Raw genomic sequence first — 115,514 nt, 5'->3', positions numbered from 1 at the left:
CAAAAGGGCCAGAAAGAATTGAAGACATTTCAAATTATATAAAAACTACATATAGTAGAAAAGTAGACAAAACAGGCATATCAAAAATTAAAAACTTTTTAAAACTTTTTGATGTAAAAAGTAAGTCTGTGGATGGAAATCAAAAGAAATTTCGATTAAAATTTTGTAGTTGGATGGAAACTACTACGGAAATCTCAACTTACAACACATCAATAGGAGCGGCTTGCAAGTCATACGAAGACTTATGTTCAAGGTAAAAAAAAGAGGGTCACACAAAAACTTTTTTCAATCTCAAATGAGGAAATTGCTGATACATTTAACGAAATGCTGAAAAAGGAAAACCAACATATGGATGTCGTACATATTGCAACTATTCTTCCTAATGCATCACCAAAACGACTTAAGCGAATTGTGGAAAGTATACCAACTCCAACATCATAATCAAATTTTACTGAAGAGGAAGCAATAGCGCTTATGTTGGAACTGGGTCTCAGTCGAAATAAGTACCAAATATTAAGGAAAGCTCTGCATGAAAAAGGACACAATATATTACCATCATACAAGGCGATCCAGGAAAAAAAAAAACAAACTATCCTACTAAATCAACAAAAAATAATGAAGAATTGAAAGAACTGAGAGCTGCGGAAAAAAGTAGAATCCAAGAAGAATTTAAAGTTCAGATGGGATTAAACATCGACAAACCACTTTCAAGTTGCGGTAGTACAAATGACGGTAATACGTCGAGAAGGTTTTTTCGTGATTTTGAAATTACTTCAAAAATAACTGGAATCGACAAGGAGTTGCTTCGAAGAGTTAAAACTATTTTAATGGCACTGAATAGTAAACATAAAATTAATGAAAATCGATTTGGGGAATACACATCTGAAATTTCTAAATTACTTGTATCTCTGTATCCATGGAGGGAACTAACACCAACAGTACACAAAGTATTGTGTCATGGTCAAATAATAATTGAATCGAATATTCTTCCACTTGGAGAGTTAACAGAAGAAGTCCAGGAAGCGAGGAATCGAGATTTTAAGCATGTTCAACTATTCAGCTCAAGAAAATGCTCCAGGCAATCACAGAATGAAGATATTTTTAATAGTTTACTTCTATCTTCTGATCCTGTTCTTTCAACTATGCGAAAAAGATGGATTTGTTATGAAACTCTATCATCTCAAAACAAGGAAGATTTAAAGGACTTATATTACCTTCTGGATATGTATACCGATATGACAGATTATTTTATAGAAAATAAGTAGTGTTAGGAATTAACTATATAAGTAGGTTGTAAGAATTAATTGTATTATGTTTAAGATAAACAGTTCAAATAAAAAAAGCTATTATACTAACTGATGATATTGTATTAAATTGTGTTTTATATTTCGGTGGGCGGGAAAGGTAATTTGTGTGGGGTGATTTAGGTGTTGTTGTGCGTGGCTCATAATAAAATTATAATTTTTTTATTTTATATACAATATTATAATAAAATAATTAACTAAATAATTTTTAAAAATTGTCCAAATATTTTATTCAACACCAAATGTATGTTCTGTCATACTTAATACTAAAATATGAAAAAGATGAAATTAAAGGACACAGGTTTAAATGAACATATTTTTGAATGTAATTGAGATATTGGCTTGAAATTTTATGTAAAGGGTCGAGAATTTCCATATCTAACTAAAAAATGATATTAAGGGGTAAATATGGACTAAATTGTTGTAGCTATCTGCGATCCTATTAAAATTTTGATATAAATCATAGTTTTAGAAATTAAACAAATATGTAATATATGACAAAATGTTTATTTATGAACAAAACTCAATGAAATTTTCAACGCTTGTTAAATTTGTCATTTCAAATAAGAATATGCAAAAAAAAATTGAAAAGGTCAAAGGGCATCCCGCAATTCCCAAAAATAGGAATGAAAATCCCAAAAATGGGATTTTTTACTTTTTTGCCCATAGGGTCCACATTTCTTTCAGGGCTGGGAAAATACTTTTGGAGTAAATAGAAAACATATTGAGGTTTCCAAAACTGCTTTCAGTTTTCTGATCCCAGCTTTGGGATTTTAGAACATGTCGCCCAAAGTTGAAGTTTTGATAAAAAATAGGTCATATTCGGAAGGACGCAGTGGCAACATTTTCAAAAAATAGGACAAGTTTTTTACGCCAAAGCGTTCTGCGTAAAGATACCTTTTATAAAACTATAAAATTGTTATATGTTCTTAATAAAATTTTTATTTTATTAATAAAAGAGTTAAGACACATTTTTGGCAAAAAAACGCCAAAAATCTAAAATTTTTTGAATTTTTAAATTAAAAAACGTATATTTTTGGATCTGTAAACGATATTGATCTGAAATTTTTTGTATATTATTGAAAATTTTGTTGTCTAACTAACAAGAAAAAATTGAGTCCATTTGGTCCAAAATTACGCCCGGTATTCAAAAAAAGGCGGACCAAGGTATGGTAAATTTTGTATCACTAAATTTTTAAATGCCTATAACTCGGATATTATAAGAGATAAGTAGTATGTCCAAGCATGTTTTTTCAAGATCTCGTTGAGCGCTTTCACAAAATATAAAAATGGAAATTTTTTGGAAATAAATCTGGCATTTCTAAACGGCTGATCCGATCGGGATAAAATTGCGTGAGCGTAGCCAAGGAGTATTCGAGTTTAAGTTTTGAAGATGAACCCTGCAGATGCCCCAGGGACGGCGCTGTGGCGGCTCAAAGTAGGGTACCTACGACATGTAAAATTTTTAAACTTGTGCCATTTTTTTGTTTTTCACCCAAATACAAATTTGGGTGAAAGCGCTCGACGAGATCTTGAAAAAACATGCTTGGACTACTTATCTCTTATAATATCAGAGTTATAGGCATTTAAAAATTTAGTGATACAAAATTTACCCTACCTTGGACCGCCTTTTTTTGAATACCGGGCGTAATTTTGGACCAAATGGACTCAATTTTTTCTTGTTAGTTAGACAACAAAATTTCCAATAATATACAAAAAATTTCAGATCAATATCATTTACAGATCCAAAAATATACGTTTTTTAATTTAAAAATTCAAAAAATTTAGATTTTTGCCGTTTTTTTACCAAAAATGTGTCTTAACTCTTTCATTAATAAAATAAAATTTTCTTTAAGAACATATAACAATTTTATAGTTTTCTAAAAGGTATCTTTACGCAGAACGCTTTAGCTTAAAAAACTTGTCCTATTTTTTGAAAATGTTGCCACTGCGTCCTTCCGAATATGACCTATTTTTTATCAAAACTTCAACTTTGTGCGACATGTTCTAAAATCCCAAAGCTGGGATCAGAAAACTGAAAGCAGTTTTGGAAACCTCAATATGTTTTCTATTTACTCCAAAAGTATTTTCCCAGCCCTGAAAGAAATGTGGACCCTATGGGCAAAAAAGTAAAAAATCCCATTTTTGGGATTTTCATTCCTATTTTTGGGAATTGCGGGATGCCCTTTGACCTTTTCAATTTTTTTTGCATTTTCTTATTTGAAATGACAAATTTAACAAGCGTTGAAAATTTCATTGAGTTTTGTTCATAAATAAAGATTTTGTCTTATATTACATATTTGTTTAATTTCTAAAACTATGATTTATATCAAAATTTTAATAGGGTCGCAGATAGCTACAACAATTTAGTCCATATTTATCTCTTAATATCATTTTTTAGTTAGATATGGAAATTCTCGACCCTTTACAAAAAATTTCAAGCCAATATCTCAATTACATTCAAAAATATGTTCATTTAAACCTGTGTCCTTTAATTTCATCTTTTTCATATTTTAGTATTAAGTATGACAGAACATACATTTGGTGTTGAATAAAATATTTGGACAATTTTTAAAAATTATTTAGTTAATTATTTTATTAAAGACTATAACATTGTATATACAAAAATTATAATTTTATTATGAGCCGCGCACAACAACACCTAAATCACCCCACACAAACCACCTTTCCCGCCCACCGAAATATAAAACACAATTTAATACAATATCATCAGTTAGTATAATAGCTTTTTATATTTGAACTGTTTATCTTAAACATAATACAATTAATTCTTACAACCTACTTATATAGTTAATTCCTAACACTACTTATTTTCTATAAAATAATCTGTCATATCGGTATACATATTCAGAAGGTAATATAAGTCCTTTGAATCTTCCTTGTTTTGAGATGATAGAGTTTCATAACAAATCCATCTTTTTCGCATAGTTGAAAGAACAGGATCAGAAGATAGAAGTAAACTATTAAAAATATCTTCATTCTGTGATTGCCTGGAGCATTTTCTTGAGCTGAATAGTTGAACATGCTTAAAATCTAGATTCCTCGCTTCCTCGCTTCCTGGGCTTCTTCTGTTAACTCTCCAAGTGGAAGAATATTTGATTCAATTATTATTTGACCATGAAACAATACTTTGTGTACTGTTGGTGTTAGTTCCCTCCATGGATACAGAGATACAAGTAATTTAGAAATTTCAGATGTATATTCCCCAAATCGATTTCCATTAATTTTATGTTTACTATTCAGTGCCATTAAAATAATGTTAACTCTTCGAAGCAACTCGAATTCGATTCCAGTTATTTTTGAAGTAATTTCAAAATCACGAAAAAACCTTCTCGCCGTATTACCGTCATTTGTACTACCGCATCTTGGAAGTGGTTTGTCGATGTTGAGTCCCATCTGAACTTTAAATTCTTCTTCGATTCTGCTTTTTTCCGCAGCTCTCAGTTCTTTCAATTCTTCATTATTTTTTGGTGATTTAGTAAGATTCTCTGGCACACTTCTATATTTGAGGTCGTATGCTATGTGTAAAAAGTAATCCAAAAATCGTATTCTGGCATGAAGTGGTGAAATTCCGAAAGACAGGACTTCTTCATTAATACTTCTGCTTTTGTTTATATTTGAGAATTGCGACTTTTTCTCATTACATATTGAGCATCTCCAGAAGGAAGAAGTTTCTGTTATGGCATTGCTGACCTTTCCATCAATCATTGTTAAGCTTAGCTGATATGATACGTTAATAGAGAATTCCTTTATTTTTATGCAAATGGGCTCCAGTGCATTTATTTCATCTTTTAAATATTCCACTAAATCTTTTGTTGTTTTCTTTGACTCCTTTATATATTCAAATCCAATGGGTCTACAAAAATTTTTTGAACCCGGAGTTGTATTGATCCATATATCTTCAAATGAATTTCCGATGCTTGACGATGATGGATTAAGGGAATATGAACGAATTCGTAATGGCACTAATGATGACATAAATACACTTTTGTAGTCTGCTAATGTCCGACTTCCACAAGCTTGTTTGTATTCTGGAAGTGCTGATAAACCGTCACATCCCCACTTACACATTAAGACAACATCACAGTTATGAATTTTCCTTAGTTGGTCTTCTGAAAAGTCTGACACAATTCTTGATGCTGTGTTTTCGAGCAAAGATGATATATCAATACAAGCATCCACATCATTAACAGCAATAGGTGATGGTAGGATAGTTTGTTTTTTTTTTCTGGATCGCCTTGTATGATGGTAATATATTGTGTCCTTTTTCATGCAGAGCTTTCCTTAATATTTGGTACTTATTTCGACTGAGACCCAGTTCCAACATAAGCGCTATTGCTTCCTCTTCAGTAAAATTTGATTGTGATGTTGGAGTGGTATACTTTCCACAATTCGCTTAAGTCTTTTTGGTGATGCATTAGGAAGAATAGTTGCAATATGTACGGCATCCATAGGTTGGTTTTCCTTTTTCAGCATTTCGTTAAATGTATCAGCAATTTCCTCATTTGAGATTGAAAAAAGTTTTTGTGTGACCCTCTTTTTTTGACCTTGAACATAAGTCTTCGTATGACTTGCAAGGCGCTCCTGTTGATGTGTTGTAAGTTGAGATTTCCGTAGTAGTTTCCATCCAACTACAAAATTTTAATCGAAATTTCTTTTGATTTCCATCCACAGACTTACTTCTTACATCAAAAAGTTTTAAAAAGTTTTTAATTTTTGATATGCCTGTTTTGTCTACTTTTCTACTATATGTAGTTTTTATATAATTTGAAATGTCTTCAATTCTTTCTGGCCCTTTTGAAGATACACTCCATAAAACGGAACACAACTCTTCGTACTTTAATGTAATCTTCATTGTAGATTTATTAAATATGGTACTTAAAATCTGAGAAGTTTACTTATATACCAATTCTTGTCATTTCCGATACAGGTATTCCAAAATAAAAAATTACGAATTGTCTACCTATTAACATTTAGGACTATATTACTATAACCTGTAATTCAGTCATTGATATTTCTTATTAGTGAATAAATCGAAATTATCATTACCTGTATATTTTTACCTACATGATCATAAACGAAACAGAACGAAATGATCTGTCGAACAAATTTAGGTAAAAAATAGTTATAAATTTCTGAAAATTTGAGCATAATAGACCCTTTCAATTATAAGGATAAGCAAACAAATAGAAAATAGGTAAATATAAGATTTAAATATGTTCTGACATATTTAATACTAAAATATGAAAAAGATGAAATTAAAGGACACAGGTTTAAATGAACATATTTTTGAATGTAATTGAGATATTGGCCTGAAATTTTTTGTAAAGGGTCGAGAATTTCCATATCTAACTAAAAAAAGATATTAAGGGATAAATATGGACTAAATTGTTGTAGCTATCTGCGACCCTATTAAAATTTTGATATAAATCATAGTTTTAGAAATTAAACAAATATGTAATATATGACAAAATATTTATTTATGAACAAAACTCAATGAAAATTTCAACGCTTTGTCATTTCAAATAAGAAAATGCAAAAAAAATTGAAAAGGTCAAAGGGCATCCCGCAATTCCCAAAAATAGGAATGAAAATCCCAAAAATGGGATTTTTTACTTTTTTGCCCATAGAGTCCACATTTCTTTCAGGGCTGAGAAAATACTTTTGGAGTAAATAGAAAACATATTGAGGTTTCCAAAACTGCTTTCAGTTTTCTGATCCCAGCTTTGGGATTTTAGAACATGTCGCACAAAGTTGAAGTTTTGATAAAAAATAGGTCATATTCGGAAGGACGCAGTGGCAACATTTTCAAAAAATAGGACAAGTTTTTTACGCTAAAGCGTTCTGCGTAAAGATACCTTTTAGAAAACTATAAAATTGTTATATGTTCTTAAAGAAAATTTTATTTTATTAATGAAAGAGTTAAGACACATTTTTGGTAAAAAAACGGCAAAAATCTAAAATTTTTTGAATTTTTAAATTAAAAAACGTATATTTTTGGATCTGTAAATGATATTGATCTGAAATTTTTGTATATTATTGGAAATTTTGTTGTCTAACTAACAAGAAATTGAGTCCATTTGGTCCAAAATTACGCCCGGTATTCAAAAAAAGGCGGACCAAGGTAGGGTAAATTTTGTATCACTAAATTTTTAAATGCCTATAACTCTGATATTATAAGAGATAAGTAGTATGTCCAAGCATGTTTTTTCAAGATCTCGTCGAGCGCTTTCACCCAAATTTGTATTTGGGTGAAAAACAAAAAAATGTCACAAGTTTAAAAATTTTACATGTCGTAGGTACCCTACTTTGAGCCGCCACAGCGCCGTCCCTGGGGCATCTGCAGGGTTCATCTTCAAAACTTAAACTCGAATACTCCTTGGCTACGCTCACGCCAAATTTTATCCCGATCGGATCAGCCGTTTAGAAATGCCAGATTTATTTCCAAAAAATTTACATTCTGCCCCTCTGTGGAGTGGAACAACTCATTCAAAGCATTCTATTTGAATTTTTAGCCCATAGGGGTATTTGCTAATCCTAGTCACAACGCAGTGTTGGATAAACAAATCTTTTTCGAAAAAAACATTTTCTAGTCTTGTCTATAGTCTAGCCTATAGTCTGAACTATAGTCTAGTCTATAGTCTAGTCTATAGTGTCTAGTTTGGTCTACAGTCTAGTCTATTAGTGTTATAGCATCGTTATGACACTGCACAGTGGGGCAGAATGGAAATTTTTTGGAAATAAATCTGGCATTTCTAAACGGCTGATCCGATCGGGATAAAATTTGGCGTGAGCGTAGCCAAGGAGTATTCGAGTTTAAGTTTTGAAGATGAACCCTGCAGATGCCGCTGTGGCGGCTCAAAGTGGGGTACCTACGACATGTAAAATTTTTAAACTCGTGCCATTTTTTTGTTTTTCACCCAAATACAAAGATTTTTATATTTTGTGAAAGCGCTCGACGAGATCTTGAAAAAACTTGCTTGGACATCCTACTTATCTCTTATAATATCCGAGTTATAGGCATTTAAAAATTTAGTGATACAAAATTTACCATACCTTGGTCCGCCTTTTTTAGAATACCGGGCGTAATTTTGGACCAAATGAACTCAATTTTTTCCTGTTGTTAGACAACAAAATTTCCAATAATATACAAAAAATTTCAGATCAATATCGTTTACAGATCCAAAAATATACGTTTTTTAATTTAAAAATTCAAAAAATTTTAGATTTTTGGCGTTTTTTTGCCAAAAATGTGTCTTAACTCTTTTATTAATAAAATAAAATTTTTATTAAGAACATATAACAATTTTATAGTTTTCTAAAAGGTATCTTTACGCAGAACGCTTTGGCGTAAAAAACTTGTCCTATTTTTTGAAAATGTTGCAACTGCGTCCTTCCGAATATGACCTATTTTTTATCAAAACTTCAACTTTGGGCGACATGTTCTAAAATCCCAAAGCTGGGATCAGAAAACTGAAAGCAGTTTTGGAAACCTCAATATGTTTTCTATTTACTCCAAAAGTATTTTCTCAGCCCTGAAAGAAATGTGGACCATATGGGCAAAAAAGTAAAAAATCCCATTTTTGGGATTTTCATTCCTATTTTTGGGAATTGCGGGATGCCCTTTGACCTTTTCAATTTTTTTTTTGCATTTTCTTATTTGAAATGACAAATTTAACAAGCGTTGAAAATTTCATTGAGTTTTGTTCATAAATAAAGATTTTGTCATATATTACATATTTGTTTAATTTCTAAAACTATGATTTATATCAAAATTTTAATAGGATCGCAGATAGCTACAACAATTTAGTCCATATTTATCCCTTAATATCATTTTTTAGTTAGATATGGAAATTCTCGACCCTTTACAAAAAATTTCAGGCCAATATCTCAATTACATTCAAAAATATGTTCATTTAAACCTGTGTCCTTTAATTTCATCTTTTTCATATTTTAGTATTAAGTATGACAGAACATACATTTGGTGTTCAATAAAATATTTGGACAATTTTTAAAAATTATTTAGTTAATTATTTTATTATAATATTGTATATACAATAAAAAAAAATATAATTTTATTATGAGCCACGCACAACAACACCTAAATCACCCCACACAAATTACCTTTCCCGCCCACCGAAATATAAAACACAATTTAATACAATATCATCAGTTAGTATAATAGCTTTTTTTATTTGAACTGTTTATCTTAAACATAATACAATTAATTCTTACAACCTACTTATATAGTTAATTCCTAACACTACTTATTTTCTATAAAATAATCTGTCATATCGGTATACATATCCAGAAGGTAGTATAAGTCCTTTAAATCTTCCTTGTTTTGAGATGATAGAGTTTCATAACAAATCCATCTTTTTCGCATAGTTGAAAGAACAGGATCAGAAGATAGAAGTAAACTATTAAAAATATCTTCATTCTGTGATTGCCTGGAGCATTTTCTTGAGCTGAATAGTTGAACATGGTTAAAATCTCGCTTCCTCGCTTCCTGGGCTTCTTCTGTTAACTCTCCAAGTGGAAGAATATTCGATTCAATTATTATTTGACCATGACACAATACTTTGTGTACTGTTGGTGTTAGTTCCCTCCATGGATACAGAGATACAAGTAATTTAGAAATTTCAGATGTGTATTCCCCAAATCGATTTCCATTAATTTTATGTTTACTATTCAGTGCCATTAAAATAGTGTTAACTCTTCGAAGCAACTCCTTGTCGATTCCAGTTATTTTTGAAGTAATTTCAAAATCACGAAAAAATCTTCTCGCCGTATTACCGTCATTTGTACTACCGCAACTTGAAAGTGGTTTGTCGATGTTTAATCCCATCTGAACTTTAAATTCTTCTTGGATTCTGCTTTTTTCCGCAGCTCTCAGTTCTTTCAATTCTTCATTATTTTTTGTTGATTTAGTAGGATAGTTTGTTTTTTGTCCTGGATCGCCTTGTATGATGGTAATATATTGTGTCCTTTTTCATGCAGAGCTTTCCTTAATATTGAGTACTTATTTCGACTGAGACCCAGTTCCAACATAAGCGCTATTGCTTCCTCTTCAGTAAAATTTGATTATGATGTTGGAGTTGGTATACTTTCCACAATTCGCTTAAGTCGTTTTGGTGATGCATTAGGAAGAATAGTTGCAATATGTACGACATCCATAGGTTGGTTTTCCTTTTTCAGCATTTCGTTAAATGTATCAGCAATATCCTCACTTGAGATTCAAAAAAGTTTTTGTGTGACCCTCTTTTTTTTTGACCTTGAACATAAGTCTTCGTATGACTTGCAAGGCGCTCCTGTTGATGTGTTGTAAGTTGAGATTTCCGTAGTAGTTTCCATCCAACTACAAAATTTTAATCGAAATTTCTCTTGATTTCCATCCACAGACTTACTTTTTACATCAAAAAGTTTTCAATTTTTGATATGCCTGTTTTGTCTACTTTTCTACTATATGTAGTTTTTATATAATTTGAAATGTCTTCAATTCTTTCTGGCCCTTTTGAAGATATACTCCATAAAACGGAACACAACTCTTCGTACTTTAATGTAATCTTCATTGTAGATTTATTAAATATGGTACTTAAAATCTGAGAAGTTTACTTATATACCAATTCTTGTCATTTCCGATACAGGTATTCCAAAGTAAAAAATTACGAATTGTCTACCTATTAACATTTAGGACTATATTACTATAACCTGTAATTCAGTCATTGATATTTCTTATTAGTGAATGAATCGAAATTATCATTACCTGTATATTTTTACCTACATGATCATAAACGAAACAGAACGAAATGATCTGTCGAAAAAATTTAGGTAAAAAATAGTTATAAATTTTTGAAAATTTAAGCATAATAGACCCTTTCAATTATAAGGGTAAGCAAACAAATAGAAAATAGGTAAATATAAGATTTAAATATGTTCTGTCATACTTAATACTAAAATATGAAAAAGATGAAATTAAAGGACACAGGTTTAAATGAACATATTTTTGAATGTAATTGAGATATTGGCTTGAATTTTTTTGTAAAGGGTCGAGAATTTCCATATCTAACTAAAAAATGATATTAAGGGATAAATATGGACTAAATTGTTGTAGCTATCTGCGATCCTATTAAAATTTTGATATAAATCATAGTTTTAGAAATTAAACAAATATGTAATATATGACAAAATCTTTATTTATGAACAAAACTCAATGAAATTTTCAACGCTTGTTAAATTTGTCATTTCAAATAAGAATATGCAAAAAAAAGTTGAAAAGGTCAAAGGGCATCCCGCAATTCCCAAAAATAGGAATGAAAATCCCAAAAATGGGATTTTTTACTTTTTTGCCCATAGGGTCCACATTTCTTTCAGGGCTGAGAAAATACTTTTGGAGTAAATAGAAAACATATTGAGGTTTCCAAAACTGCTTTCAGTTTTCTGATCCCAGCTTTGGGATTTTAGAACATGTCGCCCAAAGTTGAAGTTTTGATAAAAAATAGGTCATATTCGGAAGGACGCAGTGGCAACATTTTTAAAAAATAGGACAAGTTTTTTACGCCAAAGCGTTCTGTGTAAAGATACCTTTTAGAAAACTATAAAATTGTTATATGTTCTTAAAGAAAATTTTATTTTATTAATAAAAGAGTTAAGACACATTTTTGGCAAAAAAACGCCAAAAATCTAAAATTTTTTGAATTTTTAAATTAAAAAACGTATATTTTTGGATCTGTAAACAATATTGATCTGAAATTTTTTGTATATTATTGGAAATTTTGTTGTCTAACTAACAAGAAAAAATTGAGTCCATTTGGTCCAAAATTACGCCCGGTATTCAAAAAAAGGCGGACCAAGGTATGGTAAATTTTGTATCACTAAATTTTTAAATGCCTATAACTCGGATATTATAAGAGATAAGTAGTATGTCCAAGCATGTTTTTTCAAGATCTCGTCGAGCGCTTTCACAAAATATAAAAATCTTTGTATTTGGGTGAAAAACAAAAAATGGCACGAGTTTAAAAATTTTACATGTCGTAGGTACCCTACTTTGAGCCGCCACAGCGCCGTCCCTGGGGCATCTGCAGGGTTCATCTTCAAAACTTAAACTCGAATACTCCTTGGCTACGCTCACGCCAAATTTTATCCCGATCGGATCAGCCGTTTAGAAATGCCAGATTTATTTCCAAAAAATTTCCATTCTGCCCCACTGTGCAATGTTGTCTAAACAATTATTTAGATAATTTTTGTCAACCACAAAACAGAAACAGTGTTGCTAATATAATAAAAAAATTAAGTGCTTAAAATATATAATTGCTTTTACTTTATTGAGAGAAGTTCTGATAACCATATTGGAATTAATTAATAATAGGTACGTAAATTATTACAACATATAAATTTTTACTCAAAATAATAGTTTAAATTAAAGAAATTGGGGCTTGTCAGTTGGTACGTAAAGGAGTTGTCATTCGGTACCTAACTCTAAGTATGTATTGGTAGAATTTTTGTATTAGTATTGGAGCTCCAACCACTTTCACCACACTTTCCAAACATACATACTTGCATAAAATCGTACATAAAAATTTTAGGAAAATTAAATAACATTTAAATTTCTACATTCGCAGATTTTTTAATTTATTTTGTCCACATCTAATCAGTAAACATTTAATAAATATATTTTTCGGATTTAAAATCTCTTTTTTTGCAAAAAAATAAGTTTATTTAAAATATTTTTTTCATTTTCAATACCAAAATATACAACTTTGTTTTGTCAATTTTAATTTCAACACACAAAAATTAATTGTCAAAAAAATTAAAAAAATATTTTTTTAGTTTGTGAAAAATAAAAATATTTCGGATTGTTAAATACGATAAAATTGTGTAAAAAATTAAAAAATAGTTATGTGTTTGTGAAAAAACGTCTATCAAGTCCTATTATCCCGGTATTTTTGCGAAAAAGTTTTGAAGTATTGTGAGAGAATTGAGTTCTCACAAGTGTGTTGAATTTACACAGAACTCGTCTGTGAAGAGAAGAAAATGTTATTGTTGTTAAACAATGTCATAGTCCAACTTCTTATTATTCTTTGGTTTAAATCTTAATTACTTTGAAATTTTATACGGTTATTTTTTATTAAAGTAAAAACAAAAAACGATAAAGTGACACCACTGAATTATAAATTCATATCAACAAGAAACGGCTGTTTATATTTTTCAATTGTTTTATTCTTTTGGTTAACTGCATTTGGTAAGTATTTTATTGCATTTTCATATTATATTAATGTTTTTATTAATGTTAGTTTTGTTTTTCAAGAAAAAATATATGTGGACGAAATATTTATCAAAATGTCAAACTTTAGGATCAACTGATTACTTTGTAGCTGTAGTCTTTAAAATAATTCAGTAGCTAACACACGACTACAACTGCAGCGCAGCAGCATTTGTGTTCGTGTAGTCGTGTAGCCTGCTGTATTCAATGTCTTCAATACATGTACCAAAGTAAATTAATAAAGTAGCGACACGAGTTGTTGTACAACAAACGTCTACAAAAACCACAGGCAATTTGTTTTTGTTCGAAATACTCACTTGTCAAAATTTGTTTACAAAAATGAACCAATAATTAATGGAAAATATGGCATTATTGTTGTACTTTCCAAAAATATGTTGTTATTTATATTAAAAGTCACAGAGTTTTCTTTATTTTTTAAAAATTAGAACATTTTTAAAAATATTATACATTTAAAATACACTTTTTCACATTAAATACAACAAATTACTCAGAAATTTGTACAAAAGCAAGCGTTAAAATGAAAACAAATATGGCAACATAAACATTTTTGACAAGTAAGTCCACAAATAGCAAGTTTAAAAAAAATAGTCAGCTGTTCAAATGAGTCTACTTTATAAATTTACTTTGACATCTACGTGTGTAAACGAAGCGTCAGCATTCGAATCTCAATTCTGCTCGTGACTGTTTTATACCAATCGTGTAAATACAAAAAAAATAAATCATATGACTTTTATTCTCATTAGACTTTAAGTACGTAAAGTGTGATCGGCTGAAGGGCCCTTAATAGTTCGGATGTAAAAGATTACCATGTAAACTTTAAGAGCGGGTTTTTGAGTTGGTAATCAAAAGCCAATTAATAGATTAGTTAATCTAAAAATAAATTTAATCTGATGTTAATCCCCTTTGTGCCGGTTCACACAGGAAAACTTTTTTTGGGAAACTTCTGATTTTTGTGTGTGAGAGAAAGAGATGGACCAAAAGTTTCCCAAAAAAAGTTTCCCTGGGTGATCGGGCACTTTGGTATTCTTGAGTTCAAGTTTAAACTTCGCAGCGTTGTCATACCTATGCATAGGTGGGACGATATTCTCCCGATCACCAAACAGAGACCCAAATTGATCACATCGCTATAAGTTCCTCCTACCACCACCTTCTCGTAGATGTTGTTAAACTGAAAATATCAGCAATTCGACAACACAATACAAGAACCTTATCGAGGCAGTATGATGTTGGCAAACTCCAACATGCAAGAGCATGGGAAGGACTGATGGAATCTATAAGGAGTCGATATGAAGAGGCATCGGAACATGAACGACTACAGTGGAGTGTAATGAAAAGTATGATAACGGAAAGTGCTAGCCAGAAAATTGGATACAAAAAACATAAGCGCAAAATCTGGATTATGGATGAGACTTGGCAACTGATCAACGGGAGAGGTAGACTCAAAGCTCTAAAAGAATTCATTCCCTAATTCTTTTTTTGAAATGGAGTTATATTTTAAAGAATTAACAATTCTTCAAACGCATTCCCTTTGATTCCTAGAATTAATTCTTAAAGCTTTCGATGTAGTTGAATTAATTCTCTAATGAATTAATTCCTATAGAATGTTAAATTCCTTCTGAATGAATTAATTTTTTTTGCATTCAATCTGTTACAAATTGAATGATATAATGATATAAATTTTGTTTGAATTCAATCTATTACAAATTGAATTTAAAAATTTTTCTACCATTCAATTTGAAATAGATTGAATGAAAGTTTTGTTTTATAATTCAAAAGCATTCTGTATATTAACAATTTAATTTTTTTTTTCTTTCATTCAATTTGTAATAGAAGGAATTAAACAAATATGAATGATCATTCAATTGAATTCATTTCTATAAAGAATGAATTCTCTTAGGAATTAATTCAATGGCTTTAGAATTTAAATTCAAAGAATGATTTTGAAGAATGGTACATTCAAAAATTTAAAGCCGAATTAAAAATATAAGGGAATTAATTCCAAATAGAATTCATTCTTTCCAAGCTTTGGGTAGACTGAAGAATTAATTGAATACAGCAAGGACAGGAGAATCGAGAACTAGTGGAATCTATAAGGATTCGATATGAAGAGGCATCGGAACATGAACGACTACAGTGGAGTGTAATGAAAAGTATGATAACGGAAAGTGCTAGCCAGAAAATTGGATACAAAAAACATAAGCGCAAAATCTGGATTATGCATGAGATTTGGCAACTGATCAACGAGAGAGGTAGACTGAAGAATTAATTGAATGCAGCAAGGACAGGAGAATCGAGATTTACGAATTTAATATTCGTCTATGGACTGCATGGTTAAACGTAGTGCCCGACGGAATAAGAGATTATGGATGGAAAACATGGCCTAACCATACTACCAATGGTTAACAGGGTACACTTGAACGGCCTTCGAATTATTGTCGAACAGTCGGTGGAAAGGCAATCCCCTCTATATTGCGTATTTATAGACTTTGCCAAGGCATTCGATTCCACCCACCAACAGGCTATTTGGCAATTGCTACAATGCAAAAGAGTTCCACGTAAATTTATTAATGTGATCCGTGTGATGTATCGGGATTCAACATGTATGGTGCTACATGAGTTCAATCTAGGAAGATCCTTTAGTGTTAACTCTGGTGTTCGACAAGGGTGTTTCCTATCTCCACTATAATTCAACATGGTACTTGACGTTATAATGTAAAGGGCAATAAGAATTAGAAGGGGCATCACGTGGTGCCTAACTGGGCGTCTCGGAGATCAAGACTATGCCGATGACATATGTCTTCTAGCCCACACATACAACGATATGTCAGGCAGGAAAGCCTTGGGCAGAAGTGAAGCTGATAGTACAGAATAGATCAGAATGGAAAAATTTTGTTATGGCCTTTTGTTTCACCTTGGGAACCATGGGAATCAATATATACAGTAGGGTGGGTCGAAAATAGGTTTTTCTCTCGAATCAACTTCTAATAGTGAAAATATGTTGTATTTTAACGTCAAATGGAAGATTGAAAAATATTATTCAGTTATTTTGAGGGTAATCGCCGCCAAAGTTTGTAAATGCGTTTATATGGGAAAAAATTTCACTTTTTGGAGTTTTTTCACAAAATGAGGCTTTAAGTATTAATTATTGCACCATTTTATAGCAAAATCATAATGTCTAAAAAATTCCCTATCTAAAAAGATAAACCCAAAATTAGTTAAAAATGTTTTCAATTATTAAAATTTCCCTCGAGAATTTTGTGATTCTGAAGACACATAAAAGTAAAAATAAGAAAACTTTTTTAGCTTTGAAAAATTTTACAAAAAAATATTATGTTTATCTTTATAAGATTCTGTGGTCAAAAAAGGACCATTATTCTAACAGCATCTCCAAAACTCCATTTTCAAACTTTAAAACATTTTGTTAAATGGATTTTAAAAATTTTCTATACTGGATGTTATAAAGGATGCATATAAGAATTAAACACAAAAAGAATGAGCTCAATACCTCTCATAGTTTTACCGTATCTACGGTGAAACTATGAGAGGTATTGAGCTCATCATTTTTGTGTTTAATTCTTATAGTATAGAAAACTTAAATTTTTAAAAATCCATTTAAAAAAATTTTTTAAGTTTGGAAATGGAGTTTTGGGGATGCTTTTAAAATAACAGCCCTTTTTTGACCACAGACTAAACCGAGTAAGCGTTATCCAATTTGAACAAAAATTCGTACTAGCACATTTGGGAGAATCCATATCAAAACGGACAGAAAATAGCAATTTTCGGATTTACCATCTCCGATTTTAATGAAATTTCCAGCACATATTAAGGTTTGAAAGTGTTTCTCAAAACAATGACTTTTTGATCGGAATCCCGTTCTAGACCAAAAATATCGCGCTTCGAAATTTTAAAAATATGTTAAAATTGTCTAAAAGTATATACATACATATTATTGCAAATAACTTTGAAATTCCTTTAAGTACAGGAAAATTTTTGATTTAAAGCCAAAGATATTCAGTCTTATGCAAAAAAAAACCTTATTATGACCTTAAAGTGTACATTAGTTAACAACGACTTTTAGCTTAATAATCCATTATTAAAGAAGTATATGCAAAAACAGTATTTTAACTAAAATACATTTTAATGTTTTTTTAGATTTGATGCCGGCAATACCATTATTTTATTCTGTCAATATTTTCATAATGTTGTCTATAAGCGATTATTAGTTCATTTGGTATTCGTGTCTAATATTATTTTTTTATGCTTTTATATAAAATAATTGTTTATAATATCATAAAAATGGGGTTGTATTTGTTTATTTAATAAAAACAACGTATAAATCAAATAAAACAACTAATGTAATTGCAATATTATATTTTGATTAAAGAAAGTAATCACTAAACTATTTTATAAACAAAATTTATATTTTTGGCAAAAAGAAAATAAAAAATATGGAGACAAAGCCTGAAAATAAAAGGAAAAGTGTATCCATATTGTTTTTTATTTATTTATTTTTTTATAATTTATTTAAAAAATTAACACAACAATATTTTTCACAAAACGTCAACAGTTATAAATCGTAATAAAATAATGACATTTGACTTTAATATAGGTTTAAAGTACGGTTGAACCATTATTAACTTTCGTACATTTAACAATGGTTTACTACAGGTATTTTAAGCTAATTATCGTTTTTGGATATACTTTTATCGAATTTAGCTTAACCACGGTTAGTAAGCATGTTGTAAGTTTTTTTGCATAAGACTGATTGTCTTTAAAATCGTGTAAATATAATATTTTAATTCCAAAAGGTTAAAGGTCAATTTTCATAGTTTATAAGTCAATGTCAAATAGGTCAAACAGCTCCGTGTTAAAAATACAAGGTATGAGGATACCTAAACTCTCTTCTCCATTCTAATGAAATTTTTTTCGATGAAGACCCGTGTAGTTTAGGAGTTATTAACCAAAACGTAATTTAAAGCAAGTTTTTTTATACAAAATCGTATGAAAAATTAAACAAACAGAAAAAAATATACAGTGGAATCAATTTCAATTTATATGGAAATGCTATTTATTCTCTTAAACTGCAGGACCAATTTAAATAAAATGTACAAGAAAATTATTAAGGACGATTTAGCATTACTGAAAATTTACTTTGTTACCACCCTGTTAAAATACAAGTTGAGATACGCGGTGTTAAATGAGAGTACTTCGATTATAAAAATATATTAAAGCTTTACAAATCTGCAAATAAGAACCGATTTGGCTGAAGTTGAATTTTTCTTATAGTAGACATTACGGGTATTATAAAACTTAATGGTAGTACTAAGTTATAAATATAATTGAAAAATTATTTTAGTTTATTTGTTTAACTTTTGTCCACTAGTTTATTTAAATTTTATCTCTTAAACTCTTAAATTTAATTAGTATTGCAATATGGATCTAGCTTTACTGTATTGTATAGATTGCGAAAAGTTTATGATCAGTTAAATTTGATCTAATTTATAGATGATAGAAGCTTTAAAATAATTTTTGAACTCGAAGAGTTCACTTCTAAACGCTGTTTTCCACCTTTTATTTGAATATTGTGATGACAAAAGATACTTTCAGTTATTTCCCTGTTTTAGTGGTATGCTTTATCATTTTACAAAAATATATAATTTGAATTGTTATACTTACTTTAAAAAGATACATCCTGGATGAAATTAAATACCAATGGAAGCAATTTTCATTAAAAAATTATAATAATAAAAACAATCCTAGAAAACTCAATTCTTTAACTATTTTCAAAAATCGGGTTTCGGGATATTCGATTTTTTTACTTTTTGAAAAAAATAGTTTTACCGGTTTTAAAGCAAGGCGAAATGCAGTAAATCTATCAAATAAATACATTTATTCATTATTTTTCACTTTTACACGAATCTAGAAAGATTATTATTTATCAACTGGAAAAATCAGGAATTATATTGAGTTGTAAACCCTATACCATTACAATTTATATTATGTAAAAACCAAAAATGATAGTACTTAATTAAGCTTAAAGGACTTTAATAGACTCAAAACCACTTCCAGAGTTGATTAATGTTAAATTACAGATCATAAGCTTAAAGTTATTTGGGAAAAATTTGGTATATAGCACTATTATGGTCCAAAAAAGATAGCGATTAGTTGCTTTTAGCCACATAGCCTCGCTTAAATACTCGAAAGCTCTTCGATTATGCAGCAATCGTTATAAAATAAGTCAGGAGTATGTTTTAAGGATCTTCAAATAATTTTGTAAAGTTTTTTTTTAAAATCGGAGCACATTTGACCCAATGCTCATATAAGGCACATTTCAGAAAATTGTTTTTATGTTTATATTAGTCTTACAAATATTCCCAGCAAAAATAAAACCAGAAGAATAACATTTATCACCACTTCAAAGGTAGCAATTAGTGATTTTTTTTACCTTCCGTGGTTGTGATGTTTAATGACTTCCGAAGAAGCGAAAATAATTCCATTTTTTCAATGCTAAAGAATTTTTTTTGTTCTTACATTTTTGTGATATACAAAATTTTATTTTTGTGCTTCTATTTTAAATGTATCTATTACCCTTATTAATGTTAATATTATTTAAGTCAAATTAGTTGTATTCCATAATAATACAATTTCACTTCCGAATAACTTCCAAAAAAAGAGCATTAAAATTTCTTCTTAAGAATATCTTCAGAAGTAGTGAATTTGGAATCAAATAAAAAGGACATCCCTCCTATGACAAACCTGTATTAAAATCATCACTTCTTCAGGTCTTTTTCAGTACTTCCATGGAGTAAATTCTACTTCTTTTTCGCTTCTTTGGAAGTTATTTTTTTGCTGGGTTAGGATCGTAGTCAATAGTCTTAAATAAGCACTAAATGAACTTTAGTCGTAAACTAAATTTTATGAGGATCACTATAAACCTAAATTCCTATAGACTTCCTTCAGAAAATCGTTGGCCGTCTATAAATTTCATAAATATTTATGAATTAATTAACGATAAATTAAATTCATAATTATTTTTCACACGACTAATAAAAAAAATTGTTTTATATTTATTTTTAAAAACTAACGACCGCATATTAAAAAATGCATTTTTACAATAAACCGAGTTATTCGACTGCAGCAAACCGGGTTTTTTAACATTCAAAATAAAACTCTGTAGCAAAAAACCGGCCGAAGAAAACCGGGTAGTTCTCCTTAGTGAGAAGTATTCTATACGTTTTAAACACCAATGATGAAATTTTTTTTTTTTTTTTTGCAAATTTTTACTTTAAATAAAGTTTCAGTAAAAACATGAACTATTGTAGATATTGTATTTTCAGTGTAGTTTTAGAGTAAATAATTAAAACTTCCAAATAGCATTTATTATGAAATATTTTAAACAAATAAAAATAAGTCTATTATTTTGCACAGCACTGTATGTATGTATGTATGTACATATGCATGTATATGTGTCACACAAACTCTTACTTATTCGAAAAAATCTTTGTAAAATTTAAAAAATGGTTATTTTGTTATTAAAATTATTAGTTTAGAAAGAATATAGACTAGAAATTATAAAAAAATTAAAAATAATGTTGTTTAAAACTTAAATACATTATTTTTGAAAAAATTATATAAATTAGCCAAAAATAGCAGCGACAAAACTGAAACACAAATTATGGATGATTTCAATAAATGTCAATTGGATCAGTGTCGAATTTGGATATTAAAAATAAGAAGGTCCATGGCAATTCAATTACTATGAAATATTATGTCCAGAACTATTCAAAGACGAACTGAAGAAGGTTGCTCAAAGTCATATTGAAGTAAAATCGCCTTTTATTTTGCCTATATTTCGAACAGGCTAGGATTGATTTGAACATTATATGAAAATTTTTCTGATGAATCGAAGCAAACTTAAAATGATCTTGAAATACGGATGGAAAATTTTAGTCTCTTTTATGGCTCTCTTCAATTTTTGAACTTATTCAAAAAAACAAGCAAGTCGCATTCGATCAGGGATGTATTTTTATGTAAACACATACAAAAAAGTGAAAAGCTGTTTCCATTTTCTTTGTTATTGTTTTATACCAATTGTGTAAACACAAAGAATATAAATCATATGTATTTTAATGTCTTTTTTGTCATACGGATAGAATTTCATTTCCACTTTTTCATTAGACTTTACGTTCGTAATGTGTGATCGTCTGAAGGCCCCTTAAATGGACTTGTATATAGGCTTCAAACGTACGCATTTCAAACGTTCGTAAGCGCTCTCTCTGATGTATATTCCTGATAATTGTTCCCAAAGTAAATTAATAAAGCAGCGACACGAGTTGTTGTACAACAAACGTCTAGAAAACCCTCAGAGAATTTGTTTTCGTTCGAAATACTGAACTGTCAAAATTTGTATACAAAAAATTTTTTATTTGAGCAAAATGTTTATGATTTTTATTAAAAATGGATTAATTTTTATTAATTATGAAGAAATTATGAGATCTTTCTATTGTGAACCAACAATTAATTGGAAATACGTCAATTTTTGGTATGCTTTACAAAAATATTTTATTATTTATATAAAAAATCATAGACTTTTTAATGTATTTTAAAAATTTTAACATTTTTAAAAGTATTTAACAATTAAAATACACCTTTTCACATTAAGAACTACAAATTTCTCAGAAAATTTTACAAAAAGCACGCGTGAACAAAACAAAAATGACATAATAAACAATTTTGACAACTAAAGCTCCCTTTACACGAGCACACAAGTAATATGATCTGTCAAAATTTTGTGTAGAAGAGTACGGATGGGATCGTCTAAACGCAATATCTAATGAAACCATCACACATTGAGAGAAAATACAGATGCAAAATTTGACAGTCGTATGGCTGTTTTTATTAGATCAGGGATGTGTTTTTATGTAAATACGTACAAAAAACCACAAACAGCTGTTTATATCTTACATTGTTATTGTTTTATACCTATCTTTTAAACAGAAAAAATATAAATCATACGACTTTTATTCTCTTTTTGTCATATGGATGGAATTTCATTTTACTTTTTCATTAGACTTTACGTACGTAAAGTGTGATCATCTAAAGCAACGGTTCCCAAATGGGGGTCCGCGGACCCCTAGTGGTCCGTAGTAAAATCCTAGGGGGTCCGCGAAGACGAACGAAAAAAACCATGAATAAACAATATTCTGCTTTTATATGTATGTACAAATATATCCAATTTTTGTGCAATAGTCCCAAATTTTTTGGTGACTTTTTGAATTTTATTTTTTCGGTTGTTTATCAGGAAGAAGCTAGGCTAGAATTTATTGTATAACTTTTATAAAGTAAAGTACTGCGTGATTTGTAATTTTTATTTCCTGTATATGTACTGAAATAATGGTTTTTATTTCAGACAAATAATACTCTGCCTTACAATTAAATTAGGGATACTGGTATTCCGGAGTATGAAGTTCAATTCAAATACAAGCTTATTACAGATTTAAGTTTATCAAATTGTAAGCAAAAGTGTTCTCGTTTGAAAGGACAATAATTATATATTTCGAAAACAGAGGTGACTCTTTATGCATCTCTTTTTAAATATTACAATCCGACGTGATACACAGATTTTAACTTGATTTTGTTGACCAATACATATTATTAAATTAATATCAGAAAATCCATAGCGTTTCGCGTAAATATGTAGCCAAAAACCACGAAGTAAAATAATTCGTTGGTATTTTAAAATTCAAATTTAAGTTCCAAATTCACACTACTTTAACAAAGAGTTCAAATCATATATTATGCGGATAACGCATTCCGCAACAACATAGAAGAAGTCCAACTTTCTTATATTATATTCCCGAAAACTTAGCTCACTTACTCAGTTCACCCTTTGCAATCGCAACAAATTTTTGAAACGTGACTCCTTAAGCACATGTGACAATATTTGATAAAGAAACCTTTTCGCTACCTTGAAGAAAAATGAACATGAAAAATCTCACGGTATCTTTTATGGTACGTGTAGACTATATTTAAACCATTATTGCATGACATAAAATTGTTGGGTACTTTTTTCAATATAAGTATATTAATGGTACTAAAAATTGCAATGCTGTTTCAGTTCTTTTTTTGCAAACTGTGGCATTTATTGAGTGATTATTTTTCAAATTGCATTTGAGAAAGTGAGGACATTGTTGTTAAAAATAATTTTACTTTAAGGTAATTTGTAAAAACGTTTGCACATATCCTGTGCCACTTTTACTGCCAATAGAAATACATAAATATATTTCGTTTACATTATTTTAGTATTTCGTAAATTTTGTAATGGATTGGGCCAAAAAAGCAGAGGATCAGGTATCCAAATTGGTAAGATTATTACAGCAGTAAATATGTGTATGTCCTACTGTTTTTACTGTGTCCACCTAGAATCTTAAGAAAATTATAAAAAGTAAATAAGTTATAATATATTACCACATATGTATGTAAATATGCGGTATGTACCTATTTGTGTATGGATGTATGAATGCAATTGGCGTATTAGAAACAACTTTCGCCATATGAATATTTTTAATTTTTAGTACCTAATACATTAGGACATCATACATATGTATGTCCCAAATAAAAAAATCAATATAGGATTTATTAAAACTGGTCTTCCGTTTGTGGGAGTTATGCTAAAAACTTCTTCACTGCATCATTCAATTAGCCGCAATACCTTTATCACCGAGCCATGCAAGAACCATTGTTATTTCCAACTTAAAAAAATTATAAGCAAAAATATTTAAAATAATAAATATTTATAAATAATCGATTAGGTAGGTAGGTAGGTTGATAGGAGGATGTATCAAATCCGAAGAAATACACCTAGGCCACTTTCGGGCCTGTTGTGCGCTCCTTATCATGAAAAAACTGAATGATTTTTTTTTTCAGTATTAGTCAGGAATGTTATTATTTCTGGAATAACATCACTTCCAAGAAACTCGATTAAGTTTGTCAAGTGGTAGATAGAAATCAACCTTTTAGAAGTCCCGAATTTGGATAAAATTGATAAACCGAAAAACAGGACTCGTTACCATCAGCTTCACATGCCACAGAAACAAAAATTTTATTACAAACCAAATTTTCCACTAGTATTTATTTAGAAAATTCACGTGTTTATTGGTCGTCTTTATCATGTAATTCAACAACAATGGATTACATTTTGTGGGAAAATGTTAAAGATGTATAATATATAGGGCCAATCGATTCCATTAAAACTGAAATTCCGTGACTATTTATTAATTAAATAAACTCGCAATTTTGTCAAAATGTGAACGAAAAATTTGGTTAGCCCTCAATAAAAATCAGTTTTTGTATCTGTAGAGCCGCAACGTTCAATATAATAATTTTATAACGTTTTTGAAAAGAGTAAAAAAGAAGCACATAAAGGAGGAAAATTTATAAAAACATGTATAAAAACTCAAATCATTTGTTATGCTATATGATGTGGTGTGTAATGAATTCTCTGTTGCATTAACAAAAATGATTTGATAAATGATTAATCCAAACAAAACTACCACTCTGTTACATTCCCCGACAGCTTCCGGTTCTACGTACCGGAAGAACCCGAATTATTCGGCCAAGGTCTGTCAACCCCAGCAACAACAAACTGTCTGTGGATGCATTGTCTTCTGATAGAAATTAAAAAAATGTTTTCTATATTAAAAATATAGACAATTGATAAAGCAAAATTACTAGTTTCAGGATTATTCAAGAATCTAAAGTGGATCAGTTTTACTGCATAATTATTTCTGTAAAATAATTCATGTTCATTTGTAATATTTATGTACATATTTTAGGTCAGTAATTTGGAAATTGAGAAGAAAGAAGATGATTCGAATGAAAAAAAAGAAGAAGATGCTGATGTTGTAAGGTAAAATCTAATTATAAATTAATCAATACCCTTTTAACTAAATTATTACATTTATAAACTGTTTCTTGGAGTTGCAAAATTTAAGTAAATTTTTAATAATTTTCCAATTTCAGCCCTGCCGAAACAAGTCTTCTGCTCAAAATTATAAGAAAAGGTTTAGTCGAATCTAAGTTAGATTTGGAGGTTCAACGCCAGGACCCAACTTCGCCGTTATATTCTGTAAAAACTTTCGAAAAACTACATTTGTATGTTAAAATATCCACGTGCAGAAAATGACATATTAATAAATTATTTAACTTTTTCAGAAAACCGGAAATTTTAAAAGGAATTTATGCCATGGGTTTTAACGCACCTTCAAAAATTCAGGAAAATGCTTTACCGATATTATTAGCTGATCCTCCACAAAATATGATAGCACAAAGTCAATCTGGTACTGGTAAAACGGCGGCCTTTGTACTTGCAATGTTAAGCAGAGTAGATACTAAACTGGATTATCCTCAGGTACAATTTTAATATAAAAGCAAACATTTTGTAATTTTATGTCTTTTATGACATGTGTATATTAATAGGTTCTTTGTTTATCTCCAACGTATGAACTGGCCATACAAACTGGGGAAGCTGCCGCAAGAATGGCACAATTTTGTCCTGATATAAAATTAAAGTTTGCAGTACGTGGTGAAGAAGGTAAAAATACACATATATAACAAGAATTTTTTTGGTATAAGTCAAAAGTTGGTTCTTTCTAAGATTCTATTTCTTAAGTATTTTTTACTTTTTTGGGATATGTCAAAATTTGATTCTTTCTAAGATTCCATTTCTTAAATATTTTGTCCTGACGTCAATATTTACTTTAGTTTAGCGGGATCAAGGCATATAATGGTTCTTTTCTGAAAATTTTTAGTTGGTCCGATTTCAAAAAAGCTCTTTTAATTTTATTATTAATAATTCTATCAGACACACTTTCGAAAGGTTTGCTATTAAAATCAGCAAAATTGACCATAACAGAAATATTGGTAAAAATTCCGAAACAACCCATAAAAATATTGACAAATAGTACGAGATCGAAAAATAAAAATTAACAATCTCTTAAATCCTTAAAGGTAGTAAAAAGTAAATAAACTTTATTAGTACATACATACTAGTAAAAACTTGTAAGAAAACAAATAACACAGGCCAACCATTTTTTGACCAAGAGATCAAAGTATACTTTTGATTTAAAATTCGATGAATCCAAGGGATATAGTGTCCTAAATTTTGAAAAAAAAACTTTATGTCATAATTCTAGCCATAAAATACTTTTTTAAACCTAAGGTTAAAATATCTCTTTATTTTGTAGACGACATATTGGACTTTCAGATGACATAAACATTCTTATAAACCTTTCGATATTTTTATACCCACCATCAAAAAAGATGGGGGGTATATCGATTTTGTCATTCCGTTTGTAACACATCGAAATATTGGTCATAGACCCATAAAAGTATATATATTCCGGGTCCTTATTAAATTCTAAGACGATCTAGCCATGTCCGTCCGTCTGTCCGTCCGTCTGTCCGTCCGTCCGTCTGTCTGTTGAAATCACGATAGGGACCACACGAGAGGAGCTAGACAGTTGAAATTTTGCATAAATATTCTCTATTGTTAAGGTTTGTTTGGTATTGAAAATGGGCAATATCGGTCCACTTTTTCCGATAGCCCCCATACAAGTGGACCTCCAAAAAACAGCTTTAACGGACATAACTCTTTTATAAGTAGGAGTGTAGTGATGAAATTCGACATAAAGAAGTTTAATGTGAGCCAAAATCTTTCTACCAAAGTTTTTGAGGATCGGCCTATAAATGACCCTACCCCCCATATAAGGTCCCCTTATGAAAATTACTTTAACAATCATTACTGGTCCCAAAATGCAAGTATAGCGATGAAATTTGGTATAAGTTTGTTTCCTACGAACCAAAATCTCTCTACCATTTTTTTTTAGGATCGGCCCATAAATGACCCTACCCCCTATATAAGGTCCCCTTTAGAAAATGACTTTAACACTCATTACTAGCCTAAAAATTCGAGTATAGCGATGAAATTCAGTATAAGTAAGTTTCTTACGAACCAAAACCTTTTAACCAATTTTTTTTAGGATCGGCCCATAAATGACCCTACCTCCTATATAAGGTCCCCTCCTGAAAATGACTTAAACACTCATTACTGGCCCTAAAATGCAAGTATAGCGATGAAATTCGACATAAATACGTTTCATGTGAGCCAAAATTTTTCTACCAAATTTTTTGAGGATCGGTCCATAATTGACCCTACCCCCCATATAAGGTCCCATTTAGAAAATTACTTTAACACTCATTACTGGTCCAAAAATACGAGTATAGCGATGAAATTCGGTATAAGTAAGTTTCTTACGAACCAAAATCGCTCTACCAATTTTTTTAAGATCGGCCCATAAATGACCCTATCCCCCATATAAGGTCCCCTTCTGAAAATGACTAACGATCATTACTGACTAAAAAATATGAATATAGCAATAAAATTTTACACAATTAAGTTCTTCGCGAGCCAAAATCTTTTTAATAACTTTTATGTGGATAGGTCCATAATTGGCCCTAATCTCCCTATTGGGTCCACTTCAGGAAATAGCTTAAACGCTCATTACTGTCTTAAAAATACGAGTAAAGCGATGAAATGCTACACACGTAAGTTTCTTACGAGCCAAAACCTCTGTACCAATTTTTTTGCATCGGCCCATAAATGAGCCTTCCCCCATATAAGGTCCCCCTCTGCAAATAACTACATGTTCATTATTGGCTTAAAAATATGAATGTGACGAAAATTGACGCACATAAGTTTAATGCGTGCCAATATCTCTCCACCAAATTTAGGGAGGATCGGTCCATAATTTAATTTTCAGAAAATTACTTAAACGATCATTACTGGCTTAAAAATATGAGTTATGAAATACGGTTATGAAATTCGCTCCGAATTTCATGTGGAATGTGTTGGTAATACACAAAAGGTTCCCTTCAGGAAAGAGTCTTGGTTAATAACTACGAGTGTTCCTTATTTAAAATATACATAATCTATGTACAAAATTTTATGAGTATCGGTTCATAATTGACGCTCACGGTTTAAGAATTGAAATAAAATATTTGTTTTTTTAATTAATATTTTGGTAGTTCAAAAGAGCTCTGGCCATAATTGACTTAAGCTATATTCCAAATATCACGCTGATGTTTATAGGGGAGCATTCCTTTTACAGCATACGGTTTGATAGTGGGTATATGAGATTCGGCACAGCCGAATATAGCACTCTTACTTGTTTAATTAATATTTTGGTAGTTCAAAAGAGCTCTGGCCATAATTGACTTAAGCTATATTCCAAATATCACGCTGATGTTTATAGGGGAGCATTCCTTTTACAGCATACGGTTTGATGGAGGGTATATGAGATTCGGCACAGCCGAATATAGCACTCTTACTTGTTTTAATTATATTATGGTCATATTTTGAGTCGATCTAACATAGATACTTACATACAGTGTCTCTCATAATTATTCGAATTTGGGTAAACTATAAAAAGAAACCAAATTTAATAATATATTTTGTGTGCAAAATAAATAAATTAATTTGTTATATTGTCTAGATAGTCCTTATGTTTGATATCACGCTTTTTAAAACTTGAAAAATTTGCATTGACTTAAATTAATTGTGCTTTTTTAAAAAAAGTCCGTAAATTTGCCTCACAAAAGTATACGAATTTTTCCGGTATTTATATTTGATCATATTATACGCAACACAAATTTTAGAATCGAATGGTTTTTATGCGTAATATTGTTTTAAGGGGTTACTATCCACGGTAAGGATATATTTTTGGCCCATTTGGTCCACAATTTTGGGGAATTTGTACCCTGTTTTCATGTAATATCATTAAAATGGCGATTTTTGGCCATAATTGTAAATTTTTCTCCTTTTTTCCAGAGATAAAACAAAAATTTGATATTGGGACTTAAAAGACTCCTTGGGGTATCTAAAAATAATATTTTTTGTTACAAGAATCTGTATTTAAACGTTCCAAGATAAATTATTCGGATCATTCTTCTGTCGCTAATTCAATATATTGGAACTTAAGTCCATTTTTATAATACTAGGATCAACTATTTTCGGGGAAAGTTTTCTGGTATATATTCTTTTAGATATCAGCTTTTATACATTTTAAGTTTTCAATGTGTTGTGGAAGTGTACAACTCCAAAACATGCCTCGAATAAGCACCATTCAAAACAGTAAAATCATTATTTTTATATACCAATGTCCTCCATGCTGCATGGCGCGATATCATTATGATCACATCAAAAATGTTGATATGTGTTTAAATATTATTTACTATGATCAAATTAAAACCAAAATTTAGGACTTACAGTGTTATTGTAACGGGCAACATAAGCGTGAAAGTTACGAGTAGTAAAAACTGAAATCTACTATATAGGATGACGTTTTGTTAAGGCATGTTTTGGGGTTGTATACCGCTATAATATATTGAAAATTTAAAATACATTAGTGCCAATATGTGCATGAATATACACTAGACAACTTTGTCGGAAAATATCGTCCCTAGAGGTACGAAAAGGGTCTTACGATCCAGATAATTCAATTAGAAACTGAAAAACGATACCAAAAATACATCTTGGAACGTTGAAGTACAGATCCTTATAACAAAAAATATTATTTTTAGATACCCTATGGGTTCTATTAAATTCCAATATTAAATTTTGGTTTTATCTCTGGAAAAAGGGTGAAAACATACAAATATAGCCAAAAATCGCCATTTTAATGATATTACATGAAAAGAGGGTACAAATCCCCCAAAATTGTGGACCAAATGGGTCAAAAATATATCCATGCGGTTGATAGTATGATCAAATATGAAATACAGGAAAAATTCGCATACTTTTGTGAAGTAGTTTCATGGACTTTTTTTAAAAAAAGCACAACTAATTTAAGTAAATGTAAAGTTTTCAAGTTTTAAGGGGCGTGATATCAAAACTAAGGACTATCTAGACAATATAACAAATTAATTTATTTATTTTCCACACAAAATATATTATTAAATTTGTTTTCTTTTCATAGTTTACCTAAATTCGAATACTTATGAGAGACACTGTACATGTATTATAAATGATTTACTTGCAGTGTTTACATATAAAGTTAATACATATTTTTATTATAAAATTTATTTTTTAGTTGTACCAGGCACCAAGTTATCCGACCATATAATAATTGGAACTCCTGGAAAAGTTCTTGACTGGGGTCTTAAATATCGTGTCATCGACTTGAAGAAAATTCGAGTTTTCGTGTTAGATGAAGCCGACGTAATGATTGCCACTCAGGGTCATCACGATCAATGTATTCGCATTCATAAGTAAGTTATATTATTTTTTTCAATGTTATAATTAACAAATTATTACTAATAATTTCAGACAATTATCGCCAAAGTGTCAGATGTTATTCTTTTCAGCTACATATGATAAAGAAGTGATGGAGTTTGCAGAGCATATTGTGCCTGAAGCAAATATAATTAGGTAAGTAATGACATTAAATTATTTATTTTATTTTTTAAATCATCTAATATAAAAGTTTCAACTTAATACATCTGATTGTTTGGATTTGCAATAGCTTTAAATACTGCAATGCTTCAGCATAGCACACTAATCAAAAATGCATATCAGATGCAAATAAATTGAATAAAACTTTAAAGTCTAAAGGTTTTTCTGTATAGCATCTTAATGCTCAAATTAACATTGAAAGTTTTTGAAAAATTGAGTCCTTTAGCTATGCCTACCATTAACATTATGAATTATATGACGAAATCTTCGACTGGTTCAAACTTTGGCTCATTTCATACTCTGATTTGTCTGAAATATTTGTCGCATCTCATTTTGTGTTCTTATAATTTTAGACTTAAACGGGAACAAGAATCACTTGACAACATTAAGCAATATTATGTAAGATGTCGTTCGGAAGATGAAAAGTATCAGGCAATTCAGAACATATATGGCAGTATTACTATTGGACAAGCCATCATTTTCTGTCATGTAAGTATTCTTAATTAAATAATGATTTCTCATGTAAGTGAAATGTATGTATATATGAGCAATTCATATTGCAGATTTTCATAACGACAAAGTTTAAGTTCAGCAAATCACTTAAAATGCATAATAAACTTATGAACAGTAGTATTATGATAAATGGTCATAAATTAGTTTTACATATATGAACAAAAATTCAACCTCCGAATTTTATGAGGATCGGTCCATATTTGACCATATAACACTATTTTATTTTCATCTATAAATTGCTTAAACATGCATATACAGTGGTAGCCATTTGTTTAGCACACTTTTAGGTCAACTAGTCCACATACAACTGGACATACTGAATATCACTTTAGAACTCATAATTATGTTTATGCAAAAATCAGTAGATCTAAAATTTGTATAAGCATAAGTCGACCTCATTTGATCCCAGTCCACAACATTTACCAATGGACATTTTAAAAATAAATTTAAAAAATTGAATTTATCTATTAATTTTAGACCCGAAAAACAGCTGGTTGGTTAGCTGGAAAATTGTCATCCGATGGCCATTCCGTTGCTGTTCTATCCGGCGATCTAACTGTTGAACAAAGGTTAGCTGTTTTGGATCGTTTTAGAATTGGACTAGAAAAAGTACTGATAACAACAAACGTATTGTCCAGAGGTAACGAAAACACGTTCCTTATTATAATTACAATTCGAAATTAAGTTTTTTTATTCTAATTTAAAGGAATCGATGTCGAACAAGTTACAATTGTCGTAAACTTTGACTTACCAATGGACGCCAAGGGCAATGCCGATTGTGAAACTTATTTACATCGCATCGGAAGGACCGGAAGATTTGGTAATAATATGGTGACACATTTAAAATTATTTTTGCTAATTTACTTCCATTACAGGTAAAAATGGCATTGCAATTAATCTAGTAGATAGCGAAAAAGCCATGGCCATCTGTCGCACCATTGAGAATCATTTTAAGAAAAATATTAAGGAGCTCAATGCAGACAACACCGAAGAAATTGAAAAAATCGGAACTTAATCTCATTTATAAGTTTGATTTGATATAATAATACGTACATGTGTGTTTATTGATTAAATATTTTTATTTTTTATATCTTCAATCATAAATACCGAATATAACTTTCGTTAATGTTATGAAAATTGCTTTTTTACATTCCTCTCATTATTTTTATTTATAGTTTATATAAAAGTAAATTAAAATAAAACAGAACTACTATACATTATAAATATTTATTTTAACATCATCCGATTAGTACGTCACACTGAATTCGGTAGTTGACAAGCACGTACCGCAACCAACTGAAGCAAAACAAATATGGGTGAAAATACTTCGCTATATTCCAAATTTGTTTGACCACTAAGTTTAAGACAAAGCAAATATTTGAATATTGCGACAAGAAACAAAAAGTAGGTGCTCCACATAAAACGATGCAAAGCTTTGCGCTTATTATCTGAGTCCAAGTACATTCTAATTCCAACAATTATGCAAAAATATGCATTGCAGATGTCAATGCAAAAAAGTGGACTAAAAATCGTAAACCAATCCACAGAGTTTTTCACAATTGTTCCAGATATCCGAAAAGCAAGCGTTATTGTGAAGACGAGAAGACCGCATAAATTTATCATTATTTCAAATTCGGTAAGTCCGAGCCAGCGTACCAGTTCCGACAACTTAAACATTTTGTATTATTATGTATCGATTAAATTGAAAAGGCAACATCAACGTCATACACTGAATTTCGAACAATTTTAATATGGACAGCTGAATTATTTCTCCGCTGAATAGAAATATCATCGGCATCACTTAATGGATGATATTCATCTAGAAAAAGAAACGATTAATAATATTAAAATAGGAAATCAACAATGGGACAATAATATATTATGGAAAAAATAAGATCTGCTTGCAAATGCCAGTTCGTAAACGCATCACTGCACTGTTCTGATACGCAGTGTATTCGAAAATGCATCACATAAATAAATAGCTAAATGTGTAAATGAGTATTTATATTGTAACTAATTTTTTGAAACTTTTTAAAATTAAAGTTTTTTGTTTATACATAAAATTCGCATCAGCATCGCAAACTAATCATCACAAGCAGCACCGTGAGGCATTTCCAAACTGGACCAACAATTTGGATTAATAACTTTGGAAGTAAAACAAATTCTAAACTTTGATGACTGTTGCAAATCTGGCCATGGTTTTCATTTAAAATATCTGTCAGTTTCACAAAAGAATGTTAAGGTTTATGTATATTATGTACCAAAGTTTAATGTTTAAGTTACCCTCTAATCCCCTTATTCACAAACAACATTTTTATTTTATAAAAGGTTTATAAAACAAAATTTCCATACAAAATCTAATTTATAAACTGTTTATAAAATACATATTTTTTTTGTGAATAAGGGGGTAACAATATACACCCACTGAGGAAGAATTATTTGGCCTCGTAATATTCATAACAGAGGAAACCAGAACACTAAAGTTTAACTCACTCGATTTTCAGCACGGGTTCCCGTTATCCAATTGGCTTAAAATCTTAATTTTAGACACTAATAAATAAAGAACCATACAAAAAAATCTATATTTTTGGGCACCTCTAATGTACAAACATACCGTCACCTGAAATGCACGCGCTTTTGCAACAACACTTTTAAAATTTTGCAGGGGACAAAAAACTAAATAAAATTCATATTAATAAAGTCGGTCAAAATAATAATTTGCGAAAACATTTTGATGCAGTGGACCATTTCCTATCAAAAAGTCGAATTTTATTTATTTGGTTGTTACGCTTTTTTTCATTACAGGTGAAGATACATAAGTACATGCATGGCCACTTGACCACGGCTATTTATAAAGAAATCACCACAGAAGTTTTCTCATTAATTTCTCCGATAAAACATTCGAAAACGGCTATTGAAAGCGGCAAGAGTATGTGCTCGTAGAGCTCATCTGTCGCTTAGTTCGTGGCAGCAAATCTTTCAATCTCGAAGTTTCGAAAACGATATTAATAGCGAGTATTTAGCAATATTAATTATGCATTAAAAATACATTTTTTGGTTCCAATCTCAATGCTAATAAAAGTTTATAAAATATTTTTATTAGTTTTGCAATCGTGTTCGTAAATGATACCTTAACGGTATTGAGATACATTCGCCAGATATATTCACCCCTAATCTACATTTCGATTACGAAAAGTATTCCAACAAAAAAACTGAATCGTAAGAAAAAGGATAAACAATTCCATTTCGTTTCAATGCTATACGATTGTGTGTATTCTGCATTACGATCGTATCTACGTTTTTGTAAGTTGTTTATGTGGCGGATAGTCGAATCGAAATGAAGAACACCAGAATACGGAGAAAATGTCGATTCGAAATGAAATGCAGAAAAGGTGTGATTTTTAACAGTTCGATATTGCTAAAAATTCGTTGGTAATGCGTGATAGCAATAATTCGAGAAATTTACATACATGTAAATTGGGGTATAACTTTTATACTATTTCAAATCGGTCCTATGCATTCCACACAAACAAAATTGAATATTTATTCACAAAATCGGAAATTTTTGATATGAACAAGTGTCGTTGTTGGACCCAAAACACAGTACCTTATTCCTCCTCCAAATTTACATGTAAATTTATTTGTGAATGGTTTTAGAAAAATAGAAGCCGTGGTTTTTGCACCAAAATAACCCAAGAAAAAGTTTTTGGTTATTAGAAGACTACTGGCTACCATGGGCCTAATTTTGGTTTGGTTGATTACAAATATCGTTTTCACAAATTTTGGCCAAGCAAAAACTCTGTCATTATTTTAGACATTCATATGTATAAATTATATTGAAAATAATTTGAATTTACCTATTAAATGAATAGTAGATGTATTTATTGCATATGTAAGGGCATCATTTGAATCTTTAACTAAGCTCGATGCCAAATTAAGACCTCGTAAAATTGCGTTTCCCAAACAATGCAAATATATTTCCTTTATTCCGGCGTTCAGTAAATCTTCGCAATGTTTTTGTTGTGCCTAAATAAAAGTTTAATGTTTAATGTGTATTCATAGAATTGCATAAATTAAAAAATTCCATATTAAAGATACCTTAAAGTTAGACTTTGTTGTAATGTAAATATCGTTTTGCCTTTTGTTGACTTTCGGTGGAGTCTTCTTTTTTTGGTTACGGTTGTAGTTGGCCTTTTTCATAGATTGCGACCTTATTTTCTGATTTGCAGAATGTTGTTCCATAATATCTCCACCTTAAACATCCAAACGCATATTTTTAATTAAAATAAAACGTCAAGTTAAAAAACTAAAATATATCACACTAGATATGGTATTTTACAAAATTAATACAGCAGTGGCGACATAAACCCAGCTGGCAATTTTTATTCAAACGTGAAAGTAACAAAAACAATGTTTTTTTGACAGACATGTCTACATTTTACACATTTTTTATCCTAAACGTCAAATTGTTATCGCGATAAAAATGATCAGGTATAGTCACAGTTTATTAGCGTTATAACATCGTTGAAACAAAGTTGACAAAACAATTGTTAAAAACAATTGATAAAAAACTTCATTTAATTGTAGAATTGTAGATGAGATAAAATTTAGTCAATTTAGGGTTTATTTATAAAATTTACATTTAATGTTAATTGTTTTTATAAATAAAAGAACTGTGATTTGTAGTGATGAAAACCGCATTTTGATTCCCCTATGAATTAATATTAACAAAAATATTAATGTTATTTCACCAACGTTTTTTTAAGTGTTGTGAAAAATATTTGTCAAGTTATACTTGGTTTAACAATAAACTCTGCGCATGTGGTTATTGCTGTCACAGGGTATACAGAGGCGTCTCGAGCAAAAAACTAATTCCCTCTCTTTCGCACAAAACCATTTCAATGATTTTTTTACCTGTATTTTATATACCTCTTCTCACAAAACAATTTCAAAATCAAAAAAAGCTGATTTTAGACTTTTTCACATGTCAAAAGTGACACCTCTGTATACTTTGTGATTGCTGTTTCCACTGGCTTGAAATCTACTACATTTACTGAGCTTGCTAAATTTTATTTTGACATTTCGACAAAAAAAGTTAATTTTATATAATATTACACATCAAAAAATAATTACTGCTGTCAATGTATACATTTATTTTTTAAATGCCACTTACTTAAAATTAATATTTTTTCTATTTCAATTCGAAATGAAATGTCTCTTTTATATGAAAACATTCAATTTGAATGGAATTTGTTCGAGTAAAATACATTTCCTACACGTTTTAAATCAAATCTAGTAGATTTGTATATGTCAAAAACGTATTTACCATACGTTTCAATTAGTTAGCCCATATCCTATAGATTTGTTCAAAACGCCTCTGTGCAAAAATGGTATTTATAGGAACTTTTGTCACAATAGGGCACATTCTCAAATATACCTTCCAGAATACACCTACAAAGCTGAACCGAAATATAATATTAAGGCTAGGCATAAACGTTACAATTACTGATAGATGTAGTTTACGAAATTGCAAAGTTTGTAGGGTTATTCTAAAAAAACAGTTTACATAAGTAAAGTAATTTGATCTGTCAAAAGTTTTAATGCAACACATTAAGAGAAAATACGGATGAAAAATTTTACAGTTATATTCCTTAATTCATATCTTGAAATGTTTAAAGGGCCCTTCAGACGATCACACTTTACGTACGACAAGTCTAATGAAAAAGTAAAATGAAATTCCATCCGTATGATAAAAACAGAATAAAAGTCGTATGATTTATATTTTTCATGTTTACGCGATTGGAATAAAACAATAACAAAGTAAGATGGAAACAGCTGTTTTTTATGTGTTTACATAAAAATACATCCCTGATCTAACCAAAAATAAAGAGAGCCATACGACTGTCAAATTTTCCAACCGCATTTTCTCTCGTGTGCTTGTGTGAAGGGGGCTTAAAAAAACCAAGCAAGTTTCATTAGATCAGGGGCGTATTTTTATGTAAAGACATACAAGCAAGAAAGCGCTGTTTCCATTCTTCTCGATGCTGATAATATTGTCATATTTAGCACCGATCCTCATATATCGGTGACGAGGTCAAGAATACAGTATCAGAAATTGGATCGTCTTGATCGTTCTCTAACAGTCGGACTAGTCCTTTGATTTTACCTAAATAACTCTGTGATAATTAAATCCATCACACATGAATAAAAAACAAACAAAACTAGTCAGAGATCTATTTTTTACACCTGCCTTTAGCTAATGTGTATGTATATAGTGATATATGTATTATATTAATTAATTTGTATATACAGTTAACCTCAAAAATAAGTATACAGAAATACTGACAATTGGTTTTATTTAAAAAAAGGATATTATTTTTTCAAAAATCAAAAAGTAACACATTTATTTATCAAAAACAATTATGATAATTATTATTCACTACTTTTTTCCGGGTTATTTTGGTTACCTGAGTTCTCATTTAAGGTGTAGTTAAATAGGTGCAAAATTTACGTCACAAAAGTAAGTACACAGATAATTTCAATATGTATTTGGCTTAATGATATTAACAAAATTCATGAAAATTTTACCTGTTTGAATGTAATTATTTTATAATAAAATATTCTGTGTTTGGAGTTTTGGATCGGGTATTCAATAATATCCATCGTTTGTTCATTATGATGCATTGGAAGACGATATTTCAACTTTTAAATTAGTTGTTTCTTTACAATAATTGCAATCCATTGAGGAACATTGCCGTTTTTAACATAGTATATCGTTCATATTCGATTTTTAACGGCGATTTCCTAAAATGTATATCTTAAAATGCGATATTAATAATATTTGTACTAGTATCCATTAATTAAAACAAGTTTTTTGGTTCCAACCATCCGTTACACACTCCTAAATACTACCAATAATCGTCAAATGGTGACCATGTCAATAACTTACACTACATATCGGTTCTGAAATTGATTATTGTCCAAAATAGTAAAATTTTTATATTACATCAGGCTCAATTGGTGGTATGAATACGAATTGAACAATTTTGAACACGAATACATCTTAATTTGTTGCTAGAACAAATAAAATGTCCGATCCATAAAACATGGTTATTGTATCGAGTATATCAAGATATGATTGGTAGCATTATTGTATGCTTTGGAAATCGGAGTATTTGAAAACCTGTTTAAATTAAAGAAATTATATAGAATTATCCAAATTTTAAAGTTTATGTTGTAAGTCTTAAAAAAATTCGGTTAAAGTTAAATTTCGATTTTTTAAGAACGTACTGTGTTCAAAATGGCCAAATCCATGCATGTAACATTAATTTCGAAATAAAAACTCTTTTCAAAAGTTAAAAATTCTATTTCCAATGCATCATTTGGAGGGTTCAATGACCACCAGATCCAAAATCCGGGGTCTAAAGTGGAAAAAAAATCGTAGAAATGAGAAAAAACTGTTCTACTAATTAATTCCGGAGCCAATCGGCCCAAATTTCAAGATTTGAGAACTAAAAGTAGATTTTTTCCAAGTTATTGTGTAAAAAATATTTTATTAAAAAGTAATTATATTAATACAAGTAAAATTTTCATAAATTTTGTTAATATCATTAAACTATATACTGAAATGATCTGTATACTTACTTTTGTGACGTAAATTTTGCACCTTTTTAACTTCAGCTTAAATGAGAACTCAAAGAACCAAAATATGAAGAAAAAAAGTAGTGAATAATAATTATCATAATTAAATAAATAAATGTGTTACTTTTTTGTTTTTTGAAAAAATAATATACTTATTTTTGTAATTAACTGTATGTAGTTGAAATATTACCAAAACTCGAGTATGTATTTTTTTGTTTACACTATCTACATATACACTATCGGACAAAATAAAGTGCAAAAGTACTCATGATATATTCTTTTAGCGAAAAATCTGTTAAATGATTATTAAATAATGAAAATTTATTTAAATTCATTTAGTTAATATACAATGCTACAAAAATAACAATAAAACAAAATTATTGTACTTAAAATTTCTGTTTCTGTATAAAATTTTAAATTAAAGTTATATATCATTGTTAAAATATGTTGTATAACAAAAATTTTTTATCTATTTTGGTTCTGATTTGAATATTTGGATCTACTTAAGCCATTTTGGCAATTTTACCATTATTATTCCCAGTCGCCTTCTTCTCCACTTGTTTTCCCGCATACGATTATTTTCAAAAGGAATCCAATTTTATTCACTATTTCATCGGAATTTTTTGATCAGTTGTGGTCCAAAATTAATCTATTGGATTAAAAGCGGTGCTCTGAGCAGGACATTCCAATTTTCCGGTGTTTTTTCCTACATTAATGTTATTTTTTAACTTTATCAAGTACTTAAGCTTATTATCTTGCCGTGATATAAAGTTGCTCAAGTCCATTTCTAAGGCACTGATCTTTAGATTTGAGTGTAATATGCTCACGTAGTGTTCACTAGACCTTTCTGAATAGATTTCCCGTAGGTTCCCCACACCTAACGTTAAAAATTTAACACATACGAAGAGTCAACTGACCCATACATTGAATCTTCCACCAACTTTTTTAAAAGAGAGGAAAGTTTCTTACGATTTTAGTATTTAATTTTGTATTTTTTAGCTCAAATTTATGTAGTTGGTCAGATGAGTTCCTATTTGTATCGAAAAATTTAAAATGTCGACAATGAGTGAGAGGCCTGTAGGGTGACCTCAATATTCGCGGCAACATAGGAATCTTTGTCGATAGTCAAGCGGCACTTCTCTTACTAAACTCTTATACTACTACTTCCCTATTAGTTAGACAACGCAAGAAGGATCTATCAATGCTGGGCCGTCTGTATGACATTACCCTTGTTTGGGTCCAGACAGATGAGCTTGCCAGAATGGGATCTGCTCTTGATATCTCCGACGCCGTTTCAGTAGCAACTCCGTTAAGTTTTATCAAGAGCAATATCCTCAGATTCTTTCTTCAAAAAGCAGAAAACAGGTGGAATAACCTAGACACATGCAAAGGGGCCAAGTTATTTGGCCCTCCTTCAATGAGAAACGCACAAGACACCTTTTAAACCGAAGTAGGCGCGACATATTAAGGCTGATAGCAGTAATAACAGGACACTGGGTAGTAGGCAGACACGCATGTCGGCTTGGTCTCCCTCACAATGATCATTGTCGCAGTTGCAAAGACAAGGAAAAGGAAGAAACGGTCTTTCATCTCCTCTGCGAATGCCCTGCTCTGGCCGTAAAGAGAAACCGCTTTCTTGACAATCACTTTATACCTAACCCTGGTGATATATCTGAGTTTAGGTTTAATGATATCCTCAGATTTCTCACAGCTACGGGCTGGATCTAATACTAAAAAAAATACAACATCTGACGAGTGGAGTGGTCCGGTCAAAACGGAGTCTCTTAGATTCTACTTGACAGTTCGCGCGCTGTGAACTACCACGTAAACCAACCAACATGAGTGAGAGGTAAGCCATTTATTATACAAAACTTGAAAAACAATACCGTGTTTTTTAAACATTAGCGTAGAGGGCTATCAGTATTGGTACATTATTTAGTATCAGTATTGGTACAACTTTAGGAGCGGGAATCTTAGTGAAAATGGAGTAAGTAATTACAAATGAGCAATACACGAGCATATTTAATAAAAATCCTGAAATAAATGGCTTAAAAATGGTCTTGGGAGGCTTCATGTCTCAACAGATTCATGACTTCAAACACACAACAAAGGCTAAAAATCATTATTGTACGAATAAAAACACTGAAAAATTGGAATGACCTGCTCAGAGCACCGCCCTAAATCCAATAGATTAATTTTGGACCACAATTGATAAAAAATTCTGATGAAGTAGTGAATAAAAACGGATTCATTTTAAAAATAATCGTATGCGGGAAAACAAGAGAAAGGGAAGGCGATTGGGAATAATAATGGTAAAAAAATTACCAAAATGGTTTAAGTAGATCCAAATATTCAAAACAGAACCAAAATAGATACAAAATTTTGATATACAATAAATTTAAATAATGATATATAAAATTTACACTTTATTTTGTCCGACAAAAAAGTGAATTTACTTTAATTTTTGACGTTATACAGAATAGTTTTAAGTACAATAATTTTGTTTTATTGTTATTTTTGTAGCATTGTATATTAACTAAACGAATTTAAAAAATTTTCTATATTTAATAATCATTTAACAGATTTTTCGTTGATAGAATATAGTATTAGTACTTTTGCACTTTATTTTGTTCGATAGTGTGCGTATACATGTATGTATGTATTTAACTTTTGTTAAATGATATTTATATTTATTTTCTATCGATAAATGTTTGTTACTTATTGTTTTTCTGGCTAAAATAATTATTTTTGAAAATTAAGAAATTCTGATTTAACTGAGTTGAAGATTTAAGAACATTTTAAATTGTTTTAATTTTTTTAATATTTTTTGTATTTTCAATTTGTGTTTTTAACGTTTCTTTTTGTTTTAGTTGTGTTCATTGTTTTATAATTAAACACGTCTAATTGAAATGTTTTTGAACATGAAAATATGCATGGAAAAACAAGTCTAATTTAAAGTGTGTTTTTTGAAAAAAAAAACACGATATTTCAAAAAACACTACTGTGTTTTTACTCGAGCCGAAGAAATGAAAAAATTACAAAATCATTAAAAAATGATAAACAAAACAATAAATTTACTGCACAAGCGGTCAATAATATAGTTTCATTCATTTTAAATAAAAAAACACTGAATAGTTTATATTATTAAGATTTATTTTATTTTCAGCTTTCAAAAAGTCTAAAATCCGCTTTTTTTTTATTTTGAAATTGTTTTGTGAGAAGAGGTATATAAAATACAGGTAAAAAAATCATTGAAATGGTTTTGTGCGAAAGAGAGGGAATTAGTTTTTTGCTCGAGACGCCTCTGTATACCCTGTTGTACCAGGTTTTATGCGGAATTTTTCTCGGAGGCTTCAAATCCATATGAACCCTCTTATAAGGGATATTTATAACTATTTAATAAATTTAGGTTGGTCTAACAGTTTGTACATATCACCAATTGGTGTTCTTAAGGAGGACATTGATTTTTCTGACGGGCTTTCACTCTTGACTGAATTTTATGTACATAGTGAACATAACTGCCATCTTGTGGTTGATGGCTGGCTAATTTATATTTGGTAGGGTACAATATAACTTTTGATTTTATTTTTGATGATTATGATTAGTTCATGTATTATATATGTAGTTGACCAGGAGTACAATCGGCAGCTAAGCTGCTTCGGCATTTTACGAATTTTGAATTCGGACCTGTATATATTGTATATAATATTGTAATTTTAAGTGAATTCCAACCTGCATATATTGTATATAATATTTTAGTCTTAAGTGTATGTTAATTTTAGTTGCTAAAGGTGGTACTGTCACTTTTTTATCCGAATGTATGTCAAAATTGTTATTATACATACGATTCATAATTTTTGCTATCACACCTGCCTGTGTTTTTCCGTATGACATAACCTATAATGTAATCAATGCTGTCTTTTTAATGTATACAAATTGTTAAAATTATAAATTTATTAAAAATTAAAAAATACTTACTTTTTCATGTCCTATATTCATTTTCTTTAGTTTATTTCAAAGCAAAACAGCTGTTCTAATCGCAGCTCTAATCGAAAAAATTACATACAGTGAATCAATTAAGTAATTTGCCTATGTAAAATTTTATAAATTTTAAGAAAAACTTTATCTGAACAATTATTTTTAGCAAAATAAAGCAATTTGTTTGTTTTATTTTTTAAAGAATATCTTATATTTTAATTTTCTACCATAAAAAGTAAAATCGTGATATTAATTAACGAAATTTTTGATAAAATGTGAACGTATTGTTAATTTTTAAGGTCAATAAAGTATTTTGCTTTTTTAGGTTTTTTGTTCATTTTTTTAATATTTTTTAATATTTTTATTACTCCTATATATTAGAATAACATTTTTTAGATATTTTAGTAGTGGAACGACTAAGTTTGGACATTTCTTAACCGATTTATTATCCTATATATCTATAAGAATTTTTCAATATTTGACTTAACATGAAATCTATCGTTTCTTTGATTTAATTTCGAAAATAATAAGTAATTTTGAATTGGATACAAGATATGTTAGAAAATCAATGGATTTGGACCTAGAAAAAATTTAGTGGGGTAAAAATCTATAGATTATAACAAAAATAATCTGAGTTTTTGGTCATTTTGTATTGATAAACAAAAACTACATTACGGAAACCCCATCTATTTGGGGAGTACTGTGTGAATTTTATTAAGAATTGTATAATATTGATTCTTATTCAATAAAGCTAACACTAAGTACCATCCTAGCCACTCTAAGTATGGGGATAACACCAAAGCATTCATATTTTGAATGCTTTATTTTATGAATAAAATACAGTAGGCGTAGTTGGATTTGGATAGTTATTCTTGATTTGGGTTCTAACTATATATAATTAGCTGAAAAATATTGCTTTTGTGGATCTTAGGTGATGAGAACCGCCTCTATTTGTAAATATCTAAATTAATTATTTTTCCGTACCACACGAAAGTTCACTTTACACAGTTTCCCAGCAACCTAAGGTCTTTTAAGAGGTCTAAATTTTAACATAGTGTTCTTTTAAGTTCGTATATGGACTTTGGAGAAGATAAATGAGGACTTCAATGGTTTTTGCTTGGATTCAAGTCGCTTTCCTTTGGAAGTTAAAGATTTTGAAAGACAACTCAGTGCGTTTTTTAATAATTCTTTGTGTTATTCCATCAATTTCTATATTTTATATTTTTTAGTGGTTGATTAAACATCTCATAATTGAATTTCATTGATTTATACTTGTTCTAAAAATCTAAACTAATTTTTTATATTGGAATTGCCTCATTATTTCCCTTAAAACATTTTTAACGCAAATAACTACACAGTTTCACACAATAAGGATATGATTTTTGAAAATTACAATTGAAAAATACTTAACAATAAAACAATAAATTCCAAAAAGCAATTAAAAAATAATTTGAAAACCCCAACGAAATTAACTGGAAATTTCAATATGCAAAATACTTTATTGACGTGCAAATTCTGATGAAAAATAATAAAATGCAACAACAAATGCACCAAAATTTTTATTTTAATTTTTTTCTTGGTTTTCCCATTCTACACAATCTCTATTTTCAATTGGAAAACATAAATTTACTTTTTACCTGTTTTTTTTTTTTAATTTTATTTATGAACAAAAAACAAAATTCTCTTAAAAAAAGGTAGGCAAAAAACTTATTTGATTCACTGTATGTATTTCCACATGCAAAGTTTCATATGTATCAGACGATATGTACAACTTTTACAGATGGAAATTTTGACAGTACATATGTAAAACACATGTCGCCTACTACCACCATAAGTTGTATATATCTATCCTTTTTTATAAATCGGACTATAATTTGGTGCCGGGAGCAAGCACTATGTACTTTAATGTCGGGAACATTTGTTTGATACAGCAGGTTGCTATTTTCATATTACATGATTAGAATCATACATATAGTTCTAAGTTTTTTTATAATTACCTTTAGGAAGATCTTATGTAAACTGAATTACTTGAAATCTCAATGAAATTTGAATTTGTTATCAAAACAATGCATGTTTTATAAAAAAGGAGAAGACAATAGTAAATTTAATATGAAAATTAATGAATTTAAAATTTTAAACAAAAAATTGTATTTTGAAGTGTCCATAATTTATACTAATCAATAAATAGAACATTTTAATGTTTATATTTATAAAAATTGCATTAATTTTTTTGCATCAGTTGTTTACACTTTTGCATTTCATGCTTAAGTTTAAACCACCTCCATTGGTCGCTTAAACTTGCAAACAAAATTACCTAATTGAGTACTCAAAAACATCTTTCGAAGATTAATTGTAATTTAATCGCTAATCTTTCACCTAAAGACTGGAGCTAAAAGTGTCGCAAAAAAAATAAATATTACCAATGTCTATATTAGACAAATATTTATTTTGCTAAACTTCAAATTGTTATCATGACAAAAAATTAGCAGGTACAGGCAGCATTTATTAGACAACAATCTCTTGATAACAAACGTCATTGTATTGTAAAATTTGTATAGAATTTTGTTTTTGTGCAATTAAAATTGATTTTTAAAATAAGTTTTAGTGAAATTAATGTTTATTGACAAAATTTGCATTCAATTTTAATTGTTTTTATAAAATATAGCATTATCTCAGTAAAATTATCTGTGAGTTGTCTTGATAAAAGCAGCATATTGTTACCCCTATGCATTAACATAAACAAAAAACTGACAATTTTCTACCTACGTTTTGTCAAGTGCTGTGATAAATATTTGTCTAATATAGACATGGGGTTAAAGTTAAGTGATAAGAAAAACTATTATGTGCTTATATCCTCACAATTTCGCTAAGAAAATTCCATGTTTTGTGAGTGCGCGTAGTTCTTTCAAGTGTGGTTAGAACTCGTCTGTGTGAATAGAATAAAAAATTTTGTTTGACAACCGCTTCAGTTTCGCCTATATGTATACTACTATATGAACGTACACAGCTTTATTCTTGCAAAACAAAAAGTAGTACTTTTGTTAGCACATAATAGACTACCATAAGATGTCTTTATTTATAACATTTGTTTTTCGTTCGAGTAGACGGAGTTATTTCAATTTTAACACTGCTTATGTAGACATAGTGATCTAAATATTTTGGCGTTGCCAATATTCTGTTCATATTTTTTAATATCTGTTTACGGAATTTGTCATTCATAGATTTATTTTGAAACATTCTATAGAAATATACCATTTTTTAATTAATTAATTAATTTAAAAAATGAGCACCTTGAGTCGCCCAAAGTCTCCTCATTCAAGCAATGCAATTAAATCGGGAGAAAAAGAAGAAAGTTTCTGGGACAAATTTAGTACATTAGGAAGAAAGAAAGGAACCAAAGAAGGTAAACAATTATATTTAAATAAAATATATATTTTTGTGTAAATCTATTGAAGAAATAATAGTAATAAACTCTTTTGTATCCTTGTTATATTAAAGAGGCATTTATATTGCTGCAGATGGTTGTTTACAACGCCCATTACGTCATTGTTTATTTATACATTGTATTCATACAGTCACGGTCAAAATAATAAGTTTTTTTAAGTCAATTTGTAGATATGTATGTACATACATGCTAGAGCTATTACATTATAGAATTTATTCATAATAAAAAAGGGCTTTTTGTGTGTATATTCCCATAAGGGAAACAGCAGATCGTTAATAGTTAGTTTTTTTATTATGAATAAAAATAATAATCTATCATTGATCGGATGGGCATCATTTTGTCCATTAGCATCTAAAACTTATTGGTGTAAAATTTTAGCCAAACAGATAACAGGAACTCGTTCCAGAAATCGATTTAAAAGTGTAAAATTCGGTAAATAATAGGATTTTTTAATTTCTTTTAAATTTGTGCCATTGAAATTATATATTCTTAACATTGGATAATTTTCTCTAGAAAATAAGATTTGGTCGAAATGTTATAAAAAGTTAATTTTAATTTTGAAGAAACAATTTTATTATTTATAATTTACCCAATTTCACACTAAATTGAACTAAATGAGATCAATCCGAGCAAAATTCATATTTTTTGGACACCTCTAATATACATATATTTTCAATGTTCTTAAAAACATACATACATATGTATATAATAATCAAAACCTTTAAAATATCAGTTTTAAAGGGTACAAAATTTAGTTTTTTTTTGAGCAAGGGGCTAACAAACATACTTCATACTAAAATCTAAATTTATATTTTTAAGATATTCAAGGATTATTTTTAATTTTTTTGTCCTTGTGTCATGACGTCATGTAATTTTTAAGAAATGTCAATAACCAATCTTATAAGCTATGGTTTTATAATTTATAAGCCGTATAATTATAATTTAAACGCCCTATAAACCGCATTTATGAGTTGAATATATACTCCGATTTATAACTAAATCGAAAGGGTTAAAGTGGTCGAAATGTCTATGGACATTAATTGTGTACATTAATTTTGTATTCATATTATTTTTGCTTTTTAGTGCAAAAGGTTCAGGAAGAAGGTAAACATGCCATAGATTCACCTGGAGCTCCAAGTCAGTTTGATATTCCACCAGAAGATTATGCCCTACGTAAGGTTTATAATATTAACTTGTCATCGAAGTTTTATTACAAATATTTATTATTCAGGTGATCATGAGCAACGCGCTGTAATTGATCCACAGTCGATGAACGATCCAGAGGTATTAAAACTTCAACAGATTTTAATTGATTGGATAAACGATGAACTCGCAGAACAGCGTATTATAGTTCAAAGTATAGATGAAGATATGTACGATGGACAGGTAATATATTTATATAATTTCCACACTATCATTCATATATTAATAAACAAATATTTACAGGTTTTACATAAATTATGGGAAAAATTGACTGGAAGAAAACTAGATGTTTTAGAGGTGACTCAATCGGAAGAAGGGCAACGTCAGAAACTTAATATTGTATTAAATGCTGTTAATCATGTAAGTACTGATTTTTCTAATGATATTTACACACATACAAATATTAAGTAGCCAACTTCTATGGTGGAAACAATAGAAGGGTATTACAATGAAAACGATTTATTATATCGAACTTTTCTGATGCTGCAATATTGTATTGACTTAATACATAAATTACAAAAATTATATTATATATAATTTACTAATTATAATTTAAATATTCAATTTCTAGACATTGGGTTTCCATCAAAAAATACCAAAGTGGTCTGTGGAAAGTGTTCATTCTAAGAATATAGTTGCTATATTACATTTGTTGGTTGCTTTGGTACGCCATTTTAGAGCACCTATTCGCTTGCCCGAAAACGTATTTGTTACAGTGGTGATTGCACAAAAGAGTGGCGGTGTACTGAATGCACAGTAAGTAACTATGAAATAGGGATTAAATAATTTATATTTATAATTATATTTTTTATTTCTGTTCAACAGAAAGTTCCAAGAACAAATAACATCTGAGTACGATGACGTTGGTATGCGCTGTGAAAAGGATGCGTTCGATACTCTATTCGATTGTGCGCCTGACAAATTGGCCGTCGTTAAAAAGTCTTTGATAACATTTGTAAATAAGCACTTGTCAAAGTTGAACTTTGAAATAAGCGATTTAAATAGCGATTTCCGGGATGGTGTATACCTTTGCCTTCTAATGGGTTTGCTTGGAGGATTTTTTGTGCCGCTTTATGAATTTCATTTGACACCACAAGATACTGAACAGATGGTCAGTAATGTTGCTTTTTCTTTTGATTTAATGCAGGATGCCGGACTACCAAAGCCAAAAGCTCGTCCTGAAGGTACATAGATATATAACGTTTGTTGTTTCATTATTTATATTAAATGAAAAATATAAATTGTAAAATTTTTACAGATATTGTCAACATGGATTTAAAATCAACATTGCGTGTATTATACAGTTTGTTTACAACTTTTAGAAACTATGCCTAAAAATGTGCCTTGGAAATTCTATAATATTAACTTCAGAATGTTTTTATTGTATCCTCTTAACGAAAAATATGTAAAAAATCGTTTTTAGTGAAATTATTCAGAAAAAATAACTATATTAATATAAGTTTTAAGCTAAATTTGAATATGGATATAAAACTTCAAAAGTAAATGAGCGACATGTATAACTCGCTTCAAATTTAAACTTAGTTTCTAAGAATAATAAAGTTTTTAAACTCACTATTACACAATACTATAGATAAAGTTTTGAAGTTTTGAAAAACATTACACTAAAAACGATGCTTGTACCTTAAATATAAGAATATTTATTTATTAACATAAATTAACATATGTGTATTATGAATATTGTTTTTACGACTATGAATTTACTAATTACTTATTTTTTTAATAAAATTTACTCACAAAAGTCTTCTTATCTAGTTTTTTTATGAAAAAGAAAAATTTTATATCATTGTAACAAACAAAAAAAAAAAAAAAAACGACTTAATGGAACATTTTTATTAAATAAGCAGATTATCTATATAATTATAATAAGATAACGATTTTTTAAATGACCGTTTCAAAATTCCAGTTCAGTTTTTAACTTTATTAAACAAATTTTAAAATGTTTGGGAAAATACGACCGCTAAAATTATTGCTGTAAAATAAAGGCAATATACATGATTATTTTTGGAATTTATAGTGGTTTCAAACTTAAAGATAATTCTAAGAAAGAAGATATAAGATGGGTTAACCCCATAATTTAAAATCAATAGATTGAACATTTATATGACTAAGGGCCAATCTCTAGGTGAACGATTAGCGATTAAATTAAAATTAATCCTCAAAAGTTGTTTTTGTGTACTCAGTTTATTTTGTTTGCTAGTTTAAGCCCAATGGAAGTGGATTAAATTTGAGCATGAAATGCAAAAGTGTGAAGTTCACACTGTGAATAGCTCATGCAAAATAATTAAGTTTTTATAAAAATAAACATTAATATGTTTTATTTATTTATTTAAACCATACAAATGGTTTGACACAGTGTACACTATAGTGTACCCTGGTTTGACAAAAATTCAATATGTTTGTATAAAAATCAAAATATTTTAATTTTTGTACAAACAGCAAGCATTTGTACAAAAACGAAACGTTCCCATGACAATTGGATCTTCGCTCCGGAACGACCCGAGTCATACTCGGCCAAAAATTGTCAACCCAGCGACTACTGTATCAACCGAAAGTTTTTTTCCCAGGTAAGAACTATCGGCCACAGTCGAACTGTTACAACAAAAACAACAAACACGCAACATATGTATGTATACACTACACAACAGGCTTGCACAAACGTAAAATATTGGTATGTTGGTCAAGCAGCTTGTGTAGTCTATTTGGGCCTTAACACAACAAAAAAAAATTTAATAAAAAAGCTTCTTTTTCTGAACTGCGAAAGCAAAAAACTCCATTCTAGAGTTTCAAATATACAATACACATTGCACCGTATATACGCAAAGAATGGTTGTTGTATGTATGTTATATTTTTGGTGTGTAATATCGAAGAAGTCGATTTGTCTGGAGAACCTTTAAAACATAATGAGAAAAATGTTCGTGTCAATAGAAACTCTTCTAATGTAAATAAGTTTTATTTTAAAAAGCCAAAAAATACCAGTCATAGATCGAATAGTACCAAAAATTATTTCCTGCAGATTTTCATTAACTTGGGACTCTTAATCATGGTAAAAATATCAAGGTAGTGTCATATTCTCTGTTTTAGACGCCATATTAACCTTCAGACGTTTGCTGATAATTTAATAAATCGATAATAATTTGTTTATTTTTCAATCAAACTAACACCTATGTTTCTCAACTAGATTTCCTCATATCTCAAAAATAGATATCAATGTGTATTGTATTGTAATGCTTAGAGGATGTACATCGAAAACTACCAGTTATACCCTCAAGGTAGTGATTTGGGTCCAGTATTATTTTGAATAATCATAAATTACTCCAATCTGTTCTAAACAATTTTAGGCAATGGTGCAATGAGAATTTAATGGATTTCAATTTGAAAAAATGTAAGCATATGTCGTTCTACAGACGAAATCCAGTAGTCTGTAAATAATCAATAAATGTGTATCAACTAGATAAAGTTGAAGTGTTCCTTGATCTTGGCGTACTACTTGATAATAAAATGTGTTTCAATTCCCACATTTCCCAAACTGTTAATAAAGCGAACGGTGTTTTAGGTTTCATAAAACGCTGGGGAAAAGAATTCGATGATCCTTACGCCACGAAAAGATTACTCACGTCGAATCTAAGACCTATTTTAGAATATGCTTCAGTTGCATGGGATCCTCAATATGAAATCCAAATTAAGAAAATTGAATCCGTACAAAAGCAATTTCTTTTATTTTGTCTTCGAAAACCTTCTTGGAATCCTAACATTAATCTTCCATCATATGAAAGCCGTTTAGCTCTCATTAAACTTACCTCTCTACAAAGTAGGAGAATATGTACATGTGTATGAACATATCATTCATAAATAATCTAATAAATGGAACAATTGACTCTAAAATCTTGCAACGTAAAACGAGTTAGTAGTCCCAATTCGTCCAACAAAAACTTATATTCCACTTAAGCTACAATAATTCCGTGCAAATTGCGCCAACTTTGATCCGATGCGTAGAATGTGTGCCCAAGTCAATAACTTGTACAATCATATTGACTTCTCAACCGATCCAAAAATCATCAAAACAAGCATTCTGAACTTCTTAAATCAATATCCTCCCTATTAGAGCAGCATTACTATTACATTTTACTTTTATAATAATACTTTAAACTAAGTTTTAAATTAATTGTAATTATAGCCAGTAAGAAATTGTAATTTCATTGGCGAAATAAATAAATAAAATAAAAATCAATTTAAACTAAAAATCAAACAAAATTTTAAACCCTGAAAAATGCATAACCAAAACAATATGCTTCCTGTTAAGTCCAATATCAAATGGATCGACACTATTGACACTCACGATAGCATTGTCTGTTGCTTCCCATGTTCTTCAAGTCGGAGAAAGGATTAACAGAAGAAACCAAATAAAACCGCTATATGTAAAAATGTTTTTTTTTTAATAAATTGGAGTTTATATCTTTATATCTAAAATTTATCTTCTAACATATATGTATGTATGTAGGTATATAGGCAAGCCAGAATTTGCTGTCCATATCAATAACATTTGCAATATGTGTTCCATTCTGTCCAAGAATACACAGTTTTCTTCAAGTAAAAAAACCTAGACTTAATACTGCCACAACAGTATACATTGTACACAATTATACATTGCATAAAAACAACTCTAAAGGATAACCTACATTTTATACAATTTAAAAACTAAATATAACAATGTCTTTTTTTAAATCGGGCCAGCGGTTCTCACTGAACCTAAAATGTTTTTTAAATCATTAACAAAAATTCCACATACACAACAAAAATTTCTTAAAAACTAGTTTACTCCTTATTCATATTTATTTATAAAATACAAACATCATAAAATACTAGTAAACTTTAAAAAAAATTTTTAAGAGAGAGAAATGACACTACCTTCATATTTTTATCATGTTCTAAATTGTATTACATACACTGAAAAAAGTTTCAGAATAAATATTATGAACTGCGTTCATTGACTAATGTTAATAATATTTAAGAATTTTTTCTTTTTTATTTATGTTTTTAACAGGCATTGGCCTAATTACAATTGTTTGTAATTCTAATTGAAGTTTTGCCAATTACAATTACTTGCATTTGTAATTGAAAATTTCAATTACAATTACTTGTTATTGTAACTTAGGTATTACTAATTACAAATTACATGTAATTATAAGGAACAAAATTCACAATTACAAGTAATTGTAATTGGAATTTCTTCAATTATAATTACAAGTACTTTTAATTGGCAAAACTTCAATTACAATTACATGTAATTGTAATTGGTAATGCTTCAATTACAATTACTTCAAATGTAATTGTAATTGAAAATGTAGTCATTACCCCCCAAGCCTGGCTTTTAAACATAATCTAGAAATCTTGACTGAAAATTAACTATAACTGTGGATTACTGTAATTTATTAATTGGCCAATAAGGCTTACAAATTACAAATGAAATAAATAAAATAAAAAAAAAATAAAATATTAAAAAAATGTTATTCATATATTTCTATTTGTTAAAAAATTTTTGAAATTATCTTTGAAAAATTTTGTATTTCTTTATGATGATTAACGATGAAATGTGCGCGTAATTTGCAGGATTTTCTGAAGAATGGATATTTAGCTATGTTAACTGATGTTTTTTATTTCATATTTTGTTTTTCAACATTTTTGTTTATTATAAAAATTCGCTAATACATATGTACATACAGTGACTGTCATTAATATTCGGTTTTTACATTTCCGTTTTTTCAGTTCTTAAATTTAAAGAAAAAATAAAGTATTTAAAAATAGTTTGTACTTATTGTTGTACATATTAAGAGTTTTTTATACATATAAAATTTTTTATATACATCCATTAAATGTAATAAAAAAACATGGAATATTACATACATTTATGCTTCATTAATATTCGGTTTATTTCTAACTTGTTACTTAATTTCTTAAAATATGATTTTAAAAATAAAACTATTATCAGGTAGACTAGCCATTATTTTTTACAACTTCTGATAGACGATTTGGCATATTAGAGATAATATTTTTAAATAATCTACCCTGATTTTATCCCATTCTTCTTGCAGTCTTTGTTTGGACTTGTAAGACTTTTCCAATCTTAATGCTTCCGTAATTAAGATTGGGCTAGTGTTTCAATCACTTTTGGACAATTACAAAGCAACTTTTCAAGGACAAGATGCCTTTGATGTTTAGAGTCGTTAACTTGGTATAATTTAATGTTCATTCAATTTCCGTATTTTCTGCTGATTGCTTTAAATTATACCTCAAAATAGTCAAATACAAATCTTTGTTCATGTTAATGTCGATAAAAGCTAGGTTTCCGGATCTATTTGATAATATAGAGCCCCAAACCATCACATATCCTCCTCCGTGTTTTACTACGGGAGTAACGTTTTTTCCATTCAGCTTCATTTGGTTTCCGACACATCATTGTTCTTCCGACACTTAAAATATATTAAATAAGCTCTTATCAAAGAAATATAACGTCGTCCCACCAAATTAAAACTTTTTTGAGGCGTTCATTCACAAATTTTAGTCAGTACGTTCCATCCTTATTATTTACTATATGCATCTTACTAGACACTCGGCCATTATATACCTGACTTTAAATCTTTCGATGAATTGTTGTTTCTGAAACAGTCATTATTAATTACTCTTTCACTTCAGAAACAATTTTAGGTGTACTTAACGCGGATTTGTCTTGCTTTTTCTATGTTTTAGACACTGTTCTATATCTGTCAACTTTTTCGGCTATCTCGTTTTACTTTAAATGAATGCGACCTTCATTTTTATACCTTTGTACAATATCACCGACAGTATTTTTCTACACATTTAATATTTCACCAATATTTATATAGGTTTTTTTTTTTCATTTTCATAATGCAAAAGTACAATTTAATATTTTTTAGAGATGATTTTTTTCACTTACGACCGATTGATTTTTTTATTTGAACATCATAATATAAATTCGACCATTATTCACATAATTTTTGAACAGTTGCAGCGATTAATTTTTTCGTAAGAAGAAAAAACCGAATATTAATGAAGCATAGGTTTATGTAATATTCCATCTTTTTAAATTTTTTATTATATTTAATCGATGTATATAAAAAATTTGGTACGTATAAAAAGCTCTTAATATGTACAACAATAAGTAAAAAATATTTTTTTAAATACCTTAATTTTTATTTAAAAATTAGGTTAGGTTAGGTTGATAGGAGGATGTATACTACATCAAATCCGAAGAAATACACCTAGGCCACTATCGGGCCTGTTGTGCGCTCCAATTCAAGAAATACAAAAAAAAAAAATTGTTCACTGAATGTATTATTTTTCCATGTTCAGAAACTCAGTTTCCTGGACGTAATTCCTAAGAATCTTCCAATCGGTGTTGGTTAAGAATGTTATTTCCGGAATAACATCATTTCCAAGATACTTGGATCTAACTTCGACGAATGCCTGACAATGGCAAAGAAAGTGCTCCAGAGTTTCACTGTCCTCTCCACATGCTCTACATTCGTCTGAATCCGCACGTCCAATTTTGTATAGGTGTGCTCGTAATCCTGTGTGTCCACTCAGAATACGTACCATCATACTAACCTCAGACTTGCTCATTTTGAGAAGATTTCTCGTCTTGCTCTCATCAGGGTCACCCCATAGAATCTTTGTGGTTCTACCCACCGTTTCATTATTCCAAGAGGCCTTATGGGATTCTCTCATCCATATTTTTAATTCAGCTTTTGTTGCGTCGAATGGTTTTGCGTTTGTCAGGTTAACTACATCGAGCTCCCTTCCCTTTAAAGCTATTACATTCGCCCTTTCGTTGCCGACTACTCCCGAGTGGCCTGGTACCCATATGATGTGAACCTTACCTCTGGGAGAGTATTCAGTTAAAGCTTTCTTACAATCCAATACGGTCTTAGATTTAATTCTATCACCTGATATCGCACAAATTGCCTTCTGGCTGTCGCCATATTTATTCTAATCCAATTTACACATTCCGTTATTGCTCGTACTTCTGCCTGGAAACTTGTGTTATGATTAGGTAAACGGTGGTATATTTCTGTTTCTGGGTCTTCAATATAGAACCCCAGGCCCACTTTGTCCCCTAATTTAGAGCCATCCGTGTAGCAACGGATTCCTACTGGTATTTGCTCTAATGTTCCGCTTGACCAAGACATTCTATCTGGGATTAGCGTTTCAAAGTTTCCGACATATTCAGTGTCTGGTATGCGATCAGGCACGTCCGATGAATGTGTATAACCTTCCAATGTGTCCAGTATACATTGATGACGTGTCCTATAACCGTTTTTGGCCAGTTCGCCTAAAGTAAGGAGCCGTTCGGCTGTAAGCGCCGCCTCATATCTTATATATGTTTCAATTGGTGGAATATCTAGCAACGTTTCCAGAGCCTTGGTTGAAGTAGTACACATGGCACCACTTATACCCAAGCAGCATGTACGCTGAACTCCCTGTAGTAGTTTGATATTACACTTTTTGTCCAAAGCAGTCCACCAGATTATTGAAGCATAAGCTAGAATTGGTCTAATTACACTTTTATAAAGCCAATTTGTCATAGTAGGACTAAGACCCCATTTCATGCCTATGGTTCTCCTACATATCGCCCAGCACCGATGTGCCTTGTTGATCCTATCCTCTATGTGGTGTCTCCATTTTAATTTAAATTAATTTAAAAATTAAGAACAGAAAAAACGGAAATGTAAAAACCGAATATTAATGACAGTCACGGTATATGATAATTTTCTAAAAATTTGGAACAGATTAATAGGTAATGGGAATTTATTGCAATTTTTTATGAAAATCAAAGAAAAGGAAAAACAAAATTCCTTCATGTACAAATTCATACATTTTATGAAATTTTAATATTCTGCTTCAATGAAAGAAGATATGTCAGATGTTAAGCCTTTGGCCAAAAATGGCGTTTCTCAAACTTCAAGACACGATAACTCAAATTGATTCATGGATGATAAAGCCAGATTCTGCTCAATCCTTTAGAAAAGTATACTTTGGTCTCTGGATTAAAAATGTAATTTATAGAGTTTTAATGAAATTTTTGAGAAAGAGAGCGCGTTTTGCATTCAGAAATATTTTTACATTTTCCTTCTTATTTTTCGTATCAAACCTAATTTCTAGAAACATTAGAAAAAACGAAATCTTCCTAAATTTCAAAAATAATAAGTGTAAACGATCTAGATTTGTAAAAAGATCTTTAATGAAATCTACTAGATTTCGCGTATGTGTAAATGGGATATTAGAGAAATTACATAATTGTATAATTGACAATCATTTCGAAATAATTTTTAGCATTTCTGTAGTTTTATCTTAGTTTCACTGAACTAAGAAGCTAAGAATCATTTTCTGAGTCTATTAGGCCATGGATGGTAAAACCGCTCATTTGTCACTATTACAGGCAGATATTCGAAAGATCTGTGACATCATAAACTAGACTTGGAATAGTAGATTGGATTGCAAAGTACCAAAGGTCCTATGTCCAAAACTTGATATGGTTGCTACCAAAATATTTATGTATAGGACTTGATAGATGCAGTCTAATGTTTCTGATAGGGATGCCAAGCGGGCATTGCTCAGTTAGGGCCTTTGTCAGTAAGTGGGACAGCAATATACCGTACTATTGCAGGTTATGCGAAGATCGAGCATAACCTGCAATAGTACGGTAGGATACAGAATCTCAGGTTGAAATGGCTAGGGAATAGGTTCCATGTCGAAATAGGGGATATTGCGGGTCTTGACACTATACTCTACTAGGTTTTGTCAAGAGAATTAGTCACTTCTTCGCCTGGGCTTTATTCTTTAGGATACTGACTTGGTAAATCCTCTGTGGTGTAATCCCTTGGAATATATCTGTTTCCTTTTATCTATCTTTTTCGTTTTTTGTAGTGTTTTATTTTTACAGCGGACCTTATCGTCTCGGAGTGGATATGCATCTTTTTATGGTGAATAACCCTTCTAAACCTAAACCCAAGCCATGTATTTATCCATGTATGATTTGTTGGCTGTCCATGTAAAATTTGTAAGCAAGATACAGCATTTTAATTCAGTTTTAGCATTTTTTCTAGCATTATTTTGAATGAGATCTAACCGCAAAATTTTTTGAGATCTGGTCACACTGTTATTTATGATTCGTCCATTCATTTTCTTAAATGTTTATATAGATGTAAAAAATTCACATTTAACATTTTAGTGTTCTAGCTTTTATAGATTCCCAGATATACTAATTTTAGTATTTGGAAAAATAGTTCAACTAGCAATAAAGGGCGTTGCACCTCACATATTTATTAAATACATATGTATGTATATCTAGGAAAGTACAGAGTACATATATGGGAATTCTTGCTGCAATACCCCCTATTTATCCTCCAATTTATTACCCAAATGTTCACATAAATGACAAAGTTGTTTGTGCAAAATTAAGGATTATTGCTCTAATAATTTCCCAGATATACGAATTTTTGTGTTTAATTTATATGAGAAGTGCCACACCCATTATTGCCAGTCCGCCAATTTATTACCCAAATGTTAGCATGGATGACAAAGTTGTTCGTGAAAAATTTGAGGATTCTAACTCCAATGACTTCTCACATTAGAATTTGTATATTTAATTCATTTGAAAGGTGCCATACCCCCTATTGCTAATGCGCCAATTTATTACCCAAATGTTTACATGGATGACATAGTTGTTCGTGCGAGATATAAGGATTCTAGCTGTAAGCCTTTTTCTAATCCACAAATTTATTAATCAAATGTTCAAATGAATGACAAATTAGTTTGTGCAAAATTCTAATATTCTAGCTATAAGCGTTTCCGACATATACAAATTTTTGTATTGAATTCTTATGGAAAGTGCACGCCCCCTATTGCTAGAACTCCCACTTTTCCTCCAAATTTTCATATGGATGTCAAAATTGTCAATACAAAATTTGAGGACTCTAGTTAAACATATTCCGAGATATTCGACTTTTAAGGAAGTGCTACTTCATAATAAAAAGTAGCCTATTGTTCCTTTTTATAAATTATTGAAAACGCAAGGAAAATTTTATTAATTAGAAAAAAATATTATTCTATTTCATTTTTATATAAGTTTTTTAAAATTAAATAATTAAACAAATTATTTTTATATTACAAAGATATAATTTTCCCAATTAAGTAATTAATTCCAATTATACGAATTCGCTGACGAAGCTACCTTATAATAAATGTACCTTGAAAATGTTTGTGTTGCAGAACTAACTCTACCTTGTATAAATTCAACTCGCACATGTTTAGTTTGTTTACTAAATACTAATTAGTGTGGATTTGTGTTAAAATGTGTGGGATATTTTGTTGCGTTTCAAATCCATTAGATGTACATTCTTGTCTAAAAAACTCAGTAAGTTCACACATGTATTTCTTAGCGTATACCATGATGTATTTTTACATCATACTAAATAATAATTATTTTCCAAATGTTATGTATTCCTTCAATTTGCTACGAACAAATTCTGCATGATGGAATAAGGTGAAGTCCAGGGATGGCAAAATTTTTACGGTGGTACTTTTTTGATACTATTTGATGTTCAAAAGTACCGTGATACTCGCGAGTCTTATTTGATACTCTCAGGCCCACAATCACAATATCCGATTATCGATTAACAGATAGATAAATAATTTTTGTATGTAAACATTGGTATAAATTAAGCGTTCTGATCCAGCTGATTTTAAAACTTTTGTTTATACCACATGATAGTACTTGTTCTTGTGACTTCAACAAAGGAAAAAAAATTATCCGCTCTATTAAGGTTCGGGAGTTATGGGCCTCCAAAGGTCTGATATATAATTGGATATATCTCGATCACTGATAAACGGATATGGTCGATATGGGTATCATTGGAAAGGTCTTTGACAGAGCTTTCCACTGATGTGTTAGATGACAAATATTATTAACCCATTGAGAACCAGGGTGAATTTTTTTGTTTTTTCCTTTGACTTTTTTTAAAAAAGTACCGTTATCTCTAAAACATATCGATATAACGGTACCTCATCTTAGGTGAATGTTTGTAGACTACATTTGGGGCTTTCCTTTGATATAGGTTTGAAAGCTATAACCCATGAAATGCAGGAGTTATTTAAGTTTAAAATTTTATATTTTCTTAAATTTTGATATTTATCATATGTAATTATAAATCTAAAGTGCATATTATTTGATATGGTCAATATGGGTATCAGTGGATAGGTCTCTGAAATACCTTTCAATTGATGTATATTGTAACTTATATCATTAACCCATTGAGAACCAGGGTGAATTTTTTTGTTTTTTCATTTGTCTTTTTTTAAAAAAGTACCGTTATCTCTAAAACATATCGATATAACGGTACCTCATCTTACGTGAATGTTTGTAGACAACATTTGGGGCTTTCCTTTGATATATGTTTGAAAGCTATAACCCATGAAATGCAGGTGTTATTTAAGTTTAAAATTTTATATTTTCGTAAATTTTGATTTTTATCATATGTTATTATAAATCTCAAGTGCTTATTATTTGATATGGTCAATATGGGTATCAGTGGATAGGTCTCTGAAATACCTTTCAATTGATGTATATTGTAACTTATATCATTAACCCATTGAGAGCCAGGGGCAATTTGTATATATTTTTATTTATTTTTCTTTACAGTACCGTTTTTTCAAAAATAAATCGATATAAAGGTACTTTATGTCACATGAAATCTTATAGACAACATTATAAGCTTTCATATGTTGTATGTTTGAAAGACCTAACTCATGAAATGCAGAAGTTAGATAACTTTAAAAATTAATATTTTAAAAAAATTTTGGTTTTTATGGAATGCATTTGTATAGATTGACTATTTATTATTCGATATGGATATCAATGCAATGGTATTGAAATATCTTTTGATTGATATATAATATGGTCCATATCATTTATATCAACCTATTAACAGCCAGTGCCTGTGTTTTGTAACTTTCGAATCGACAAAAAAAATCGAAAAATTTATAATCGTCTTGTTTAAAACAGGGTGAACACACGTAATTCAAATATATTTTGGTTAATTGTAATGTGTTCAGTTTAAAAATTATTTGAATCACGCAACTACATACATAAATACATACATACATAAAAAATCGCGCGATTTTTTAAAATAATTTTTCCCCTGCGGCGGTATGCTGCTTTTTTCACAATTCAATCATTTCACCAAAAAGTGAAAAATTATTTCAAAAAAATCGCGCGATTTTTTTGAAATAATTTTTCGCCTGCGGCGCTAGCCTGTTTCCTTCCACAATTCAATCATTTCACCTGCAGCGCTATGTTACTTTTTCCCACAATTCAATCATTTTTCGCCTGCGGCGCTAGGCTGCTTTTTTCACAATTCAATCATTTCACCTGGGGCGCTATATCACTTTTTCCCACAATTCAATCATTTCACCAAAATATGAAAAATTATTTCAAAAAAATCGCGCTATTTCATTTTCAAATCAATAATTTTACCAAAAAATAAAAATTATTTCAAAAAAATTATACAACTTTTTACCAATTTCAAATCATTTAATCAAAAAGTGAAATATTTTTATTCAATTATTTCATCAAAAAGTGAAATAACTTACCCACTTCTTTGTTTAATAATTTATTTCACCTAGATATGCTTTCTTTCTAAATTAACTTAAAAAACTTCTAAACTTCATGAGTTACAAATTTCAAACGTATATTATAAAAAAGCCCCAAATATTTTACAATTTCATGTTAAATGAGGTACCCTTACATCGATTTATTTTTGAGATAACGGTACTTTTGTAAAAACAATAAAAGAAATTTATATACAAATTGTCGCTGGCTCTCAATGGGTTAATGATATAAGTTACAATATATATCAATTGAAAGGTATTTCAGAGACCTATCCACTGATACCCATATCAAACAATAAGCACTTGAAATTTATAATAACATATGATAAAAAAATTTACGAAAATATAAAACTTTAAACTTAAATAACTCCTGCATTTCATGGGTTATAGCTTTCAAACCTATATCAAAGGAAAGCCCCAAATGTAGTCTACAAACATTCACCTAAGATGAGGTACCGTTATATCGATATGTTTTAGAGATAACGGTACTTTTTTAAAAAAAGTCAAAGGAAAAAACCAAAAAATTCACCCTGGTTCTCAATGGGTTAATAATATTTGTCATCTAACACATCAGTGGAAAGCTCTGTCAAAGACCTTTCCAATGATACCCATATCGACCATATCCGTTTATCAGTGATCGAGATATATCCAATTATATATCAGACCTTTGGAGGCCCATAACTCCCGGACCCTAATAGACCGGATAACTTTTAACTCTAAAAATCAGCTGGATTAGAACACTTAATTTGTTCCAATAATATATCGGTTCGATAAAAAATAACAAGTTTAAGAATATTTAAAATTTCAAATTCCAAAATGCATCAACTAAAAGCCGTTTTTTCTAAAAAAAAGTATATTAGTAAAACCGGCTAATAAAATTATAGAGTAATGGATTTCTCTTCAATATAACCAATGTAACTCATTACGAAATGGAATCAGAAGTTGTATTTATTTTTATCTTTATTGACATTATATGAATAGTAATCTAATTAAAAATTCATTAAGGTATTTTCAGACTACAATACTGAGTATTAATACTTGTCAAGAATATTTGTATCATAATACAATTTACTAGTCTAAATATAATTTGTAATTTGATTTTCAAAAATATTACTTATTTTTTTGGCATACGGTCGGTGTTCATAAATTTTTTAAAACAATTCAAAAACTTTTTATTTTCAAACGTATTCGGTATGTATTTTATAAATACAATAAAAAACAAACAAAAAGTGTAAAATACATTAAAAATAAGAACGAAAAGTGCATAAATAATTGAAAATTGGATAAAAAATATTACAAATGTTATAGTGTAAACATAAAATGTATTTTTCGGATTGATTTTTTGAAAATGCGAATTATTTTCATAATATTTTTAATTTGAAGTGTGTTAATACTCAGTATTGTAGTCTGAAAATACCTTTATTACTATTTTATAAGAAAAATACCAGAAATTTCAATTTTGAAATAATATTTGACTTTAAACAAATGATTTCCAAATGATATAAACTCGAAGGATTCACTTTCTATCTAATATAAAACAATTTGTTTTGAAACTAAGCATTCAACCAAAGACAATACATATAAGAAGTTTTAGGTCAAAAATATTTGGACTTTTAAGAGCCAATCTTTAGGTGAAAGATTAGCGATTAAATTAAAATTAATCGTCGAAAGATGTTTTTGAGTACTCAATTAGTTAATTTTGTTTGCAAGTTTAAGCGCCCAGTGGAGGTGGTTTAATCTTAAGCACGAAATGCAAAAGTGTAAACAGCTGATGCAAAAAAATTAATAAAATTTTTATAAATATAAACATTAAAATGTTCTATTTATTGATTAGTATATATTATGGACACTTCAAAATACATTTTTTTGTTTTTAATTTAAGTTTTCATTAATTTTCATATTAAATTTACATTTGTCTTCTTCTTTTTTATAAAATATGCATTGTTTTGATAACAAACAGTGACATTTTCTGTTGTTTTGTATGGCAACACTGCGAAGTTTAATCTTGTACTCAAAAACATCAAATGGTATTAACATTGGATTAAATTTATTTTTAGATTAACTAATCTAATTATTAATTGCCATTTGATTGCCAACTCAAAAACCCGGTCTAAGCAAATTATTGTTTCAAGTCGTATTAAGAATCGCATATACGAGTAAATATCCTATGTACGGTCCCACGACGGATTTTAATTCAATAACACATATTTAAGCGACTTATTGGCAATGGACAGTCGATACTAATACTTGTAGCTCAATTATTACCATTAAGATGAAATTCTAAATTCATTCTTGTATAGGGCCAAATGTGGCCTGATTTCGATTAAGACCGGATTTAAAATATAACAAATTATATTATGACAGCTTTAAATTTAACATATTTACAAAGTGGCTAATATTTGTATGGTAGCTATGAAATGGCATGTACCCATTCCTATAAAAGGTTAACATTGAGGGACGGACAAGGATTCATCATATCAACTTATAATGACCTTTCTACCTCCGTTATGGATTGTTTAAAAATTTTATATTTATTTAAAAAATTATCAACATTTAGCAAAAAAAAAAAAATATTTTAGTTCTTTGAGATCCAAAAAAGTACCCTTTGAAATATTTTTTGATACTGACACAAAATCTAATTTTCCATCCCTGGTGAAGTCAATTCTACAAAAACCAACAAAAGTTGTATACTTATGTCAAAAAGTGTATATGTTGCCAGAGTGGTCTTTTTAATATATAGCATAAAGCTGCATGGCCACACGTCAACATTTGGTCAAAACTTGTTTATGTGTTAGTAATTTATTCCAGCAATCATTGAAGAAGAAGAAGCATAAATTTAATTTTTATTTAGATTTTACGACGGCAACATCATTTTTTTACCGCATGGTGATAAAAAATGTATGAAAAAATTTTATGCGTTATGTGTCTATACTGTTACACATACAATTTTTACCATTATTATAAATGTAATTTTTGCGGTAAAAAACAATTATCCATTTCTTTAATTTTTTTTTGGTTAATGAAAAAATGTTTTATTAAAAAACTGGATATTTTTCTTTGTATATTTCAAGTAAAATTTGGTACTGTGTCTGCAAATAAATTCGAATATGATTTTTTTTCATCCATGTTTCATTTACCTTGCGGCAAACACTAAATAAAAATTAATTTATGCTTCTTCTTCTTCTATGCTACATCTGCTTCAATTTCAGTTGAAAATCAAAAGTGTTTAGATTTTCATCAAACCAGTGCGTGTGAGTTTTTTTTTTCACTAACACAATCAAAAAAAATCCTTTGTGTGTAAATTTGTTTGACCATTGCCATCACCCTTTAAAAATGAAAATCCCACGTGCCCAAAATATCTCTACACCAAACAAATATACTTATCGTCAACTAAACCGCAAACGGCCCTATCTTTTTTAAAATTTTACAGGAGAAGCAAAAAACTATTGAAATAGTGAAACCTATCAGTTGTTATGATAGTTGACAATGGCGTATATAAAAATGGATAAATTGGACTTTTTACCTGTAATATTTAAATGTTCTTGTAGATAGGGTCTTTTTTTGTCAATAAAATTGCTAATTTTTTTCGGAGGAGTCCAATTTTGTGCAGACATTTGTTTTGATGCAATATATTATAATCAACAATAAAATCGATTTTGAATTTTTTGTTAGTTAGGGCCGTCTGCGTTTCAGGTGACGATATGTATATTACAACTAAAAATTGTAAAATATGTGTATATCTATTAGTGAATTTGCTACAAATACACAATTTATTATCATGGATACAATTTTAATTTATAGTACATTAGAAAATTTTATTTTTTAATTATATAATGTATGTAAACAATTACAATTGCCAAAAAAGTATAATATTAGACTAAAAAATACTTATTTTATAACGTATTACAAATGCATACTTACTTATAAAGATTTTCTACAAAATGAAATGAAAAATACTCTTGTTTCATTGTGTGGAAATTTTGTTTTTTATTACTACAATTTAAACAGTTTTCATTAAAAATATTATGTTTAAGACAAACATAAAAATATAACGTGAATTTTAATAATATAAAAAATTACTAATTTAATTATAAATTTATATTATTTTTGATTTTTTGAATTAATCCCTATGCAAATAAATATTTTTTTTGTGCATCTGGCAACCCCAATGCTACATTTTGACATTTTATTATGATGAAAAAGGCATTATAATTCAATTTTAATTTATAATACATTAGAATTTTTTTAAGGTGTACTATTAGACTGAAAATAAAATACTTACTTTATAAAGTATTACAAATACATATTATATTCTTGTAGAGATTAATTATTAAATTAAATGAAAAATACTCTTGTTTCATTGCGTTTTTTTATTACTACAATTTAAACAGTTTCCATTAAAAATATTATGTTAAAATATACATAAACATATAACGTGAATTTAAATGATATATACAATTACTCGTTTAAGTATAAATTTATATTATTTTAATATCCTAAAAATTGAAATAATCCTATGTAAATAAATTATTTTTTTGTGGATCTGGCAACTCGAATGGTTTGACAGTTGTATACTTCTTCTTCTTCTGTTGCTGTTACTCTCAGTAACATTGTCAATCATTGGAAAAGACCACCGAAACATATGTTTTTATTTTGGTCTTTACTAAAGTGTTTGGTGTAAATAGATATTTTTATTAATTTTTATAATTTTTCTTTTTCTCTTTCTCTCTTTTTTTATCTCCTTCTTTCTTTCCGGTTCTCTTTTTTTTGCAGTTGTATACAACTTTCACTAAAAAAACAAAACAATGACTTCGCCTTATAAGTGCACCCTGAAATTCTCTTTATAACCAGTGATTTTTAGAAATCCCTACGCTTATGAGAAAAAAATCCCCTCAAACAGGCTTTCTCTAAGTACATATACATATTAATAAAGTAAGGGCCCTTTACACGATCGCACTTTAAGTACGTAAAGTCTAATGGAAAAGTAAAATTAAATTCTATACGTATAGCTAGGTACTCTTCAAAATTTCGTGCGAAATGTTGTCAAACTACATATAAAATATTTGGTACGAAATAATTTCGCAAAAGCAGTACTCTGTTCTTATTGCAAAATTTATCTGGCCTTTACCTTGTTTTCCAACTTACGAAATAACATAAGCAGCACTTCTTTTGCACGAAATTAAAACAAACAGCTGATCACATTTTATTTGTTTTTCCCAAAATTATTATTTGTCGAGCCGAAAAAACTCAGAAAGTGATTCTGAGTCGATCGGTATAAGTTAGGTTGATAGGAGGATGTATACTACATCAAATCCGAAGAAATACACCTAGGCCACTATGGTGTGATCATTTTCATCGGAAAAAATGGTTCACTGAATGTATTATTTTTTAATGTTTAGAAATTCAGCTTCCTGTACGTAATTCCTCAGTCAGGAATGTTATTTCCGGAATAACATCACTTCCAAGATACTTGGATCTAACTTCGACGAATGCCAGACAGTGGCACAGAAAGTGCTCCAGAGTTTCAATGTCCTCTTCACATGCTCTACACACGTCTGAATCGCACGTCCAATTTGGCATAGATGTGCTGTAATGTAATCCTGTGTGTCCACTCAGAATACGTACCATCATACTAACTTCAGACTTGCTCATTTTGAGAAGACTTCTCGTCTAGCGTTCATCAGAGTCACCCCATAGGATCTTTGTGGTTCTACCCACCGTTTCATTATTCCAAGATGCCTTATGGGATTCTATCACCCACATTTTTAATTCAGCTTTTGTTGCGTCGAATGGTTTTGCGTTTGTCAGGTTAACTGCTTCGTGCTCCATTCCCTTTAAAGCTATTAAACTCGCCCTTTCGTTGCCGACTACTCCCGAGTGCCCTAGTACCCATATGATGTAAACCTTACCTATGAGAGAGTATTTAGTTAAAGCTTTCTTACAATCTTAGATTTAATTCTATCACCTGATATCGCCCTAATTGCCTTCTGGCTGCCGGCAAATATATTAAGGGCTGTTGGCGCCATATTTATTATAATTCAATTTAAGCATTCCGTTATTGCTCGTACTTTTGCCTGGAAGCATGTGTTATGATTAGGTAGACGGTGGTATAATTCTGTTCCCAGACCCAATTTGGAGCCATCGGTGTAACAACGGATTCCTACTAGTATTTGCTCTAGTGTTCCGCTTGGCAAAGACATTCTATCTGGGATCAGCGTTACAAAGTTTCCGACATATTCTGTGTCTGGTATACGATCAGGCACGTCCGATGAATATGTATAACCTTCCAATGTGTCCAGTATACATTGATGACGTGTCCTATAACCGCTTTTGGCCAGTTCGCCTAAAGTAAAGAACCGTTCAGCTGTAAGCGTCTCCTCATATCTTAAATATGTTTCAATGGGTGGAATATCTTGCAACGTTTCCAGAGCCTTGGTTGAAGTAGTACACATGACACCATTTATACCCAAGCAGCATGTACGATGAACTCCCTGTAGTAGTTTGATATTACACTTTTTGTCCAAAGCAGTCCCCCAGATTATTGAAGCATTAGCTAGAATTCATGCCTATAGTTCTCCTACATATTGCCCAGCACCGATTTGCCTTGTTGATTCTATCCTCTATGGTAAGCAAGGTTCAGTATACGTAGAAATTTTTGTCTTTCTTGAGAAAAGTTAGATTTCTGTCTTCGCCGGGTTAACATTGAGGCCTCTCGGCTGAGCCCTGCTCATGGCCGTATTCAGAGCTTCCTCAGCTCTTCTACAAAAGTAATTTAAATCCTTTCCCTTTAAAAGTATTACGATCATTTGCATAGCAGACAGGTCTAAATCCTTTATCAGTTAGGGTCCTTAGGAGGCTATTAATCGTGGTAACCCAGCAAGGTTCAGTATACGTAGAAATTTTTGTCTTTCTTGAGAAAAGATAGATTTCTGTCTTCGCCGGGTTAACATTGAGGCCTCTCGGTTGAGCCCAGCTCATGGCCGTATTCAGAGCTTCCTCAGCTTTTCTACAAAAGTAATTTAGATCCTTTCCCTTTAAAAGTATTACGATCGTTTGCATAGCAGACAGGTCTAAATCCTTTATCAGTTAGGGTCCTTAGGAGGCTATTAATCGTGGTAACCCAGAGTAAAAGTGACAAAATGCCACCCTGTGGTATACCGCGAAATAACTTTTTCCTGATAATTGTATCGTATACCTCGCAGCTTGTCCATCTGTTCCTTAGCATGCACTTGATCCAGTTAGATCGGTATACTTTAAGGTGGGTAAAGGACCAATATTTTTATGTACATGTAAACCTTGTGCGCAAGCTACAGACCGCAATTTTCAAGATATTTTGATAATGATGATGTGGACCATACGAGTTTTTGTCACAAGGACGAACCCTATTGAAAATGGTTGAAATCGGTCCATTATTTAACCTAGTCCCCATACAACCAGACCTTCCGATTTAGAGTTTTTAACTCATAACTATGTACTTCAATTACACTACTATCTCTCCAAAAATTGGCACAACTAAGCTTTATATTGACCGTCGTTTGAGCCTAGCCCCCATACAAACCCCCTTTAAAAAATATCTTAAACGTCTAAAAATTAATTTATAACCATTAGATTCGGATTAAACTCAGCAATTCAGAAATACATCCGTCCTTTTTTTGATGGTGACTGTAAAAAGAAGGTTGCCAATGTTTGAGAAAGAAATAAAAAAAAAATGCCAGTGATGTTAACAATATTAATAAAGTGAAGAGTTACTCCCTTTTTGAAAATTTTAGTTTTTTTAATAAAATACCGGTATTGGTATTTTAGCGTTATCAGTATTTTGGTTTATTTCGGTATTTTAACCTTGCAAAAACTACATGATTTTGACGCAATCGTAAACTAATTCCAAAAACAAAATGTATGTGGATTTTGTAGAAGTTGTTGTACAACATCTATCCCAATAAACATTGATTCAAACCTGTGATCATTTTTGAAAATTTTCTTAACTAAATAATGTATTTTTCAAATTCTTTTCAAATTAGTAAGTGTAGCCTTTGAAATAAACATGATAATTTCAAAAAACGTTTCATAAAATATAATGTGTGATATTTATACAATTTTCAAAGTACTGTTTCAATTGAACTTAGAAAATTAAATTTTAAAAATTAAATTATTTTAGAAAAATAAAAACACAACAATATATGTTATATATGTTTTCAAATATATATTTACATAATTTCAAAGGTTTTTGCTTATTGGGATATATGTGATGTTTTTTTACTAACACAATCAAAAAAATTACAGTTTGATGTGTCCATGTCGCTTAATACATGAAAAAAATATATTTTTAGTTGCTAAAACTATGAAATTGAAAAACATCCCTACAATGTGACAAAAGTAAGAAATCATCTCCTTTTTCCCCACATGTGAAATTTTTGAAAAAAATCCCTACAAAAAGGGAAAAATACTTATACATGACAACACTGTTTCTAACGATTTGTGTTGGTTCACACAGGTAAACTTTTTTTGGGAAACTTTTGATTTTGTGTGAGAAAGAAAAAAATTTCAATAATTTCTCTCGCGGTATGGAGTTTCTTGTACTCGAAAAACTTGTTTTGTTATTTTTCTCATTCATACAAAAATAAATCAATGCAATATTCAATATTATTTTAATAAGACTTGATTGTCAGATTACAATGGAACTAAATAACGATAACATTTAATTTGTATAAACTTAATACTATATGTATTATTTTAAAAAACATTGAAGATATTATGTAAAACGATAACGCAACTTGCTCACATTACCCATAAAAGATCATTAGAATTTTACATCTGTCAATAAACATTAAAATTATATTGTTCAATAAATATAATAAAAGTTTACATAGACTGCTAATACGTCAACATTGAGATCAAAAAAACTTAAGACTAATCTTAAAACTAAACAACAGATTAGCCCCTATTTGAGCCAAGAGTAGATCTGGAATAAAACTCCGGTAGACAGTATTGACTTGAGTTACAAATGCTATTAATACGTAGTTGCTGAAACAAAAGTTTCTCTCTGTGGACATTAAATCAACTTTGAAACTGAATTAAGAAAAAGTCAGTCAACAAAAGTTTCTCATGTGAACCGGTACTTTTTTTTATTGAGAGTTCAGCAACGTGATTCACTCAAAGCAGTGTTGCCAATATTTGTCAGCAAAACACGAACAAAAATATAAAAGGGGTAAAGATAGAACCCTACATTTTACCGAAAAGTCGACATTTGTATAAACTATAGAACCCTAGTAAAAAGCGTAAGTGCCGGATTACATGAGATTTTTTCTCAAGGATTAGCACGCAAGCATGTTGAGTTTGTTGTCAAAAGGTGAAAAGGAGATAGGGAAGTAGCAAAACACGCACGAATTCCAATATGAGAGATTTTTTCGACTTTGCTTTTGCTTCACGTTCGTAGTTGCTTAATTTGTGCCGGTCTACACACAGAAACTTTAGTTGAAAAACTTTTTCTTAATTCTCTTTTAAAGTTTCCTTTATGTCTACACATAGAAACTTTTGTTTCTGAAACTACGTGTTAATTGCATTGATTTGTTTTTGTACGAATGAGAAGTATAACAAAACGAGTTTTCGAGTACGAGAAACTCCGTACCGCGAGAGAGATGAATGATATTTCTTTCTCTTTCTCTTTCACGCAAATTCAAAAGTTTCCCAAAATAATTTCCTTGTGTGGACCGGCAGTTTCTATTCTGTTCTCACATCGAAATGATAGTGTGCGACTACGCTCCCACACGAATAAGTATTGTCATTTGTAACAGTCATTTTCCTTATATTTCTTTAAAATATACTCCAAAGGCCTTGGTGCTGGGTAGTTAATGTTTTACGGTGTGAGAGGTACTCTATTAATTTTTTACTTAAAAACAAGCCAGATCCCCAAAATCTTTAATTAAACATAAATTTTGACGGATTACCCCTTTCAAAAAGCTCCAACAGACAATTTGTGCTATATTCATGGCTATAAGGACGTATATGCTGAAGCAGCCTTTTGCGGATTTTGAAAACCTCCAACATCTGACATGTTAATGCAAAAAAAAAAAATTGTTAAAGAAATTGAGCTAAATGGAGTGAGATTTCATACCAAGTAAAACGTAGAGCTTTTATTTGTGATGTTTCTGCCCGTTCATTCCTAATTGGAATAAAAAAACATTTTGGATATGGTAAAAAACTTTCCAAATGACTACATCTACGTGGTCTGTTTAGGTGTCACAAAGACTATGTTTTTAAATTGGATCAAGAAAAGAAATACAAATTATTGCATGAATAAAAGTGTCAAGACTTCTTTTCTTAAAAAATCAAACTCCTAAAGAATTTTTAAGGAAGCCACGCCCATTTAATGAACTTGAGTGGTATAAAGCAGAATACAGACAATTTTTATTATACACCGGTGTTCTTGTGTTGAAAGATATTTGGGAGCCGTCTCAATATAACCATTTTTTGTTATTAAGTTTATCTATTAGGATTTTATTGGACAAACAACTTTGCTTACCAAACAGAAACTGTACTTATATCGTATACTTATATCTGTGCGAATTTTTAAATTAAATTCCAACATTTTTGAAGAAAGTTTACTCACTTTAAATTTTCACTGTTTACTGCATCATCAGAAAACATCATCAAATTTTGCTAGGTTATAGTTTTAATATAAAATACTATATAAAGAGTGTAATTGAATCTGTGTATCGGGTTTGGAGCTATTTAAAATTTATTTAAATTCATAAAAAACTTTCAACAGACTAAATACTCAACTTATTTCCATAGGATAGGAAATATTATTTCCATAGGATAGGAAATATTTTTTCAAATTCTTACTAATTTTGTTAAATCACAAATAAATTAAAATTTTTAGTAAAGTTTTGATTAAAACTTTAAGAATAAATTTATAATTAAAATTTTAATATAATTTAATGTGGTTTAATTCCGGAAGAAATTTTAGTTTTCATTTGATTTATTTATTATACTGAATTAATTTATCTTTCCAATGAAATTCTGCGAAATAAATTCAAATTATAAAGAGTTCATAGTCTTAGCCATTATCTCAACCTCCGGTTATCGTTTAACAGGTAGATATACTGCCGGTTAAAATTTTTGTGTATGTAAACTGTCAATTTATCGTTAGGATAAAACATAATCAGACATTGAGAAAATGGGGGTTAATATGTATCAGATATCTCTTTATAGAAAATGTTTATAACTATATAAAATAAATAAAATTTTATTTCATAAAAACTAAATATAATTTTTACTACTTGCTAATGATACAGAAACGCTGAAAACTTAAGAAAAAATACGACATTTCTTAAAAAAAAAAACAAAATTCTATACTAATTTTACAATACAATGACGTTTGTTATCAAGACAAATGTATGTTCTCGCATTTATTTCTTTTAAAAATTTGTAAATTATATATTCATTGAAATTTGTTTTATGTTTTTGCATTGAAATAAAAAATATTTGTTCATTCTAATTGTAACTTTCAAACATTCAAATACATTTTGAAAAATAAATAAGTTTGTGAACTTTTACAAAAGGTTATGGACAACCAACGTGAGGAAGTTCAGTTCGTCATGGAATAATTCAGTTTAATGGAACGGGATATGAAAACTGGAGGTATCGTGAACATCCTTTTGTATGAATTATTTTTAACATCGAAATTAAAAAAAGGGTTTTCATTTTTATTTATTTTTAAGCATACAAAAATTTTCGAACATTACTTCGAATTTTCGAACTTATGTAATTTCGAATATTCGAACATAATGTCGTATTGTAACCAAGTAGATTTATGACTATCAAGTTTCAGCAATTTAGGTTTCCGGGAACTATATTTAACAGCTTAAAAATTTTTCGAACATAAGTTCGAAATTTCCAAACTTTTTTTTTTAGTTTTATGATCCAATGTTTTTCAAACATTACTTCGAATATTCGAACATAATATTGAATTTTCATCAGGGGTAATGCAATGGTGTGACAATTGCAACAGTGTGTGTTTTGTTGTTGGATTGCAATAAAAAGCTATGAAATTTTGCATTTGCTCTTTTACAAGACCATGTGCACTAAACACTGAACTCCGCTCATGAGTTTTTGATTTCTACTTACCAATACATACGCACATTCAAATTAATTTTACCGCAATATCCACGTTTTTATTTGAGATAACTTTAATCACTTTAATAACTTTTATTAATTAAATTAACTTTAAAATAGCAATATTTTGAATACAATTCATTGTAAATATGAGAAATTTGAAAATATTTATTTTTTTATTTTTAAAAAAGCTTTATAAAAGCTCAGCCAGGGATGGAAGTTCGGATTTTTGTTATTTTTATTGGGTTTTGTTTGGGTTTTTATCAAAAACTAGTTGAAAGTAGTTTTCCATTTGGAAATTTTAGCAGTTTTTCAAACAAAAACCAAATAAAGCCAAAAACTACTAGTTTTTGGTTGGTGTAAATGGCATATATGTAATTCTTAAGCAGTTTTCTTAGCAACTACAAAAGATAATTCGATGAATTTTGTCACGTAATTTTTTTTACCCAGGGATCAATTATATTCAAAATCATAACAATCAATCCAAAATTTCCCATAGCATTCAGCGATTTTTTTTTTTCGAATCAGTCCACAATTGGTCATAGCTCCCATATAAGGTTCACTTCTGAAAATCACTTAATACCACATAATTCATTATTAAATGATTATATCCGGATAAAATTCAACATGAGCATGTTCTGTGTATAGATAAATCTATGTTTTCTAATTTGCTAGGTTATAGTTTTAATATAAAATACTATATAAAGAGTGTAATTGAATCTGTGTATCGGGTTTGGAGCTATTTAAAATTTATTTAAATTCATAAAAAACTTTCAACAGACTAAATACTCAACTTATTTCCATAGGATAGGAAATATTATTTCCATAGGATAGGAAATATTTTTTCAAATTCTTACTAATTTTGTTAAATCACAAATAAATTAAAATTTTTAGTAAAGTTTTGATTAAAACTTTAAGAATAAATTTATAATTAAAATTTTAATATAATTTAATGTGGTTTAATTCCGGAAGAAATTTTAGTTTTCATTTGATTTATTTATTATACTGAATTAATTTATCTTTCCAATGAAATTCTGCGAAATAAATTCAAATTATAAAGAGTTCATAGTCTTAGCCATTATCTCAACCTCCGATTATCGTTTAACAGGTAGATATACTGCCGGTTAAAATTTTTGTGTATGTAAACTGTCAATTTATCGTTAGGATAAAACATAATCAGACATTGAGAAAATGGGGGTTAATATGTATCAGATATCTCTTTATAGAAAATGTTTATAACTATATAAAATAAATAAAATTTTATTTCATAAAAACTAAATATAATTTTTACTACTTGCTAATGATACAGAAACGCTGAAAACTTAAGAAAAAATACGACATTTCTTAAAAAAAAAACAAAATTCTATACTAATTTTACAATACAATGACGTTTGTTATCAAGACAAATGTATGTTCTCGCATTTATTTCTTTTAAAAATTTGTAAATTATATATTCATTGAAATTTGTTTTATGTTTTTGCATTGAAATAAAAAATATTTGTTCATTCTAATTGTAACTTTCAAACATTCAAATACATTTTGAAAAATAAATAAGTTTGTGAACTTTTACAAAAGGTTATGGACAACCAACGTGAGGAAGTTCAGTTCGTCATGGAATAATTCAGTTTAATGGAACGGGATATGAAAACTGGAGGTATCGTGAACATCCTTTTGTATGAATTATTTTTAACATCGAAATTAAAAAAAGGGTTTTCATTTTTATTTATTTTTAAGCATACAAAAATTTTCGAACATTACTTCGAATTTTCGAACTTATGTAATTTCGAATATTCGAACATAATGTCGTATTGTAACCAAGTAGATTTATGACTATCAAGTTTCAGCAATTTAGGTTTCCGGGAACTATATTTAACAGCTTAAAAATTTTTCGAACATAAGTTCGAAATTTCCAAACTTTTTTTTTTAGTTTTATGATCCAATGTTTTTCAAACATTACTTCGAATATTCGAACATAATATTGAATTTTCATCAGGGGTAATGCAATGGTGTGACAATTGCAACAGTGTGTGTTTTGTTGTTGGATTGCAATAAAAAGCTATGAAATTTTGCATTTGCTCTTTTACAAGACCATGTGCACTAAACACTGAACTCCGCTCATGAGTTTTTGATTTCTACTTACCAATACATACGCACATTCAAATTAATTTTACCGCAATATCCACGTTTTTATTTGAGATAACTTTAATCACTTTAATAACTTTTATTAATTAAATTAACTTTAAAATAGCAATATTTTGAATACAATTCATTGTAAATATGAGAAATTTGAAAATATTTATTTTTTTATTTTTAAAAAAAGCTTTATAAAAGCTCAGCCAGGGATGGAAGTTCGGATTTTTGTTATTTTTATTGGGTTTTGTTTGGGTTTTTATCAAAAACTAGTTGAAAGTAGTTTTCCATTTGGAAATTTTAGCAGTTTTTCAAACAAAAACCAAATAAAGCCAAAAACTACTAGTTTTTGGTTGGTGTAAATGGCATATATGTAATTCTTAAGCAGTTTTCTTAGCAACTACAAAAGATAATTCGATGAATTTTGTCACGTAATTTTTTTTACCCAGGGATCAATTATATTCAAAATCATAACAATCAATCCAAAATTTCCCATAGCATTCAGCGATTTTTTTTTTCGAATCAGTCCACAATTGGTCATAGCTCCCATATAAGGTTCACTTCTGAAAATCACTTAATACCACATAATTCATTATTAAATGATTATATCCGGATAAAATTCAACATGAGCATGTTCTGTGTATAGATAAATCTATGTTTTCTAATTGGCCCATTATAAGTCGTAGCTCCCATATAAGGAAAAAACATCGTTTCAAAAATACTAAAACGAATATATTTCATTAAAAATATCGACGTCAGATTAAAACTCGACAGAAATATGGTTTGTAAATATACAAATCATCCTCCTAAATTTTTTGGCATCGGCAAAATCAGCCCATAATAGGTCATAGCACCCGTAAAAAATCCATATCCGAAAATCACTTAATATAAATTTTTTTCGACCTGATCAAAATAAGTTTCATAAAGAAATTACTAAATGATGGTACCCTCACTAAGGAAACAAAACCTATGAAGAGTTATCTAAAAACTAGATACATTGTTAAATGGGTTTCAATAAAAAGTAGCTTGGTGGTGGAGGGTATTTAAGATTCGGCATAGCCGAATATAGCACTCTAACTTGTTTTAAAAGAAAGAAATTTAAAGAAAATAATGCTCTTGTGACAGCTAAATTTGGTAAAAAGATTTCTATTCTTCGTTGTGATCAAAGAACAAAAGAAGCGTACTCACCACAGCAAAATGGTATTTCAGAAATGTTTAATAGAACTTTAGTTGACAGAATAAGAACTATGCTAATAGAATCAAGTGTTTCAAAGAAACTGTGGGGTGAAGATGCATTAATGGCTGAACTTTAATAAATAGAAGTCCAACGAGAGCTGTTAATTCTTAGGTTTTTCACACGAATTTGAAGTACTTCGGGTTACTAGTTGTGATGAAAATACTACATCTTTTTCTACACTTTTTTTGCTGGGAACTAGTAACCCGAAGTGCTTCAAATTCAGGTGAAAAACCTATGAATTTTACATTAGCGTGTCATTGGGGGGATGTTGTTTATTTTTGACAATTTTGAACTACATCTAATCTTATCTTTAGAAGCTGTAAAAATCCGATATTTATATGTCAAAAATAAACCACATTCTTTCAATGACACGCTTATGTAAATTTCATTGGTTTTCATCAAAATTTGAAGTACTTCGAATATATTGTTTGTAGTGACTTTTCTACACCTCTTTCCACATTTTTAACTGTGTTTTCATTTGTAAGTATATGTTTGGTTTATTAAATGTGATTAAGATGTCATTTGTAAAGTATGACATAAATTATTTTTTGCTGGGTATGTATGTAGAGCCCAAATTAGACAAGAACTCATAAAAGGGGACTTTTTGTTCTTCAAATTTTTTTTTTAATATTCTAAAATAATAATACCATTATAGCAAATCCCAAAAAGGATGAAGTAGAGCAAATGGTGAAAGAGGTGAGTGATAGCATAGCTAAACTACCTATTACTAAGAAAAGACTTTCTGGAGCACAGAGGAGGAAGTTGAAAAAGATGCTTCAGGAAATCATAGTTAGTCAATCCCACGACACTCCAAAGGAAAAATCACAAGATCTGAGGCAAAAAGGATCAGGTCTCCCGAGGAGTTGACAACTGAGAATAAACCTAAGAAGAAAAAGAGCTCCCCGTCTTCTAATACACAGTCGAAGCCAAGCCATACTTCACTCAAAGGAATCTCAAGTGAGAATCCTGCGAGTAAGGGTGACAACGCCAAGCCAGATATTCCGAAGACGAACACGTCGGCGAAAAACGAGGAAGGAGAAGCTAGACGGAGGAAAAGGAAAAGAACCGCCATCTTACGCCAAAGTTGCCAGAAGTAGGCACCGGGACGATCTCTGCTATGCAGTTTACGATGCCGGTAATCCGACAGGCAAAATTCCAATAGACCAACAGAGTAAAATAGAAGACCTGGTCAACAATAAGATAGTGGACCATGCAATCGCTTCAAAGGGCAAACAACCAATAGAGAGCGAGAGCTGCGAGTTCAGCATGGGCGTGATGTTGATGAGGTTGGCATCTCACCAATGTGTTAGCACCCTAAATAACTTGGTGGAAAGTATCCCTCCTCCCTGGGACGGCGCTAGGCTGGGACTGGCAAAGAAGAGCGAGCTTCCGGTGCTCCTAAAGTCCACTGTCTACATAAAAGGATGGGGCAGTAAACTGGCTAATGAACGTATACTGGAAATTCTTGGAGGTCAAAATGCTGAGCTGGCCGTGGAAAAATGGGATGTCTTTTACAGGAAAGAAGAACCTGAGGGAACTTTATTTGTAATAGGTATCGACCAGAAATCCATGGCTAGTCTTGCCAAGAATAAAGGTAGGGCTTACTTCGCCTCTAAATCTGTCATATTCAAAATTGGGAAGGTGCCGATTGGAAGGGCTGTTACAACAAGCCTCGAAAAGGACACTAAAAAACCTAAGACCACAGCATCAGTATCCACTACTGATAACGTTGAGGAGTCAAATCCTAAAATCGAGGAATTTACCATTAACTCGCCAGAAGAAAGTGTAGTTGCCCTTTCCAAAATTGGGAAGGCGCCGATTGAAAGGGCTGTCAAAACCGGCCCCGACAAGGACACTAAAACACCTAAGACAGTACCCAGAGCATCATTAGCAAGTACTAGCAATGTTGAGGAGTCAAATCCTAAATGCGAGGAGGAAATCACTCACCCGCCAGAAGACAGAACAGCAATGCTCTCCAGAATTGGGAATGTGTCTATTAAAAATACTGCTATTCCTATGCCTGATAAGGACACCGCAGTGCCATCAACAGTACTCACTGCATTAATAGCCACTTCAGGCTATCCGGAGGAGTCAAATCCAAAGAGCGAGGAGGTGACCACCAACTCGCTGGAAGACAGTTTAATGGATGACCATGATTGAGGTTATCCAAATAAACCTCCATCGGAGCGAGACAGCTACCAACGCTCTGATGGCTAAAATCAACACAGGTAAAATACATATAGCTTTAATCCAGGAACCTTGGACGATTCGCAACAAGGTTTCTGGATTAAATCACGTAAATTTCCAACTTTTCTACGCTGATACAGGATCTCGCCCGAGAACATGTATCTTATGTCACAAGAACTTATGTTTTCTCCTCTCAACAGGATTATCAACATCGGATGCAATGGTGCTGAAGCAAGGTCGTGGCAACATATTCCTTGCATCTATTTACCTGCCTTTCGATTCTCCGACACTACCACCAACGTCGGATCTGATGAAACTGGTTGAAGAGGCACAAAGGAAAAATAAGAAAATTGTAATAGGTTGTGATGCCAACTCGCATCATGTAGCTTGGGGTAGTACAAACACCAATCGCAGGGGACAAGCCCTCATGGATTTCTTTAATACTAAAGACTTGATAACATTGAACTTAGGTAATAAAGCTACCTTCGTCAATAGAATCAGAGAAGAAGTATTAGATATAACTATATGTTCAGAAGAGCTTATAAACGAAATTCAGGATTGGAGAGTTTCGGACGAGCACTCCTTTTCTGATCATCGGTACATAAGATTCAAAATACTAAGGCCACCACCAAAGCCGATAAAGTTTCGGAATAAGTCTAAAACTAATTGGACAATGTTCGGGACCTTACTAAAGAACCGTTTAGGTCAGGACACTTTTTAATGTCGAAATAAAGAGGATATAGATGCCAAAGAGGAAACGTTCACAAGTGCCCTGGTTGAATCGTTCGAGGACAGCTGCCCTCTGCGAGAGCGGAGATCTGCCCAGGAAAAACCCTGGGTAACTGGGGAGATCCGGAACCTAGGGAAGACTCTTCGCAAACTATTTAACCGGGCACGGCGTAAAAAGACCGCAGTATACTGGGATGAGTATCGTAATAAACTTGGTGAATATAAGAAAATCGTTCGAAAAGCCAAACGAGACTCCTGGAAACTTTTCTGTGAACAGGTAGATAGCGTAAATGACGTATCGAAGATAAAAAAATTCATATCCAAAACTCATGTCCAACCGGAATCTATGATCGATGACACGGGCAGGAGGCTTGAGGATATGGAGGAGACAATGAAACTCCTAATGGATTCTCATTTCCCACCCGGTATATCGAATAACATAGATGAACCGATATTGGAGGAAGGGGAGGGTAACACGGAAATAGTTATTACAACTGACATGGTTAAAGGGGCAATCAAGAGCTTTGCTCCCTATAAAGCTGCAGGGCCGGATGGAATTTTCCCGGCACTTTTGCAGATGGAGGCGGGACTGGTTTCCGTACATCTGTCGCATGCTTAAAATTGGCATATACCCCAGTTAAATGGCAGGATGCAAGGGTAATATTTATACCCAAACCAGGGAAACCTAGCTATGCGACACCTAAGTCCTATCGACCGATAAGTCTTACGTCCTTCCTACTTAAAACCTTGGAACGGATAGTCGATAGCATGGTTAAAAGCAGCATACCATACAATGACCTTAAATATAAGCAGCATGCTTATGTAATGGGACGATCGGTGGAAACCGCTTTAAATGAAGTTGTCCACTACATAGGTGAATCTTTCGATAGCAAACTGTATACACTGGCAGTATGCATTGACATCGAAGGCGCTTTCAATAACGTGCACACTGATACCCTTATCCAATCCCTAGACCAGTTTTATGTTGACCGGGTGCTCCGTAACTGCTGCATGCTAAGGAACAGATGGATAAGCTGCGAGATGTACGATATAACTATCAGGAAAAAGGTATTTCGTGGTATACCACAGGGTGGCATTTTGTCACCTTTACTCTGGGTCACCACGATTAATAGCCTCCTAAGGACCCTAACCGAGAAAGGACTTAGACCTGTCTGCTATGCAGACGATGTCGTAATACTTTTAAAGGGAAAGGATCCAAATTACTTGTGTAGAAGAGCTGAGGAGGCTCTGAATACGGCCTTGAGCTGGGCTCAACCGAGAGGCCTCAATGTTAACCCGGCGAAGACGGAAATCTGTCTTTTCACAAGAAAGACAAAAATTTCTACATATACTGAACCTTGCTTCTTGGGCAAGAAAATACCGGTGACAGACAAAGTTAAGTACTTAGGTGTAATACTTGACCGGAAATTAAAATGGAGACACCACATAGAGGATAGGATCAACAAGGCACATCGGTGCTGGGCGATATGTAGGAGAACCATAGGCATGAAATGGGGTCTTAGTCCTACTATGACAAATTGGCTTTATAAAAGTGTAATTAGACCAATTCTAGCTTATGCTTCAATAATCTGGTGGACTGCTTTGGACAAAAAGTGTAATATCAAACTACTACAGGGAGTTCAGCGTACATGCTGCTTGGGTATAAGTGGTGCCATGTGTACTACTTCAACCAAGGCTCTGGAAACGTTGCTAGATATTCCACCCATTGAAACATATATAAGATATGAGGCGGCGCTTACATGATGAGAGCAAGACGAGAAATCTTCTCAAAATGAGCAAGTCTGAGGTTAGTATGATGGTACGTATTCTCAGTGGACACACAGGATTACGAGCACATCTATACAAAATTGGACGTGCGAATTCAGACGAATGTAGAGCATGTGGAGAGGACAGTGAAACTCTGGAGCACTTTCTTTGCCATTGTCAGGCATTCGTCGAAGTTAGATCCAAGTATCTTGGAAGTGATATTATTCCGGAAATAACATTCTTAACCAACACCGATTGGAAGATTCTTAGGAATTACGTCCAGGAAACTGAGTTTCTGAACATGGAAAAATAATACATTCAGTGAACAATTTTTTTTTTTCTTGAATTGGAGCGCACAACAGGCCCGATAGTGGCCTAGGTGTATTTCTTCGGATTTGATGTAGTATACATCCTCCTATCAACCTAACCTAACCTAATATTCTAAATTATTAAACCTAGAAACACGAACTTAAGCATGCGGAACAAAGATAACCTATAAAATGGACTTTTTGGTACTTTTTCTTTCTTCAAAAGGTGCTTTTTGAATTTTTTAAAATATTGAACATAGACACATGAAATTAAGCATGTTGAGCCCGGATTATATGAGAACCTATAAATGGGGACATTTTGGTACTTTTTCGTTCTTCAAAAGGGACTTTTTAAAATTTCTATAATAATAAACATGTTATTAACCCTTTCCGTGGTTTTGTCGTGGTTTTGTCTGTTTTTAAGCATTTTTTGGGTATTATATTTAACTTTAGTTTTAATTTTTTTCTTTTAGATGAAAATGAAGACTTTATTATATTTATAATTGAGATTTTGAAAGATCTTCCGTATTTTAAAAGTATTTAAAAATCAGATTTTAAGAAATTGTCACTTATGACTACTTTTTAAAAAGTATTTTTTAACAACGTTTAAAAAACAGCTTCATTTAATGGCCAAAAAAATTGTATTTTAGGAGATCGGACTATGCAGATTTAAATTGTATTGTATTGAAAGAAGTTTAAGAAGACATTTTACAAAAAAAAAATCATAAAAAATATTGGTGGTACTTTTTGGGGACTGTTTTTCGAATGTCGAATATATTCGACATTTAAATTTGACCTTCTATAACTCACTAGGGAAAACTCAAATTCAAAAAATATTATTTTTCCCGGATTCAGCGTACTCAAATTATCTTAAATATAAGTTTTCAAGTTTTTTTCTAGACATAAATTATTTTTGACTCTGAAAGGGTTAAGTATGTAAGCTTTCTGGAAAACAAACAACATTCGGGATTTAGTGTTTCTTTTTCACATTCCTCTTTGCATAAAATGTAATATAAGGAATGGAGTAGGAGAAAGAGCGGAGCCTGTAACTCGTTTGATGAGATTCCATCTATAACAACTCGTATAAAGCGATCTCTGAGAGAGCTCAATAAAAATCGAGAAAAGTAATTAACGACACCAAAAACATTTAGTTTTTTTTTAACAAATATCAGTGTATTTTGTTGTTGTTAACTGTTGAAGAAAAAACGTTATGTCTTTATGTATCAGAATTTGTAAAAATTTTTTCCTTTTTCTGAAAAAAATTTTTTTTAGTTGAGTCACTTTTGTACTGGCTGTGCGATATATTAACGATAAACTAAAATTTTTTCATTCGAATTAATTTCTCTTACTCTGGAAGAAATTTAATCGATTCGTATTTATAAATGCTAAGTGAATTTCATTAAAATAATGTATGATTTTATTTTCAGAATCTAATGCAAAGACTTGAAAACCGAGGTCCAAATGCTACACAATTTAAAGAATGTGGTAATGCATTATTTGGAGGATTTGTTTTGTGGCATCAAGGGACTGAAATTTGCGTACAACCTTTAGAATCCGATTCTCATCTCCTTCTTTTTAACGGGGATATATTTAATATAAATAATTGTGAATTACGAAATATGTCAGATTCACAATGGATTTTTGGAAAACTGTCGAATGCAAAAGATGAATATGAACTTATTAGTTATTTTAAAACCATTGAAGGGCCATACAGTATTATATTTTATGATAAAGCTAATAAAACGATTTACTTTGCACGAGATTCCCTTGGACGAAATTCTCTTCTTATTGAAAAAAATTGTGAACATTTTCGTTTACTCAGCACATCTTGTAAGTTATATATGTATATTAAAGATCGTATAAAAATATCATCTGAGTTTATCTACACAGAAAAAAATAATAACGACTTTTTCCAAAACTTTTTTCATTCAGAATATTAAAAGTTCATAAATAGTTTGATATTACACATGACAGAAAATTTGTTGTTTTTTCTTTAATATTTCATACAAAATTTAAATATATAAATATTCATCTATTAGGGAATTATTTAAGATAATTCAATGAAAATATGAATTTTGTAAAATAAAAGGTATCGTTATAGATTCTAAATTATCATAGAATCTAAAGCGAGAGCCTCTAAGACTTCTATCGCGATTTAGGAAAGCCATAGGAAAACCATATCACAGTGGTATAGGAAAAAAAAAAGAGGGAAATAATTCGGTAACTTCTAAACGGTTAATCCGATTTTAATGAAATTTGGTATGCACAAAGAGGAGGTGTTGTCGAGTTTAGGTTTTGAATTTGGACCTTATAGGCCAACCAGGGGCCCGGCGGGGGGTCCTCAAATTAGGACACCTCGGCTATGTTAAATTTTTAAAACGATCCTATTTCTTCATTTGAGTTCCGATTTAAAAAAAATTTCGTATATAGAATCTCCTCATCGAGCACTATAAAAAATGTCGTCGTAGCAGTAAATTATCTCTTATAGTTTAGGAGATATTCGCATTTGAATATTAAAATTTTAAAATTTTTACCGTCCTTACTTTAGTTTTTTTGATAATAGCAGGTCCAAATATTTCCGATTTTCGCCATTTTTTTTATTTGCTTAACAACAAGTTTATATACCAAGCAGTGAAAGAATTATGTAAAAATCATGACTGAGTCCAAAGTTATAGGCATTTAAATTTAAAAAATTAAAAAAAGGCGATTTTTTGTCATTTTTTTGGGAAAAAAGTATCTTTTTCTTTTTAAGTTATCTAAAAAGTTTCTAAGAAGATGTATATAGAATTTATACTTTTTGGAAAGCTGACTTTACATAAAATACGATAAATGAAACAAAACCTAAAAATTTTTGATACCGAGGGGACCAGGTCCATCCAAAAAAACCCTATTTTTTATGGAAAATTAAATTTTGAGCAAAAATTCTCAAATCGCATAGTCGATATCAAATTATAGTGACCTGTTTTATATGACCCAATAAGTTCTTAATCATTTTGTAACGGGTTTCGATAACCCCGCCCCTGGTATGGATATAATAGGCAAAAAACCAAAAAATCCCATTTTTGGGATTTTTTAAAACTTTTTTGGGAATTCCGGGATTTCTAATAAGAAAATTCGAAATTTTTATTTAATTTTGGATTTTGAGTAAAAAAATCTACCTAACTGTAAAATTTCATCAAAAAATATTCATAAATAAAATTTTTATTGCAATTTGAAAAATTTGTATCTTCGCAAAAACTGAATAAAAAACATTTTTTAATTTTTTTTAAAAAAAGTATTCCGCGAATTTTTTAATTTTCAAAAATTATATACAGTTTTGAAAAATAGACAAAATTACCTTTCCATTGATATATAACATGCCTACCTAATGTTTTTTAAGTGACAAATTAATTAGGGAAAACTCAACATCTTTTAGAAAATTTGCCTAGCACTATTATTTTCATCCATAAGGTTAACTCTTAAATTTGTTACATATATGGATGAAAATAATAGTGCTAGGTAAATTTTCTAAAAGATGTTGAGTTTTCCCTAAGCAAATAAAAAAAAATGGCGAAAATCGGAAATATTTGGACCTGCTATTATCAAAAAAACTAAAGTAAGGACGGTAAAAATTTTAAAATTTTAATATTCAAATGCGAATATCTCCTAAACTATAAGAGATAATTTACTGCTACGACGACATTTTTTATAGTGCTCGATGAGGAGATTCTATATACGAATTTTTTTTTAAATCGGAACTCAAATGAAGAAATAGGATCGTTTTAAAAATTTAACATAGCCGAGGTGTCCTAATTTGAGGACCCCCCGCCGGGCCCCTGGTTGGCCTATAAGGTCCAAATTCAAAACCTAAACTCGACAACACCTCCTCTTTGTGCACACCAAATTTCATTAAATTAAAAATTCAAAATTCATCGGATTAACCGTTTAGAAGTTACCGAATTATTTCCCTCTTTTTTTTTTCCTATACCACTGTGCATATGCAAAAATGTAAAATGGTTTGGTCATCTGTTAATTCGCTACTGTGTAATGCAAGATTTATTATGTAGAATATCTCTAGGTTAGAAACTGAATAAAAGTTCTTGAGGTGTTTTTTCTCTGTTTTCGTTATTCTTGTCTCGTAGATGGTCGAAGATGATTACTTTTTATTTTTTAGAATCGATTATTAACGTCTTTCACAATTCATATTTTATTTACGCGATAAAATTTGTTTATATACTTGCTGTATAGTTATGTATATTTTTATACTTGCAGCTAACACTAACATGGAAAATAACACCATGGAACTTCCACCGCTGGGAATTTACAAAATAAATATTGAAGATCTTAAAAACTGCTATCTGTTTCCTTGGCGAATTCCAGATGAGGACTGGCACGCTCAAATAGAAAGATTAGAAAAATCCTGTGATATAGAAATCAAAATTAGAAATCATATTGAATGTCCGTGGTCATCTAATGAATTAAAGGATAATAAGGTAATTGGTAGTGTTTTGTACTATCCCAGAATTTTAATAAACTTCTGTTTGTTCTGTTCAGTATAATTTTAACTTATATGATCTGGCGAGCAGTACAACATTTTCAACAACGTCGGAACTGTATGACTTTTATTTAAAAAATAATGATGTGTTTAATGCAATACATCAGTTCTCGGTACTTATAGAGGAATCCGTAAAAAAACGAGTACAATATACCACACCATGTTGTGCCTCATGTTTAGGAAAGATAAACTCATGTACTCATTCAAAGGTAGCAATTTTATTTTCTGGTGGCATTGATTGTTCCATTTTAGCGGTGTTGTGTGACAAATTTATTCCTAAAACAGATTCAATTGATTTGGTTAATGTGGCATTCGAAAGTACGAGAACAGATAGTAATTGGGACGTCCCAGATAGAATTTCTGGGAAATCATCGTTTAAGAATTTAATAGATATATGTCCCGATAGGTATGTATGTAAATTTTAAATATAAACATATGTATATATGTATGTGTTATATGTAGTTTTGTAATAATAAATTATATTAATTATTAGGAAATGGAACTTTATCGAAGTAAATGTCAGCAAGAAGGAGATACATCAGTGTTTAAGTGATCATATAAAACATCTTATTTATCCACTCAATACAGTACTCGACGAATCAATTGGTTGTGCATTCTGGTTTGCATCACGGGCTATAGGTTTAAAAGGTGATAGTAACTGGAAATCATCCGCTCGAGTGAGTATTTATTTATTTTTGAGTTTTAGGTATGTCCGAATGAATCGAAATTGCGAATTCATTCTATAGGTTAACTATGTTATAACGACTGCTGGAGTCCAACAATAATATAATAAGTACTAGGTTATTTAGACCGGGTGTTTGAGTTGGCAATCAAATGGCAATTAATAATTAGATTAGTTAATCTAAAAATAAATTTAATCCAATGTTAATACCATTTGATGTTTTTGAGTACAAGATTAAACTTCGCAGTGTTGCCATACAAAACAACAGAAAATGTCACTGTTTGTTATCAAAACAATGCATATTTTATAAAAAAGAAGAAGACAATTGTAAATTTAATATGAAAATTAATGAAAACTTAAATTAAAAACAAAAAATGTATTTTGAAGTGTCCATAATTTACACTAATCAATAAATAGAACATTTTAATGTTTATATTTATAAAAATTTTATTTTTTTTGCATCAGCTGTTTACACTTTTAATTTCGTGCTTAAGATTAAACCACCTCCATTAGGCGCTTAAACTTGCAAACAAAATTAACTAATTCAGTATTCAAAAACTTCTTTCGAGGATTAATTTTAATTTAATCGCTAATCTTTCACCTAAAGATTGGCTCTTAAACGATTAACCGTTAATCGGATTATCTATAAATTTTTGTCGATTTAAAAATTTGTTTTAAGAATATCTTCCGATTTAACTATGTACTTCTGGAATGGATTCATACATAAACACTTCAGACTCTTGAACACCAATATACTTCTGGAATGGATTCTTACAAATTATCACAAATTGTTTTTGTATTTCAATACAAATTTCAAATCTATATATATAAAAATGAATGTGTGTTTGTTTGTATGTTTGTATGTTTGAACGTTATAGACTACTAAACGGCTGAACCGATTTTCTTGAAATTTTCACAGCATATTCCTGCATGTCTGGAATAGGTAATAGGCTACTTTTTATTTCGAAATTTCAAGTGGGCGATGAGCCACGCCCACATTAAGAAAATATAAAATCCGTATATTTTAGATAATATAACAGTTAGAGTCCTCAAATTTTGTCGGAGCCACTTTAGTGTCAATATGATCATTTAGGACAAAAAGTAGGCGGACTAGCATTAGGGGGCGTGGTACCTCCCATATAAATTAAATACAAAAATTCGTTTATCTGGGAAACTAATAGAACTAAATTCTTAAAATTTAGCACGAAGAACTTTAACATCCATATAAACATTTTGGGTAATAAATTGGCGGACTACCCATGAGGGGAGCGGCACCTCCCATATTAATTAAATACAAAAATTCGTTTATCTGGGAAACTAATAGAACTAAATTCTTAAAATTTTGCACAAAGAACTTTAACATCCATATAAACATTTTGGGTAAAAAATTGGCGGACTACCCATGAGGGGAGCGGCACCTCCCATATTAATTAAAAACAAAAATTCGTTTATCTGGGAAACTAATAGAACTAAATTCTTAAAATTTTGCACGAAGAACTTTAATATTCATCTGAACATTTTTAAGGAAAAAAGAGCGGACTTTCATCTGGGGGGCTTGGAGCCCCCATATGAATAAAATAGAAAAATTCGTATATCTGAGAAACAATTAGAGCTAGAATCATTAAATTTTACTTGAAGAACTTTGACATTCACCTGAACATTTAGAATATAACGGGCGGACTTCCAATGGGTTACTTGGTACCTCCCATATGAATTAAATACAAAATTTCGTTTAACTGGGAAACTAATAGAACTAGATTCTTCAAATTTTGAACAAATTATTTTAATAATCATCTGAATATTTTGGAGGAAAAAGGGCGGACTTTCATCCGGGGGGCTTGAAGCCCCCACATGAATTAAATTCGTATATCTGAGAAACTATTAGAGCTAGAATCTTAAAATTTTACATGAAGAACTTTGACATTCATGTGAACATTTAGAGAATAACGGGCGGACTTTCAATGGGGGGCTTGGCACCACATATATGAATTAAATACAAAATTTCGTGCATCTTGGAAACTCTTATATTATTAAAATTTTTTGTAGATAGATAGAAATTGGCGATAGATAGAAACTGGCGAACTTGCAATAATTTGCTTGACATCTTTTATATGTAACATATAATAAATCTGGTATTTATTTATACATATTCCTTTTAGGGTAGCAAAGCACACTGGGTATAGCTAGTATTTTTATGAAAATAAGTAACAATTAATAACAACTTTTAGTTATTAAACATACCTATAAACACTTCAGATTCTTGAACAGCAATCATGGAAAAATTTAGAATTTCACATGAAAACATTTTCTAAAGTTTTTCAAAAAAAAAAAACAAACTTAATTAAAATATCGTCCAAAAATTTTAAATCGAAGAAGTGGAATATTAGAATTTTTTTGTTATGGGAAGATAAATATTTAAAAAAAAACAATAAAAGTAATTAAAACATTCCGTTTCCTTTAATTCCGATTTAATTAACCGAATAGTTTTGAAGTATCCGATTATTAACCGGCTAACATAAAACCTCAAATGTCGAATAAACCGAATAAACAAAAACCTGAATAATTGAAACAAAAGCGCTTTTATCGGCATATATCCTCACAGAATATTAAAATAATAAACAGAACGTTGACGATTTTTATTTCATATCACCAATTACATCAATGCACTTTTTTTTATTCAATTGTTGTATAATTTTTTAATTGTTGAACAGGTCCACTTTTTTTAGAGGAAATGTATTCGGCTTATACAGTTGTAGCTGTTGTTCTTTGTGAGTCAAAGAAATCATTTGTTTTTAATATTGGCGCAGCTTAATATATTTAAATAATTTATGTAATATAAAATATTTTATTATTAAACAACAAAATAATATCGAACAGAAGTGAAAAAAAAATATTGTGAATAACAGCATACATGTTTTATATGAGCATAATGATATTTCGTTGCGAATACGTACATGAAAATGAAAGTATGCAACTTGTATGGACTTACTTTGTATTAAAAAATTCTGAGTAATTAGTTGTATTACTTGTTTCATACATACTCATTGTCAATCTCTGATCTGTATCTTTGCAAGTCCACAAAAACGTAAAATAATCGGTGTTTGTACGAGCAATGTTTCTGTAGTGTCTGTGGAAAGTATGTTTGTCAAGCTGCTTGTGTAGTGTGTTTCGGCATTTACTCACTTTTCTGCTCAAAATTGATACTGACAATAAACCTCCAATTAAATGGTGATAATTTTCGCTGTTTGCAAAATAATCACTATTACCTTCTTCCTTAATATATCCCGTATTCATTGGCATTTAAACAGATTTTTCTTCTACTCCATCTTTAATAATTTTCTTAATTAATACTAAAATATCCATCATTCCACTTCTCCATTTTGTTCCTAAGTAAAAATTGACTTCTCCATGATTAGCTTTTTCAAAGGTCTGGCGCAATTTCATCTATATATATTATATATTAAAATAAAAATCCAGTTGTTATCTTTATTTACTTTTAATATGCAGAAATCCGTCAAACTTCTTTGAAAACCATTATTCATAAAAATTTGAATTAACTTTTCATTCAAACATCTAGCTGCTTGTTTTAACCCATAAACACTTTTCTGTAGCTTACACCATTTTCCTTGCTTGTTTCATATAGATTTCTTCCTTGATATTACCATACAGGAATGCTGTTTTAACGTCATACTGCTTAACCGTTAGTTTATATTCTTCAGCAATTGTTAAAAATAAACGATACGACTGGCGCAAAAACCATATTTTTGATTAAACACCCTGAGCAAATAGTCTAGATTTATACATTGTTATAACACCATCTGCATTTTGTTTTAATTTATAAACCCACTTACAACTAATTGGGTTACGGTCAGTTGGAATATTTTCTAAAATCCATCTATTATTCGCTTGTAATAAATCAAATTCTTCCTTCACTGTTTTTAACCATAGTTCCTTATCACTCCTTTACAATAACTCATTATATGATTTAGGCTACGTAAAATCTGTTACTATATTTGGCCTATATCTTTCTGGAAGTTGACCCTTTGTTACCCTTGAAGATCTTCTTAACACCTGTTGGTCTTGAATTTCTTCTTCATCTGTAATTGTAATTGGAGAATTTTCCGAAATTTCAGAATCGAAAAATTCTTCATCACATATTTTCTAATCGATTTTCTAATACTTCACAATTTAAGTTAAGTTAATATTTATGGAGCCTTTTTTATTATTTTATTAATTCATAATAATGTTTTTACAATAATTTAGGTATAAATAAAGTGAATATGCTCTTGCTCCCGATGCTAACATTTTTAAAGAGGATAACTTTTAAAATAAACTTAAATCTAAATTAAAATAAATACAAATATAAAATAAAAGTAAACATAGAATTCTTCAAATATCCTCTATGAGTACCCGGAGTACTTTTTTTTTAAAAGCGATGTAATATTCAAATGAAAGTTCGGAGTTTCCTCATTAAAACCTATAGGAGAGAGGTAGTTTGTATTACAGCAACTGAAATCCCTCTGCTCATTAAATATTTTTTTTTTTTCAAATCATGCTCGAACACAAAGAATAAATAAGAAATGAAACTGTTGTCAAAAGTACCTAAGTCTACTGTCATCCGGTACCTAACTCTAAGAATGTATTAGTAGAATTCTCAAGTCAACATAGTTGCAAAAAATAGTATTGAAAAATATTGAAAAAAAATTATTACATTTCAATTTATACTTTGAAAGGTTTCTTAAGATATTTTGCACATATTTTATCTATAAACATTTTATAAACACGTCTATTTGTTTTTTAATCTATAATATTGAAAAAATAAATTATTTATTTGAAATATCTTTTTCGTTTACCATACGAAAATTTACAACATTGTTTTTTTTTAGTTTTAATTTCAAACAACAAAAATTCAATGTCAAAAAATAAAAAATATTTTTTCTCGTTTGTAAAAAATATATAATTTTCGGGCTGTTAAATGTGTTTAAATTGTGCAAAAAAATTATAAAATATAATGTTAAGTGATAAAAAAATATTTCAAAGTGCTATTATCCTCAAATTTTCGCGAAAAAGTTTTGAAGTTTGGAGAGAGAATAACATTTTTACATATGTGTTGGATTTACACAGCACTCGTCTGTGAGAAGAGCGTAATGTTATTGTTGTAAAAAAATGACAGCGTTTCACTTCTTGTTTATTCTTTGCTCGAACATTTTCTTTTTTTGATGAAATATTCAGAGGTTGTCTTGCATTTTTAATCATATATCCGTTATTTCTAAACGAATTTTGCTGATTTTTAATTCTCGAAAGCATGTCTGACAGAATTATTGATGATTTGGATCCCGATAATATCTGGGGGTCTTCAGAAAAATTATTAGGCCGTCCCCACTAGAATTGTTCTATGGATTATAAAACTATGTCATACGAAAAATTAGGCTGATAGGATAACGTTAACAGGTGCTGCAACGGCTCTGAAGTTTCCAAGTGCATTTACAAGGGGAAAATATCGATTTTTTTGAGTTTTTGCATAAATTTGGCCATTTAGTAATAAATTTTGAACTATATTGTAAAGGAATCGTAATGTGCACATAGTAAGCACTTCGGAAAGATATAAAACACAAAAATTGCTTGAAAACTTTAAAAGTTATAGCAAATTCCCTTGGCCATGGACGTGTCTCACAGCACATAAATTCGAAATGTGACAAAAAAATTTACTTTTTTTTGGGATATATTCTAAAAAACATTTTGTTACTTAAAATATATCTAGAATTACTCGAATGTTAGTTTTTGCCCTTATAAGATAACGGGAACTCGTTCTCAGCTATGGTCAAAAAAGGTTGATTTTTTCAACAGCCGGGATTTATGGTCAATAGATAAGGCTAAAAAAAAGATAACGGTAAAAAAATTAGATCAATATTTCTTACAGTTTAGCTGTACCTGCGATTAGAACTCGGCAGATTTCGGGAAAATCGCATTTTTTTGTAATATTTTAAAGAATACGTATTAATTCTTAACTGTTACACATTTTACATAAAGTATTATCAGAATATTATAGTCCAGATAATATAAAATATATATCCGAAGTTTTATTAAAATCGGACATTCTTAACCTATAAACTGTGGAGTTCAAAGGTAAAATTTTGCAATATATTAGAATTCTTAGTGTACCATATCGAAATAATATTTATTTGTCTGCCATCTTTACCAAAAATGACCGGAATTTTATTGTATATAGTCCGATATTTAAAATAGAGTGAAAAAAGGTAGATTAGCCCTTTAAGGCACTTGGGAACAATTTAGCTCCAAAGTTCAAAAATTCGAAATTCGTTTTCAAAAACTACATTCACCTGAAATGCCAAAGTACGTAACAACACTATTATAAATTGTATAGGAGAGACAAAAACCTAAATAAAATGAAATAAATCAATAAATGTACCGCCAGCTATTGTCTGTTATCTTGCTTTTTAGAAAATTCTGACTTGTGGAAATGACTAATTTGTTGTTACGGCCTTTTGAATTTCATGTCAATAAAATCGGTAACAGTAAAGTTATAAAAATTTGCGACAGTATGTATTTTTATGCAGTAGAACATTATCAAACAAGAAGTCGATTTTAATTTTTTTGTTGTTATACCTTTTTGCATTTCAGGTGACTATTTTAATTTATTTTTATTTGTTAATTAAAAGTTTTTTCTCTTTCTATAGGTTGTAATATTAGGAAGTGGCGCTGATGAGTTATTTGGTGGTTATGTACGACATAAAAATGCTTACATTCGTCATAATGGGACAGAAGAGGAAAAGCAATTGAATCTTCTCAGTGAATTAGAAAAAGATTGGAATAGAATTCCGTCACGTAATTTGGCAAGAGATGATCGTGTAATATCTGATAATGGAAAAACGCCAAGAGCACCTTTTATTGAAGAACATGTTGTAAATTTTGTACGTTCTTTAAGTCCAAACCAAAGATGTTGCTTTTTGTTGGAGGATGGAATTGGCGATAAATTATTTTTAAGACTATATGGGTATTATATTGGCTTAAAAAGTTCTGCATTTTTGAAAAAGAGAGCAATACAATTTGGTTCCAGGATTGCAAATAAAAAACAAAATGCTGCAGATCGCTCAAGTTATATGGTAAAAAAATACTTGTTTAAAAAATTGTTATCCGTTTTAAATTTTTATTTGTTTTTTTTTCAGTGATTCGTCATCCAAATTGTTGAACATGATATTGTTATAGTATGGTTTACTATATAATAAAAAATAGACAAATACTAAGGGTTTTCATATAAACGTTCAAAAGTCTCGCAAAATTTGAATTTGTCACAAATTGTATTGGATTTTACTTTCACAACATGGATACAGTTGATCGCCTAATTGAACTTACAAGTTTAAACCAAATTCTTCTAAATAAGACAAATAGCCATTTTTTCATAATACCCTTATTACTTTTTTATACTTTAAATATGATGTAAATGAAAATAATAAAGTTGCTGAATATTTTTGAAATTTATTCAAAAAGCTACAAAAAGAATTAGGTTCATTATTTATATACCCTTCCCTAAGTTCCGCAATTGTTTTTACTCTGATTTAATTAAATCTTTTAGTTTTGTCACTGACATTGATTTTGTTTTTTAATTGTTTTTGTTTTTATTTTTTGTTTCTATAATATTGTTACGAAATTGTATTTGGATTTGAACCAAACAGTTTTTAACTGAGAGTTCTTAATGACTAACATTTGTTTAGCAACACTAAAACGTAAAGTCGATCATTGTAGAAGTGTGTGTCTCCACTAAATATCCCAGAAAATGTGTGTCAGAAGTATCCGGATGGTGTCGCTAGAATATCCTGCAAATTTCTAGAAGATGATGAATTTGTATAAATAGCACCGGCAAGAAACCAAATCAGTCTATGGTAAAACAGTGTTGTGTAAAGTTAATAAAGTCAAGTGAGTTTTTGAGCAATTTTAGCTGAGGGGACATGTCGCAGGGTTTTTTCTCCATTCTTTTTTAAATGCCCTTCGTAAAATAATGAACGTTTATATCTGCCGGTCCACACTAGGAAACTTTTTTGGGAAACTTTTGATTTTGCGTGAGAGAGAAAGAGAAAGAATATCATTCATCTCTCTCGCGGTACGGAGTTTCTCGTACTCGGAAACTTGTTTTGTTTTGTTGTTCTTCTCATTCGTACAACAACAAATCAATGCAATTAATACGTAGTTTCTGAAACAAAAGTTTCTATGTGTGGACATTAAGAAAACTTCAAAAGAAAAGTAAGAAACAGTCTCTTAACGAAAGTTTCCTAGTGTGGACCAGGTCTATGGAGACTCAAAAGGCGTGCAACATTTTATTGTTAGTGTTGCCATATTTGATTCTTAAATGTTGTTTCTATTATTTTGTTTAATAATATATATGTTTATTTTTTAAATATTTGTTAATTAAATGTTGTGTTAAATATGTTTAACAAATATACTTTAATATTTTATACAAATTTGGTGAAATAACGACCAATTGATTATTAACATATAAGCTTAGCTGAGAAATATTGTTATTTTTATAGTTATTTATTTATTTATATTTTTTATAAAAATAACTAAAATTTAACAAGCAAATATTTAAAATATTTATTATTTTTGGAATAAATGTAATGTAAATAAAATTCAAAATATTGCAAGTGGCAACACTGAATCATGCATTCGAGTGATCGCATACGATCTTCACTCTTTGAGTGCAGAATAAAAATAAAGCAACTGCCAAAAATACGAACGCTTAACAAAAGATATACAAAAAACCCCTCAAATTACGATTCGTGCATCTTTTGCTACTCCCCTTTCTTCTTTACCCCATTTGCCAACAAACTCGTGTCGCATGACTCGTGTCGCACTTTGGTGTCCTCTCAGCTAAAAGTGGTATTTCTGTGTTGAAGATAAATATAAATATATAAAAACATCATCATTGAATATTGCTGAGACAAACTACAACATCTCACTATGAATAAAATTAAACCAATAAAAAGTGTCTATGTGTCTATAAGCGTACATTTAATTTTTTGATGAAACATAGATGGCGCAATATAACACAATATTGTCAAATACATAAATTGTAAGCAGAGCATAGACCTGGTCCACACTAGGAAACTTTTGTTGAGAAACTTTTTCTTAATTCTCTTTTGAAGTTGCCTTAATGTCCACACATAGAAACTTTTGTTTCAGAAATTACGTATTAATTGCATTGATTTGTTGTTGTACGAATAAGAAGAATAACAAAACAAAACAAGTTTCCGAGTACGAGAAACTCCGTACCGCGAGAGAGATGAATGATATTCTTTCTCTCTCACGCAAAATCAAAAGTTTCCCAAAAAAAGTTTCCTAGTGTGGACCGGCAGCAGTGTTGCCATTTTAGCACTTTCAGTGCTAGATTTAGCATTTTGCATCGTGAAAATGCATTGAAGTTTTTAAAATGCTTTTTAGCATAATGTGCTTGATAAAAAAAATTCAAAAATATGTTTTTTATAAAAAATTAAGTATAGTTTAACTGATAAAAATATTATTGAAAATCAGTTGTTGGATATTACAAAACAACATTATGACAAAAATCTGATACAATGGATTTTTAAATTCAAGTATATAATTTTGAAAATTTTATCGGTGAAAATTAATTTAATGAGTTGTCTATTTTTGTATTGTCATTACTCGTTTCACCTTTTTCTAATACCGAACTTGAAAGGCTTTTTATATCAAAGGCTATAATTAAAATAAAATTCGATATCGTATTTAAGCTGAATTTTTATGTTCAATAATACAAATTCGAAAAGAATTGAAATTCGAAAAGAATTGAAATTCGAAAATGCATGCTGTTACACTGAAGGCCTTATTAAAAATCTTTTACAAAATAAAATGTTGTTTATGAATATATAAAAAATTATATTACAAATAAAATACTATCATTTGAAAAATATCAAAATGAGGATTACGATGAAGATATAGTACCAGAAATATTGGAGTCATGCACTACATCATCAGTATTTTAATAAAAACTAGAAAAAAACGAACATTTATATTGTTTTGTTAGATTAAAAAATTTTAGCACTTTTTTTTCTTCCGTAGAACATTTTAGCACTTAGTTTTTCAAGTTTTAGCATATTTTGAAATTCATTTTCTGGCAACGCTGACCGGCAGTTATTTTTATTGCGCTCTGTGGCGATCCTCTCATTTTTCTCTCATTTCCATGTTGTAGAGTTGCCATATGTTCATAATATTTTGCTAAAAATCTTGCAAAATTGCAAAAAACAGGATTGTTATAATGCGCATTTTTCACCATTTGTTTATTATTAACAGAAGATATTAAATGAAAATAATAAAAATTAAAATGCGAAAACATATTGTTTCTTTTATTTTATTCTGAAGAATTTTTTAACCATTTCTATTTATTCTGAAAAATAATTCTAATTTTAAACAAAAACATCATTTTGCTTTGATTTTTTCTAATTAGCGCCAGAAAATGTGGTATGTCGCTTAATTTTAATTCGTCGCTCGCTCTTTCTTTGTGGTTTGTCGACATCGATTCCAATTGTAATTAAGCTGTATCTTATGAATCTCAGAAGCCAAAAATGCTTAAACGAGAAAGAAAAATAAAGCGTTTAGAACTAAATATTTCACAAAGGAGAGAAGAACATCAACTAAAAATAGAAAAATTGAAATAGAGAATTTGAAGAAAAGTGGTTATTTTAATTATTTATATTTTACATAGATTTAGCGCTTAAATTGAAGACATTTGTAATTTTCTGTTCTCTGCAATTAAATAAATATAACTTGATAGTTATCAAGTTATAAGACGGACGTCTTTTAAATCGGCTCCATAAAAACAATAAAAAGAAACACAGAAAATCTCACTAAAATCAATAAACAACTTTCGAAATAAATACTATAGTGTTTATTTGATCGTGAAGTTATACTAAATTAAAAAAAACATATTCTTGTGCGGACTTTTTAATAAAAAAGATAACTAAAATATTCTTAAGGCGAATAATTATATAATATAATAACACTTCAATATTTAACAAAACCACTCAAATTAAATAAACGAGACACTACTATTTATAATCAAAGTTTTTTTTTTTTTTTTTTTAATTGTAAACATAAACATCACCAGCTGTTCTATTCATACGAATACTGGTTAAAGACAAATAAATAAAAAAGTGGTGCCAAGTTTTTTCGGATTTAAAAACAGTTTGGAAGGCATATGATCTTTTAGCCGTTAACTAAAAATAAACATAAAAACAAAACAACTATGGAAATTGTAAATCCTCCTACACAAAAAAGACTTAGAGAAGTAATGCAAACTTCATTTGTCGAAAGTACACCTAAATCTTGTCGCTTATCGAATACTGAATCACCACTCAAATTTGTACAAATCATGGATAAAAGATTTGATAAATTAACTGATCAGTTACAATTAATGATACAAAATTTGTTTCACGAGTGCGAGGATCGATTATTAAATGAAATTGATAAAAGACTTAACCTAACTAGGAATGATTTGAATAATATAACGGAAAGAGTTGAATCATTGGAAAGTCTTGTTCATGAAATAAAAAACACCGCAACTGATAAAATTGTTGAACTCACAAATGAGACTGAGGAATTGAAAAGAGAGATATCATACTTGAAAGATTGTGCTAGGAAACATGATAATTCAATAGTTGCTTATGATATCCGCATAAATGGTATCCCCGAACATAATAACGAGAATCTCTTTGACATGTACTTAAAAATATGTCAAATAGTAAATATTTGTCCTCCAGGTATTAAGGCAATATTTAGAGTCAAGATTAAGAGGACCTTTGGAAGTCTGAATCATAACTTGGAAAATAAAAGAGCAAACTCAGATGCTCCAATTATTATTAAATTCAAATCTCCTTATGAACGTAACTTTGTTCTTAAATCTATCACCTCGCATATTAAAACTACGAAAGATGTTTTACGTTTGAATTTAATAGGATTTGATAGTACCGTTCCGTTTTTTGTAAATGAAAATCTCACACCTGAAAATCACCGGATCTTTGTACAGGCACACCGCTTGAAAAAACAAGGAATCATTACATCAGCGTTTACAAACCGGGGTCTAGTTTATATTAAACAACCTGGGGATGATGACCCGAAGTGTATTAACGATTTCAAAATATTGGGACAGATGTTTCGAGTTCCCAACTTTGATAATGAAACCGAAATCATATCCAACACAAATAATGAAACCACTCCTACATGCCATGATACTACACAGCAAAATAATTTTCCCCAAGATTACTCTTAATGCTTCAACAGCTAATATTAAATATTTATCAATTTCTTTTTGTTTAATATCTTATTTCATTTATTATAAAACATTTAATACCTTATATTATTATTTAAATTTGTTTACAAAAATATTCTTTTATGTTTATACATGTAAGAACGTAACTTTAATTTGCATTGCTTCTACAAATTGTATAAAAACATTTGATGCCTCTCTCTAATACTCGTAGTGGAGCTGGTTCCAGTGAAAACCTTTATAACCTAATCAGGATACTCTGCAAACAAACTTCGGGGCTAAACGTTTGTCACATTAATAAAGTCATAACAATAAAATAGATGAATTTCGTTACATCTTTGAAAATTCTAAAATCGATATTATTTGCGTTTCGGAAACCTGGTTTCATACTAATATTCACGATAGCTTCTATAAACTAAATGGATATCGCATATTTCGCTCGGATAGATTATCTCGTGGTGGTGGAGTAGCAATATATGTTAGACTACCAATATGCTGTAAACTTAAGTGTAAGAATACTGAAAATAGCACCTTGAAAATTGAATACATATTCCTAGAAATATATAACAATGACAGAAAAATGTTACTTGGCACAGTTTATAGACCTCATAAGAGAGTTGATATAGAACCCTTGATAAATCATCTATCCTCTCTTACACTTGGATTTACTGATGTTGTTCTAACAGGAGATTTTAACGCTAATATTCTGCTAGATAAAAATCTGATGAATGAAATGAATGCCATTGGTTTATACCTTATAAACCAAATAACACCTACACATTTTACTCCCACTTCAAGTACTCTGCTTGACCTTTTTTTTATTGAAAATATGTCAAAAATTCTCTTGTTTGACCAGTTGTCCGCATCACTCTTCTCAAGACATGACCTGATTTTACTATCATATGATTTTAAGATAACTTCTGAAGAACAAAAAATAACATTTAGAGATTTTAATAATATCGATTTACGTCAATTGGAAGGTGATCTTATTAACACACCGTGGGATCACATCTTTTATATGCCAACTGTAGATGAGCAAGCTACTTTTTTATATAACAACATTCAAAACTTGTATCAAAATCATGTCTTAATCAAAACAAAAAATATACGTCCTAGGGAAAAACCTTGGTTCTCAACTGAAATCAAAAAATTAATTAATGAGAGAAACATAGCATATGGGCGCTGGAAAAGATTCAAAACTACAGAACTTGAACAACTATTCAAAAGCTGCAGAAGAAAAGTGAATTATAAGATTAGAATAGCAAAATCGAATTTTTTCGAGGAAAAATTTAAATCAGCTGTAACTTCGAAAAGTAAATGGAAAGAAATTAAAGACATGGGTGTTATTAATAATAACGTTGAAGCTGATAACAACATCGATGTTAACCAATTAAACGCTTTATTTTTATAACATACCATTGCCTAACTCCAATGTAAACTTTTATAATTTCACAAATAATGCCAACCACCAAAATTCTCATTGTTTTGAATTCGCAAACATTACCGCAGAGGATGTTTATAAATCTCTTATGAGTATTAAATCTGACTCAATCGGATCAGATGAAGTTAATCCTAAATTTATTAAAATTATTCTACCACATATAATACGATACGTAACGCATCTGTTTAATACTATAATTACTACATCTGAATTTCCTTCAATGTGGAAACATGCAAAGATAATTCCAATTCCAAAACCTGATAAAAGTTATAGACCTATTGCAATACTTCCATATTTGTCAAAGGTATTTGAGCGTTTAATCCATGAGCAGATAACTCAGTATTTACAAGAAAATGTACTAATAACTAACAGGCAATCTGGATTCAGACCTAAACACAGCTGCATTACAGCATTAATTGATGTCACTGAGGATTTAAGATCAAAAATTGATAAAAATATGATATCCTTTTTAGTATTGCTTGATCATTCAAAAGCCTTCGATACTGTTGATCATTATATTCTTTGCCATAAACTAAAGAATATATTTAACTTTTCGTCAACTTCTACAAAACTAATATTTTCATACCTAAGTAATAGAACCCAAGCAGTTCATCATGGTCATAATAAATCCAACAGCTGCTCAATATCAAGAGGTGTTCCACAAGGATCGATTTTGGGACCATTATTATACACGATATACTCAAATGATCTACCCTCTTATATAAAACATTCTGAAATACATATGTATGCAGATGACGTACAACTTTATATTAGTTGCCGACAAGATGATATAAATAACTGCATAAATAAACTGAATCACGATCTAGATAATGTTTACAAATGGGCCTCAGCTAATGGTCTATGCCTAAATGCAAACAAATCTAAAGCTATTATAATTGGTAAAGAAAATACATTGCCATCCTCACTGTCACCATTTATCATTGGGAATTCAACTATTGAAGTTGTAAAGCATGCCAAAAACCTCGGAGTCATATTTAATGAAAAACTTAACTGGGTTGATCATATTAATGTAGTTTGTGGTAGAACGTATGCCATGATGAGAAACCTATGGAAGACTCAATATTTTACACCACTTAATATACGTATGCTTCTAGCAAAAACATATTTATTACCCGCGCTCATTATGGATATGAACTGTTTGTAGGTCTAGACTCTACAAGCAAGAAAAAGCTCAATACAACATATAACAACATTGCAAAATATGTATATAGATGCAATAGATATAGCCTTATCTCACACCTATCAAAGCAGATTTATAACATTTCATTCGAAAACTTCATAAAATCCCGTGCACTTATTCTATTGCACAAACTTATATACACAAAACAACCTAATTATTTATACGAAAGGTTACAACTGTCAGTGTCAAATAGAGGAAACAAAATTAACTCTATACGATACTACAAACTAATATCTGAGCGACATTTCTATATTAATTATATTCGCTTATGGAACCAACTCCCTCATAATATACAGTTACTAAGCAATGCAAATCAGTTTAAATGCGCAATAAAAACATACTTCTCCTAACAAACATAATTAACATAGATTAAAGCTACCTTCACACCTATCAAATGTTTGACGAAAATGACGTGACCCCTAAAAAATCTACATTTCGATTTCCTTAAAATATATATTTATTTGCACAAACATAATATATCTTTGACGACATCAGTTCAGAACGTCTTTATTATTTGTTTCGACAATATTTGCAATTACAAAAATCATGCAGAATAAAAAAAAAAAATTACAAAAATTAGTGTTTACGTTTTTTTCATCAAATGTTTGATAGGTCTGAACGTAGCTTAAATCTAATTTTGCTAAATTTAAAATATTAATGTAATATGTAAAATGACAACAATTTAAACTGCCTACACAAAATGTATCTTCACAGAACTTAAATGTACAATTTTCTTTATAAAATCTATTCTGCCTATATCTAACCAGTACTTTTAAATAAGACCAGCATTCTTGTTGTACTGCATTGTTCAAATAAATAAATAAATAAATAAAATAAATAAATATTTTTCGGAAGATTGGTGTTATTCATCAACCAATAAAATTTAAAACTTATGTACAATTTCTCAAGTATTTTAGATCTCAAATTCTTTTGTTTTTATAACAAGTGCATTTTAATTTACTAGCTACAACTGCCTTTTTTTCTGTTTTCATACAAAAGAATTAAAAGCAGACAATGTTATATATACTGTTTTGTATGTCTATACATTTTTTTGTTTATCTATATTTTTTTTTAATTAATGAAATTCAAAATGAAATGTTTTCTTTAATAAAATGAAATAAAAATTAATTTCGTTTAAATTAAAATTATTTGTTCATAATTTTTAAATCAGTCGAAAAGAAGGCGAACCAAATTTTAATTCTGGAAATATATTTTAAAAATTTTGTTGAATATAGAGTGCACGATGAATATTTTATTCTAAAATTTCGGATATAGTGCCTTCGGGAATTGAATCGTGAAAATGTTCATCAAAAGCTAAAAAATAAAATAATGAAAAGAAATCGCATGTGATTATTACATTTCTGTACATTTCTTCTTTCATATCTCTTGGATTTTGTACTGACTAAAACTTGATCCTCGGCAGCTGTAGCCATATTTATATACATACTCGACCTTTTCGCAAAAGCCTTTGCAACATTTTGACAAATTTTATTCATAGTGGGTTGGCTAAACCCATGAAACTCTCCACAATCTTCCTGAGCCTTGTTACGGCCCCAATATCTTAATGCTGCCAAAACGTGCAGATATGGCGGATTTTTTCCTCCATTCTTTTTCCACTTTCCTTTTAGGTTGTATTTTTTACAAAACTCTTCGTCGGTATATTCGATATATGGATTTTTTCTCTTATTGTAAATTTTGTTTGACGACGTTGGGTTTCACCTCTTAAGAACTCTAAATCTTATAATTGGTTAAGAGTTTGCATAATTTTTAAATAAATTTTAAATAATAAATTTTTTCGTTTAGCTAGTGGATAACAAATACATTTTAAATAACTCGTATGTTAAATCCATGCTAAATTTTTTATAAATACTGTAACGTCACTAATTATTACACAACACACGTTTGGGTTCTATCAGTGACGTTGTAAGTTTTCATTGAATTTGAATATTTGGTAAGGAAGCTGTTAATGTTGTTCCTGGACCATAACCCACCCCGTTGGTATCAAAATACCACCTTGATTAATTCTGGTCAATTTAGAAATTAATCCCAATTTAATCAAAATATTATATTGTGATGTTATACCATCTACCCCTCAACAAACAAATTAGCAACACATTTTCCTCATGATTCCATTAAATCAAATATTATTATTTATTAAACAAAAATTAAAAAGAATTTAATAATTAACAAAATTTGAAAATAATAATTTGATCAAAGTCGTTTCCATGTTTAATTATTATAACGACAATGAAACAAATATTATTACAAAAAAATTAAAGTTAAAATTAAAAAAAAAAAAAATAAAATTCCAAATTATTATAGGTAAATAAAACTTACTTATTTCTTGTTCGACGATGAAATGTACATTTCAGCTTCTTATTATAAATAAATTATTAAACAAACAATGAAAAAACACAAATAAAAAACAATTTAAGAAACTAAAGAATTAATTAAAATAAAAAAACAATTTTTAAAGTATTATACAAAGACATGATCATTCATTAATTTCCATCAAGTTTAATAAAAATATTTAATGGCTTCTTGCAATGTTGATTGGAAAATGTTGACAATGGCTTTTTGTAATTATTTATTAAATTTGATTACAGAATGTTTGTTGGGTTTTATTTATTATTAATTTTTTTTATAATTCTTTTTGCTTATTTGATTATTTTTCAAAATATTAAAATTCAAAACAATATTTATTTTTAACATTTAAATGTTTAGCTGTTATAAGAAGTTGTGAGTTGGTTGTACGAAAGATCAAAATGTTTTAATATTTTCGCAAGTTCTACAAACTGGTCGCAAGGTAAAAATGCTTGTCGTATAACATTTTTCTATTTTACTCTTCATTTTGTGGTGACCGCAGAGCAAGTAACATCGTGTGTGCGTAAAAAAAAACAATTAAAAATTAAAAAAAAAAAATTAAAAATTCAGCTGAAATGCGTAGTTTTACTGCACAAAATTAATAAAATATTTTTTATAAAAAATAAGAAACATTTTAATTTAAATTGCTATTATACGCACACGCTACTACCTTCACTCCAAAATTATTTTTACAAAAAACAGTTGTATTAAGAGATTGTTTCCAAATTGTAACATTTGTGTGCAATATACGGTACTTGATTGTAAGCAAAGTTGTTTTAAAGGACTCATCGTGTATGCCTTGCATAAAAAGCCATTGGGTTATAAATTGGTAAGCTATTCTTTAAAACTCAACAAAGTATGTATTTACACATTTAATGGCATGTTCATTGCAATTTCGAAATTTTCTGCTTAAAGCTGGAGGTCCAAGCGACAAAGCATTTCGTGTTTTTCATACATTCTTTGTATCCTACGCATCAAGTTACATGCTACGCTTTTTAAGCGTAAATTTGTGCGTTTTTTAAGTTTTTACAAAAGTAAAAAGTAGATAAATGCTTAAAGTATACTTTAAGCATTCTACGCATCAAGGCATCCTACGCTTTTATGTTTGTAACATGTATCACACAACAACATTGATTCTGCTTTTTTGACAGCCGCTTAGAATGCGAAGAAGCGTAGAACGCGCTTAAAGATTGACTCCGTGTTTGCAGATCGCATAAAGGACTAATCTTGTAAAATTTTTTTCCTAAATATGAAGTAAATGGATAACATAAGTGAAAGTTAGTGTTCACATATTTTATTCATATATAATTTTAAAAATTATTTTAATATAATAATTTTTTTTTTCAGATGGTCGTTTTATTGATATTTTTTATCTTTTACAATCCTCTTTTTATACCCTCAACAAAAACGTGTACAAGATTTACCATACGAGACTCTCGGTGAACCCTTATAATTGATGTTTTATGTTTAAAGCAAGGCTTACACAATAGAACCGCTGATACAATGTGAGAAGGTTGTTTACGGAATTGCAAAGTGTGTAGGGTTGTTGTAAGAAGTTGTGAGTTGGTTGTATGAAAGATCAAAATGTTTTGATATTTTTGCAAGTTCTGCAAACGGGTCACAACGTAGAAATCTACTATTTTACTCTTCATTTTGTGGTGACCGCTGATCAAGTCATCGTATGTGCGTAATTAATAAAATTTTTATTTATTATCTATATATATAAAAATAAATGTGTGTTTGTTTGTATGTTTGAACGTTATAGACTACAAAACTGCTGAACCGAATCTTCAAATTTTACTTGAAAAACTTTGACATTCATCTGAACAATTAGTGTATAACGGGCGGACTTTCAATGGGAAACTTGACAACTCCCATATGACTTAAATATAAAATTTCGTTTATCTGGGAAACTAATAGAACTAGATTCTTCAAATTTTGCAGAAATTACTTCAATAATCATCTGAATATTTTGGAGGAAAAAGATCGGACTTTCATCTGGGGAGCTTGAAGCCCCCACATGAATGAAATAGGAAAATTTTATATCTGAGAAACTATAAGAGCTAGAATCTTAAAATTTTACATAAAAAACTCTGACATTCATGTGAACATTTAGAGAATAACGGGCGAGCTTTCAATTGGGGGCTTGGCACCACATAAATGAATTAAATACAAAATTTCGTTTATCTTGGAAACTATTATATTATTCAAATTTTTCATAGATAGATAGAAATATGCGAACTTTCAATAATTTGCTTGGCATCTCTAATATGTAACATATTGTAAATCTAGAGAACTATTGCAGTTAGAATCTTCAAAATCGTTAAGTGGGTTTTTTATTTATACTGCTTTTAGGGTAGCAAAGCACACTGGGTAAAGCTAGTAAAAAATAAAAAACATTTTACACTTAAATTGAAATTATACGCACACGCTACCACCTTCACTCAATTTTTTTTTTTACAAAATAAAGTTGTATTAAGATATTAGTCTCATAATTTTTTACGAAAACTCTTCTTGCTTCATCTGTGTGTTGCCACCTCAGCTAGTTCATCTGAGTCGTGGATTCCCAAACCGCATACACACATTGTTTCGCACCAACAAAAAAAACTAACAAGAAAAAACATCAAACACTAATATTCAAACATTTCACCTAACGAATATAACACCATAGTACATGGGTAAATGTTATTCCCATTTCGTCACCCTCCCAACCTTGGTCATTTGATTCAGATTTTAAATGACCCCTTTAGAGCTTGGTGAGTAAATCAACCTCATGATTTGCCCACCAAGCTTTTTAACCAAGACGACCCGCTGTACCTAACCTTCTCTCTGGAAGGTGGAAAGTTTACAAGGCTTAACTTTCCTTAATCCAAGATATTTCTTGAAAACATCGTTGGACTTGTACTGATTTCTACTTTCTTCAACTTTTATTTTTTAACTTTTTCTTATTTCTTTAAAGTTCTTTGCACTACTTTTATAGTCAACCGCCAATTCAAAACTGACTTAATTTTTCCTTATTCTATAACTTAAAAGTTCGTTCTGTTAACGTTTTTAACATGAATTATATATATCACAAAAGAACAACTTTACCTAATAATGTACATCTTTATTATTGCACAATATGTTAAATGTATTTACTACCATAATATATATTGCACTTACTATTCTAATCGACAACATTTAGGACGGACAAAACATATCTTAAACTACTATTGCACATATATATTAGCAAGTCAAAACAAGTCTATATATCCCAATTACTAAAATTAATCCACAATTAACCTCTATCTATCGTCAATATTACTATTGTTTGATGTCTTTGGCATGGTATATTCCCAATGGTGAACCTGTCAGACTTTCGAGTTCGTACATATTGTTTCCAATGACCTTCCGTATTCGACATTTAGTGATTTTTTTTTTTTTTTTGCAGAATTTTGCATTTATATTTCTATTTCATTATCGTCTAAAGTTTTAAGTTGTTATGCTAATTTTTAGTCCGAACCACATGTGAACATATTGTATCCATATAACGCAAAAGAAGGACTGATTCCGGTTGCAGTATGTACCGCTGTGTGGAATGCGATTTCAAATGGATAAGTTAACGTCCCAATCTCGATGGTCATTTGTCATATACGTTCTGATAGCCGATAATAACCTTTTGTTAACTCTCTCTGATGCATTCGATTGAGGAGCATGAACTGCAGTCCTCATGTGATTAAATTCGTATAATTTTATCATTATTTTGAACTAAATATTATGCAATTTTGTACGTAATTTCTAACTTGACTTAACATATTAGGCCAATAATACTTATTTCAGAGATGTGAAAGTGTTTTGATTATTCCACCATGAGCTTTATTTTCTACCAATTTTCTACCAACTCAAATTCTACTGTTTCGAACCCTAAAATATTTCCTACATCTAATTCTATTTCATCCACTAGTCTTGACAATGTGTCTGCAACTACATTTTTCGAATCCTTTCTGTGTACGATTTCGAAATCGAATGATTGAAATTTTAATGCCCATCTTGCCAATCTTCAGTCTAGATCTTTTAAGGACATACATAATCCACTTCAGGCTTACGTGATCTGTTATAAGCGTTAATGGCACCAGTTCCACATACGGTCGGAATATTTTTATCGCCATTACAGTCTCTCGTTGTTCTCATTATCTTTCTGGAACATTGAATATAGAACCTTTTATTAAAATTCGGATGAGCCAGTACTGGAGCTGTAGTTAATGCCTGTTTCAGCCGATTAAAACTTCCAATAGCTTCTTCGGTTAAAGTGAATTTGGTTCCCTTTTTGATTAGATCCGTGAATGGTGCAATCAAGGATGAAAAGTTTTTGATAAAGTGACGATACCATCCCGCTGTTCCCAAGAAACTTTTAACGTCCCTCACTGATTTTGGCAATGGTATCGTCCTAATAGCTTCAATTTTCTTGGGATCTGTCTTCATACATCCGTTTCCTACGATAAAACCCAAATATGATAGTTCTTTAAAGCAAAATTTTGATTTCCCAAGTCATATAGTCAGATTTGCTTTTCTTAGACAATCTGCAACTTTGCTCAATAGTTTTAAGGGACTTTTAAAAGTCGATGATATAACAAGCAAATCGTCTAGATATATAAACACGTTTGCTTTTAATTCTTGTGAGATGACTTTGTCCATAAGCCTGCAAAGTCTTTGGGTCGCATTGCATAATCTAAAGGGCATCACCACGTATTCGTAAAAACAGCGTAAGCTTGAGATTTTTCTTCCAATTCTATTTGCCAGAAGGAGTATTTAAGGTCTACACTGCTTATGAAGAATGTTTCTTACAATCTGGAACCTTGGTAAGACTCTTCGCAAACTATTTAACCGGGCACGACGTATCGAAGATTAAAAAAAAAAAAAAAATCCTGTTCAAAACTCATGTCCAACCGGAATCTATGGTCGATGATGGAGGCTGGAGGATATGGAGGAGACAATGAAACTCCTAATGGACTCTCATTTCCCACCCGGTATATCGAATAACATAGATGAACCGATATTGGAGGAAGGGGAGGTTAACACGGAAATTGTAATTACATCTGATATGGTTAAAGGGGCAATCAAGAGCTTCGCTGCCTATTAAGCTGCAGGGCCGGATGGCATTTTCCCGGCACTCTTACAGATGGAGGCGGGACTGATTTCCGTACATCTGTCTCAGATATTCGACCGATAAGTCTTTCGTCCTTCCTACTTAAAACCTTGGAACGGATAGTTGATAGTATGGTTAAAAGCAGTATACCCGACAAAGACCTAAAATTTAAGCAGCTTGCTTACGTAAAGGGACGATCGGTGGAAACCGCTTTAAACGAAGTTGTCCACTACATAGGTGCATCCTTTGATAGCAAACTATTTACACTGGCGGTATGCATTGACATCGAAGGCGCTTTCAATAACGTGCACACTGATACTCTTATCCAATCCCTAGACCAGTTTTATGTTGACCGGGTGCTCCGTAACTGGATCAACCACATGCTAAGGAACAGATGGATAAGCTGCGAGATGTACGATATAACTATCAGGAAAAAGGTATTTCGCGGTACACCATAGGGTGGCATTTTGTCACCATTACTCTGGGTTACTACAATTAATAGCCTCCTAATGACCCTAACCGAGAAAGGACTTAGACCTATCTGCTATACAGACGATGTCGTAATACTTTTAAAGGGAAAGGATCCAAATTACTTGTGTAGAAAAGCTGAGGAGGCTCTGAATACGGCCTTGAGTTGGGCTCAACCGACAGGACTCAATGTTAACCCGGCAAAAACGGAAATCTGTCTTTTCACAAGACAAAAATTTCTACGTATACTGAACCTTGCTTCCTGGGCAAGAAGATACCAGTGACAGACAAAGTTAAGTACTTAGGTGTAATCCTCGACCAAAAATTAAATTGGAGACACCACATAGGGGATAGGATCAACAAGGCACATCGGTGCTGGGCGATATGTAGGAGAACTATAGGCATGAAATGGGGTCTTAGTCCTACTATGACAAAGTGGCTTTATAAAAGTGTAATTAGACCAATTCTAGCTTATGCTTCAATAATCTGGTGGGCTGCTTTAGACAAAAAGTGCAATATCAAACTACTACAGGGAGTTCAGCGTACATGCTGCTCGGGTATAAGTGGTGCCATGTGCACTACTTCAACCAAGGCTCTGGAAACGTTGCTAGATATTCCACCCATTGAAACATATTTAAGATATGCGGCGCTTACACGTCATCAATGTATACTGGACACATTGGAAGGTTATACATATTCATCGGACGTGCCTGATCGCATACCAGACAGCATATGTCGGAAACTTTGAAACGCTGATCCCAGATAGAATGTCTTGGTAAAGCGGAACATTAGAGCAAATACCAGTAGGAATCCGTTGTTACACGGATGGCTCTAAATTGGGGGACAAAGTGGGGCTGGGGTTCCATATTGAAGACCTAGAAACAGAAATATACCACCGTTTACCAAATCATAACACAGGCTTCCAGGCAGAAGTACGAGCAATAACGGAATGCGTAAATTGGCGCTCAATATATTTACCGATAGCCAGAGGGTAATCAGGGCGATATCAGGCGATAGAACTAAATCTAAGACCGTATTGGATTGTAAGAAAGCTTTAACTGAATACTCTCCCAGAGGTAAGGTTCACATCATATGGGTACCAGCCCACTCGGGAGTAGTCGGTAACGAAAGGGCGAATGTAATAGCTTTAAAAGGTAGGGAGCTCGAGGCAGTTAACCTGACAAACGCGAAACCATTCGACGCAACAAAAGCTGAACTAAAAATATGGATGAGAGAATCCCATAAGTCCTCTTGGAATAATGAAACAGTGGGTAGAACCACGAAGATCCTATGGGGTGACCTTGATGAGAGCAAGACGAAAATTCTCCTCAAAATGAGCAAGTCTGAAGTTAGTATGATGGTACGTATTCTGAGTGGACACACAGGATTTCGAGAACATCTATGCAAAATTGGACGTGCGGATTCAGACGAATGTAGAGCATGTGGAGAGGTCAATGAAACTCTGGAGCACTTTCTTTGCCACTGCCAGGCATTCGTCGAAGTTAGATCCAAGTCTCTTGGAAGTGATGTTATTCCCGAAATAACATTCCTAACACTGATTCGAAGATTCTTAGGAATTACGTTCAGGAAACTGAGTTTATGAACACTGAAAAATAATTCATTCAGTTCCTTTTTTTCTCATGATAAGGAGCGCACAGCAGGCCCGATCGTGGCCTAGGTGTATTTGATGTAATATACATCCTCCTATCAACCTACTTAACCTATCTACCTACAATGAATAATTAAAACTGAACATGACAGGACAAAACATCACTGAACTTTGCAAAAAAATGGAGTATTTATACAGGCCCAATAGTGGCCTAGGCGTACTTCTTCGGATTTGATGTAATATACATCCTCCTATCAACCTACCTAACCTATCTACCTACAATGAATAATTAAAACTGAATATGACAGGACAAAACATCACTGAACTTAGCAAAAAAATGGAGTATTTATATTATACGATTAATATGCAAACAAAATGTGCACACTCTTCAAACTATATTCCAGAAGTGACTTGAACATACAAACTATGAAGTTAAAAATTCTGAAACTATGTATTTTGTTATTGTAAAATGTGTGCTCTCTTCTAAATATCACTCGAAAGCCACTAAAACGTATACTTTCAGATGACATTCCAACTATCATACGGAAGTAACTTAAAAGTATACTTTCAGACGGCGAAAACTCAAAATCAATGTATTTTTTTTTTGGAAAATGTGTGCTATCATCTGACAATCATCCAGAAGTGACTACAATGTACATAGGGTTTCGGGAAAAAATTCACGGGTAATGTTGTAATTTTTAGCTTCCCGATTCCCGGGAATTTTAGTCGGGAATCCCGGGAATTAAAATCTAGTAAAAATGCAACCATGTTTATTGTAACACATTTTATACAACAAAAATGGACAGGTATTCCTTCAAAAAGTTGCCCGCGGGACACTTCAATGCAGACATACGGATATTTATGTATTTAAAAAGAAAATAATAAAGTATTTTATTTACTTTTTTTAAATAAAGCTTGGCTACGTTTCCTCAGCTCTACTACCGTTATCTCTAAAATATCGCTACCGAATTACCGTTATTTCATATTATTTTTAAATAATTTTGCCTATGTTTAAAATACCCTTTTATCTCACTACCATTACCGCTAAAATAACGTTACCGAAATAATCCAAATACCGTTACCCTTATCTTTTCACTGCTTCAAAACTATTGCCAATCCTGATTTTATATATATACATTTCTAAGTTACAACAATTCAATAAAACATCGCGTAAACGCTTTTTTAATTATTTTTTTATTTTATCGGGAATTCCCGGGTGAATATTTTTTACCTGATTCCCGGGAATCAAAAAATGTCGGGAATTTGGAAACCCTAAATGTACACTTCCAGATGATTAAAATGCAACATTAATGTGTACATTCTTCAAACTATCTTCCAGAAGTGACATAAACATACAAACCAAGAAGATACAAATTCGGAAACAATGTATTTTGTTATTGTAAAATGTGTGTTCTCACCTATCATTCAGAAGCCAAATAACTATCATTCAGAAGTCACTAAAACGTATTCTTCCAGATGAAAAAATAAACAACAGTCATGTTTTTTTGTTCAGGCAAAATGGATGCACTCTTCTATCATCCGGAAGCAACTTAAAAGTATATTTCTAGAATATGAAAATTCGAAATCAATGTATTTTGTTTTTGAAAAATGTGCGTTCTCGTCTTACAATCGTCCAGAAGTGTTTCTAAAGTGGCGTCTGTGGTGATGCGCAACAGTTTTGTCTTCTAAATGTTTGAAGGGAAGGGTGATGGCAACGATCAAACAAATTTATACACAATTTTTATTTTTAATGTTTATGTTTTGTTTGACAAATTTAAATTGAAAAATAAATTAAAAAGAAAAATTATTTTTGTAAATTTTTTTGTAAAAATCTTTTTATGAGTGAATATTGCATCTAAATTATGAAATATCATGTAATATATAATGGATGTTAGACGGCACATGGTCTCCAATAACTAACCCCGTGTCTATATTAGACAAATATTTATTATGCTAAACGTCAAATTGTTATCATGATAAAAAATTAGCAGGTACAGACGGCATTTATTAGCGTTATAACGTCGTTATGACAGTGTTGTCTAAACAATTGTTTAGACAACGTTGTCTTGATAACAAACGTCATTTTATTGTAAAATTTGTTTAGAATTTTGTTTTTGTGCCATTAAAATTGATTTTTAACATAAGTTTTAGTGAAATCAGTGTTTATTTACAAAATTTTCTTAAATTTTAATTGTTTTTGTAAAATTTAGCATTATTTCAATAAAGTTATCTGTGAGTTGTCGTGATAAAATCAGCATTTTGTTACCCCTATGTATTAACATAAACAAAAAACTGACAATTTTTCTGCCGAAGTTTTGTCAAGTATCGTGATAAATATATGGCTAATATAGACACGGGGTAAAGACCTGTAAATAAACTTTTATTTAAAATTTCACTTGAACTATTTGATTAACTATAATTTTATTATTATATTATTTCATACAATTGAAAAAAATGTTGCTGAAATGTTGTTAGAAACATTTCACATGTTTTCAACAATACAAAAAGAGTACTAATTCAGCAACATTTTTCCATAAAATTTTCATTACAATTTTTTTTTTGTATGAAGTTTTTAAAAATTTTGAACAGAATACCAAGCTTTAGTGAAAAAAACTCACACGCACTGGTTTGATGAAAATCAAAACACTTTTCACACATTTTCAACAGAAATTGAAGCAGAAGAAGCATAAATTCATTTTTATTTAGTTTTTGGTGAGACATCACATTTTTTGCCGCAAGGTTAATGAAATATGGATAAAAAAAATCATATTCCAATTTATTTAAAGGCACAGTACCAATATTTATTTGAAATATACAAAGAAAAATATCCAGTTTTTTTAATAAAACAATTTTTCATTAAAAAAAATAATTTCAAAAAATAAATAATTGCTTTTTATAACAAAAATTACATTTGTAATATTGGTATTGGCGAGATGTTATTTTATAAAATATATTTTATAAAACAACATTTTTATTTCATAAAATAACATTATTTTATATTTTATGAACAACATTTTCAGTCAAAAATTGTTGCTGTTTACATGTAATGAATGCTATTTCTTTACATAATATGCCATTTTTTACAGTAAGTTAATTCTAGTACAACAATAAAATACATGTTTTTGTATTGTAGTTATGCAGCCACCTCTTTAGTTCTGCCATGATTTTCTGCATTGCTGATGGGGTTCCATAAATCAACTTTAAAATAATTATACAACCAACTCTTTGTCGGAAAATTCGAAGTCAACTTTTTTGTCCCAACAAAGTCCACTTATCGACTATCTTATAACAATAGCCGATATAAACCACTGTCTATATTAGGCAAATATTTAACACAGCTCTTGAAAAAACGTTGGCAGAAAAATTATCAGTTTTTTGTTTATGTTAATGCATAGGGGTAACAAAATGCTGATTTTATCACGACAACTCAGATAATTTTACTGAAATAATGCTATATTTTTAAAAACAATTAAAATTAAATTCAAATTTTGTAAACAAACACTAATTCACTAAAACTTATCAATTTTAATTGCACAAAAATAAAATTCTATACTAATTTTCCAATACAATGACATTTGTTATCAAGACAACGTTGTCTAAACAATTGTTAAAGCCCCCTTCACACAAGTAATATGATCTGTCAAAATTTTGTGTAGAAGAGAACGGATGGGATCGTCTAAACACAATATGTAATGAAACCATCACACATTAGAAAATACGG

At 30.2% G+C, this 115,514-nt stretch overlaps 5 protein-coding genes and 1 long non-coding RNA gene across 7 annotated transcripts; 3 read left to right on the top strand and 3 right to left on the bottom strand.

Moving 5' to 3' along the window:
* Nucleotides 1-23,731: 23,731 nt before the first annotated feature.
* On the top strand, nt 23,732-32,832 carry LOC119601473 (DEAD-box helicase Dbp80). Its single transcript, XM_037952420.1, has 12 exons — nt 23,732-23,823; nt 23,911-23,970; nt 25,443-25,516; nt 25,630-25,761; nt 25,822-26,017; nt 26,086-26,200; nt 30,756-30,933; nt 30,992-31,093; nt 31,471-31,606; nt 32,108-32,270; nt 32,337-32,450; nt 32,506-32,832. The coding sequence occupies exons 2-12, from the start codon at nt 23,929-23,931 to the stop codon at nt 32,643-32,645; spliced, it is 1,392 nt and encodes a 463-aa protein (XP_037808348.1). The 5' UTR covers nt 23,732-23,823; nt 23,911-23,928; the 3' UTR covers nt 32,646-32,832.
* Nucleotides 32,691-33,378, bottom strand: LOC119601475 (transmembrane protein 203). Its single transcript, XM_037952424.1, has one exon. It carries the CDS (start codon nt 33,305-33,307, stop codon nt 32,885-32,887), a length of 423 nt encoding a protein of 140 aa, XP_037808352.1. The 5' UTR covers nt 33,308-33,378; the 3' UTR covers nt 32,691-32,884.
* Nucleotides 33,252-36,033, bottom strand: LOC119601474 (ribonuclease P protein subunit p20). Of its 2 annotated transcripts, none has more exons than XM_037952422.1 (4): nt 35,953-36,033; nt 35,729-35,883; nt 35,488-35,656; nt 33,252-33,449 (listed from the first exon to the last, which is right to left on the bottom strand). In XM_037952422.1, exons 2-4 carry the CDS (start codon nt 35,870-35,872, stop codon nt 33,328-33,330), a joined length of 435 nt encoding a protein of 144 aa, XP_037808350.1. In that variant the 5' UTR covers nt 35,873-35,883; nt 35,953-36,033; the 3' UTR covers nt 33,252-33,327. The 2 variants fall into 2 exon arrangements, with proteins under 2 accessions (XP_037808350.1, XP_037808351.1); XM_037952423.1 differs by having other exon boundaries at nt 35,970-35,999.
* A 10,376-nt stretch (nt 36,034-46,409) lies between these two features.
* Nucleotides 46,410-49,659, top strand: LOC119601481 (beta-parvin). The gene is made up of 7 exons (XM_037952436.1): nt 46,410-46,652; nt 47,778-47,867; nt 47,926-48,080; nt 48,141-48,257; nt 48,469-48,653; nt 48,723-49,081; nt 49,156-49,659. The coding sequence occupies exons 1-7, from the start codon at nt 46,532-46,534 to the stop codon at nt 49,230-49,232; spliced, it is 1,104 nt and encodes a 367-aa protein (XP_037808364.1). The 5' UTR covers nt 46,410-46,531; the 3' UTR covers nt 49,233-49,659.
* Nucleotides 49,660-59,200: 9,541 nt separating this feature from the next.
* Nucleotides 59,201-94,802, top strand: LOC119601484 (asparagine synthetase domain-containing protein CG17486). Its single transcript, XM_037952437.1, has 7 exons — nt 59,201-59,350; nt 83,502-83,904; nt 86,326-86,546; nt 86,608-87,014; nt 87,102-87,285; nt 93,989-94,414; nt 94,478-94,802. Exons 1-7 carry the CDS (start codon nt 59,288-59,290, stop codon nt 94,478-94,480), a joined length of 1,707 nt encoding a protein of 568 aa, XP_037808365.1. The 5' UTR covers nt 59,201-59,287; the 3' UTR covers nt 94,481-94,802.
* Nucleotides 94,803-97,669: 2,867 nt separating this feature from the next.
* On the bottom strand, nt 97,670-98,349 carry LOC119601483. The gene is made up of 2 exons (XR_005231235.1): nt 98,022-98,349; nt 97,670-97,888 (listed from the first exon to the last, which is right to left on the bottom strand). It is a non-coding gene; the product is annotated as an uncharacterized LOC119601483 (long non-coding RNA).
* Between the last annotated feature and the right edge of the window lie 17,165 nt (nt 98,350-115,514).

Source organism: Lucilia sericata, unplaced genomic scaffold (assembly GCF_015586225.1).
Source record: "Lucilia sericata isolate MDLA Ls3-8-SP2 unplaced genomic scaffold, ASM1558622v1 Contig000168F_arrow, whole genome shotgun sequence".
NCBI classification, from domain to species: Eukaryota; Metazoa; Arthropoda; class Insecta; order Diptera; family Calliphoridae; genus Lucilia; species Lucilia sericata.
This window is presented reverse-complemented; position numbering and strand designations above follow the sequence as displayed.

Coding starts and splice junctions, on each gene's coding strand:
- LOC119601475 (XM_037952424.1), bottom strand. CDS start 33,307: ATGTTTAAGTTGTCGGAACTGGTACGCTGGCTCGGACTTACCGAATTT.
- LOC119601473 (XM_037952420.1), top strand. CDS start 23,929: ATGGATTGGGCCAAAAAAGCAGAGGATCAGGTATCCAAATTG. Junction 25,762..25,821: donor ACTTTCGAAAAACTACATTT/GTATGTTAAAAT, acceptor TAACTTTTTCAG/AAAACCGGAAATTTTAAAAG. Junction 26,201..30,755: donor TGCAGTACGTGGTGAAGAAG/GTAAAAATACAC, acceptor TTTATTTTTTAG/TTGTACCAGGCACCAAGTTA.
- LOC119601484 (XM_037952437.1), top strand. CDS start 59,288: ATGTGTGGGATATTTTGTTGCGTTTCAAATCCATTAGATGTACATTCT. Junction 86,547..86,607: donor ATGAATTAAAGGATAATAAG/GTAATTGGTAGT, acceptor TGTTCTGTTCAG/TATAATTTTAACTTATATGA. Junction 87,015..87,101: donor ATAGATATATGTCCCGATAG/GTATGTATGTAA, acceptor ATTAATTATTAG/GAAATGGAACTTTATCGAAG.
- LOC119601474 (XM_037952422.1), bottom strand. CDS start 35,872: ATGGAACAACATTCTGCAAATCAGAAAATAAGGTCGCAATCTATGAAA. Junction 35,657..35,728: donor CAACAAAGTCTAACTTTAAG/GTATCTTTAATA, acceptor ACTTTTATTTAG/GCACAACAAAAACATTGCGA. Junction 33,450..35,487: donor ATCTACTATTCATTTAATAG/GTAAATTCAAAT, acceptor TTCTTTTTCTAG/ATGAATATCATCCATTAAGT.
- LOC119601481 (XM_037952436.1), top strand. CDS start 46,532: ATGAGCACCTTGAGTCGCCCAAAGTCTCCTCATTCAAGCAATGCAATT. Junction 47,868..47,925: donor ACCAGAAGATTATGCCCTAC/GTAAGGTTTATA, acceptor TTTATTATTCAG/GTGATCATGAGCAACGCGCT. Junction 48,258..48,468: donor TATTAAATGCTGTTAATCAT/GTAAGTACTGAT, acceptor TTCAATTTCTAG/ACATTGGGTTTCCATCAAAA.